Consider the following 102,297-nt stretch of genomic DNA (forward strand, 5'->3'; position numbering starts at 1 on the left):
CAGGCAAACTCACTGCGGGAAGCACGAGGGTGTGGGGTCAGGCCCAGGAAGGTCAAAGCTGCATGAGCTTCCTGCACTGACGAGAGAGCGGAGACACACTCACGACATACTCATTCCCCCAGAGTCCTGATAGGCCTCTCCAAGCAGTTCCAGAGCATCAGACCCACAACTCCATAACCCCATCTCCCATTGCAGAGTCCCAGAGCCTGAGCTCCATCCAGTCCAAGCCTGAACAGCTGCCCTGCAATTTTATAGCCTCCCGGCTGGAGCCCCAGGAACAGCCATGCAGTAGGACTTTTATTGCAGCGTAGACATATCCTTAGGCACAGTCCTGCTCCCCTTGAGTTTAGCTGTGGATTGTAATAGAAGCAGAACTGAGCCTTTAGTTTCCTCTCTGCTCATGAGCCTTGTTACTGTAATGGTTCTGCTGGGGGAGCCAGCAGTAGCCTGGGCCAGGTTCACTATCTAGGGGTTTCTCTCCATCCATCCAATACAGAACTGGCTCGAACCCCCTCAGCAACCTGGGACATTCACACAACACCCCACGGTGCCTCTAGGAGGCAAGCCCAGCGTCTGAGTGCAGAAAAGAAACCTTTAATAAAAGGGGGGGAAGTAACGTGGCATTAATTTGTGAAAACACCACAGACCAAGTTCATAACCAAAACCATATGTAACAGTCCTACCCCAAGTATTGTGGGCAGTTTTCTTTTCCTCTCAGGCTCTTAAGTCCAGCAATGTAAATGTCCCCTTCACATGCCCAACCCTTCTCTGCAGCCCACTCACAGTTACTGCCTTGGTCAGGGCAGACCCAGAGTTCAGAGGGGTATCCACAGAATTCACCTTCCACCCTGAGCAGGGGTGGAAAAGAGGCATCTTATTCACTCCGCTGATCTCGCTGACTGCTCTCTACTGCCGCCCTGCTGACCATTTGTCTCACCTCTCTGCCACTGCCTTGCTGATCACTCATTACACCTCCCCACGGCTCTCCTGGCCACTAATTGTGGTGCCACTGCTCTGCTGGCCACTCATCACATCTCTCTGCCAGCCACCCCGCTGGCCGCCCACTCACTGCTCCCACCTGCCTGTGGTGGATTTGGCATTGTGGAAAAACCCCAGTGATTTCAGCTCCTGTCCATCTGAGGGCCTTTACATGAACAGTGTCTCTCTCCTTTTGAACTGGGTTAAACACCATTTGTCTTTTCTGTATTCCCACAATAATTGCAAGGATTGGTGATCATGTTTCACATTTCCTGCATTTCGTATTAACACAATTTGTGACCCAGCACCAGTCAACTCTGAGTTGATTAAAATGAGCAAAACACCATTCCATCAATGGAGTATTTATCAAACCTAAACAAAGCAGGAGCAAACTGTATATATAGAGGCACACCCAGGGTCCCTCCCCACTGCCAGCTAGTTGTAAAGACACATTCCTTCAGATCCTGCTTACATTATATTAGCTTATCACTAGAGGTAGGGCAAGGGTTAGTTAATATTTGCACCCTTCTTGGAAGAGGCAGAGTGCTAAATTTCATGGGTATGTGACAGTGTGATTATGGGCCCACCTGATCCAATGCCTGTTGACACCACTGCAGATTCTCACTAACTTCAGCTGGAGTGGGATTAGGTGACAAGAGCTTGTCTCGTTTATATTCAACCTTGGACATTAGAACCTGCTTTATTGACACTGTCTAAGTAGTTTATTCACTGTCCATTCATTCTCTACTCCAGTGCTGGGCTCTTTCTGTTTTCCTCATTTCTACTTGACAGGATGATTTTAGTTTTTCTTGCTCATTTCTGTGACCTGTAGAGAGCTTGTGGCTGTTGCCCCTGGAGGCTTGCAGATTTAGTTACATTATTTACATATAATTAGGATAGAAAAAAACTGAAAGAAAAGCTGAATTATCATTTGCATCATGCTCCGAAGTGTGTTAAGATTTATGCTCTGGTGAACCACTCACTGTTTTATCACAAATAAAACCACTGGTCTTTGCAGAAAGCACCATGTAAAATTAACTTCCAGGGTGGAACAAATAGTGCTTGAACTAATAGGTATTTGAAGTGCTCTGTCTGTGTCCAGCAGCGAAGCTGTCCCTTCCGCTTGCTCTCCTGTGTTAGAGCCTTGGTGGGAATTGAACCCAAATCCTACTGGCCCAGAGGTGAAAATGCTGCCAGTAGAGCAGTTCAAATAGCCTAGGCCAGAGGTGGGCAAAATACTGCCCATGGGCTGGATCCAGCCAATCCACCGGATCTAGCCTGCCACTGTCCCACGGCCCAGTGGGAGCCCGCAGCAGACTCCCAGACTGCTGTGCCTCCTCACGCCACTTAAAGCGGCCGGCTGTGAGAGTCACGTGCTCTCTGCGCACCATGCCCTGGGGGGGGGGGGGGGGGGGCAGGGCTTCATGTGCTGTCCCCACCCCCAGCACAATCTTGCAAGCATTGCATGAAGAATTTCTCACACTCCCCTGTGTTGAGGTAAAATGGAAGGTTCGAGAATGTGGCCAGCCCCAGAGAGGTGCAGAAACAGGCAGCCTTGTGTTGAATATCTTTTAACTTTTATTAAAATGCTTTTAACTATAACTTTTTATTTATCAGCTTTTTACATGCGTGGGCGCCAGATAACTATTAACAGTAACAACAAACAAACTGCAATACAATAGAGGAAAATGCCCTGGGGTTTCTCTAAGTCTAAGTAATTATCAATAATACCTCAGGGATTTTTATCAGTTATATTTACATTAATTTCACTCAGGAGGTTTAACATCTATTTAAACTCCTAACTATACTATTTAACAAACTTCTAACTAACTTACTCTTAACACTATTATTTATCAAACTTTTAACTAACTTTACACAGCAATACTCACACTTATCAGACATACAAGGGACAACAGAGACAACCGCATATTCGTTATTCGTTATGCTCTGCAAAAGATTCGGTAGATTCGGTGAGCGGGAGGGGGTCCTCGGGTGATCAGCCCTCAGAACCTGGCTCGTGTTCTGCCTTCCAAGTTTTCGGGAACCCTCAACTGCATGCAGGAGGGGTAGCTGTTTTATAGGGAGAGCAAGAGCTTTCCCGCGCCTAGTTGTGATAGGCTTGACAGATTCAGTCTGCCTAGTGACAGGCTGAGGGGGAATGGGAGGGGGTGAGATGGCCCTTGAGTGGTGCAAACTTTGTATGACCCGTACCTGCCTGGTGTCTTACTCCTGGTTTTTACTGATTTTAAGTCACATAGTGCAGGATTTTTGGTTTGAGGGGAAGGTAAACTTGGGCTAGGAAGGCTATGCGCACGAGGCCTGGCCAGAAAAGAGCCTGTTTTCACACCCTGGGCCACGCACCATGCAGAGATGTACGTGGCTCCTGCTGCCGGCTGCTCTGAGTGGGTGTGCAGGGGCACAGCAGTCAGAGAGCTTGCCTGAAAGTCCTGCTGGGTTGCTGGGTGGGAGCCACCTAGTAAGTGCCTCCCAGCCACAGCCTGTTACCTGGCACCTTGACTCTCTGCCCCACATTCTTGCACCCATACCCCCCGGCTCCTGTCACAACTCAAAACCTCTGCACTCCCGCTTCTGTACCCAAACCCGCTCCCAGACTCTGCAACCCCGTATGTACCCTATTCCTCTGCCCCAGGTCACAATCCCCTCCTTCACCCAAACCCCACGCCCTCTTCTGCACCCCAGTCCCTACCCCAACCTCCATCTCAGACACCACATCTTCACCATTAAGATCATGGGAAAGTGTGGCCCTTGACCACTTACCAAAATCTTGGAGTGGGCCCCATCCAAAATTACTGCCCACTTCTGGTGCAGGTTTAACATAATGCAGTTATTTAATATATTAATGATCCACAAGGGGTCGTTAGAGGGCAACTCATGCAGTTTATGGTAAAGTAGAATTCAGGACATATACAATTAAGGGGATGGCAGGGAGCCCGGGAAGCTATAAATTCCCTATGCCTACTTACCACATGCAGCTCTTGGCTGGAACTTTCTTTGTGGAAGCTTCTGAGTAGAAAAAAGCTGTGCTGTCAGTCTTCTCTCTTTTCTGCCCTTAACTGGCTTGATCAGGGTCCTTACAATATCACATTTGCCTGTAGGTGAAGCCAAGGTTAAATCAATTTCAAGTTATTTTTAATGTCCAGCTTGGAATTGGCTTTCAGATAATTTATGGCTGTGTGTAGTTCTTCCTAGAAGAAACTGTGTTAACCCTCGTGAAGCTGATCACAGAAACCCTAGAGGTAACTGATACGGAAACCCTAGTAATCTGGTGATAGTGTCCTCACTGCCATATGAGAGATGCAAGCTTTGACCCCCTGGTACTGTACTAAGACTGGATTCTTGGCACTGGGTTTCTTGTGCCTCGGTGTTGCAGAGCTGGTGTGTGCTTCTTGAAAAGGGAGGGGAATTTCCTTCCCTCAAAATGTGTGGTCACAATACAAAGTGATACATTGTGGAAACCTTGTGTGGAGTCACAGGACAGCCAGAAAGGAGAAAATATAACACTGGTATTATTGGATTTCTCTTTCTGGTGGCATATAGTAATTGCCACTCTGCTCATGAATGAAATAGCACGAGGACACTGCAGTTTTGGCCTGATCTACCTGTTGCGACACTAATTCACCTTGCAAAACTCTCTCGATTGTTACAAGATGGTCTTGTTTTGGTGCACACATCTAATTCATGGGATTAATTTATTTTTTGAAGTAGAAGATGTTAATCATTTAGACAGAACACACACAAAGGATTGCTCAAATTGCCTTTTAACAAAATTCCTTGGAATATGACAATTTGAAAGAGCTATTGAAATTGGTGGGGCCAGATTTTTTAGAAGCAGCTCATCTGGTTTAGGCACCAAAATAAGGGTCTTGATAGTCCAAAGAGCTCAGCATACCAGTGACTGAGTTCTTTGAAAATCTGCCCACAAATGTCAGTCAGAGTTCACTGCATGCTGAGCACTTTTGAACAGCTGTCCCCAATTGTGGACAATGATCTCCTTTGAAAATCAGGCCTCATGATGTATGGTATATAAATATATCATTAAGATAGTCTGACATTCATTGCTTTAGAGCATATGTATTACCAAAATCTTAGCAGCAGTTCTGGGTTATCTATGTTAAAAAAAAAATCTGACCTAGCCAAGGCAAGCAGTATTTTTCTTATAAAGATATTTCTGTTTGGTCATTAGGTTTTTAAACTTTAATTTTGCTATAGACACAGAGTCACTCCAAGACAATGCCACCAGGAGCTAGCATAGATACTGTTGCAAGAACCCCAGTAGTAAAAAGGCCTACCACAGAGTCTGTGCGTAGTGCATAGCACCTGTAAAATTCTCAGGATCTCTTACTTGGCTGGAGAATCCCCAAATGTGGTAAATTGGGGAGGCCCAGGACAGCTGAAGATGAATGCATCAGGGCAAAACTTAAAGCCGTCCTTCTCCAACAAAACTCATGTGTCACTTTTTAAATTGATGTCAATGAAGTTACATGTCCAGTACATCGTTATTTTTTAACTGAGACCAATATTAGGGCCTGATTCTAAATTCCTTACTTAGGCAGAACACCTAGAGAAGTTAATGAGAGCTGTGGCTAAGTAAGGCTCAGGATCAAACCATGTGTGTAATGTGTTATCAGACTACAAGCAAAGCAGGCTTATATTTTACCTTGGGTAACTTCTGCAAAGAACAGTAATATTAACCAGAGTCACAGATGCTGCCAACAGATCATCAAATAATGGAACTGACCTTATCAAAGTCCAGTATTTTCTAAGAAAAAGCCAGGAGGCTTTAACTAATGCTCCCATTCACCTTATGCTCTCATTCACCATGAACTGCAGAGGAGAGCAGAGATGAACAGAGGAGGAGTGGACAGAATGGTGGTGGCTCTGCAGCTAGCTCTGCCTTCCTAGAAGCCTGCAGTGGTCCTTTCAAGGTTAATTTGTGCACTCAGTACTCAAAGGATATTATGTCTACCCCGCAGTGTAAGTCCAGGGTTCAAACTCTGTCTCAAGCATACCTCCCGCGTCTGTATACACACAATACTGATCCAGGGCTTGGATGTGGACTCCCAAGCAATGTTCCCTCTAATTGTTTCCATTCATGTGCAGATTTCGTCCATCCATAAGTCCATTTTATGTGCACTTAGGCACCACTAGTAGAGACAAAAAAACTAGTTGTAGGTGCTCTGCTAATCAGCTGAGCGGCATTGAAATCTCTCCTGAGCGGCTGCACAAGGGCTGTTTATAGAGAACACTGCTTCTAAGTTCTAAGGGTCTGAGCCTCAGTCAAAGTGGAACCCAGGTTTCAAGCCCTATTATTCGGCAGTGTAGACACAGCCCCACCTGGACTCATGCCCTGGGAGTCTGCCAAAAGTATTCTACAATATCATGGGCTGACTGTCTTTGTCCTCAATACAGTCAAGTTTGGTGGACAGTTGAGTTTACCCATACTGCGTGCTGTATAAAGGGCCAGAGAGACCACATTTTGGCAGGGCACTAGGCAGTCTGGGATACGAGTTGTTGGATATGGGTTATGTAATATACACAATAGATACTGAATCCCAGATTGGGACCCAATGTTTAACAATACCTAACCTGGAGTTACAAATAAGTGGAGTGGCTCCAGCCCTAGTTAACAAACCCTGTTATGCTAGGTCTGGGCTTACGTTGCAGTGCAGACATGCCTTGAGGCTCAGAATAAGGGAGGTGTATCAAGACAGGGAGAGGAGGGAAAAGACTGCTTTTTAAAGCATGCTGCCCAGTGGAAGTAGGGGAAATGCTTCTAGTGCTTTGTGCTATCCTCTCCCAGCAATGGAGAAGTAGATCTCCAGCTCAAAGGGGAGCAATGGCATATGTTGCTCCAGTTAGTACAGAGGTTATGTTCCCAGAGTTGCAAACTCTGGCAAAGAGGCTTCCAATAGGAGGACAGTGATTTGCTTCCAGCTCACTGGCAAAAGGAAGATAATATCATTTTCCTGGACTCCGATCTCTCTCAGTGACACTGCTGTGATGCTGGATTAACATCATTCTGTATTTACTGCTTTATGAGTGAGAACAGAATTTGGTCCACTCGCCATATATTTTACCCAGCAGCTCCCCAACCTGACTGATTCATAGCTGACCTTCTTACAAACTCATTATGCAGTGACTGGAAAAAACATCAAACTCATGCACCACCAGTGATACACATGGTACAGTGTGGGAATCTTGGAGTCCAGTTGTACATTGTAGAACTGCCAATGATTGCCATGAATATTTCAGCAGAAAAAGAATAGGAGCACTTTGCATCTTTTTGCCCCAAATTCATCTCAGAATATCTCAGAAAGAGGCTCTGTATGAGATTTTATGGGATTTCAAATGTCCCTGAAGCCACAAAGTTCTTTTGGCAGCCCTGACAGAAAATATTGTTAATACCATACTGGTCACGGGAAAGTGTAAGCAGTTCATATTACTGGGAACACGGAATGTTGGTATGAATGAAATATATCCCACTGAGTGATTTGCCTTATGCTGTATGACCTGCCTGAACTTTTCAGCAGTCATTACTGTAGAGTAGTAGAGTGTAAAATGTCACGTATTATGATCACTACACTCCATCTCTGTCACCTCGCCCTGTGGTAAAAGCAAGGCCACCAAAACTTAACAAATATTATTTACATGATATTTAGAACTAATGTTTATATGTATGCACATATATTAATGTTGAAACTGATACACAACTTTGAAGTATACATATTGAAATATGCTCTATCTGCATGCTTTATAATAACATTGAAGAGGTACAATTATAAGGCAAAGAGTTATAAAGATGTTAAGCGATAATTGTATAAAATATAAAGTAATGCAGTTTGAGGTCTGTTGATCATACTCCTGTGATGAGTTAAGAAAATATTAATTTACAGATAGCTAAATTGCATGTAAAACACTCCCAAAGGAGTCATCCCCTAAAAAACAGGAGAAAATCTAACTAGTTTTTTTCCTTTTTACTTCTTAAAGATAAGAAAGAACATAGAGTTTTTCTTTTATGTAATTTAAACCTTCTAGAATCCAAGATGAGAAAGATTTTGCCTTCTCTAACTGGTACACACACTGCCTTGAAAAAGTACAGTAGGTTTTTCAGCTGTATTTTTTCACTTATATTTTTAAAGAATTACAATAAAAGAAGAGCTCTTTCTCTGATTTATCATTTTATATGCAGGCTAATTTCAGGTAGGAGGTAATACAGTATAGGAGGTAATGCATGTTATTGGACCTACTACTTCTTCAGAGCTCTGTGTGACTTGAAAGCTTATCTTTCCGACCAACAGAAGTTGGTCCAATAAAAGATGTTACCTCACCCAGCTTTCCTTATTATAAGTGACTAGAAGATTTACCCAGTATTGTCCAGGTCCTTAACTTAATTAAGCTTTTTAAAAAAAATAAAATTAAAATGTACATGCTTCATTTGAATCATTGCTCTGGGCTGGAGCTGGGCATAAGTAGTTCAATATGCAGGCTGCACCAGGGAGAGAGGACTACCCCAGTCCTCTCTCACCACAGCAGCTTGGAAACAGGTGAGAAGCACCTCTGCATGTCCATTGCAGCTCCAGCAGGTACAGCTGGGGAAGGCTGCATGTCCCCTGGCTGAGGCAAGTCCAGGTTCATCTATCCCCATACTTCCCAGCCAGAGTAAGGAATGCAGGAAAGTGTTCATTTTTCCCTCACTCTCTGTCGAAGAGCAACAGCCCGCAATGTTCCCATAAGAATCAGGAGGAGGGAGGGGGACTTCAGCCCACGCATCCTCTCTAAAGAGTGGCTGGGGGGTGAGAGGCTTAGGGCTGGGGCAGTCCTGGGGGAGGGGAGCAGGGCGTGCCCCCAGCCAGCCCCTTTCTCCTGCCTGGTTATTCTGTCTCTTTTCTGTATAGTTTTCTGAGAAGCAATCCTACTCCAGGCACATCCTATTTTCCTGACACAACCAAACCCTGACCTTGCTTTAAGTTATGATAAGAGGGAACTGCATACCAAAGTTGGTGGTCCTAGCTCTTCCTATTTAGGAAGAGTTTTTGAACAGCAGACAGACTCTTTCAAATATACAGTAGATTAAGAACAGGGAAGTAAAGAAGTTCTTTCTGGAGCTCCCAGTGAAGCCTACATAGTATTATTTTCTATATGGCTTTTAAGCATGTTTTTTTTAAATCTACTATATGTTTGAGAGAGGTTGTTGCCTCTCACCCACTCCCCACCCATGGCACCATTTGGAGATGGGGGGGGGGGGGTGGCTGAAGCTTCTCCAACTAAATTCATAAGGGGACATTGCTGGCTGTTCCACTTCATCAGGGAGTGAGGGGAAAGTGCACAGTCTGCTGCATTCTTCACTTTAGTTGGGGAGTGCAGGGGGCAGACAAGCTGTATAATTTGCTCTTGCTCCCTAACCGTAAGAGGAAGGGGAAGAGCAAGCAGCCCTGGTATGAATCTTGGGGCAAAGGAGGGGCTTGGCAAGGGAGGGGTTTGCTCCCCACCCTTCCCTTTACACTTCCACACCCACTACTCTGCCCAGAGACCCTTTTCACCCCCAACCCTGACTCCTGCCTCCTCCTACGCCCCAACCCTCTGAAGGACCCAAGTAACACAGGGTAAATGTGCTAGAATGACATAGTACTCCAGTAAAATGGCTTTTGAAACATTTAAATAAGATTGTGTTTTCAACAAGATTGTGTTTTCATAAGAGTCACAAATTAAATATATGTAACTAGCAGGTGAGGCCCGTTGTTGACTGGGCAGAGTCATTTTGCATAGATTACATTCATAGGAATCTTCAATAAATTTAAAAAATGTAATAGAATTTTTTATTAATGTGCTTTCAAAAGGGAGGTTTAAATTTGTAGGATTTCAACTTCAAACATCATTCATTTTGTTAAATAATTATGATGCATAGTACATTTGAATCTGAAACTCGTAAAGTTTCCATTAGTCTTTCCACAACTAATTTGAATTACTTTGAAATATTTTGTGATTGTAACAGTAAAAAATTTCTTTGCACTAAAATGACAGTTGAAGAGGTGACTCAATTTTAATTTTGTTAGCATAATAGTCATGACTTGTTTCAGAAGAAAAACAAAAACAATTAATTAAATATTTCACTCAGCATGTTCCAGTGTAAAAAGTAGTGCATTCAGTTAATAAGTGGAAGGATTATTTATACAAAATTTGTATCTGTAGGTAATCATGAAGTATGACTTTATTTTGCACAAACAAATCCACAAAAAAACTCTTTAAAATATATGGTAGATTAATATATTTGGTTTTAAATACTGCGTAATAGAATACATGCATTGATTATTACTAAAATTGGTGTTTAACTATTGAAATACCAGGCTAAAAGGGGAATTGTTTAAATAGCAATATTAAAATTCTGAGATACATTTTGTGCAAATCTGGGCATCTTAAAGAAACAATTGAGGATCTTCAGGAAATGTGAAACTAGATTTTTAATATATAGGCAGTCCCCGAGTTACGCGGATCCGACTTATGTCGGATCCGCAGTTACGAACGGGGTTTGCTGCCTGTCTCCCTGGTCTGCTGGAGGCCAGCAGACCAGGGAGACGGGAAGCAAAGCTTCTGAGGACGCCGGCAGCGGGACAGCCGCGGCGCGTCTGGGCTGTCCGCTGCCCACGTGCTCTGCGGCTTTGCTCCACGTCTCCCCAGACCAGGGAGACGCGGAGCAAAGCCGGGGAGGACCGAGGCGGCGGGACCGCGGTGCGTCTCGGTCCCCCGCCCGCTTCTCCCTGGTCTGCTGGGGGGGGGGGGGGGTGCAGCTAGTACGCGCCGCGCCCCCTCCCCCCAGCAGTCCAGGCTTTTCTCCGGATGCCTGTGGTAGAGCAGCTGGGGCGCTGCCGGTTGGTCCCGCAGCGCCGCTCTCGGCGCTACTGGACCAACCCGGCAGCACCCCAGCTGCTCTGCCCCAGGCGTCCTGATTCAGCCGCTGCTGGTCAGTTTCAGCAGCGGCTGAATCAGGACGCCTGGGGCAGAGCAGCTGGGGTGCTGGTGGATTGGTCCAGTAGCGCAGAGGAGCGGCGCTACTGGAGCAACCCAGCAGCACCCCAGCTGCTCTGCCCCAGGCGTCCCCAAGTCAGCCACTGCTGAAACTGACCAGCGCTGACTACAGGAAGCCCGAGGCAGAGTTGCTCTGCCCCGGGCTTCCTGGAATCAGCTGCTGATCAGTTTCAGCAGCAGCTGACTTGGGGACGCCTGGGGTTCTTAAGTTGAATCTGTATGTAAGTTGGAACTGGCGTCCAGATTCAGCCTGTTGAAACTGATCAGCGGCTGATTCCAGGAAGCCCGGGGCAGAGCAATGCTGCCTTGGGCTTCCTGTAGTCAGCCGCTGGTCAGTTTCAGCAGAGGCTGAATCTGGATGCCAGTTCCGACTTACATACAGATTCAACTTAAGAACAAACCTACAGTCCCTATCTTGTACATAACCCGGGGACTGCCTGTACAAGTAATTCATGCAAAAATATGTTCTTGGCTTTTTTTAACTGACAATTCTGAAAATTCAACCTGGAATCCGAGGGCTCTTTCATTTTGTACACCACATCTCCAGTGGTTACAATTCTGCAGGCCAAATCCTGTGGCAAGTAACACATGTTCAAACCCTGAGGTATAACTAGTTAAAATTTAGTAAACAGTTACATAGACTGTGCTAAAAAGACTTGAACCCCCTCAGAGTGGTGCTGGCTCTGCAGGGCTAAGAGAAGTAGAAAGCTGTGCAAAATCATGGAAAGCACATGGAGAGAAGTTCTGATTTTAAGTTGTTCAGCAAAAGAGAGTGTTCTTAATCTTCTTGAACACTAAAAGCCACTTCGCTCAATTTAAACTTCTTAAATAAATGCCTAGAAAAACATGACTAGTCAACACAAGTCACTTTGACACCAAGTTCTTTAAATCAGTAATAGAGCAAAAATACTGGTCACATGGGCTCCTCTGTTGCTTGGCCTTTAGCAGCTTGTGCCACAGAGCACACTGGGCATTACAGCAATGAAATGATTACAGGTGTGGTCACCTGTTATATGTGTGGTCACCTGTTATGCTCCTGTGAAACATATGTGGGGGAGATCATCTCATTAGCCAACAGTGCATTCTTTTAAGCCTTCTTTTTATCCAACAGTTATATCAGTAAGGGAAGAATCCACTGACTCCAGAGAGAAAGATCATCCAAGGTGATGGTGAAAGATGATTTGAGCTTATACTCCAAGCATTGCTCACCGCGGTTCTTGCCGTCAAGGCTAACACCAATATGATAAAAACAACGAGTAGTCCTATGGTACCCTAGAGACTAACAAAATATATTGTCAATTGTAAGATCCATGTTAATGAGTCTAATTAAGTGTGCTGGGTGTGTCCCATTCATAGCTTTTGATGTGATAATGTATCTCATTTTCTGTTATTTTTAAGCATTGATTGAGATTGTACCCAGACACACTGCTGCCATTTTTTATCCAAACGATACCCACGGAAATGCTTTTTAACACACAGGTCATATATTTTTAAATGATAAAGCCCCAACTTGGAACCACAGTTTAGCAAAGGTAAGCACTACTGAGCTTGCTATGGTCTGGCAGCCCTCACTCATACATAAGTAAGATGTGGAGGAGAAGGTCCTAATGAGCTATCGATAAAATCCATCAAAGTCTTGTGAAATTTGTACCTCCAATTCTATCGTACATTGTGAAAAGAAGCATTACTTCATCTTCATTCCTTTGTAAAATCTTACTCTGAGAACTGTATTGTATTATTTTTAACAGGGGTAATTGCACTTTGATACATGATCCTTGGTTTTTTAAAAATATATAAACATGTTGATTCATATGATAAAAATTGTTAATGTTGTGTTAGGGTTGCAAACCAAGCACTCATAAATTAGGAATGCCAGAATTAAGATTGTACCTTTTGTGCACTGAATGAAGCATGGACCTTGTAGGAAAAAAAAGTGTAATTAAGACTATACCATAATGCATATTTACAAGGGGGCTGAATTAAGGTTGCATAGACAACTTAATTCAGGCATTTCTTAACTTGTGAATGCTTGCATTTGCTGTCTTACTAACATTATTTTAATACTGTTTTGTATGCAATTTCCTTGGTTAATTGAAAAAGAAAACAAAACTCCTGCAACCCTAACAACCTATCGCTGGGTTCTGAAATCTGGATCCTCTGTATTCACCTCTACTTCTAGAGCTAAGAAACTGTAACGACAAGAGAGGGCATCAAGAATATGCTCTGTAGAACCAACTGGGGTGAAAGTAACTTGCATTTCTTACAGGTACTATCTTATCACAATCCCCCTCCTTTGGGAGGGCTCAGGGGAGGACTGGGAGGGATGCAATATGACAGTAGTACCTATAAGTGTGGGATGGAGTGCTGGGGCGCTCAGGGCAGGTAGTTGGGGATGTGAGGAGTGCAGGAGTCAGGGCAGGGGCTTGAGTTAGGAGGGGGCACAGGAGTCAGTGTGGGGGAATGGGAAGTATTGGGGGGGGCAAGGCAACAGATTGGCATGGTGTGGGGAGAACTTGGTGCTTAGAGTGTGGCCAGTGCATTGCTTGCCTGCCAGAACCCTGGGGCTGGCTAGGGCACAGTGACCATGCTGCCCAGCCATCTGAGCACCAGGATTGGTGGGGGCAGTGACTATACTGTCTGGCCACTGCCGGACCCCCGGGGTGGGCACAGCTGCCAGATCCCTGGAGCTGGCTGGGGCATGGTGATTGTGTTGCCCAGTCACTTGAGCACCGGAGCTGGTGGGGGCAGTGACTGCACTACCCAGCTACCCCAAGCCCCAGGGTTGGAGCCTGGGTGCACTGTAGCTGTGTCTTCCAGGGGCTGTGTGTGCTGGCTCAGACCCACTGGAGTTGTCTGGTGCTGGGTGTGGTTTAGGCTCCTGTGGGGAAGAGCGGTGAACAGGGAGGGATGGGCTGCCCATGCCTCACACTGGGCCATGAACTTTTGCCAGCAGCATCTAGACTCCTGCCCCCAGCCAGCATTGGTACACACCAGCATACTTTCATTTTTAAAACCAGCCATTAAAGTAGGATGAGGGGGACAATGAAACAACAGAGGGTCAACTTGGTATTCAAGGATTTTGGTAGCAAGTTCTGCTGACCAAAACCTGGATGGGATGTTCCTGCTGCTAAATTTCAAGCTCAAATAAAGCATGAAGGTGCTGAAAACATTTCGGAATCCACAATATAGGAGTGATTACTAATTGCCCTTAGAAGCTTTTATTTATGGCAGAATTGGGGGGTAGGGAGGTGATTAAAATACAACAAATTAAACAAACCAAAACTTTGAGATAAAACAGTACAGATTTGGGGGTGCCTGCAAACTTCAGCACATGCATGTTTGTGTGTGTATGTGTGAGATTTCAATGGGATTACGCAGGCCCTGTATACATTTAAGTGTTTGGATCAGGCTCTGAGGGTCCTATCTTGCTCCCATGGAAGCCAATGGAAATTTTGCCATTGATTTCAGTCAGAACAGGCTCTTCTCATTTATATTTTAATAGCAATTGATTTCCACTCTTGTCTTTTTAAAATAAGCATTAGATTATCTGATTCCCAGAATCTGAAACTTGTTGCAAACAGTTGAAAATCTCTTTGTGGAATAAATTACAGAATTGTAGGTAAGGAGCAACACCCGTAGCTCACAAGTCAAAAGATCTGAGGGTGGGAAGATGAATTAACCTCTAAGGTAACAGTAAAAGTTACAGAAGTTGCTAGAAAAATACCGATTTATAATAGCTTCCACAATAGTCAGGGAAGAAGGAATGTTTCTTGTCGTAACAAGCACAGTCGTTAACGCACCTGAAGGGAACACAAAAGTAACCAGAATTAATTCACCCAAATTCTTGCAACATTGAGAGGTTCTAGAGCTATCAGTTTCTGTCTTCTCATGTTTCCTGTTACCTTTGTGAGTAAAACTGACTTTATACATTGGGATAGTCCTGCTTTTTGCTGTATTAAGGCTCCATCTTGCTCCCAACAGAGTCAATAGCAAAATGTTCATTGTCTTCAATGCTGCAGGTTCAGGTTTTATAATTTTTGATGGTGCTCAGAAAGGGTTGAAGTCCTGCCCCCCTCCTACCTAAGGCTTTGAGAGGGAGTTTGGATGAGGGAGGGGGCTTGGGTGTGGGTGCGGGGCTGGGGCAGGTGTTTGTGGTAAAAGAGGGGGGGTATGTCTACACTACAAAGTTAGTTCGAACTAACGGACGTTAGTTCGAACTAACTTTCCTATGCGCTACACTAGCGCTCCGCTAGTTCGAATTTGAATCGAACTAGCGGAGCGCTTAGTTCGAACTAGGTAAACCTCATTTTACGAGGACTAACGCCTAGTTCGAACTAGCTAGTTCGAACTAAGGGCTGTGTAGCCCTTTAGTTCGAACTAGTGGGAGGCTAGCCCTCCCCAGGTTTCCCTGGTGGCCACTCTGGCCAACACCAGGGAAACTCTATGCCCCCCTCCCGGCCCCGGACCCCTTAAAGGGGCACGGGCTGGCTACGGTGCCCGTGCCAGGTGCAAGCCTGCCAGCACCCAGCTAGCAGACCCTGCACCTGGCACGGCACAGAGCCACCCACCCGATGCCCCCCAGCCCACCCCCTCTTGCCGGGACCAGGCTGGCGGCTCCCGGGAGCTTGCCCTGGACCGCAAGAGGCGGGCACCTTCCTGGGCTAGTGCGGACATCGTGGACCTCGTCCACGATCTCCGCACTAAGCACAGGAAAGTGGCCGTCTAGGGCAGGAGAGCTGCCAGCCTGGCCACCCAGGACCAGGTGTGCATGAAAATCAAGGGGGTCCACTGAGACCCCCGACACTGAGCCCTGAGCTTACAATGGCCGTCCTGGGTCAGACCAAAGGTCCATCTAGCCCAGTAGCCTGTCTGCCCACAGCGGCCAACCCTAGGGACCCTGGAGGGGATGGACCGAAGACAATGACCAAGCCATTTGTCTCGTGCCATCCCTCTCCAGCCTTCCACAAACTTTGGGCAGGGACACCACTCCTACCCTCTGGCTAATAGGACTCCATGGACCCAACCTCCATGACTTGATCTCACTTCCCTTTAAACTCTGTTCTAGTTGTAGCCTTCACAGCCTCCTGCAGCAAGGAGTTCCACAGGTTAACTATTTGCTTTGTCAAGAACAACTTTCTCTTACTAGTTTCAAGCCTGCTACCCATTCCTTTCCTTTGGTGTCCTCTAGTCCTTCTTTATGGGAACTCAGGAAGAACTTTTCTGAATGCACCCTCTCCACCCAACCCCTGCTTTTAGAGACCTCTATCCTGTCCCCCCTCCGTCTCCTCTTTTCTAAGCTGAACAGTCCCAGTCTCTGTAGCCTCTCTTCATCTGGGACCTGTTCCCAACCCCTGATCATGTTAGTTGCCCTCCCCTCTCCCAGCCTTTCTCTTCCCCTCTCCCACCTCCTTTTCCCAGTCTCCCCCAGTTTTTTTCAATAAAGACAGAGTCAATGTTGGAAGAAACGTTATCTTTATTTTGTACATCAATAAGAAGGGGGGCTAGGGAAGGGCAAGTGGAAGGAGGTGAGGGAGGAATGGGGTACGAGCCCCCGATGGGGAGGACTGGGCTGGCTCTGCGGGCTTCTGGGGGTGGAAGCTCTCCTGCAGCCCCCCAATTACTCCCTCTCCCCAGATGGCAGCCTGCGGCAAGTGCAGCCGGGCTGATGGCCGAGTGGTGTGATGTGCCCAGTGTGGGCACTCAGGGCACTCCAAGCCAGAACTTCTTTGCAAGCGGGGCACCCCTTAGAACTGTGTGTCCGGGGTGGGGGTCGGGACCCTTTAAGCGCAGCCCTCGGCTAGCCTGAGACAGTATCTCCATGCTCTAAGTCCTCCTTTTATGCCCTGCCGGCACTGCTTCCGGCCATCCTTAAGCCCTGTTCAGAGTCCACTCAATGTGGACTTACTAGTTCGAACTAGCAAAACGCTAGTTCGAACTAGTTTTTAGTTCTAGATGCGTTAGTTCGAACTAGCTTAGTTCGAATTAACTAATTCGAACTAAGTTAGTTCGAACTAGCGCTGTAGTGTAGACGTACCCGGGGTGAGGAATGCGACACTTACCTAGGGTGTCTCCTGAAAGCGATCTGCACATTCCCTGGCAGCGGCTCTTAGGTGAGGAGGTCAAGGGGCCACTGTGTACAATCACCCGCAGTTCTTGGCCAATGGGCACTGTGGAGTCAGTGTTTGGGGCAGGAAGGCACATGGAGACATACCACCGTGGGCCCATAGGGACTGTGCTGGCTGCTTGCAGATGCAGTGCAAAGTGAGGGCTAGCAGGAAGCCACCTTCGCCCCTCTGTGCTGCTGGTGGTGGCAGTGGCAACTGCCCCACAGCCCAGACCCTTTGAAATCACCTGGGACAGCAGGTGGAGACACTTTGGGGAAGGCCCATGGGAGGCAGCAGGTGGAGATGGGGGAGAGACCCAGTCCTGAATATTGGTGGAGACAGGCCTCTAGGCTCTGTATACTCCTGGATTCCAGGGCACCACAGGCCCATATAATTCACTGCCCCTGTGTAGGTTCAATCCTTTACTGTGTAAAATGTAGGAGAGTGAAGGAGGATAGAAGGAGCCTCTTCTAATCATACAAACAGTTAGAATCTCTCCTCTGTGCCCAGAAGTAAACTGAGAGGAATGGCCTTTCAGAGTACCATGAACTGAATCCAGTGCCCACTGAAGACAACAGAAGGTTGATCATTGACTTTAATGAACATTAGGGCATGTCTACACTGCAGAGCAAAAGTCAAATTAAGATACATAACTTCAGCTATGTCTTTGCGTAGCTGAACTCAAAATAGCTTAATTTGGCCTTTGGCGCTGTCTACACAGCAGGAAATCAAAGGAAGAATGCTCTTCCTTCAACTTCCCTTACTCCTTGTGGCACGAGGGTTACACGAGTCGGACTAAGAAGTCCTCCACCTCGAAATTATTTTGAAATGACAGCTTGCTGTGTAGACACGCACTATGTTATTTCAAAATGCCAGTTATTCCAAAATAATGCTGCAGTGTAGACATGCCCTTAGATAAATCCCCGTGTTCCAGTGAGGGTCTAGGCAGTTGGAAGAGGTAAGAAGCAACATAAGGAGCAATGAGCAAAGAAATACAAGACAAGAGTGACTGGTGCCGGTGATAGCAGTAAGCCAAAGAGTGAGAATTTTTAAGTGACCTGGAAGCCAGAGTGAAGTGAAGGATAGATTGAGGAGATATGACAAGAGTGCATTTTAGAAGACCAGTGTAAATAGTATTATACGTATCAAGGCACAAGTTCATGGTCCAAAGAGGACCAAGTTCTTCGATCTTTAATTTATTCATAAGAATAGTTCCATTTTGGATTGGGGGATTACTTCAGCAGGTAAACGCCTTTCAATGTGAATGTAAGGTTGCAAAGTTAGGACCTAAAAGAGACAATTAGGACGGAGAAATAAAAGGATTTCTGTCTTGGAGATACTTCCATTAAGACTGGCATTCATCCAAGAGGAAGTGAATGCAAGACAGAATTGTGAGATATGGGCAAGATAAAGTGTCATCACTCTGGACTATAGCAGAAAAAATGTAACCCAGCAGGAAAGTGTATAGAGAAAAGTGTATAGGATTCAGAAAAGCAAGAAGTCAGCCAGAATGGTCTTCCATTAAATACAAACATAGTAAGTAGGAGAAGAAATACTGGAGTGCTGAGTCAGAAAAACTACCTCTACCAAGTTGATAAAGAGTGCTCCAAAGTTCCAAAAGTAGCTGATAAGTCAGGAAAGACATGAAAAGAAAAGAGACCTTTGGATTTAACCACAAGCCAATCATTAATTCCTTTTAAAAGGGCTGAGTAAAACCAAATTGGATAGGATGAAAAATCTAAAACTTGAGAGCTCACAAAATAAACTTAGATTCTAGAAATGAACTGGAGAAAGAAAATTGGTAAGTAGCTGTGACAGAAAGCAAGAACAAGAAAAGGATTATTTTTTTTCTGAAGCTAATGGGAAGAATAACCTTTTGGAAGCAGAAAAGTTCAGAACCTGAGAAAAGGTGGTTGTTGATGCATTGTGATCTAGAGTTAGAGGAGATGCAAATTGCTGTTTAGCCATTGGAATAGGGAAGGACAAAAAGTCAGTGTCAAGTCAGCTAAACATAACTAAACCTTGGTTCAAGCAGTATTGATCTTATTTAGCTGATGCAAAGCTGAACGTCACTTGCTCTCATCTACACTGATCACTAAGGCCCCAGTCCAGCACAGTATTTAAGATGTGAAGGGAGAAATCCCATTGGCCCATTCTTCACTAGGAAAAAAGTTGTGATGTTAAAGACTTATTGTTGACAAAGCAAATTGTAGCTTTAACACACTATCTGGTGGAGGTAAATCATGTTACCTTGATTTGCTACCACATCTTAAAATTACAGAGGACTTGTTTACAGTAGCATTTTAACATGTATTTTTAATGTATGTTAATTAACTAATGTTGACATGACCATTGACTTCAAGAGAACTATTCATGTGGTTAAATGCTCCATTAATTGGGGCCTAAGTCATGTTCAATACTGCCTCAGCAAACTCATTTGTTCATAACCATGTCCCAATACAGTTTGATTTAACAATTTGATCATGTAGATGAGGCTAAAGAGAGTCTGGGGCACAGAGTTGTGGGAATATGTATAAATGTCATGCCCAGGTGAATAAGAGAAAGATGGTGGTTCATACTATTTTTGCAAAATAACATGGAGGAAAACATTTTATCTTATTTGATCTTTTCTTCTGGAAGGCAAAACCAAAATAGATGTAAACTTTAATTTAAAGTTGAAGAGTGAGGAACTTCAAAAGGGTGTCCTCAGGTCAGATGACAATTATAGTTGACAAGAAACTAAAAGTGGATTTAGAGGGAAAAACTTTGAGGGAACAGATCTGTGTCAGTTGAGTTCTGTTGAAATCAAAAAGCTTTGTGAAATTGTGCGTCAAGTTTTCCAAAACTTTATTTTGGTGAGAGAAAATTCTAATGGTGTCACAACTTCCTGGCACTCTTGGAATGATTTTTTTCCCCAATTTTGCCCTTTGAAACAACTTTTTGTTTTGAAATTATTTATTTTTGTGTTTATAATGTAAAGTAAAATCAAAACAACATTTCAGTGGGGTCAAAATGAAAACTTGAGATCAACCCAAAGTAGTTTTTTTCCTCTGAATTTTCTTTTGCGGATCATTTCAGTGTTTGGGGATTTTGTTCCAGATTAGAACAAAACCAAATATATTTGATATCTCAGGATCTTCCATTATCTGCTACTGTTTTAATTAAGAGCACTTGTATTAGATGATCTTGGGCTTGGGCTGTTGCTTCCTGCAGATCCCCTTGGCTGGAAACAGCAAATTGGAGTCAAAGGGAGCCATGAGGCTCTGTGGCTATATCTTAGGTAAACAAAGTGGTGTGGGTTTGCTAGTGGCTTTTGCAAAGCTGGCCCATGGAATACTTCGAGAAACACTGAAGTGGAGATTAGAAGGAGAGATAATGGAAAGCATATGAGATTGCAAAGATGAGCCTGAAAACAGACCAGAAGTTCCTCCTCTTTTCTCCCTCCCCAACCCCATCAAAATATTTGGACAAGGACACATTAGTTAAGTGAAACAGCCCCATGTGTTGTTAATCAAGCTGTGGGGAAGATAACCTGGAGAGCAGCAGTGTGGTTTGAAAAGGGACTGGGAAATCACAGGGGTTGTCTTTCATCTTGGTACAGCACCAACCGCGCCAATTCTAGTAACGAAGGGGTCGTGCAGTTAGTGCTTTGGCCAAAGGGATGTGCCCTGGGGCTGGCAGGCTCCCTCTTACCAGCACTGGGACTGGCAGGGAAGGTCTGAACGGGCCTCTTCTGCATCCCCTCTTCAGTTAACTTCACTCTCTCTCTGCAGCCCGGCTGCACACGGGGAAGGAGCCATCGGCGACCCTGCGGCAGCCAATAGGGGGAGCGGGAGGAGGGGGGGAGCTGATATAAAGGCCGGGGGAGCGGCTCGGTCCCTCGCTGGGGTCTGCGCTAGGGCTGGACTGGGCTCGCCGCTGCTGCTGCTTCCGCCTGCTCCGGAGAGATGCTGCGAGTGCGGTGCCTGCGCGGAGGAAGCAGGGGGGCCGAGGCGGCGCATTACATCGGGTCCCGGGTGGGTACCGAGCGCACCCGGCTGCAGTGCGGAGCCCGGGGGCGCGGGCGCTGGCTACCCCCGCGGGGCAGGGCGTGCGCTGGGGATGCAGAGGGGACTCTTGGGGCGGCCTGTGCGCGCAGGGTCCCGGCGGAGGGGATGTGCGTGCAGCCTGGGAGATAGGGCGAGGGCGGGGGCAGGGGCTGCGCTGGAGATAGGCGCGGTTATTGAGGGTGCAGAGGGGGGCACGTTGGGGGACTCTGGTCGGGTGCAGAAGGTTGCACTAGGATGCGTTCCTGGAGGCGCCCTGGGGATCTTGGGGGTGCAGAAGGGGGCACTGCGGGGTTTTGGGGTGTAGAGGGGGCACTTCGGGGTTTTGGGGTGCAGAAGGGGGCATTGTGTGTGTTGTGGGTGCAGAAGGAGACACTGGGGGGTTTGGAGGTACAGGGGGCACTGGGGTTGTTGGGGTGCAAAAGGGAGCTATAAGTGGGCTATGAAGGGGTGTTAGAGTGGTACACGTAATGAGGAGCAATAAGCACTCCACTTGCACCCAGACGAGTTCATGGTTGTTAGACCAGCTGCATCCCTCTGGCTGGGGGGAAGCTGCCCCCCTTCTCCCCTTAGCAGCCAAGCAGAGCCCCCTCTGGTTATCACTGAGTTTCCCGGTCCTTGAGCAGAGCCCTGTTTCCATTAGAAGCCTATGGACTAGAAGTGTTTCTGAGGGCTGAGCTACTGGGTTTAGGGAGAGGAGACCCCACTTGGACCAGGGCCTTACACTGAGCTAACCTGGTCTGGCACTGCCTGGGGTAACCATAAAAAAGGCAATGACCCTGCTGCCCAATGGAATAGGGAGCCTGAATCCCCCCACACCCTCTGCAAGGTGTCTGGTGACCCAGCAACTGCCCGGTCTCACCACGCCCTCACGAAGTATGTGTGAAAATTAGCAGCCCCCTCCAGGCTCTGTCATGCTTGGTGTGTTTGCTATGGCAGGAATATTAGCCCTATTGGCTGGCTAGTGTTTCCCAGCAGCTGGTACGTGAACAGCTGGGGCTTGGAGAATCCAGGAGGTTCAACGAGAGGGCTTAGGTGGCTAGGGAGTTACTTGTGAATGTGGGGGAGAGACACTGAGAATCTAAGGGTATGTCTACACTACAGAGGAAGATCAAAGCTGCTGCTGTCGATTTTCCAGGGTTTGAATTAGTGGCCTAGTTAAGACAGCTAATTCCAAGTGAGAGGGGCACTGAGGTTGATGCTGGTGACAGTCACCCTGTTTTCATGAGGAGTTAGAGAAGTTGAAGGGAGAGTGTTCTCCCTTCAACTTCCTGCAGTGTGGACAGCGCCAAAACTTGAATTATGCTACTTCGACTTCAGCTACATAATTAACGTAGCTGAAGTTGTGTATCTTAATTGACTTTGTCCCGTAATGTACACATACCCTAAGAGAGCAAGGTAATAGTACCAGCTGAACTTTAGTATGCAAAGTCCAGGCTAATGTGGCTGATGTTTCTGTGTAAATCTTTGGGGTGGCTAGGGGGAAGCTATTTTTTCAGACTATTGACAAATTTTGCTTTTTGTTTTCTAGTTACAACAGTTTACACTTTGATGTGGAACTAACACAATTAATGCAATGAGCTTAAATTGCTACAATTTCACTTGCAGCTTTGAAAAACTTTATTTGAATAGTGCCCAAATCCCGGCATTTCCTTTGTATTTTACATTCCCAGCCATCCCCAGTTGTACACACAGTCTAAATAAGTGAAACAGATACAGTAGCAGCTGTTGCTAAGGTAACTTCCCCATTCATCATTCCTATTCCTGCCTTTATGAACCTAGAAAGGGCCAAATTAGCTGTAACTGTTGAAGTTTGACCATTAACCATTGTCTGTCATGGGTGTGTTTTTTCTTTAAAGGTGAAATGTCCTTTAAGATTACAGTGGGATAGCTCTAATAAAGGGTCTTTATGGCGTAAAAAAGACTTTTGGGTAAATCACACTACACTGGAAATATTCTGTAAAATACACTGGATATTTAATTCTCCTCTTATTTTTGTGCAAGAGTTGTGTGATAAAGTTGATTTTTTTGTTCCCTTTCCCTTTAAGCTTGGAAGATCCTTTACAGGATGGGTGCAGCGAACTTTCCAGAGCACCCAGGCAGCTGCCGCATCCCAGAATTCCTGTGCTGCTGATGACAATAAGGCCACTGCCCCTGTTCCCGAGGACTGCCCTGTCTGTTCATACAATGAATGGGACCCTCTTGAGGAAGTAATTGTGGGAAGAGCTGAAAATGCCTGTGTCCCTCCTTTTTCTGTGGAGGTTAAGGTAAAATTCCTCTTCTGAAAAAAACAAAATGCCCCTTTCTGTATAATTTTTTTTTTATTTTACAGGCACCTGAGTTTCATGCAGAGTTTACAAAGATAAGTTTAAAAGTAGAGCTCAAAATACCTTCAATGTATAACCAAAGTGCTGCTACTAGGACAACATTTTTCAACTCAAATTCTAAAGTTGATAAAAATTGTAGCAATTATTATCTTGATTATTATGTGCAGCATTCACATCTCTTGTGCACAATCTGGAAATGAACTAAGTTCAAAAGGTACCTTTTTATTCTTTTATAGCTGATAACACTCATTTCGCAATTTGGCCAAAGGCATATGCTAAGAATCAACACCTGTATTGCCACTTACTCATTACCATAGCCTCATATAATTATGTTATTATTTACTTGCTGATTCTGGACTTTCTAGGGCATCATAATGGAGTTAAATTCACTGTCTTCAGTCTTTCAGCCATGTGATAGGGATTCAGGCATCATCCAGATTTGTGTGCATGAAAGTTCAGTATTTTTCAGTATTGTGGCTTTTGAGTTTTGATCTTACTTCTGTTCTGGCTGTCACTTTCTGCAATATAAAGTAGACCAGATGAAAGCATAAAAGAGAGAGGTTCCTCTGGGCAGGCGGATCTTCCTTCTGTCCCTTCTGGCTGAGTTATGGCTTTAATTAAAGCCCATCGGGACACTGAGACTCTAGGCATTGAGAGAGAGAATAATATTCTATCTTCAAGTTAGGAGGGTTCTTTTATTTAAATAGAAAGCTCTTCACTGGAAATCGCAGACAGTAGTTGCAAGTGTATGGGTTATATAATTAAGGTTATAGAAAAAGCACGATCCAGCAGTTGGCTTTAAAATTTAGTTCTGTTTTAAGGTGCTTTATTTCAACTTAATTTTTGATGTATGTGTTCAAAATCTTCCATTAATTACAGATTAACTGAAATTCTTTTAAAAGAGGAATTGAACTACGGCAGATGCCAAATTTCTAACAGGATTTCTACTTGCTTACTTATTCAAAAAGGAGAATGAAAAGGTTTTTATTCTTGAAGAAATGGAATTTAGAGATGAGACCATCAGGTTTCACTAGAACTAAGATTACCATATGTCCCTATGCTCAATCGGGGACACCAAGGGGGAGGGCTGCCAGCGTTCTGGGCTTTAGCCTAAAGGGTTGGGGGGAGCACTCAGGGCTTAAGCCCCACAGTATGTGTGCGGGGGCCATCAGTGCTCAGGGCTTCAGCAGTGGAGGGGGGGAAGCATCACAGTAGGGGCCACCTGGGAATAGGGCTGAGCCCCATGGCAGCAAAAGGGCTTCATCCCAGCAGCAAGGGCTGTGTGGGAATAGGGCTGCACCCAGTGGTGGGACTCCAGCAGTCGGGACTTCAGCCCCATGTTCTGGAAGGCTGGCAGACTTCCCCCCTTCTTTAGGGTGCACAGGGAGGGAAGATACTACTCCCTGGTTTCTTTCTATGTATTTCCCTTTGCACCCGCCTGACTCCAGACACCACATGCTGGTGCCTGCTTCACCTCTAGCCACAAACAGGAGGCTGCTGTGGCTGCACTGACTGGGAGACTCAAGGACCAGCAGGGTGTGTGTAAATATAGGACATGTTGCCCCTTTTTTTAAAAAAGTCAGGACATTTGGAAGATATTAAATACGGGGCAGTCCCGGTAAAAATGCGATGGATGGTCACCCTAACTAGTAGTGGAAAGAACACCCCCAACGATCCGTCCACTCACCAGATTCATTCCCTACCCTGGTTTCCTGTCATGAGGCTGCTTGGAGTAAAACCTGATACTACTGATTAGTGGAAATGTTGCTATTGGCTTGAATGGAGCCTGGATTTCATCCCTGGAGAACTTCGGCTCTTCAGCTTCCAGTTCTGGTTCCCAAAAGCTTACCAGTCTGCCAGGAAAAGAAGGAAACCAGAACATGCTATTTATAATGCAAAAGAAAAAGCAGTTAACATGTATTAAAAAGCCTCTGTGGTAATAGCTATACATCATGAAGGCACTATAAAGGGCATGAAACATTTGTTTATCTTACTTTATTGCTGGCTTCCCACATTATGAGCAAAACTCTATCCTCGCCTAACACTGGCCATATCCCCTTAATGTCTGTATTTCTAAGGCTGGTAAATATTAAAATACAGATTGAACCTCCCTAATCCGAATTTCCCTAGTTTGACAATACCCGTGGCCCGGCTTCGTCAGTGACCCAGTGGGTGCTCTGGACTGGGCCACTCACTTGGAAGAACCATCAGGCTGGAGTCAGAAGTGTTGTGGGACCAGGGAAGAGTGGAGCCTGCAGGATGAGGGCACAGAGGCCCACTGCCCCTGGGGGCTGGCAGTGGAACCCCGGCACCCCTGGGGAGGGAAGAGGCATGTGCTCCGGGAGCCAGTGGTCAGGAGTGCAGGTGCCAGCCCTGACCATCTTGATCTGGCAAATTTCCTGGTTCGACATCAGTCAGGTCCCAAGGGTGCTGGACCAGGGAGGTTCAACCTGTATGCAATGTTCCCACTAATCTTTTCCATCTGTTATCCGCACAAATTTCTCTATCCTTCCACACTGTAGGGACACACACCTTTACCCAGTTCCTAGGGCTCAAGGTGCAACCTTGTTAATTTACACACCCACCCTTACCCAATTCCTAAGGCTCAGATCCAGAGAGAATGTGGTGGAATCCACACTCTATGGTTAAGTCATCCATGTGTAGATTTTTTCCATCCATGTGTGGAATACATTGTGTTATGTGCACCAAGGCATGTGTGAATGTGCACCACCAGTAGAAACAAAAAACTAGCTATTGGTACTCTGCTAATCAGGGGGCAGCATTTGAATCTCGCCTCAGCAGCCACACAAGCATACAGCTTAGTGGGAACACTGCCTGTCTACTACTGTTTCTAATACATTTTAAGCCCGGTCTAGTGTTTGCTTGGGCCTTTAGTTTCAGTTAGCAATTTGCCCCGTCAGCTGCAATATCTAGAGCACCGTGAGGTTTCGCAAGTACAGAATTTCATCTTCAATGCAAAAATTTCACATCTGTGGGCTGAAAGTACAAAATTCTCTGGAGAAAATGCAGACAGACGGTATACCGTATGTTGTTGGATGCATTCGTTGGTTTGGTATTCTGAAAAGCACCATAGTTCCATAAATTTAAACAAGTCCTCCTGGAACATAGTCAACTTTCATAACACTGTCAGCTATCTTCAAGAAATTTAAAGTGTAGTGTAATGAGACTACTCTGCAAAGGGAAAACAGTGGTGCTTATAACCCAGTTGGGAGAACTTGCATGCAAGAGTATCTGGAACACATCTAGTGAGTGAATACAGAACTCCCAAGTAAGACACGTTGACACACATGTATTTGACTTCTGTAACTTTTCTATCCCCACTGCAGACAAGCTACTGATATATTGTGTCTCAAATATTCCTGCAAAGTACTTATTTGAAACAGCTGTGCAGTGAACCGTGGCTGCAGTCGCTGTAGCCTGATGCAGTTTGTGAGGCTTGTTTTTGGCACACACTTCAGTCTTTTGGCTGTAATCTGTAAACGATGTGCATAGCATAAGAAGGAGGAAAGAATGAATAGAACCATGGTACTGCTACATGTCTGAGATGAATATAATTAGAGTTGGCACCTGAGACTACACTTCCAAGGTTCTCCCAAATGGATGTTTATGGAGATCTTTCCATGTGCTTTATGCCACATTTGGGATAACATTGGAAGGGTAATATGACAGATTTGCTAATTCACACTAACGACAGGGAGACCTTTGTGAATTTAAATAAATTCCACATCCTAAATGTATTGTTTTGTGGTAATTCAGTTTTACGCTAATATTTGAACTATACATATACTTTGTATTTCAGCACATGCTACTAAACATTTTGTTGTACATTTTGTGAAAATAATGAACTCTTAGTTAAGAGGCCTTATTGCAGTTCTCTGATATTATATTTTTACTAAAAGATTTACCCAGCATTGCTGAAGTCCTTAAGTGTACGTTTACACTGCACATTTATTTCGAAATAAGCTATTCCGGAAGAAATACTCCTAAGTAGCTTGTTTTGAAATAGCATGTCTACACTACAGGGAAACCTAAAAATAAGTCCAATGCAGGCTTCCCTAATGTGGATGTGCTACTTTGATTTAGAACCCCAGGAGGCACTGAGGAGTGATTACGTTGAATGACCCTGGTAAGGAGCTATTTTGAAATATCAGCAGTGGAGTGTCCACACTACTGCTATTCTGAAATAGCTGTTTCGGGAGAGGCGTTATTCCTCATGCAGTGAGGTTTTCAGAAGTCGGAATAAGCTGTCCGTTATTTCAGATTTATTTCAAAATAACAGAATTGTTGTGTAGACACTCGCATTGTTATTTCAGAATAATGGCCGTTGTTCTGCAATAACACTGCTGGGTAGATGCACCTTAACTGAATTAATTTTTGTTTTTCTTCATTTGAATCATTGCCGTGGGGTGGGGCCAGGGAGAAAGGGTTCCGTGTACAGGCTGCCCCGGGGAGAGCAGCTTGGGGCCAAATGAAAAGTGCTTCTCCATGGCCACTGCAGTTTAGCAAGCACAGCCAGGGGAGGGGTGCATGTTCCCTCACTGGAGCAGGTCCAGGTTCATGTGCCCATTGGCTGGAGGAGCACAGACTGAGAAATTGAGCAAACTGTGCAATTTCCCCTGGCTCCCTGATGAAGGGGAACATCCAGCAATGTCCCCATATGAATGAACTGCAGCCTCCCTGCCTCCCTAAAGGGTACCTGGGCGGTGGCGGGGAGAGGGGAGCTCAGGGCTAAGGCAGCCCCGGACAGGGGGTGGGATCCCCAGCCAGCTCTTTTCACCTGCCTGGTGATTGTCTCTTTTCTGTATGGTTTTATGCATCCCCGTATTCATTGGGGTACGCAACCTTAGGGGTGGCCCGTGCCTATAGGCAAACTTGGCAGCCGCCTAAAGTGCCAAGTTAAATGGTGCGCCAAATTCCCTGCCACTTCCCCTTCCTGTAACGCCTGGTGTTGGCCCCGGAGGAGGAGCATGGGGAGTTGGCCCCGGGGGAGGCACGCGCCGGCTTCCCCTGCACCGCAGGAGGGGGTTGGTGCGCGCAGGGGTTCCCTGCGCTGTGGGAGGGGGGGTTGGCCCTGGGAGAGGTGGCATGCGGGGGTTCGCCGTGGGGGTGGGGGTCGGCCCTGGGGGAGGCACGCGCCATCTTCCCCTGCACCACAGGGGTTGGGGTCAGCCCCAGGGGAGGTGGCATGTGGGGGTTCCCCCTGTCGCGGGAGGGAGGGTGTCGGCCCCAGAAGAGGCGCGCACAGGGGTTCCCTTAGCTGCGTGGGGGGAGAGGGGGAGGTTGGCCCCGGGAGAGGCACGCACCGGCTTCCCTCAAGGGGGGGAATCCTGGAAGGAGGCAGGTGCAGGGGACTCTCTCCCCCCACAGGCACCCTGTTCCCTCTCCCCACTCCCCTCTCCACAGCCACAGAACTCCATCCCCAGCCCCCCTCTCTCCAGTGATGTGCTGGTAATGGCAGTTAAACCAGGATAGTGAAATGGACTATTTTGGATTTGTAATAATAAAAATTATAATTAACATTTGTAATGCATTTTTATTTGAAATCGTACTGAAATATCGTCTAACTGTCATGTACAAATTTTTCGGAAAATTTCATGCCTCTATTTTAATCTGATCTCAGAAACATTGGTTGGATGGACAAACCGAATAATTATGCCTGTTTAAATAAATATGCTTAAAAAACTTTAAATGGAAAATAGGGGCAAAATGTTTCCCAGTTTACCAAAAACCTCAGCCTATATCTGCCCTTGGGATTTGGGGAAGGGGGGGTGCCGATTGCATGGTTTGCCTAGGGCGCCAGTTGCTGGCAACTAGTCTAGGGCCGCCCCTGCTCAAGCTTCAGCCCCCCTCTTCCTGTACCACCAAACTCTTAAGTTAGAATAAGAGGAAGCTGCATACCCAAATTTGGTGGCCCTAGCTCTTACCATTTAGTAGGAGTTCCTAAACAAACAGGCTTGCTCGCTCTCAGACAAACAACCCCTCTCAAATATAGATTAAGTATTCGAGAAAGATTTCAGTTTCTGCTAGTTATAAATATCATATTAACAAGCTTGTTCAGTATTTTGACATGTCTCTCTCCTTTTTTTATGTGATGTCTCAACAATCTTCATTGCTAATTTGAACGTATAACTGGAGAACTAACTTTACATCTAATAAAAAACTAGATATGAAACTTATTAAGTTGTATTCCTTTTTAACACAATATGAATATTTAAAATAGACTTTCATCAGTAACGTTCACTTTCATCTAATGAAGTCTTTGTCAGTAGCAGGGTGAGCGTGAAAGAGAGGAGATGAAGAAGAGCAGAACAGGTAGAAGCTACTCAAGTTCCTCTACAATGGTTGTTGAGGTTGTTCTGCCTATGAACTATACTTCTTGCTTCTTGGGCTGTATCACGAGAAGCATAAAGAGCAGCATAGCTCATAGGAAACAATGCCTGGCTGGACTTAAAGGCAGGAGTGGCTCTAGTCACGTTGCTGTCTAGAGTAGAAAACGTTTTTATGGGCCCCACCACACAGAGCGTGAGCAAACTCACTCTGCCGCTCCCTCCCCCCCAAAAATCCCATTCAGTTGGCCAACCAATGGAAGAGGAAGGAAGGAAGCTGGGGGGGGGGGAGAGAGTGGGCAAATCAGAGCTGAGGAAAAAAATCTCTGGCCAATCAGAGCAGAAGGAGAAAAAGCTCAGTGGTGTGATGGCACCCTCTGGAAGTTGGTGCCCAGGACAACTGCCCTGAATAGCTGTCTTGGGACCAGCACTCCTTGATAGTAGCAAGGACTCAGTGTTGTAGCCAGCTTTGGGAGAAGTGTGCAAGGTGCACCTAGGCATTCTAAAACCACTTGGTCAATTATCCAGGCACCACAGAATGCACAGAGCACACGTCATGGGGGGATGTCTGTGCAAAGACAGTCTAAAGCTCTGTGCTCATTTCTGATCTGGTGCTGCCTCACTGGCTGTTCTCCCTCTGCAATTAGAGCAACCCTGAAATTGCTCTGAGTTTTATGGTCACAGGCAATGTTCCCTCTAATTTTTTATATCCATGTGCAGAATAAATTTTATGTGCACTGAGGTATGTGCTAATGTGCAACAGTAGGAACAAATGCTGCCAGCTGTGGGCACTGTGGATGCTCTGCTAATCTACTGGATGATGTTTAAATGCCTCCTGGGTGGCTGCCCATGTGCCCAGTTTACAGGGAACACTGGTCATAGGAGACTGAAATCTTAGCCCAGAGTCAGTGTGGTAAAGGGACATCCCTGCCATGCACCTTTTTGGCTGGCTATGCTGAGAACAAAGATAGTATGTGGGTCACTGCAGCAGCATCTTTATACTAAGGTGATCTCTAGGCTGGTTAACCTGGTTTTGCAACCAGATTATGCTATCAGTGTGGTGATCCATGATCAGAGGTCTGCTCTGTTATTTCTTACAAGAGAGGGTATGTCTACACTAGCCATTCTAGTTCGAACTAGGGTGGCTAATGTAGTCATTCGAACTTGCAAATGAAGCCCGGGATTAAAATATCCCGGGCTTTATTTGCATGTTCCCGGGCGCCGCCATTTTTAAATGACCGGTAGTTTGGACTCCCTGCCCACAGCTACATGTGGCATGGGCTAGGTAGTTCAAACTAAAGCCCCTAATTCGGACTACTGTTACTCCTCATTGCAGGAGGAGTAACGGTAGTCCGAATTAGGGGCTTTAGTTCGAACTACCTAGCCCGTGCCGCGAGGAGTAAGGGTAGTCCGAATTAGGAGCTTTAGTTCGAACTACCTAGCCTGTGCTGCGTGTAGCCACGGGCAGGGAGTCCGAACTACCGGGCATTTAAAAATGGCGGTGCCCGGGAACATGCAAATAAAGCCCGGGATATTTTAATCCCGGGCTTCATTTGCAAGTTCGAATGACTACATTAGCCACCCTAGTTCGAACTAGGGTGGCTAGTGTAGACATACCCAGAAGGAGAGAGAGGGCAACAGAGTGAGGCAGAATATAGCAGGGGAGAATGGGCAAGGGCTTTCTAGCCTTCACTGTACCCAGATATGTTCTTGGTGGCTCTGGAAATAACTTGCTCGTATCCTGTATGACAAACTTGTCTTGTTAACCAAACTGGATTCCACTGGAATGCTGAGCACTTCACATGATCAACACATGTCTTCTGAACAGCTGGTACATTCTGAGAGGTGATCAAATTACCCAGAGCTTTCCTGGAAAAGAAAATAGCTTTGCTCACAAAAGGAAGCAAGAGAAGCAGTTTGAACCAGTGGCTGTGTAGAGGCCTCTGTCCCTTCCCTACCTGAGAACTGGATGGTGTGATTGGATACATACAACTTTAAAACCTCCTTGTGAGTGGCTGTATTATTCCTTTGCTGCCCTAGGTCTGTGATAGGAGGAGGTAGTGGAGGAGTGGAGTTGGCTAACCCCCAATGGACACGATTAGCCATAGCCCCATGTGGTCACAGCCCTAACTCAAGGCTGTGGCCCTTCTCTCTTTGTGGAGGCAGTGGTAGCGACTTTGTTGGGCTGTTGAGGAGGGCTCACCATCATTCATTCCTAATCAGGCAAGCCGAGGCTCCTTCATCCCACGAACATCGTTCCCTGTGTGCAGGGGAGCTGGAGCCTCTCGTCCTCTCTGCATGACCTCTCCTGACATGACTCCAGAAGAGCCACACAGGTTGGCAGCGATGTGGGCCCCATACACACAGTTCTTTACTGCACTGGCAGGGTCCTCTCAGAGCAGTGGGTTTCAGAGTTAACAGCCTTGTTAGAGCAACCAGGGAGTTCTTACCCCTCACCGCTAGTGCACCAGTGATCCTCTGGTCATATTTTCTAGTTTTTCTTCACAATTGAGGGCTAGAAACTTTATTCTTCTAAAATGAAAGCTGAGACTTCAAAATCATCACAGGCTAAGGGGCTCCAGGCCCTATAGTGTCTGTCTTAACCTGGTTCTGATAAATGGAAACGAATTAAGTTTCTGCTCCATCCCCCCTCCAGAATGTGTTTTCCCCCCAAAATATAGGCTGTAAGCCCTCTCATGTCCCATGGAGAGTTACTGGTGGAGCTAACTGTCAGCCCTCAGAATTTCTGACATCAACAGAACTATTATAGGATAGTATTGAAGCCAAAAAGCATAAGGTGGGATGACTGAATGGAATAAAAGAAAATGAAAAGTACAAATTTCTATGGAGTGAACAGAGTACAAGGGAGCAGAGTAGGTCAGTGAAGCAAGTAAGAAGACCAATACCATTGAGATCACTTCCAAGTCGTTCTGTAACTGTCTGTTGGACCTTCTTAATATGTATACTCTTCAGGATGGAGTTACATTTCTTGTGTGTTTGCACAGTGTGTAGCATGGGCATGTGGGCACTGGTGGAGAATAAATGTCTAATAATACAAAAGCAATTTAGAAGGATGTCTGCTCTTAGTTGCTTAAGTTTGCACTTGTGTAGAGTTCAGGTCTTTGCTTAGTGGCAGTTGTGTGTCTACAGCTTTTCAAATCAATTATTTGGCTTTTGCAGCTGCACAGGGTGCCCCCGTCTGGAGCAGACACAAGTATTTGCACATGTGAAAGAGAAGCAAACTCCAGGACTATGTTCTTTCAGTGGAGTGAATATTTTTCAAAACCTTTAGTCTTGGTGCTGTGTTAATGCTACTACTCGCAGAGAGTCTTAGATTTCAGACGTGTAGTTACTTCTGGGTTGGGTTGAGAGATGAAAAATGGTGGACAGATGGTATGCACGAAAGCATCATGACTGAACTCAGCTTGCCATAACACAGATGGGTTTTTTATTCTTTGATTTATGGCTTTAATCATGACAACCGGTGAGATCAGCCAGAGCAATACTAGCCTACTGGAGGCCTTATGCAAGAATATCTTTGTGTCCCCTGCCTCATACTAAACCAGCCAAGATCTTATAATAAAAACCACACAGGAGCCTCCCTTGAGTCTGCTTAGTTACTAATGCCTAGCATGTGCTCTGGAAGTCACTCTGAGGGGAACGCTTTCTGAGTAGAGGGAAGTATTTCTCTTAGATTACCGGTCTCCTTTTATAGCGCCAAGTAATAAGGTGGCACAGAGTGGGCACATCTGTATAAAGAGATGTAAGATGAATGGATGAAATAGTTGGAAAATTCTTTCTGAGAGATAAATGCTGAACTTGCAGGTTGTGAAGAAATGTATGCTCTTGTTACATTCCAGGCCACTTTTATTCTCAGGTCTCTTTCTGCTACTCATGGATCTTTTAATCTTGGAAGCAGATGATATGTACAGACTGTAGCTGGTGTTTTGGGGCTATTTATTTTCTGGATATCTGAACCTTCTCAACATGTACTACTGAAATTTAACTCCAGACACAGATGTAACTGTTGGCTGAGCCATGTACCTCACTGTCCCAGCAGAGGCAGATTGCCAAAAAATGGTCTTCACTGAAGCATACATGCTTTTCAGGAACTGGCATGGGCAAATGGCAGGCCATAAACCATAGATGCACAATCCACATCAAGTGTACACACACATAGTATTTAAAATATACTATACACATTAAGCGCTGCCAACCCCTCTCTTAGTGACATTATTTGCAGTTATGAGCTTTCTCCAATTCCCTTGTCTCCATTCCCTATATCAGTGTTTCTTAAACTTTTTAAGACCAAGGAACACCAAACAATATTTTTTTAAATGAGAAACACCATGGATTTTTTATTGAGCCAAAAAAAAAAAAAGAAAAAAAGAAAAAAATAGTTTGAGGGAAAGTTGTTGAGGGGGAAGTTATTGAGCAAAAAAATAAAAATAAAAAAAGGTCACCTGCCCCTTTAAGGGTGGCCATTTTGAACTCTGTTGTTCTCTGCGGCACACCTCCAACTGCCTCACGGAATACCAGTGTGCTGCAGAACACATAAGAACATAAGAATGGCCATACTGGGTCAGACCAAAGGTCCATCCAGCCTGGTACCCTGTCTGCCAACAGTGGCCAATGCCAGGTGTCTCAGAGGAAGTGAATTGAACAGATAATGATCAAGCGATCTCTCTCCTGCCATCCATCTCCACCCTCTGACAAACAGAGGCTAGGGACACCATTCCCTACCCATACTGGCTAATAGCCACTAATGGACTTAACCTTCATGAATTTATCTAGTTCTCTTTTAAACCCTGTTATAGTCCTAGCCTTCACAACCTCCTCAGGCAAGGAATTCCATAGATTGACTATGTGCTGTGTGAAGAAGAACTTCCTTTCATTTGTTTTAAACCTGCTGCCCATTAATTTCATTTGGTGGCCCCTAGTTCTTATATTATGGGAACAAGTAAATAACTTTTCCTTATTCACTTTCTCCATACCACTCATGATTGTATATACCTCTATCATATCCCCCCTTAGTCTCCTCTTTTCCAAGCTGAAAAGTCCCAGTCTCTTTAATCTCTCCTCATATGGGACCCGTTCCAAACCCTTAATCATTTTAGTTGACCTCTCTGAACCTTTTCTAATGCCAGGATATCTTTTTTGAGATGAGGAGACCACATCTGTATGCAGTATTCAAGATCTGGGTGTACCATGGATTTATATAAGGGCAATAAGATATTCTCTGTCTTATTTTCTATCCCTTTTTTAATGATTCCTAAAATCTTGTTTGCTTTTTTGACTGCCCTAGATGATAAGAAACACTGCCCTAGATGATAGAAGGACCCATAAACCACTGACGATTCTTTCTGCGCCTCCCCTGAACTATTGTGGAAACAGCTGTAAAACGTTCGGGCTATGTCTACACTACAGGGTTTTTGCAGAAAAACCTGCAGAGTGTCTACACCTCAAGTGCATTAAGAGATCTCTTGTGCAAAAAGCTTCTTGCACAAAAACCCTGCAGTGTAGACAAAGCCTCGAAGGCACAGATGCGGGACCTGATACGAGTTTGCAAATGTGGAGTTAGTGGAGGAACACGGTTGAGAAACGTTTCACAAGAACAGTAATGTGTACAATCCACTCCACTGTACAAAATATAACCAAAATGTCACAGCATTGTTATGGCTACTTCTCTGTTGTTGTTGTTTTTAATTTCAGGCCAACACATATGAAAAAAACTGGGGATTCTATCAGAAGTTTGGAGGACAGAGCTTTCCTACAGATCACTTAAAAAAGGCTATTGCTGAAATTGAAGAAATGTGCAATATTCTGAAAATGGAAGGAGTAATTGTCAAGAGACCTGAGCCAATTGACTGGTCAGTCAAATATAAAACACCTGACTTTGAGTCTACAGGTAAATAGCATTTTTCAGCTGAAGTACTTAGAATTATTGTTGGACACATAGGCCAAATAGGTAGATCCTTTCCATTCTGCTGTGGGATGGGCTAGCAGGCCTTTGAGAGATCCCTGCTAGTTCATGAGCATGGATCAAAATGACAAATAGGTGAAACACTTGCACTACTTGCTGTTCATGGTGACTGAGCTGCAGGATTTTTCATTATCTTAAATGTCAAATGTGTCCTTGGATTTTTTTTTTCTATTTTAAGCCAATATTTCTCAGGAATCAGGGAGTGACCATGAAAACTTCTAGCATGCTAGAAAAGAAAATTATTTTTCTTGTAAAAATATTTGTCCATCTCCCTGCATTAAAGTAGGATTGTCTTTGGAACTGGTCACTTCTAACTATGGTGCTTCAGAAGGGGGTCTCATTTGTTAAATTATATTGACCTCCTCCTTAGAAAAATTGTCTAGCATTTTTTATTTGGAGTTTGTGTTCACCATTCACCTTGTTTTTTATTTTTTTAAATGATCTTGTCTTTTAAAAAAATGGTAGACATTCTTGCTTGTAGCATGCAGCGTAGTTGTACCTGTGTCAGTCCCAGCGAGAAAGTGAGGGAGATCATACCCTTTATCCAACCATTTTCTGAGGAGGAGAGAGACAAGCCACACAGAACTCTGTTTCAGCTCTGGGGCTATGTCTATACTCTGGGGGCTTTCCGGGATACCTCACTCCGCCATGTCCAGGGAACGTTTCTGCTCTTCCGCTTTTTTTTGCGGAAGAGCAGACATACCCTTTCGGAAGCCCTGTCTTCCTGCTCCCATGAGGAAGAAGGGCTCTTCCGAAAAAGGAGGCTTTTCTGAAATTTGGCCCAGTGTAGATGGACCAAATTTCAAAAAAGCCTCTTCTGAAAAAACTATCAGAAAAAGGTACGCAAATTGCAAAGTGCAATTTGCGTACCTTTTTCCAATTGATCATTGTAGTGTAGACATGGGAAAGGATTGTTTAGCATAGTTAGCCCATTTTCTAGGGGACCATTCCAGGGAGAATGGCCCAGTAAGAACTTTGTAGCCATAGGACAAAAAAGGGGGAGGGGAGGGCTAGTGGGTTGCATATTGTTGTAATAACCCCTAAATCCATTGTCTCTGTTCAGTCCATGATTTTTAATGTCTAGCTTAGTTAGGAATTTAAGCTCCGGGCTAGTCTCTGGAAAGCGTTGTGCAGGTTTCCTTTGGTCAGACAGGTTGGTCTCCTGTGAGAAGTGTTCATCTGCCGGTGTTTTAACCTTTTATCATTTTCCTGCTTATTCAAGAGTACAGTGATTGTCTTGTCTGTAGGCATGCATTCCTGGCCTGGGATAACTACAAATAGCCTAATCAGTTTTAATGGGTTTTCCCCTTGTAGGTATGTATGCTGCCATGCCAAGAGACATCTTGTTGGTAGTTGGAAATGAAATTATTGAAGCCCCAATGGCTTGGCGTGCTCGTTTCTTTGAATACCGAGCATACAGGCCAGTCATCAAAGACTACTTCCGCCGGGGTGCCAAGTGGACAACAGCACCCAAACCCACGATGGCTGATGAGCTCTATGACCAGGTATCACTCTCGCCTTATCTTTATAACATCAGGGGAAGTTTTTACAAACTTTGCTGTTGGCTAATTTCAGCCTCCAGTTTAGGTTTGGAAAATTTAACAAAACTTTTAATATTTATTTTAATGTTGAAATAAAAATAAATCTGTGTTGAAGGTTTTTGTTGTGGGGTGTTTTTTTTGAGGGGGGTGGGGAGGGAGAGGCTTAAATGTTTTCATGCAGTGTTCCTAGCCCAAACTGTGTAGCAAGAGCTGCCCTAAGAACCAGATGTGAAACTGACTAGGAGTGGTTCTAGCTAAAATAAATAAACTCGTCTATTTTCATTACCCAAAGGGAGAGAATGTAAAAAGTAAATAGTAAAAGAGATTAAAAGTAACCTTGACTTCTAAAATCTGAAGACCTGACTAAAATATCAGGTCATATTGTTGTGAAAAGGTAAAAAATGTGTTTTCCTTTTTAAAGTTAACTAAACTTGTCCTCAACATAGGGGTGGACAATAAAATGGCAGTTGTTTGCCAGGATTAGCCCCTGGTGAGCCACCACTGCTGTTTTTACCTGCACCTCCACAGCTCCCATTGGCTGGGAATGTTTTGTGGCCAATAGGAGCTGCAATATCCTGTATCTGCAGAAGTGCAGGTAAATATAGTGGTGGTGGCCCACCAGAAGCTACCCCAAGAGAACCAGATCCAGCCTGCAGGCTGATATTTGTCTACCCCTGTCTTAACACTTACCAGGTAGAATAATCAACTGTATTTTCTCTTATTGAAGACTCATTAAGGGTTTTGAAGATTTCAGTAAGGTGAGAGATGTTTAAAATTAAAAAGTTTATTGAAATATTCTTTGAAGGAATTGGTTGGGACTTTTGAAATAATTTGCTTTTTGAATTTGTGTAATGATTTCCTTAACACTCACTCTTAATTTACTGCAGTATCAATATTGCAGAAGTCAATGGAAAGTACATAATAGCAAATTTGGTGAATGACTATAACTCTATAAAGGTATGTCTACACTTGCAGCCTATTTCGGAATAGGGCTGCAAATGTAGGCATTTGGAATTGCAAATCAAACCTGGGATTTAAATATCCCGTGCTTGATTTGCATCTTCCCACCGGGTGCCATTTTTGAAGTTTCCAACCCCGGAATAACTGCCCGCATCTACACACGGCAGTGAAACGGGCATTCGAAATAAAGCCCAATTTCGAACTACCTGTTATTCCTCCTGCAATGAGGTTTAACAGGTAGTTTGAAATAGGGCTTTATTTCAAACGCCTGTTTCACTGCCACGAGTAGACGCGGACAGTTATTCCAGGCTTGTAAATTTCAAAAAATGGCGCCCAGCCGGGATGATGAAAATCAAGCGCGGGATATTTAAATCCCGGGCTTGATTTGCAATTCCGAATGCCTACATTTGCAGCCCTATTCCAAAATAGGCTGCAAGTGTTGACATACCCACTCATTAGCGAGAAAAGACCATTGATAGTGTCTTGCCACAGATATCTTTCTTTTTAAAATGAACTTGAAGTATTTTGAGTGGCCTCATCTTTCAGTTCTGATTTTCTTTCTGTCATCTAGAGGAAACATAGGCCAAATGGTTATATGACCTGCTCATATGTTTAAAAAAAGGGGGGGACAGCATAATCCCTATCTTGTAGAGATATTGGTGTGATTGTTTATAAATTGCTTTAACAATTAAAAAGTAGAAGCACCAGCTAATGTAGTGTCAAGCTACTTATCTTCAAAGTTCTGCAGTGACTCTTTCTGAAACTTTATGTCCCATGGAAGTAGGGTTGCCAGGTGTCCAGTATTCACCCTGACAGTCCAGTATTTTCAGCTCCTGTCAGGTTAAAAAAAATCCAGAGAATACTGGACACCTAAAATGTCCGGTATTTTCTGAATTTTTCCCCGGCCAGGAGGTGAAAATGCCGGGCACCTGGCAACCCTGCAAACACTCAGTGCCCGGCCTCCCTCCCCTGGCTCAACACCTCCAACCCCAACACCTCCCTCCCCAACACCTCCAACCCCCCGACCCCAACCCCCATGCTTACTTGGTTCCCCAAGGCTGCTGGTACAAAATGGCTGCCGGCCAAAAGACCTAGGGGAAGCAATGCTTTCCCCTGGGTCTTAGTGCTCAACTTCTCCCCTGTTCCTATCCCTGCACTAACTCTTAAAGGGGACATGCTTTTAATGCTGTTTTATTTATTTTTTTTTTTTGCTCAACAACTTTGGTTCCCTCCCCCCCCCCCCCCTTTTTTTCCCTTCAACTGAATTTTTCCCATTTTTTGGGGAGGGTGTGTTCGGTATTTTTCTTTCAACCATCTGGCAACCCTACACAGAAGGACAGTTTCTAGTCAGTTTTATTTACTGGCTCTCAGTGTTGGTAGCTATCTAAAGCCCTGATTATTCTGGGGTTGATCACAGGAGAGAAGTCTTTTCCCTTATGCCTCACTGTAGTATGTAAGATTGGTAGTGGGGTGGATATTCCTGCTAACTAGTCAGGAATAATGGTGGCACTTTCCAGTGGCCTGCCAGAGCTGGACTAGACATCCCTCACAACATATTTCAAGACATATTTATGCAGATTCTCTCGTTTTGTTTGGTATGGTCTGTCTTTCAGAAAAGACATTGGCTCCTAGGTGCCCACTTGGGGTAGTTTCATATCAGTTGTCCCATGTCCCTTGATGCTTACGATAAGCGTTCTAAAACCCTGCCAGCATGTTTGGGAGTTGGGGGTTGTGGCTTCTCCATTCCAAAATGTGACAAAAGCACAAAGGGCAGCTTTTTAAGACTTTTAAGCCTGTAGGCGATTTCCTTTCACAGTGTGTGCAACAATTTGTTAGGCTGACAGTGACACACAAGCTTTTTGTTAACTGAGCAAAATGTCATGTCAATGTTTGGCCATGAATACGCTATCAGTCCAAAGATGACCACTGTCAAGGGCAGTCCATGTTTTGTCTGCAATTTTTTACTCTATTTCTCTATTTAAAGCACCACTTGTTTCTGAATGCACTTGATAAGCTGCCGATTACTCAAGATACTTGAACCTGTATGGCAATGAACTTCCCTCGGCTGTGTCTACACTGGGCCGCTTATTCCGGAAAATCAGCCGCTTTTCTGGAATAAGCTGCGGGCTGTCTACAGTGGCCCTTGAATTTCCGGAAAAGCAACGATGTTCTACTGTACAAAATCAGCCGCTATTCTGGAAAAACTTAGACAGCCCAGTAGTCTTTTCCGGAAAAAAGCCCTGATCGCGAAAATGGCGATCGGGGCTCTTTTCCGGAAAAGCGCGTCTACATTGGCCACAGACGCTTTTCCGGAAAAAGGGCTTTTCTGGAAAAGCAGCCTGCCAATGTAGACGCTCCTTTTCCGGAAAAACTGAAAACAGAATAGTATTCCGTTTTAAGCATTTCCAGAAATTCATGCCAGTGTAGACACAGCCCCCATGTTTTCTTCGTTTTCACTCCCCAAAACAAGAAAACAGCATGAACTTCAAGGAATATGCCAGATACCAATTTAAACACAGCTCTTTTTTTGAACATCAGCATATTTATAGCATCAAGGCTTTCCCATTACTAATTCAGCCAGGTTGCATTTGTTATGTATGCTTTGTCTGATCTCTCACAACCAGGATTACCCCATCCGCTCCGTGCAAGATCGACATATACTGGCTGCTCAGGGAAAATTTGTGACAACTGAATTTGAGCCTTGCTTTGATGCCGCTGACTTCATTAGAGCTGGAAGAGATATTTTTGTACAGAGAAGCCAGGTAAACAGTCTTGATATTTTAGTTACTGAGTTTCTCTAAAGGTAACTCAGTGTAGTTGACAGTGAAAATTATCCTACACCCACAGGATGTCTGACATGCAGTGTTTTTTTTGTGCTGGTACTGCCCAGTACCTCCAATCAGAGCTTACCTGGAAAGAATGGAGCATACCGGCACCTCTGTAATGAAAATGGCCATCTTAAAGGGGCCATGTCTCTTAAAAGGGCAATGCCAGGCCCACTGCCATTTTTTTTTCCTCAACAACTTTTCCCCTGGAGTACCAGCACCTTTTTTTCTTCTTTTCTTTTTTCTTTTTTTTTTAACAAAAAAAGCACTGCTGACATGCAAGATGACAACACAGCATATCTGTCATGATAGGTTGTTAGTGAGCACACAAACTGTTTTTATAAAAACTATGTCAAATAGTATTTTAAGTAAGCAAGTCATGTTTTAAGTAAGCATATTGTAGCTTATCAAACTAAAACCTAATCTACTGTCGGTCACATTTCCAGGTTACCAACAATTCGGGCATTGAGTGGATGCGGAGACATCTTGCACCCGAGTATCGAGTGCATACAATTTCATTTAAAGATCCTAACCCAATGCATATAGATGCCACACTGAACATCATTGGGCCTGGTCTTGTGCTGTCAAACCCAGATCGTCCGTGCCACCAGGTAAGACACTAACAAACATGGAGGAGGAAAAGAAGCAGAACTATATTGCAGCCAGCTTGCCTGTAGTAAATGACTGCTGTACAATTACTGACTCATAACTGTGTGTCTTTTTCAGTCACGTAAATTCTTGTGTGGTAGCTGCTAAAGACCCTCAGTTGTTCTGAGAGACGGGATTTGCATAGTGAGTGTTTGGCTGTGAATGTGTGTTTAAACCTGGATTCTGATACACTCTTCCATTGGCGTTCCACCTTGGAGCATAACAAAAATGACCCACCAGCTCTTCACCTCCCACATAGCTCCTTCCTCCCCCGTTAGAAAGGAACTGTGGAATACATGTAACTTCACTAACTTCTTATGTGGGTAGACTGTAAATATATGAAAGTTGCCCCTTGCATATGTCAGCATAGAATCTCAAGAAATATATATAAAATAGCACGCTATTCTATTTCTGATCCTTTGTTTCCTTTTTTAGGGTCCTGAGAGAAGCTAAGATCCCTTTGCTTTTCAGCTGAGTCTTTTTTCATTTGTATTTAACCTAAAAGCTCTGTTCAGAAACCCCTTCTCACTGCAGCTGTGAAATAATGCTGTGAAATACTTTGAAGGGAAGGAGCCAGGACAAATGGTAGAAAGAAACTCAGCCAATACTTCATTATGGGATTGGAGGTTTATACTTCTGAAACCTGCAAGGGCACAAAGAAGGAGGGTGTCTAATAACTGCATCATGTCAAATACTGTACTGGCACATTATGCTTCAGTAAACTTAGTAACAACCAGGATGTGTTGCCAATATTTGAAGGCTGTGACCCAGCCTGTCCTCCAAAAGTCTCCTGAAGTGATAATTGAAGGAACAGGGTTTGGGTTTTATTTGTTTGTTTGTTTGTTTGTGTGTTTGTTTTGCTCGTAATGCTGACCGCAAGAGAATGCGATGCTACTTGATCAGTTTATGTAAGTGCACTTTCTGGCAATGTCCTTTGTTTCTGAAAACTCTGCTGAGCATATTGATAATATAACACAGTTCCGTGTAGAACAGAGGCAGAGCTCCTCCTGCAGGTGGCATTTTAGCAAGGAGATCCTGCAAAAGGACCCTCTAGTATGCACAGTTCTGTATTACAGACTAATAAATATCGGTCAATCTGTTTTATTTAGCCAAATTGTTCCATTTGATTTGGGAAGACATTGCATAGTTATAGTAAATATTATGTAGTATAAATAAACAATTTCCTAGGATGCCCAAGGACTGGTGCTGTTTGTTAAATAAGTTGCACCAGGAACCAATTTATTCCTGCTATAGATTTTCTGTGGTGCATGATTCATAGAAAGAATAGCAGAATATTCTTCAAAGTTCCATGTGCTTAAGTAGAAATCTCATTGATATAACTAGTCCTTTCTGCGGTAGCACACAAAAGAAATACTACTACAAATGTGCAATGAAATACCATTTACCATTCTTACGTCCATTTTCATCTGTTTGACTTAATCCGTTTTTACATATGATCTCTTCTCTCCAGCTGTATATCTGTGGTATGTGGTTCTGATAGGAACTTTGAAATTGTGCTTACATGAAAAGTGAATTTGTAGAAGGAATTTGAACGAAGAGAGGCTTGTGGCTTGGTTAACTGGGATAGGAGAGGAGGACCTATGAAAAACAGCATGGACAAAATGCACCAAGTTGGGGGAGGCATAGATAAAAGTACAGAGTGTTTCAATCTAATATCTTTCAGATTGAATTCTTCAAGAAAGCAGGCTGGACTGTGATTCACCCTCCATTGCCACTTATCCCAGATGGTATGTTGAGTTCATTCAGCTGCTCCTGCTTTTAAACACACATTGGGTTTCAGTTTGTAGGGCAAACACAGTACAAAATGTATAACTGCTGTATTAAGAGAACCATTTTACTGTGCTTAGATCACCCACTATGGATGTCTTCAAAATGGCTCTCCATGAATGTGTTAATGCTGGATGAAAAACGAGTGATGGTGGATGCCAATGAGACTTCAATTCAGAAGATGTTTGAGAATCTAGGTATGTCCTAAGTTTGTTTACACACTAAGGTTGAAGTAGATTATCCTAAAATGTCAGTATTGTTTGTACCAGTGAATGAAGACTGACTGTACTCTTAACAGGCAGAATAGATAACACTGTATTGTTAAATGGATGAACTCTTGGAGTTGCTTAACTCATGAGTGAGAACAGGGCATTGAATTACTGTATACCTTAATCATTACATGAATCTGGGTTAATTTAATCTTTGCATGCCCTCATTAGCTGCATGATTTAAGTCATTCATTTGCAAGCCAAAGAATTCACCTAAATGAAATTCTAAAAGCCATTTTAATGTTAAAGATTAGTCTATTCAAAGTTTGTGGATTAAAGAAGCTTCTGTAAGAACATGAGCAAAATGCATTTGGACAGCCTTATTTATTCTTTATAGCCAAACTCCACTGAAAATGTTTATAGTTTCAGTTTGAAATATTCTGTGTACTTGGAATTCTTTTTAGACAAACTGAAAAAACTTCATAAACGTATTTCAGCTCCGTTAGCTGTCAGGGGAGTGACAGTTTTTGAGAATAATTATTTGGCAGGGAAAAGTTAATTACTCCAAATGCTGACATGTGGAAAAGAGAACTCAAACTAATTGCCTAAAATATCTTTAAAAACTAATTAACTTTATTGTGAAGATTTGCTGCTAGAGAAGAGATGGATTCAATTAATCCAGTTACCTCAATCACTTTAGAAAAAGGGTATGGAGAAACTTAAACCTTATCAATAAATACTGGAGATACATTCTGTACCTGTGAAGAAATGGCTAGCAACCAATAATGGAATCATAGGACTGGAAAGGATCTCAAGAGATCATCTGGTCCAGTCTCCTACAGTTCTCCAAGGACTATGTATTATTTAGATCATCCCTGATAGGGTTTTTGTCTAACCTGCTTTTAAAAATCTCCAATGATGACGATTTCATAACTTCAGTAGGCAATTCATTCCAGTGCTTAACCACCCTGATAGTCAGGAAGTTTTTCCTAATGTCCAACTTAAATTGACTTTGCTACGATTTAGGCCCATTGCTTCTTGTTCAATCCTCAGAGGATAAGAAGAATAATTTTTCCCTCTTCTCCTTGTAACAACCTTTTATGTACGTAAAAGCTACTATCATGTTCCCTCTCAGGGTACGTCTAGACCCCAGGCCAATCAAGGCTTGGGGGCAGGAGAGTGTGTGAAGTCTCCTTCCACCCTGCCAGGAGCACGTGGCAGCTCCTGGCAGGGTAGAGGAAACTTTGTGCGCTCTCCCCCACCCCTAGACCCTAATTGGCCTGGGTGGGGAGTGGCAGGGCCTCCGTGGGCCGGATCAACCTGCTTGGTGTGCTGCATCCAGCCCATGGAGGCCCTTTTGCCCACCCCTTTGCTAATACATCCAGAATGTTTGCTCTTTTTTTTTTGGCAGTAGTGTTACACTAATGTTGACTCCTTTAGCTTGTGGTCCATTATGACCCCCATGTCCCTTTCTGCTGTGCTCCTTCCTAGGCAGTCATTTCTCATTTTGTGTGTGTGCAATTGATTGTTCCTTCCTAAATGGAGTACTTTGCATTTGTCCTTCTTGATTTTCATTCTATTTACTTCAGACCTTTTCTCCAGTTTGTCCAGATCATTTTGAATATTAACCCTACCTTCCAAAGTACTTGCAGTTGTAGTAGCACTCACAGTTTCTTAACTGGGACAAAACTATTTTGGCTTAATCCGTCAGATTCTCTTTTCATCTCTCAGTATATTGTATTCTTGTTTAATTTCTACTAAGCAGACTGAAAAATAAGGCTTCAGTTTGATCAGTGAATTAGATTCTGACCCCACTACAACTGTAGTTAGTCCAGAGGAGAGCAACAAACATGATAAAAGGCTTAGAAATCCTGGCCTACAAGGAAGAGGTTTTTTTAAAGTCTTTGTTTGATCCTGCCTCAATGAAGATCTTTCACGGTACTTCCCAGCCCCGTGTTTCTATGATGCTATGAAATGATACTAGCGATGATTGTATGAGCAGGACTTAGTATGAGAATTAGGAGACATGAGTCCTGTTCCTGGCTCTGCCTCTGCTCGCTGGGTGGCCTTGGGCCAGTCACTTCATCTCACTGTGCAGTAGCTTCCCTGTCTGTAATTTGAAACATTAGTGCCAAGTAGTACAATATTCCAGAATAGTTATTGCCAGCAGGGCTCTAGCATTACTTCCCTAACAAGTGCGAATATGGCCAAAACTTTGTTCACTGTCTTCTGCCCCAGGCTCCCCATGGAAGTGTGATTGTTTATTTTTGCCTTGGCACCATGGTCTGATGGGAACAAGTTAGTGCAATAAGTGGGTGCACCTACTGATGTTGGCCTGGACCTACCTGAGATAGAGTATGAGGCTGGGAACCCGAAAGTCTTGCAATTTACTCCCAGCTCTCCCAAGGACATTCTCTTTTGCTCTGAGCTAGTTTCTGAACTTCCCTCTCCCAAGCTGTAAAATGGGGATGTACCTCTCTGCCTTATGAGGGGCTGAGGATTTATTATTTGTATAGTACATTGACAATGTAACACTCATTTGGAGCCAGTCAAGGATAAATCCTTCAGACTTCAGCTTCACCGATGGAGTTGCTGGACACAGAACAAATCATTTCCAGTTCACAAACTCTCTATCAGTCACTTTACAGTGGTGCAGAGAAAAAAACCCCAACCTAAATGGTTCTGCTGAGCAGCCAGGACTCCAGAGTGCTGCAAATTCCTGAGCTAATGAAGTCCCTGGAGTGAGAATGCCCACTTCAGAATTTCTTTTCTGTGCTCTGATCTCAGTCTGCCTTTTTAGTGCTTTGTGCTCAGGCACGAGGGATGAAATGAACCTTGACTTGTTCCTGGGAAATGAGTTTAACTACCTCTTTCTCTTGCAGTAGATTGAGGAAATGTGCTGAAAGCTTTGAGCACCCTTTGAATGTCAGGTTACTAGAAAGTCACTATCTTAAAGGAACATATTCTGTAACCACTAACCTCCAATTGCTCACGCTGAGAAACCTGTATAAATCAGCCCTAAATGTATACTGACTTTTCTGATTCTTCGCATTCCTATAGCAAAGGCTCACTTTTTTGGTTTTTAACTAGGACATTATAACACATGTCATTCATTGTCTCATTCCAGGCACTGTGTGTGCCTGAGGGTGTGGCTGCAATAAACAGACTGTGATCTTAGCTTTCAGTACTTTGGCTAGAAGTTGAGTCATCATTGAACAGAGGAATTCTTAACAAATGAATATGGAATGTTTCATAGGACAAACGTGTTGTCATTTGATGTCTGTGCATTGCTTAAAATTCTGACCAGTGCCTAACATGTCAATCTTTTTTCTTTTCTTTGTACGTTCTCCAATGTATATTTCACTTGCAGGTATTTCTACAATTAAAGTGAATATTCGCCATGCCAATTCCTTGGGAGGTGGTTTCCATTGCTGGACATGTGACATCCGCCGCCGTGGTACCTTACAGTCTTACTTAGACTAGTCTTGAGCCAAATAGCAACCACGTTCAGCTTGTGTGAAATAAGCATAGGAAATTAACAAACTTATTTCCACCTTTCTGCTGAAACAAATGCATGAGCTGTAGTGCTTAGGCAGGGGTGTCCCTTACAGTGGTCTGAACACTTTTATTCCACTCTTCATAGTAGGCAGATGCATTTGAAACTACTCTTATCAGCACCACAGGTCTTCTGGCTGGCTTTTTGAAAGATTTCCTCTATTTGTGAAGCTACTTCAGCATGGCTTCAAAAGTAAAAACTTGATACATCTAAGGCTCTTGCTAGAATAGCTTGACCATTAATATTAGATATCTACCTCTATTTAATATCCTATCAAAAAGGCAGCTAGAAATGTTAGACCTGAGTTTAACATTCATTTTTCTTTCCAGTCAGTGTTGTGAGTGTGTGTATATGTATATCACAATTTTTAATACTATTAAAATAGACTTAACCACACGAACTTTCATGGAACCAGGTAATTACATCAGTATGTATAACACACTTTAGATTAGTTGGATTATACAAACATTAAGGGAAATTTTGAAGAATTATATTAATCTCATCAGTTATATTTCGAAAAAAAAATCTGTTTTTTTAATTTACCTCCCTTGTTTCAAAAGTTTCTACTATGTTTTCCTGTTCTAGAGTATTTTATCCAAATGTATAATGCTTTACTGACCACTTTTATATTGCTGTAACTGGTTCTCTTATTTAACCCTTCATGTGTGCAAATATGATATCTGAGGTGCAAGTTTCATCTTGTGACTGTGTTTACATAAAGTGTAGGGTTTCTTAAACTAAAGCTGATAAGCAAATGATGGATCTGTAATGAAAGCACACATGATGATGGGAAACAGTTTTAATGTTGATTTCTGGACATGTATTTTTTATGCTAATAAAATTTTTTGCATTCACAACTTAAGCTATTGATCCAAGTTTTACATAGAAATGAGTAAAGGTGAGGTGCTTATAAACTATCTAAACTAGGATGGGTTTCTATATGCATGATAAGCTTATAGCTTATGTGAACTATGAAGCAAAGCCAGCTTATTAAAAACTATATTGCAACTTGTATCTTGTGGCTTGCACAGACAATGGATTTTGTGTGAGAAAGCAATCCTCTGCTTCACAGCTGTAGTCATATTTCTTTATCAGGGAATTTACTGAATTAGTAGTATTATCTAGCACAGGGTAAGGCAAAGGTGGGCAAAAGGGGATCCAGCCCGCCAAGAGGATGGATCCGGCCCACTGAGGCTCTGCTGCTCCCCTGCCCCCAGGCCTTAATTGGCTGGAGGTGGGGGAGTGCGCGAAGCCTCCTCCCGCCCTGCGAGCAGCACATGGCGCTTTGAAGTGTCACCCGCTGGCTCAGAGGGTTGGGGGGAGAGTGGACTCCTCCGCTCACTTCTCCACCCCCAGGCTTATCAGGGCCTGAGGGCGGGGGAGCTGTGTGAAGCTTCCTTCGCCCTGCCCCGGCCCTGTGAGTAGCCCACGGCACTTCAGAGTGCCACGTGTTCCTCGCAGGGCAGGAGGAGGCTTCCCAAACTCCCCCGCCCCCAAGCCCTGATTGGCCTGAGAGTGGGGGAGAATGCCAAGCCTCTTCCACAGCATGGGTCCTAGTGAGAAGGGGGGGCAAAGGGGCTCCCCCACCCCTTCCTGTATAGGCCCCGCCCCTTCTGGGGTGGCCTGAGTCTACTTCAAAAATGTTTGAAGTGGCCCCAGGGAAAAATTATTGCCCACCCCTCGGGTAAGGAGAAGAGCAGACAAAGATGAAATGGGATTATTTTTCTTGGAAAACCAGTGCTGTTTAGACGTGCGCCCTAGTAATAGGAATTTTTGAGATCTCCTGGGACTTGACCCTATTTTTTATGTAGCCCCAGAGAGTTTTGCTATTGGCTTCAATGGAAACAGGATTGGACTTTTGGTTAGTAGAGGTAGGTGGGTGAAGGGGGAGGGTAAGAACTACTCTTCTTTCAAATCACTCTGCATGGCCCAGTACTGAAATTACAAGTTTGCATTGTACATTGTCTGTAGAGCTTCCTATGATCATAAGATATGGCTGAGGACACTGTAAGATCCAAGTGAATGGAGGTGAGGCAGCAGTACATGTGTATGCTTTACGAGAGCAACACTGAGGGCATGTCTTCACTAACTGCTGGATCATGTGTGTGTGAGTATATTGCATCTAATACACTGTGATAAACCTAATGTGATAAATTGACCACAAAGCGTTCACCTGTCAACTCTGGGACTCTGCCAAAATGAGACTAGACAGAATTAATAGAGTGTCAGTTGATGACTTACTGCTGTGAAGATACCATGGTAAGCAGACCTAAGTAAGTCGACTTCCACTACATTATTCACATAGCTGAAGCTGCATAACTTAGGTTGACAGCCTGCAGTTGTATAGACCAGTGGTCTCCAAAGTGGGGTGCGCACACCCCAAGGGGTGCACAAGACGATCCAAGGGGTGCGCGAGACGATCCGAGGGAGCGCATGCCAGCGCGCAACAGCTGAGAGGGGAGGTGCCTGGTTCGCAAGACATCCGAGGGAGCACATGCACAGCGTGTTCAAACGCCTGCACAACAGCTGAGAGGGGAGACGCCCAGGCGTGCCATGACTTCATGGCCCGGGACTTTAAAACCGCGCAGCCCAGCTCCAGGCCTGGCACGTGGTCTGGGGCCACAGAAACAACTGGGGCTGGGCCTGACCACAGACTCAAACTGGAAGGCAGAAGGTAGGGGTGGAGGTGGGGGTGCGGGAAAAATAGGGGGTAGGGGTGGGAGAGGAAGGGGCTTGTGCTGAGGGGAGGGTGGCAGGTCAGGAGAAGAAATGGGAAGGCACTAAGGGACAGCATGGAGGAGAGACAAATGCCAGGAGGCAAAGTGGAGACAATGAGGAAAAGAGCAGGTGGGGAGGTGTCAGTGGGAGGGGGGACAGGGTGATACTGGGAGAGGTAATGGTAAGTGCATTGGGGGCTAGAGGGGGGAGGGAGAGGTGCTGGAATAAGGCTTGAAAGAAGGTCTGGGCATGAGGAAGACAGGGATGGAGCAAGGCATGTGTGAGGGCACAGGGGCATGAGGGGAACGGGGGCAGAGGGTGGTGAGGGGGTGGGCATCAGGGAAAAAGAGGGCGAAGGAAGCAGAAGCAGTGAGGGAAGGGGGAGGCACCAGGAGGGTGCAGGGGTAAGGGAGGGTGCAGGTGCCAGAGGATCCTGGGGGTGAAGCAGAAGGGCAGACACCTGCAGGGGAGGAACCAGCACCAGAGGAGAGAGGCAGGACAGGTGTGTAGAGGGAAGTAGTTCACATGATCAGAGTGTGGCTACTGGAGGAGTGGGCACAGGGGGGAGAGAAGGGCTGGTGGAGGATAGTTGCATGAGGGGGGTTTGGTGGGGGCCAAACTAAGCCCTATTGGTAGGAGGATGGTGGGAAAAGACCTTAGAGAGGGGTCACATGATACCTTTTACTTCTGGTCATGTGTCCATCTTGCCCTGAGAGTGTTACGTCCTGAGGCCTGGATAATGGGAGTCAGGGGGTGTGGTTAACAGGGGTCAGGGTGTGGCTAATGGTGGTCAAAGAGTAAATTTTTAAAAAAATTATAAATAAATAAATATACATATATGGGGGGGGGTGCTCAATTTTTTACTGATAGGGGTGCACGATCAAAAAAGTTTGGAGACTGCTGGTATAGACAAGACATTTACAATATACAACAAGCATGCGTACTGCCACCTACTTGATCAGAAATTATCCTTCAACACAGGCCACAAAAGGGCCAGCAGTGCGTCTTTCTGAATACACCCAATTCCTGTTCATCTCCATCCTATCTAATTTCAACTTCTCACATGGGTCTTGCATCAGTTCTTTGATATACAGACAATTATGGATGTACTTGAAGCTGTGGCTTTGCAAAATGCATTTCAGGAACTCTGTGCTCCCCCACCCTCAGTTTCTGCTTGTTTGGCTTTCTGATTGTCCCCCCAAATCTGTAGAGTTTGGCTTATTAATGCCTAAAGCCTCCCATGAAATTTTGGAATCCATCACACTGACATTTAAAAGTTATTGCATTGCAGACAGACAAACTGAAATGGTGTCTGATGTGGAATGGCTGGAAGGGGGCGGGAAGCAGAGCTGGGGGGGATCAGGGGCTGGAGGGGAGGATGGGGGGGCCTAGAGGAAGTGGGGAGGGAAGCAGTGCTGGAGGAGGGGTGTTTCCAGGGGGCCATGGGGCTAGCCGGCAGGAAGCAGAGCTGGGGGAGGGGTGGTGCAGCCACTGGCCGCAGCCAGACCCCAAATGGCTGTTTGCTGCCACTTACTCCCCGGCCGTGGCCCAGCTGTGTGGCGCTGGCGCTGTGCCGCTCCACTCAGCTGAGCTCCGGTGGGACAGGAAGGGGGGCGGGGCTGTGATGTACACAGCCAGGGGGTGGGACCGTGTATGTCACCGCCCCCCTTTCTCCTCCCGCCGTGGCGCTGAGTGGTGTGCCCCTCAGCCGGGCCGCCGTGGGAGAGGGGAGGGGGTGGTGATGGTGTAGACAGCCCCGCCCCCTGGCCGTGTATGTCACCACTTCCCCCTCCTCCTTCCCCCTCCCCCCGCGGCAGCCTGGCAGAGCGCGCAACACTCAGCTGAGCCGCCACAGAGGGAGGGGAAGGGGGTGGGTCTGTGACGTGCACAGCCAGGGGGTGGGGCTGTGTACATCACCGCCCCCCTTCCCCTCCCGCTGTGACACTCAGCTGAGTGCTGCGCCCCTCTGCCGGGCTGCGAGGAGAGCCAGCAGCGCAAGGGGCTCTTTGGGCTCCCCCACGGTGGGAGGGGAAGGAATAGTGGTGACGTACACGGCCCCGCCCCCTAGCCATGTATGTCACCGCCCCACCCCCCTCTCTTGCGGCAGCCCAGCTGAGCAGGCAGCACTCAGCCAAGCACTACGGCGAGAGGGAAGGGGAAGGAGAAGAGGGGCGGGGAGAGATGGAGGGGAGAGAGAGGCAGGAGGAGGAGGAGAGTTGAGAGAGGGGGGGGAGGCAGTAGGAGGAGAGAGAGACAGAGTGAGAGAGCTCAGGAGAGAAGACCTGAAAATCCCATCTTATGAAGGGCTAATTGGCTAGTCTGTTCTAGACTAGCCAGTTCAGTGTTTCAAGTGTGCAGGGTCTTTCCATGAAGGGCGGGTAACACTTTTTGAGCTAAAAATAAGAATTATTTGGGTTACATTAAAAAAGTTAACTAATTCCTTGGGGGCTGAAACAGTAATTCAGAGAATGAAAAAGAGAGTAAGCATGCTGACTGAAGGAGAATAATATGCATATATGTAAAGGCAGATGTCACCAGGTGACACTATTACAAATAATCCTGTTACAAATAGTCAACCTGTAGAACTGCTTGCCAGAGGATATTGTGAAGTCCAAGGTGGTATCTGTTCTGTTCATTCCCTCTGGGGCAGCTGGCATTGGCCACTGTCAGAAGACAGGATACTGGGCTAGATGGACCTTTGGTCTGACCCAGTATGGCTGTTCTTATGTTCTTAAGCCCCCAAAGTCTTTTTCTTAGTGTTCAAACAGCCATTCATTCTTGAGACATCAAACTGAGCTGCCTCGTGAGGAGGAATGGCCCTAGTACTTATGGGAGAAATGAAATAATGGCATTATTAAAATGTCACCTCAGTGAGTTATTCCCATTAGAACTATTCAGGTTGAGTTGCTTCACATTTTGAGTGTGCAAGGGAGTTTGCTCCCAGCTTTAGTGTCTGATTATGGTTATTTCTCAGGCAGAGTTGTCCCTGAAATCTGGGCACTACCATTGGACTGAGGTTACTAAAAGAAAGGATTGCCTGGATGCTGCCTGACCCACCTCTGACCTAGGACTAATGGATGAATTCTAAATAAAGCAAGTTACACGTTTAACATCACCAGATTCCATGTTATTGATTTCTCCTCCATTGGGAAGCTGACCTACAAAGCCTTAGATTTTTGTAACTGCTCAATAGAGGGGCATTGTGAATTCCTAAACTGGTTAATGATGTCAGAAGAAAGAGCAGTATTAAGGAATATAGAATGGGAGGTTAATCAGAGGAAGGGATTTAACATACTGCAGCTTTGCACTTTTTCCTTCTATTTTATTATTTTGCTTTCAATGCAGTGCAATTCCAATACACCTTCTCAATTTTTATCCCCAAATTAAACAGTAGGAAGGGTGTTGAGGAAGAAACTAATCAATTTCCTCGGTTAAAGAAAGGCTCATAGTTACTTACCCTGAGTATAGGGATTTGCAGCATAGCAGGGGTGGCATGGGCCAACCCAGCCAGCTCAGCTCAGCTCAGCTCAGCTGCAGGGAATCAACTCTGAGAGCCAGTGTTTTTCTCCCACTTTTCTGTGGAACTGGTCTAAATCAAGTTTTTCTTTAGCCCTTTTCCTTGGACTTCAGCTGTAGGAAGTTGTATTTGTGCTGGTGCTTAAAAAATTTGGATATTCTTGGATGTTACCGATGGTATACAACCCAAAGGTGTAAAAACATCTTAATCTCCACCAAAGTGAGGACATGGAATGAAGGTAATCTCTTCAGCACAGAGATTGTCTCTTATTATATGTTTGGAACTCTAGGCACTAATGTAATATAGCTAGTAATAAGATATGAGTGGGAAATAGCTGAAAAAGCCTGGATTTTCTGGAATATTCTCAGTGTGGTGGTGTAGAAGCAGAGGGAAGATAACACAATATTTCCTGTAGAGGGTTTTAGGCTGAGTGGTAGTAAATGAAGTTTGCCTTTTGGTCTCTGTGTCCTCATGGGTATGTTTTCTCTGTTTGGTTTAAGTAGTGTTCCTCAGTTCTGTGTCTTTGAGTATTATTGCTATTGAGAACCTAAATACCAAGCCTGGATGTCTAAAAACGCTGTCTAGGTGCTTCAAATGGATACTTGAGTAGCAATAGTGACTCATGGTAGCTCTCAGGAGTGCACAGCCCACCTGTACCAAAATTTTAATTGCTAAATGAGGTGCCTTCATATGCCCCCTCCAGCTATGTCTGCACTTGCGGCTTCTTGTGCAAGAAATATGCAAATGAGGCTAAGTGTGGAATATTGCAGTGAGAAAGTTAAGCCATCGCATTGTACTTTGTTCCAGATAGCCCAGGCTTTAGACTTTTATGCCATGATTTCTCTGCTTTAAATCAGAAGTGTGAAACCTTTTTTGGGTTGGGGGCCACTGACCCACAGAAATATCAGTCAGAGGCCACATGCAAGTCATATGTTTAAAAAAACCACCTCACAGACATGGCCCATGACTCCTAAGCAGAGGGGAAAAAAGAGACACACTCACCTCACTTATGCAACTCTGGGTACCAGGGTTCCCCTCACTCTAGACCTGTTGGGGGGTGTGTGCCAAGGCTCAGGGTGTCCCCCAAGGTCAGATTAACTCTTCTGGGAGTCTGGGGCTAGTAAATTTTGTCCCCCCAAAATTGAGGGGATCAGTGTGTGGGAGCAGGGTGCAGGAGCAGAGGGTGAGCAGTGTGAGGGGAAAAGTAGGAAGCATCTACCTGGTGCAGCTCCCAGCAGAGGGAACGCTGTGCTGCCCCATGCTGGCTGGCACCGCCCTCCACCATTCCCATTGGCTGGAAATTCTGGCCAATGGGAGTGCTGGGGATGGAGCCTCTAGCCAGCACAGGGGACAGACCTGCCCTGTGCTGCCCTTCCTGACTCAGAGCCCCTTCCTACCGCTGCCAACCAGGCTGGATGCTAACCACAGCTTGTCTTGATCCAACCCCCAGGTTCAGGGCACCCCACCCAAGCAGCAGGGAGCCGTCATCACCACCCCTGCTTCAAACAAAGGAAAATGTCTTAAGAGAGATTCTAGCTATGGGTTATATGTAGTAATTGGTAAAGTGCTGGGATGCAATTTAGAAGTGTAACCTGCATTGTTTTGTAGGTGCTATGCTGCTAAACCATAAAATAACCATAAATAATATAAAATAAGGTTTGTTATTTAAGATCACTTCCAAAACAACTTCCCAATAGGTGACTGGCTAGTTCCGGCAGATTATGGGGGAAACACATAGGCACCGCAGCAAAAGTTTAAGGTTCAATTATAGGCTTTGATACCCTGCTATCGAATCAGATCACACAAAGAAGTAGAGACTCACACCCATAATGTCTCTGCGTGTACCTGCCACTTTGAGAGCACAGCTGTAAGTTACATCTCATTGTGTATATTCTTTCCTTTTATATCCATGCACAAAAACCATATTTGTGTACTATTTCAGATGGCAAAAAGCAAGTGGTTTCTATGCATAGAGTACCAATGTGTACAATGATTTCCTCAGTACTGTTCTGCCTCTGACCTGAAAGATAGCTGGCCCCGCAGCAGCAGGGAAACACCTCAGGATTTAAAGGTACAGATGCAGCATGCCAGCTCCCTTCACTGATATAGATTCATAGGCCATACTTAGAGCTATCCACACACGGCAGGTTTCAAATCTCCTGGTAAAGAGTCTCCCAATTATTCCCCAAGCCTAGTGCCTGAAGGGAACTAGTTCAGTTACTGCAGGAAAGAGGTGCTGGTTTGTTTGAAGCTGTGGGAGTGATACTAAGACTGTTGGAACCTGCCTTGAGGATTGGGGGGGAATACGGAAAGAGGAAGAGCTGGTTCTGTTATATACTCCTCCTTCCTCAGAAGCCCCTTCCTGAGATTTCTGGCATTTGGGTTGTATGTGAGTAGACGGGTGCACTTTGGGCTAACAGTGAGGGCAACCTGCGGCCCATCGGTGTTCTATGTGTGACCCACAGGACTTTTTATTTACCGTTGCCCACGCACAGAGTTGCCAGATTCTGCTGGTTTCCATTTACGTAGTTCTTTTCCTACCTGTATTACTAAAGTGTCACACACATAAAGCAAGGGCAGTGAAGTGAGGTGCATGCTGATTGCACAAAAGATTGATTGTGAGAGCCGGGTGCTCCATCTGCAGCCAGTCAAAGTGCTGCTACAGTTCAACTGGAACAATCTGCAAATTCTAGGTACACAAGCGTAATTAGCAAACCTACCCTATCCCAGGAGGCCATCTTGGTTATGACAATCTTGTGGCCTACTGAGATGGAGGGCAGTGCCAGGGCCACTGATGGGGGGCCAAAAAGGGTAACTTCCCTGTGGCCTAGCAATTCAAAAGGGGGCAAGGGCAGTGCCCAGAGCCGTGGGCCCTTTAAATAGCCACTGGAGCACTGTGCTTTGAGGGGAGGGGGGCATGCAGCAATCCAGATGGTGCTGAGAACTGGCTGCCCCCAGCCCTGCCCCTTTTGCCCAGTGCCCCGCCCCTTCCCGGAGCCCCAAACCACATCCATATCTTGCCCAGGGGCCCAGTGAGGCTGTCTTCTCCTCTGGGCAGCTTGCTCACTAGCCTAAGTTGCTCATTGCTGGACTAAGATGCCCTGGAGCTAAGGAGCAGCTGCTCTTAGTGGCATGCTCTTTTGCATGCACTGCACCACGGCTGTCCAGGAGGTATGCATGCAGGAGTTTATACACTTGGATTACATGAATTGACATGGGTTCCCTCTGCAGTTGTTGCTTCATATTCATACAGTAAAGCAGCCCATGCTGTCTTCAGCAGGGGTTAGTCCTAGCAGCTGTTTGGAAGATGTCTGGAGGGAGCTATGTTGTGCACAGTAGCTGTTCTCCAGCCCAGTGAGTCCTGCCCCAAGAATCAGTGGAATTCACCCGGCATATAGACATGTGGAGGCGCATTCCCCAATGTTTGGGGGTGAGGGAGGAGAGGAAGCTGAAGGACACACAGACAGCACTCCACTCCACACTGAGCTCACACTCACTCCATCATGTTGCACCCAATATTGTCTGTGTCTGCTTGTATCCAATAGGGTGACAGATGCTTTTTAAAAATTATTTCTAAAATGCTCTGGAATGGGAGTTTATGAATTGGCTGAAAGACCATTAATTTTGGTGTCAGGCCTGCATTACTAACACATAATCCCCAGGGGACCCCATTTTCGTTTCTCTTCCCTTAAGTAATCAAAGGTGAATATCTGACTCCAAAACCATGAATTTCACTGCTCCTTATTTCCAGTGTTTTAGGAGGCACCTGCTGCACTTCTGGGTGCTGTTAATATGGATATAACAGTATAACTCCAGCTCCTGTTAGCATGGACATTGGCTTTGCTTGCTCCCAAACAGCCCCATTTTATTACGTCTCCCTCATAAAGGAATACAAAGTATTGATTTTTTTTCTTTCTTCATCACGTAGCTTTCTCCAGAGCTTCCTTAGTTTATCTTACCCTCTCACCCATTTCTTCACAAGATGGTTCCAATATTGTGTCCTCACTAAGAGTACTGTGTAGGTGAGATGACAATCTCCACTGCATAGTGTTCTCCCTGGCTCTGAATTCATCATCAAATAATCTTTTGCCCCTTTCACCTGAGGATCTCAGAACTTTACAGACATTGACCGAGCCTCTTGTGGGAGAAGTACTGGGTACAAAAGGAACCCTTTACCTACCACCAAGATGCAGTCTCCTCTGATGGAAACCAGCAGTGCCAAACAACTACTCAAGCTACCATTTGAGACTGGAAGGGACAAACATCTTGTACAACTAAGAATAGGCAGTACAATGGCTAAAGGAAAGCTAACACCTCTACTGCAAGGCCAGATCTACACTACTAGGGAAGGTCGAATTAAGATATGCAACTCAACTATATTAATTATGTAACTGGAGTTGACGTACTTTAATTTGAATTTTTGCATGGTCTCCACAGCAGGAGGTTGAGGGGAGTAAACACTCCCGTCAGCCTCCTTTACTCCTTATGAGGAGCAGGAGTACTGGCACTGATGGGGGCGCCCTTTGCATTCGATTTACTAGATCAGCTAAATCAAACTCCAGAAGATCAACTGCAACAGTGATTTTCCGCATAGTGAAGACAAGCCTTGAAGGGACTGAATGGAGACAAGTCAGTATATTAGCTTGATGTCTTCCTTGAAAGGTTCCCCTCCTTCCCTCCCTCCCCCGCCCATAATCACTTGCTGGAGAATTGGTTTAGTACTGGTGCAGAAGGAAAAGCTGCACCTTCTGTGTCCTCACACCACTTCTTGGAGCACTGAAGTGCTCTTTGTCAGGCTCTCCCATTTGTTTCACAGCCCTAACCTAATTGTTGGCTTGTTATAGCCTATGGCAGGGGTGGGCAAAAGGGCCTCTGCGGGCCAAATCCAGCAAGCGGGTGGATTTGGCCCATGAAGGCCCTGCTGCTCCCCCACTCCCAAGCCAATTATGGCCTGGGGGCAGGGGAGTGCACAAAGCCTTTTCTGCTATGCCCCCACCATGCGAGCAGTGCGCGGCGCTTCAAAGGCCTGGGGACAGGGGAGCGCGTGAAGCCTCTTCCCTAACACAAGCACATGGTGCTTTGAAGCGCTGCGCGCTGCTCACAGGGCGGGTGTAGAGGCGGAGGCAGAGTGGAGGAGGCTTGGCGGGCTTGGCGTGGTTCCCTGCCCCCAGGCCAATCAGGGCCTGGGGGCGGGGAAGCTGCATGACACTTCTTTCGCTCTGTCCTGGCCCTGCAAGGATCCCAAGGCACTTTAAAGTGCCACGTGCTCCTTGCAGGGCAGGAGGAGGCTTTCTGTCCTCCCCCCACCCTCAGGCCCTGATGGGCCTGGGGGTGGGGGAGCATGCCAAGCCTCTTCCAGGGCATGAGTGCATAGTGAGAAGGGGGAGCAAAGAGGCTCCCCACTCCCAGCCAATCATGGTCTGGGGGTGGAGTAGCTCTGCCTCCTTCCTGTTTAGGCTCTGCCTCTTCTGGGGTGGCCCTGGGCAAAAATTATTGCGCACCCTTGGCCTATGGGATTACAACTTTACTAATGTCTGGATATTCGCACATCAGTCTGTAAACCCAGCCTCAGAAACTAATGTAAAGACGCAAGCTGGAAATAGGGTGGCCAGCATTGACTGACGCTATTCCAGGAGATTTTTTCCCCCGCAACATGACATAATGTAATTTTCTTAAAATATCCTATTCAGAGCTCCCAGGCTGCTTTCAGTAGTCACCAGGAGATCAATGTCAATTCCGGGAGACTCCAGACCAACCCAGGAGGGTTGGCAACCCAGCTGGAAACAGGTGGGATTCTTGACCACTACAGTGGATGTAGTTGGGCTGCGGCAAGTGAACACATAGTTTTATATAGAAATGCTGACACGCTCCCAAGTGACAGCAACACTAGAGGGCGCCGTGGTGCTACCATTGACTGTCCCCAAGAACAGCTGCAGTGATTTTGTGTTTTGAGGGCTCCTTTGACATTTTAATCTGCTTAAATGAAAATGTGTAAAGTCACTTGGAATATCTGCCCTTTTGGTGCTCACTACATTTCCGGTGTGGTGAGTAAGCCACATCCTGGAGAGCTGGAGAATAGGTGGGAGTCTTTTTATGCTTCTTTTAAAAGGCATGTTTCTTCAGATGGGCGCAGAAAATTACCACTGTGGTGCTCTAAGCCGTACTCAGGCAAAGGTGTCCTGTAATTTCAGCTTCATGTAGGATGCTATAGTGATGTACCCCTATAGGGCCAAATTCAGTATTGACATGTACTGCATGAACCCCTCCACTGGCCTGGGGTGTAAACCAGCATAGAACGTATCCCCAAAGCCTTTAGTTTTATATACATGGCCAGCAACCTGCTTCATAAGACCACAACCCTCTTTTTTTTCAAAACCCTCCATAGGATTAATTTCTACCTTCAAATTTACAAGAAATTAACCAGAAATCTTGCCCTACAATATAGAAATTTTATGACTGAGGCGATGAGTGAAACAGATTTACCTAAACCTTTTCTACCACATCACATGTCAAGAGTATATACCTTTTATGAAAATACAATTCTTACTCTCAGAGCTACAAAAGTGACTGACAGTGACCAAGAGTTTAGTGGAAATGTAGGAGATACATATACATTTTACACACATGTGAATGCACATGAAAAAATGCCCTTAAATTACAGTTTTGAAATATAACGGGGTCACTATTCCAATGTCCCTCTAAACTTCATTCCAGGGACATTTTGGAATAGCGGGTTATTTCGAAATTTGGTGCTGTGTAGACAGTGCCAAATTATGAAATAAGCTATTTCAAAATAAGATAAGTGAGAAACTGGGACAATGCCTGCCCTGGACACTGCTCACACTCGGTGAGCTTAGAAAATTGCAGGATCCAGGGTTTGAATCTAAACATAATAGCATATTGAGTTCTCAGCAGAGGGAGCTTGACTTGCATCTGACTTTTTTTTTTTTTTAAGGAGGTGGGAGAACACCTTGAGATGAGGTTTCTTTGAAAATCCCAGCTGCAGTTTGGAGGCTGGTGACCACTTGGGGGAAGAAGGGGAGGGGATTACTCACTCATAGTGCTGTTGTAACTGTTGTTGCAAGCTCTGTGGCTCAGGAGGGGAGTCTACAGTTTCAAAGTTCAGGAGTTGTGCAGAGGGTTCATTTGTTGCTGGGGGCTCTTCTTTGTCTTCTGGCCAGGCTGGCTTAGTGCCAGATGATTGATTTATCAGGCACTGGGCAACTAACTGCTCAGGGTTTGGCTTACATGGTTCCAGACTGGCTGAGCATATCTTAAAAGGACAGCAAAAGATGGCTCTTCTCCATCCAATGTGAGAGAAGATGAGAGTAAGGATCTCAGTTCCAAGATCTGGCATTCCTCTGCAGAGCTCGTTAAGGTGGCACATCAGCACCACACCCTTGTTGCAAAGTCACTTTTCTGAAGGACCAAAATGTCCATAAGGTTTCCAGGGTTGTCCTTCCAGACCTGTTTGTATAGCATGAGTCATCAGCAGAGCTCAAAGCTCTTTACAAAGAAGGGGGAAAATCATCCTCATTTTACAGAAGGGGAAATTGAGGTACAAAAGGCTAAGTGGCAGATTTTTAAAGGCACTTTGTTAAGAGACTTGCCCAAATTTACCCAGAAATTCTGTGCCACAGACATTAAAAGAATCCAGACTGTCTGGGTCCCAACCGTATGCTATAACCACAAAACCATTCTTTTCCCCCTGAAAATGATGGTAAATGAACACTGGGCATGTGGGCCAGATCATTTCTGTATGCCAGGCTATCTGTCAGTTTTCACAGTTTATGCATCGTATTTTCATTGTAAAGCTAAGTAGATAACTGCACTGTACTATTTGCAAATATCAGCATATTCCCGTTACTGCACTGTGCCTTTTAACTCAAAGACAAGTACGATACAGCACAACATCAGATTTCTTTTCTAAACAAGGAGAATCATTAATTCCGAAGCCATCAGAATGCTTTCTGTTGCCTGACCTAAGATTACTTACGGATTTCCAGTTACCACCTTTAGGATTGACAGGAAGTTTGTCTCAAGATCAGGCCCAGTATTTAATTATTCTATGATTGCGAACTTTGATGTGCAGGAACTCTTGTATATTCATAAATATATTTATTAATACATTTAGCACAGTCACAAACACCCCAATTTCATAAGATAGATAGGGAATGTACATTTACATTCCATACCATTTACTCACCCCATTCCTTCTAGAATAACCTGAGGTGTTGGCTATCATCTTCCTCATCACCTTCACCTTCCCCATCGTCACCAATTGCCATCATTCTGGCACCCCCCAAGGACTACATCATCTTTTCCTACCACCCCCAGGCTGGGATGTCACTTTTATTTTATAATATATTATGCTGAAGTTGTTATGTTTGATGCATATTCAGTAGAGGATGTTTCCTTTTCTCCTTATTTGTGTTTCCTCACCTTATTAATGGTGAAGTGTCTTTTTCCTATAGGTCAGCTTATCATTGATCTCAACTTGTTATCATACACGTCAGTTCGTTACCATGGGCCTTTTGTGTTTGTACATCACATTTGTTACTTCTGTCCTACCCAGAGATTCAGTCTGGTCTTAACCGGTTATTTTGGGTTTTTCCAAGTAATGATGTACCTGCTAAGTCTGAGGGTATTCTTGGAAGCCTCTTTGTCATTGAAGGTTGCTTTACCTAGGTGAAAGGTCCCGAATATATGTGCATTGACTTTGCTATCTGGGTGAAAGGTCCCAGGCAAGTGTATGCTAGCTTTGCCTTGGCTCAACATAGAGGATGTGGCTAGTAAGTTCCTTTTTTTACTGCCAATATAAATTTACTGTAACTTACTATAATAAACCTATAATCAAAACTGTAAGAAAATTACGGCAAGCCAGTTAGCCCTATAGGCTACATTTAGAAATCAAGGAAGGCACAGTAAAGTTTTAAACCCAGACTCTACAGACATACTGATTTCTGCTGTAGCTTATCCCTTCACTTAAGTGTGCAATACTTTTATAATCAACAAAAAGGTTTACATTAAGTAGGAGTAGACCGTGTGTCCCAGCTTCAGCTTACCTTAGGAGAGGGAAAATAATCAAATCTTGGTTAGTGCTGACTAATGGCATTAAACTTACAGCTGGATGTCGACCAACCTGTTCTGATACATGTGTGTACTTATACAGTAACAGCTTGCTCCTGAAAGGGGAGGGCCTCTTAAATAAATGAGGAATCTGATCAGGGCACCTGGATAGCCAGGGGTCCAAAACTTATGCATGCGTCTACCTAGTGGACTAATCTTGGTCTCCTTTCCTCTATAACCTTGTGTTGCATGAGCTTTCCCCTTGGACTGGAGTGCCCTGTATGTCATTGACCCACCAACACTGCATGGCATTGGACAAGTCTGAAGCAATTTCTTCCCTTTCAGCCTGGAAGCTGAACGTTCTTCCTCTCCAGTGCCACCCTTTGGGAGAGTGCTCTGACTACTGGTTGTTGATTTTCCTGTGGTGGATTTGCCTTTCTCTTGTTGACCGGGAATTTCATCTTGAACCTGGGAAGCCTTTCCTAGGAAAGTTTGGTCAGAAATGATAATGTCTGCCAGAATCTGACTTTTCTAATAATTGGCATTTTCTGAATAAAAAAAAAAGTTTAGTAGAAAAGTTCCCAACCAGCTCTAGTTCTCACTTTCTGTGTGGATTTCTTTCTTGGGATCCATACTGGTAGTTTTAATACAGAGTACCCTACTACTAGGCTTTGCTGGGCCCCCCACCAAGCCAAATGTATGGCATTTCAGAGAGATTTCTGTAGCTTGTGCAGCACGACTGGGTGTGAGCAAGATAGAAGGTGAGTGTTTGGCTGATGAGCATACTGGCTTCATGTGCCAGAAAGAATAAAATGCAATTCAACCTCACTCTATGGCTCATTGCATCAGTATCTTACTCAGTAACAAGACATTAATTGAATCAGCCTAACTTGGTTTTAATTCCAGTCCACAACAGGCAAGCTCTGTACTCTTCCTTACCCCCACCTCTTTGAATCACCAAAGTCTGATGCTGGGTGCAGGGGATTAGCAATTTGGGAATCTGGAGTCTATTCTCTCTCCCTCTCCTAGTTCTGATTTACTTCATGACATTTGCCAAATCACTCAACCTCCTCTTGTCTCTGTTTATAAAATATGACTATTGATAATTCCCTGTCTCTCTATGAGGCTTATTCCATGAACACGAGGCAAATCATTTGAGACCAGTGGTCCAGGGTCTCCAGTGGTCCCGGGTAATATTTTTCACAGGTAAAACACAAAGCTCTTTGCAAAGCTGTCCACCTGTATCCCTAGGGAAGTGTGGCCCAGAATGGGGCAGTGACTTTCCCTAGACCAAACAAAAAAATCAATATCACAACAAGGGAGTTCTTCCAATGAGGTCAGGGAGGGAAAATCCAGTCCATGCTAGTGCCATTGGATAGTAGAGTACACTTTTGTAAGTAGGCAGTTATTCGCTTTTCCCTACTATGCAATAAATCTGATACCGTTCTCTTGTTTGAAACAAAGAATTCACCTGACGCTTCTTTTTCACCTCTTCCGTCCAGTGTTACAAGCAACACTTTTCACAAATGGACATTATTAAGGCAGACATAAATGGATGGACTTCATTTTCCAAAACATGCTGAATCAGTCCAGGTTTCTGTACACAATTATTTCTTTAAAAATTACTAGGCGTCTTTATAGCCAATGCACCCATTAATTGGGTCATTATAATTACCCTTTTGTTCCCTGTATGCAATATAAAGTTGCCATTCAGAAATCAAAACATTGCCATGATAAACTAAATAACACAGCCAAATCTAATTAATTTCTTGCACAGCAGAAAGGCTGAACATTTTCAGCCTGTTTCATCAAGTAAGAATCTTGCATTGCAAATGACCTTGAAAAATAAAGCAAATAAACACAACAACAGAAAGAAAACAATTTGGAATTTCAGGCTGGCTTGCTGCCTCCTTTGTTTTTAGAATGAATGAATTCAGTAGGGAATTTGCAATTAAGAGGGAAGAACTTTCCCCCACCCCTACTTCACAGGCACTAAGCACTTTATAAGGAGTGGAAGAAAACAGAGGGAATACGTTTTCATGCAGTACTGTAATGCCAAAGCAGTGAACAGCAAATATGAATGTCTAGGCAATGACTAATTTATAAGGTATTATTATCATTTATTTATAATTATTTTGTTGAGAAGTCCTCTTTTCTCACACTCAACCCCTCCTTGCAAGCTCTGCATCAGGCCAAAATGTGCTGAATCAACACAATCCTCTCTCAAGCATCTGAGCTTTAAGCTAGAGTAATTCTGCTACAATATTTTGATGACTATTCAGTTCAATTGGCTTCAGTCGTGCATGCAAAGGGCACAAGTGTGAATGCTCTCAAAAAGTGACTGGATGTGCAAACAATTGTGGAAGGGTTACTTTACAATCACATTTCTGTGGGTATCTGCAGCAGCCATCTGATTGTAAGACTTATATCATCCAGTCTCAGAATGGAATGTGGGGCCCGTCCAATCATAACGTCATACAATAATTAAGAACATCTAATTTGCATATGTTCTAAACTGTTTGCTGGCTGATCCCAGAGGTGAAACATGTCCATTACAAATTTATTTGCTCAACTCCTACTGTTAACACTACTTATGCATCAGCTGATGCAGGTCCAGGGACAGAATCAAGTACTTCATTTTCTTAGAACACCTTTAATCGCTAACTGCTCTGTGTAGCTTTGTGTGCTGTGACTTTGAAGGTGAGGCCACCTATAACAAGCCACTGTGCTCCATCACAACTGCATGTTATTTTACTTAAAATAGATATGCGTGCATATATTGTGCATGATTTTTATTTTGAGAGGTAAAATGTTATTGCTGGGTGGAGAAGAGAGTGCGCATGTTGCATTCACCAGTGTGGGTTACTGAGTGTTACTGGTCCCTGTCTGAGCCTGACCTATAGAAGATGTGAATCTTTGACAGCCCAGCTTCAGAGACTTTGGGTCTTTAGTTCAAGATGTGGCAGCTTATGCTTTTATCTGTAGAGGTCACCACTTTTATTTCGGGTGATGGAGGCTACCAGTCATTCACACAGGGTTTTGTTGACATTTGTGCATAGGTCACTAACAGTGTATCTGTAAAGCTGACCTTTTGATTTGACTTCCACTCCCACGTACTTTACCCAACCCTTACTATCCACTGAACCTGTGGTAGAGCTCGTGATTTCCATGTTCAGAGCCTCTGCTTTTCTTTCCTGTATAACCTGTGTGACTGGGTCACTTTCAAAAGAAAACAATGTCTCCAGAATTGTAACTCCCTGTCATTGCTTGTGGCCAGCCTGAAATGCAGTGATATGGTTGAATTCAACAGAGCCCTCTCTTTCCTTGAAAGGTCAAGAGGAGCTGTGGAGATAACAAGAATTAACTTGCAGCGCATGCTGTGTCGGTAGTGAGAGGGAGGGCTGAAGCAGACTAATCAATCCCTACATAGATGGCAGGAAGACCTATAGAATTTGACAATGTCTCAGAAGGGGGCTAGAAGGGCAGTGAGAGAAGTGGCTAAGGTACTTTGGGCTAGGGCTAGTTCTCTTCTGGGCCACTGTGGACTCATCTTCACTGCAAAGTCAACTTGAGTGATAACTCAAGGTTGCCCCTAACTTGAGTCCTGTCCACCGTGGTGCTATTACAAGGGTGGGCAATAAAACAGCAGCAGTTCGCCAGGGTTAGTCCCTACTGGGCCACCACTGCTATATTTATCTGTTTATTTATCAGCGATCGCCACTCCCATTGGCCACAGACTGCCATTCCCAGCCAATGGGAGTGTTGGGAAGTGGTACAGATCGGAATATGGCTTCCCACATGATGGGAACAGTGATCCATGGCCAATGAGAGCTGCGATTGCTGGTACCTGCAGCTGTGCAAGTAAATATTTGCTCACCCCTGTGCTATTAACTTCTCTTGGCTTGCTTGAGAGGGCATCTAGGCTAAAACTCAAGTGACCGCAACTGGTCAGCTGCTAATATGATCACTCTGTAATGTGGAGGCAGGCGAGGGTCACTTGAGTGCCAATAGTCCTCCAATGTCTTCCCACAATTCCCATTATGTCCCCAGAAAGGACTGATGAATTCTAACGCAATTCACAGGGAAAGAATTCACAGAGCCACTTGGGTTACAAGTGAGTCAATAACCATGGAAGGTGCGCCCAGAAGACTTTGCCCAGCACACAGGCAAGTGCACAGACCATGTGAGCGTGGCAGCTCAAGTGTGCTTTCAAAGTGTGGCTACTTTCAGTTGAGTGAAGCTAACACAAAAGGAGTAATGCAAGCGCCGATAACTTGAGTGAATTCTGCAGTGGAGACATAGCCTGTGATGATTTATTTCTCCAAATGATTGGGTTGCTGGTGATTAGCTGCAAATGCAAAAATGAAGACCCATGTGCATGCCTGCTGGCTGATAGCTACAGCTCTTTGAGTGTTAGTCTATGTGCAGTGCATGCTATAGCCCAGTTTCTCTACATCAGGTTGGGGCAGAAGGACAATCAGTTGGAAGATAATTTTCAGTAAAGTGAACACGTTTTTCCTCTTCTTGCTGCCCTTTTAATTCTCTCCTTCTTTTATGAAAACAAGAAGCAAACTAAACTTAACTAAATACAGTAAAACTCCGATGGTCCGGCATCTGACGGTCTGGCACTCCTGATGGTCCGGCACCATCAGGAACCCGGAAGTGCTCCGGGCAGCCGGACCATTGGAGCTGCTCTGCCCCCAGCTTCCCCGATTCAGCCGCTGCTAAAACTGACCGGCGCTGAATCCGGGAAGCAGGGGGCAGAACAGCTGGAGTGCTGCCGGGTAGGTCTAGTAGCACTGCCCCTCGGGGCTGCGGGACCAACCCATCAGCACCCCAGCTGTCCCGGATTCAGCCGCTGCTGAAATTGACCAGCGGCTGACTCCAGGAAGCCCGAGACAGAGCTGCTCTGCCCCAGCTTCCTGGAATCAGCCGCTGGTCAGTTTCAGCAGCAGCTGACTTGGGTACACCTGGGACAGAGCAGCTGGGGTGCTGCTGGGTTGGTCCCCGCAGCGCTGAGGTTTGGCGCTACCAGACCAACCCAGCAGCGCCCCAGCTGCTCTGTCCCAGGCATCCCGATTCAGCCGCTGCTGAAACTGACCAGGGCTGACTCCAGGAAGCCCGGGGCAGAGCAGCTCTGCCTCTGGCTTTCTGGAGTCAGCCGCTGATCAGTATCAGCAGCGGCTGACTTGGGGACACCTGGGGCAGATCAGCTGGGGTGCTGCTGGGTTGGTCCAGTAGCACGGAGGAGCAGCGCTGCAGGACCAACCCGTCAGCACCACAGCTGCTCTGCCCCAGGCGTCCCCAAGAGCAGCTGGGGTGCTGATGGGTTGGTCTCGTGGCACCAAGGGTCGGCTCTATCGGACCAACCCAGCAGCACCCCAGCTGCTCTGCTGCAGGCGTCCCCGATTCAGCCGCTGCTGAAACTGACCAGCAGCGGCTGAATCAGGGACTCCTGGGGCAGAGCCAGACTATCAGAAGGGAGGGCTATGAGGAGGTCTGGGGTAGCTTACCCCCACCCCAGAGCCCTCATAGCCCCCCCTTCTGATAGTCCGGCATATCTGATAATCCGGCACCCCCTGGGTCCTAAAGGTGCCGGATAATCGGAAGTTTACTGTAATTAAGATTATGAAGAAGGTATTGGAAACTGATCAGCACCTCCACTTATATTGATTCATAGCATGAACACAGGGTAAAGCTAATGAGACCTGCTCAGGCTGGTAGGAGCAACTGGGGTAAGAACCTAGAAAGAGGAACTCAAAGTCATTAAGAAGAACAATCCTTCAGACTGCATAGTTGGCCTGGGGAATTCATGACTGCAGGAGGCTGAGTCAGATACTGTTGCTTAATTGAAAGGTTTGCTACTGTTGTCCTCCCCTTTTCTGATATGGAAAACCCCATATCCTCACTGTGTTTTCTCTGTAACTCTACTTTGCAGGCAAAGGCTGCAAATGCAGCTCCAATGACAGCTGGGAACAGACGTGATTAAAGCAGTGCTGAGGGAAAGCAGTTGGGGAATCCCAGCTGTTGCAAGGGTGGAACACTGCTTGTGGGAAGTTACAAGGTCTTTGCTCCCTTCACCTCCAAAGCAGCCAGTACCGTGTTCTGAGGGGATTTCCACAGCCCAGCTGCTGCTGGGGCGCACATCTCATTTCCAAGGTCATCATGGTATTTTGGTTAGTTTGCTGCCTGCTTCTGAGATACAATGATGCTCTGAAGTTTCAGGCAGCAGGAGGCAGGAACATCATATTGGATGGACCATTCATCTCAGCTAAATTATCCAAGCCTGTGTTCCTTATGAAGTCATATACAACATGGAGTCCTGGCTCCAACAAGTTGTGTGTGCATGATTTGCTGAGATGCTGCACGCCCACCTTTAATGTATGTATGTGGATGGGTTCAATAGCTTAGCCAACAATGGACAGAGGTAGCAGGTTTGATAAGAAGCAATTAATATCTTCAAAGTGCAGTTAACTAAGCCTTGCTTCCCCCTGGAGAGATATCTGAGTGCTAATAGTCCCATTGTATGGATGGAGAAACCAAGGCACAGAGAAGTTAAATTATCTACCTCAAGGTAACTCAGAGTCAATAGTAGAATGTGAGAGTTCCTGACTCCATGATCATATCTTAACCCTTAGATTTGTAGCCTCTTATGGATTTATTTTTTCTTCTGGAACCTTACTTACACTTTTGGTATTTCTTCTTGGGTTTCATTAATGATTTAAAGAGTTTGGCTGCATTTCTTTGAAATGAACGCACAAGCAATTAACTAGCGTCACTAAATCGAACGCCAGAAGATTGATTGCGGCAGCGTCAATCTTCCCTGGAGTGAAGACAAGGCTTCTTGGCTTCCAAGAGCCTATGTGGCATTTAAACCTGGACAGCCAGACCCTTACTCCTGTGCTTTAAAGGAACACATTGTGAATTTTTTGAAACTAGCTATTTTTTAATACTCCATGTTTTGAATGAATACTACCTAAGTAGTATGTCCTGACTACAAAACAAACTACAAGCCCCCACAAAAAAACAAACAAACAAAAAAACATTTAGGTATTTCATTGCCTTCAATTCTGGGTGCCCAACCCAGGATACGCAAACAGACACCTGATTTTCAGAAAGCATGGTGCAGACACCCCTCTAAAAATCCCTTCTAAAACATCTTCTGTTGGCACCCAAGGTCACTAGTCACCTCTGAAATTTCAAGGCCCTGACTATCCACATTGTGCTACCAGATGCACAAAATGAACAGCCTGTTTCTCTGTTCACTCTTGTGAGCTGCTTTCATTTAGAGCTGTGTTGGCTGTTACTTGCAGCTACATCGGTACAGCATTTTCACATGGAACTGTGACTTTTCAAGTTGACAGAATCCTTTGACAACAAGGCTGCCTTTTCTCCCTGTAAAGACATATATTGCTCAGGAAAGCTCATTTACTCCACCACCTTTTGACAGAGTTCAGATCTGTTGATCATTAGGCCATGGTGCAAAGCCTCTCTATTTATCCAGGCTTTTGTGGTGGGGAGTGGGTTGAAGGAGGGATTGTCTTTCTTAGGTCTGATTCTGCAAACACTTGGACATATGCCTACATTTGCTCAGGTGCACAGTCCCTTTCAGTTGAATAGGATGACTCACCTGAGTAAAATTAAGCATGTGCATAACTCTTGCAGGATCGGGTCTTAGTGTTTGTGGAATGTGGGCATCACCTAGTTGCCATTAGGTGCACACTGGATATTTTTGCCTGAGAATGTGAGGACTAAATGCTGTTAAGCAGGCTAATTTTTAATAAATTAATCACAGATAAGAATAGAGGGTCATTTTCCCTCCCTCCCCCCCCCCCCCAGGTACTTTAATCTAATAAAAATATTTACCAACCCAGGCAATAAGTTGAATGTAAGTTGACTTTATTACCTTTAGTGACGTGAAATGATCGGTTGCTGGGTGACCTTGCTTCTGGTTTTATGGTCTAGACTAGCTCTTAAAGCAGAGGGGTGTGGCTACGCTATTGAATTAGCACTGGGTTGTCAAGTTTCTCTTGAAGTGAGCAGAAGTTCCAGGGGGAGCAATAATCTAATAAAAAGCATTTTCCATTTGTTACCAGAGAGATCTTTCTTACAGATCAAGGCTGAGGGAGATAAATACTTGACAACAGGAGCTGTCAAGTCCTAAGAAGGGAAAGGCCATGCTTCGGTGTCCCTTGGCAAATCTGTGAAAACCAGCAAGTAACCGTGATCCTAAATCTTGGATAAGACAAGGGAACATAAAAAGCTTGTGTGCTACTTATTGAAATGCTTTCCCAGACGGGAACGCCATAGTCTGTGCGGTGTGGTCTGGACTGCAGAGGGTTATTTGATGTGTTTTCAGTGGAAATCAAAGCTTTTCAACTAAGAAGACATGGAAGAGAATGAAGGAGTGGGTACTTTGGAAAGCAGCTCTGTCTCTAACGGTCCGTGGTGCAAGGTGAGAAAAATAACTTATTTGTTTAATTATAGAAAATATTCTTTCCATGTGGTGTTTACAAGTGACTTCAGTAGACCAATATCTTTTAAATTAGACTAGACACACAACCTCTGTACCAGCCATTGTAAACAACCTGGGGGAAAATATTTCTTGGAGCGAGACTCTTCTAAACTTTAGAAATACCAATTAAAAGGTGATATTTGTTACACTGAAAGCTTTAAATATCTGAATAACTGTTGTGCTACCAAAAAAAAAAAAAAAAAAAAAAAAAAAGGAACAGTTTTCCACAGGGGCCCAAACTCCAGAAAGCTCTCACAATTTTAGTAAAGCTTCATTTTGACATTTGCAGGTCAAATATGTTAAGTAAAACCACAGTGAACACACAGTAACATACGCATTAGCAAATAACTACTTAACTTCATGTCTGGAGGCAAATTAACAATATTCTCCTAAAGCTCCCTAGACAGCATTTAACTTTACCAATGAGAATAGCTGTACTTCTTGTCAAACCTTGTACAAAGACATTTTGAGACTGTGTTGTGTTTTGGTTGTCTTTGTAATTCGATAACATGTAACAACATTGTCCTGAGTTCACATATAACCATAGTACTAATGCTGACATCCTGCTTTGTTGCTTTTTCTTAATATAAAGTCTGGTTTCCTGTGTTTGAAATTTGACAGATTTCCAATTTGGAACGATGAATGTGTTTATATTAATATCCTCCTGTTACATGAGATTGAAAGATTAAGTTTTCAGGAGCTGGGCATTCAATCTTAATTTTGTTTTCCTGTAAAATATTGATTTTTGTTCTTGTTGTCGTTGTCTTTTAAGATTCTTCAGTGGGCTAAATGTCCTTGGAGTGACTCATGGTTGTGCAAGGAAAAATATTAGCTCGCATATTGACTTGTTAGGAAGTCACAGCCCATGCATGCAGTGGGTATGAGATGGTAGGGATAGGTAACGTAGTGTCATTGCTATTTTTTGAGAAAATACTAAGTCGTATTACACTCATTCTTGCATAGTCCTATACCTGGTTTTGAATCTAGTTCAAAATGGTGTCAAGATAGATCATCTCAAATAACTAATACTACTTTCAGGAGAAGTTACCTGGGAAGCTAGAAACCCAAAGAGAATTTTTGTTTCTGATGCAGTCTTCAGAATGTTTGTTTTGAGAACAGAGGCTGACATTTTAAAAGGAGAAGTCTCACTTCTACACCTAGTCAAATAGTTAAGAGACTGCATTCACATACATTTATTTCCACTCTGAACAGCTGCTTGATCTGATCATCCAATATGTGTGTGTCTCTCTGCAGTCTACAGGTTTTTGTTCTCATGAGATTTTTAAGGAATCCCTGCTCTTTAGGAGAATACCCATGTTTACATGCAAACATGGCTATTTGTTGCCATTTACTGCTCCTTATTCTTTACTTTCCCGTTGAAACAGATTGGTATCCTCAGTCACATAATTTTGTTTCTGCTTCTTGATTGGACAGCAATCACAAACTACTAACAAAATAGGAACTAGTCAAAGTGAGCAATATTCAAACACATGGCTGAAAATTATTCATTCAAATTATATGGTAAACAGTTAAAAATAAAAATATGTTAACAGAAATCAGGATCAGTTGCAAACAGGGAAAAGTCAGTATTGAGTGGAAAACTTATTAATTGACACTTGCGATATCTGAGGAGAATTTTAGGATTATAAATGAATTAAGTATTCTGAAGACAATCTAAGAAGTCATTCTTCACCTGTCCTCCTTTCTCAGTAAGATGAAGTGATTAACAGGAGCCTATTGGGAGGGAAAATTTGAGTGCCTGTGCAGTTTCTGCAGGATGCAGGATTGCAGTAGGAGTGAACATATTGAATAGTAATAGAATTCTTTACAGATCTTCAGGATTGGAAAGTAGGTAAAGCTGTTGTGACGTTTTAAATATGCCACCCCCCTCAAAGTTATAGATTTTTATATGTTTCCATGATAAATAAATGAGAAAAACCTAGGTGATTTTAAGGCTATTTAAGATGTAGTCTTAGAAAATGTGCTGTAACATTTAATAACTAAACATTGACCTTACTAGCTCTTTAAAACCAGATTTTCAGTTCTAGCCATCACTTTTGTAGGTGCACCTGCAAATCACTGTCTGCAACTTGTTAGACATCTAGGCTGTGTCTACACTGGGCCACTTATTCCGGAAAATCAGTCGCTTTTCCGGAATAAGCTGCGAGCTGTCTACACTGGCCCTTGAATTTCCGGAAAAGCAACGATGCTCTACTGTACAAAATCAGCCGCTATTCTGGAAAAACTATTCTGCTCCCGCTCGGGCATAAGTCCTTATTCCGGAACACTGTTCCGGAAAAGGGCCAGTGTATACAGCCCAGCAGTCTTTTCCGGAAAAATGCCCCGATCGCGAAAATGGCGATCGGGGCTCTTTTCCGGAAAAGCGCGTCTACATTGGCCACAGATGCTTTTCCGGAAAAAGGGTTTTTCCGGAAAAGCAGCCTGCCAATATAGATGCTCCTTTTCCGGAAAAACTGAAAACGGAATAGTATTCCGTTTTAAGCATTTCCGGAAATTCATGCCAGTGTAGACACAGCCCTACTGTTTATAACCCAAAATCAAGGAGTTGGAGATTTCTGCTCTAAATTTGCCCCCATGATTCATTATAGTTACAAAAATAAATATAAGTATGTATAGGCACAAAATTGCACCCCAGAAACTGGAGATTGGGTTATAGCCCAGTGGGAAACTAAGGATGTTAAGGAGTGGATATTTGGCTAATTGTGTACAGACCATCCCTGCTATACGTCGCCCCTGTATACATTGGTTCCATACTAACGCTGTTGATGAATTTAGGAACTGTTTTGTTATAAGTCCTCCCATTCCCAGATCAGACATGGAGTTAATTTTTTTTTTGAGCAAACAAAAGTCAGCTGCTTGAACACAAATCAAAGAAATTCCCCGTTTTTACATTTTCGCTATACGTCCACATTTTTTGGAATGTATCTTGGACATCTAGCAGGGACGGCCTGTAGCGAATACAATTTGTATGAACTACACAATTAGTCAATAAGGGGAGGCCTCTGCAGAGCTGCAGTGCGGGTAGCTTCTGGAGTTGGGGAAGCTGGAACTGAGCAGTTCCCAGCTAGAGCTGGCTCCAGGACCGCTGCATCTCTGCCTTTTAAATATAGTATGAGCTGCAGGGCTTTTACTACATTTAAAAGGCAGAGATGCCCTGTGGGTAGCTCCAGGAGCCAGCATGAGCCAACACTGAGCAGTCCCAGCTCACACTGGCTCCAAGACCACTGCGGCTCTGCCTTTTAAATGGCATTCAAGTACTCAACTGGACTGGCGTGAGCTGGGACTGCTCAGTCCTGGCTCATTCCGGATCCAGTAGTCCCTGTTCACGGTGGCCTGGGCTGGCCACAGGCAGAGGCTGCTTTGGCAGCAACCACTGCCTGTAGCCAGTTTGGGCTGCTGCGCACAGGGGCTGCTGCCAGAGCAATCTCCCCTACCCGTCCCCCTGCTCCTGCCTCTCACAGGGACAGTACTGAGGGAAATCAGTTTTTAAGCCAGCTCCCCTCTGCGCTGGCTCCTGTTTTCCCTTCTTTCCTTGCTGCCTCTGATACAGAGGAAGTGGGTGGGATGGGGGGAGCAAGAATTCTAGTACTCGACTGGACCTGACTCCTGTACACCTCTGTCACACTATGCGTGTGCGTGTCCATGTGTGAGAGAGAGAGGTAGTCAAGTACTTAACTACTCACATCACAATGGGAAACATGCCCCAGTATCTGCCAGTGTACTCATCACTATATAAGACTCTCGCAAATACGTTCCCTACTCTCAGGAGCTTACACTGCCCTGATATTTGAAGCATCTTCCATCCATTCCTTCTTACACAGTACCAAAAGGCTGCCGCTGGCCACATTCCAGTGCGAACTCCAGCAGAAAAAGGAGGGCATGTGACCCTGCATGCTGCTCCCTCCAAATGTGTTGCCTTGGGAAGACACAGTACCAGGTGAGGTAGGTCTGTTCCAGGGGCTAGCCAGTCATGGATGATGGAGAGTGCTGGGCATGGAGGGACTGGGTCGATTGCTCTCTCTCTCACACATGCACACGTACACACATAGTGTGAGAGTGGTGTACAGGAGTCAGGCCCGTACGCAGGAATTTCTGAGGGGTGTGTCTATTTTTGTATATGTGGACCGCAAAGGTTGAATGCACCCCTCATGATCCCCAAGTAAGTAGTGAAATCCGCCCCAACCTTCCCCAGCTGGTCAGAGCATGGGGGAGGGAGGCTCGGGCAGCACATTGCTCTTGCCTTCCCCTGGAGCACGTTTACTTGGAGGATCATGAGGGATGCTTTCGCATCCACCACACCCCCCTGTGTACTGGCTGGGGAGTGTATGTATGTGTCACCCCCCCCCCCCACCATGTGAACACTAAATCCTTAAAGAAGGTAAATAGAAAGAATCCAACTACACAGTATTTCTTTTTAACAGGGGCTCACAGCCAACTTGATATTAATTTGAACATTTGTACAATTGATTGCCATTGAACTTGTTTGACTATAAGCATAAGGAAATATGGTCACCCTAGATATGCTCAGAGAGGTATGGACTATGCTGTTTGGCTTTGGAGATAGGAGTTCAAATCCTGCTTCAAATAAAAATTAAAATTAGCATGTTAGCGTCGCTAACTGGTCCTTATTTGTGCTTATTTTAAAACCATCAAATAATCCAGTAAACTGTCATTCTCTGCAAACTTGAATTGCTGTGATTTGGAGTGCATGCGTAGAGAAGTGTACACAATAGCTGGCTCAAGCCAGTGCTGTTAGTACCTCGATTTCATAACTACCAAATGCACTTGCAGAATTGTAAATAAAAAGAAGCTGGCCATTTATTAACTTGCTGCAGTATCTGATTTTAGGGAGCAGATTACAAAGCAAACTGGATATTCAGTCTACTCAAGGGTGAACAGCAACCTGTTTTCAGGCAGAGATAATTTCCTTGCTACAGCTCATGGCAGTGTGTTTGGGCTGTAGCTCACTTACTTTTTAATCACCTTTAAATACTTCAAGTGCACATTAATTAACACTTTGGGGCAAATGTATTAGTAGGTGTTAATTTGACACAAGTACACAATGGTCTTGGCAACATAGCTGCAGGCTGGAGAGATTAGCTTGCTAAACACCTTGCACATGCACTTGAGGAAACCCTTCAAACATGAGCTCTGACGCTGAATTAAATACTTACACTGTGCTGTTATGTCTCAGCTTGCATGGAAGCAATAGAACCTACTGTGTTAGTTGCTTCACAGAACAGCTTCCATTTGAGACTGGAACAGACTTGTGGGAAACAGGAGCTAAATTGCTGGAAGAAGGACATATTTAGATTGTTAATGTGCTGAACCGACATGTGCCAAGGCTACAGGTGGTCAGATGATTAGGGGAAAAAAATTACTTTCTTAGAACAAACTTTTTCCTGGAAATGGCTGTTCTCCCTCACTGTTATTAATTAAGCATAAATATGTGGGTAGTAAAGTCATTACTATAAGCTGTAGCTAAACTGAAAAGACAACTGCGTAAAATAATTGTCTAGTGCTCTTGTTTTCAAACTAGGGTCATGGGCCTGCCTGGGTAAGCTGCTGGCAGGCCTGAAACACTTCATTTATTTGAGTGTCTGTAGCCATGGAGCCTTGCAGCTCCTATTGACTTTTGTTCGCCATTTCCAGCCAATGGGAGCTGTGAGGCTCTGGGCTATGAACACTTGAATAAACGAAGTGTCACAGTCTCCCAGTGGCTTACCAGGGTGGGCCTGTAACCCAAGTTTGAAAATTGGTGGTGTAGAGGGTTGGACTAGTAAACAGATGTTTACCACAACCCTGAACTTCCCTGTCCTATGGCTTTTACGGTGCTCCTGATACTTAGAAAGGGAAACCCATTTGGAAGGTGGTGCGACGTTCAATTCCAGTCAGTAACTTTAGGGAACATATGATTGTGGTGTTCTCCATGGTGGGGAGAGTTATCACAGCTCTTACAAGAACTAAAAGCAGTGGGGGATGAGCTGAGCTAGTTGCTGAAACTGTAAACAGCTCCAGAGACAGATCCCGTGCCCTGGGTGATTTGTATTGACTGGCTCAAGCTGGGTTTCTCAGAGACCAAGAGATAAAGAAATGGCTATTGATATGAAATACTTGAGTTAGTTTAAACTCAGAGCTTTCTTGCTGATCTAGCAAATTGCTCCCAGACAGCCCCAACTACCCTGCTGAAGGACAAGAAGGCCTTTTACCTGCTAGGAGCCATAAGAATATGGATGTTTCCATGTACAAAAGTCTCAGAGGGGTAGCCATGTTAGTCTGTAACTTTAAATACAACAAGTAGTCCTGTAGCACCTTAGGGTGCATCTATACAGCACCCTAAACTCAAAATAAGATACGCAAATTGTGTATCTTATTTCGAATATTTTTCAAAATAGCTTATTTTGAAATTTGGTGCATCTACACCATGCCAAATATCAAAATAACATGCTATTTTGAAAGAGCGGCGAGGAGTCCTGTGGCACCTTATAGACTAACTGAAGTGTTGGAGCATAAGCTTTCGTGCATGCATCTGACGAAGTGGGTCTTTGCCCATGAAAGCTTATGCTCCTTGCCACTTTTGCAGATTCAGACTAACACAGCTACCCCTCTGATACATGCTATTTTGAGACATCCTTTAACCCTCATGAAATGAGGGTTACCAGGATGCCGAAACAGCATGCCCATTATTTTGAAAAATATTTCGAAATAACGGGCAGCTTGTGTAGATTCGGGGTACCGGTAGCTATTTCGGGATACCTCCAGTACCCCAAAATAGCTATGTGGCATAGATGTACCCTTAGAGACTAACGGAAATATACATATAGTATCATGAGGTTTCATGGGCAAAACCCACTTCCTCCGATGGATTTTGCCCATGAAAGCTCATTATACTATATATAATCATTTGATTTGTTTGTTTCCATGTGTATTCAGTGTGTATTTAAACTTGTTTATTGTTGAGGCAGATTACGTGTTTTCTCTATCTTATCTATCTATTCTTCTATCTTAAATAAAGGTGTGACGTTTCCCCCCATATTTTATGGAAATATGGTTTTAATATAAATATGCATAATTTGAATGTTTTATACAAAATAGGTCAAATAACCTATCATTCACAATACTCTGTTTGTGTGCACATATCATTCTTGTATGTGGAGTTAGAAATATGAAGTATAAGCCTACTTATTAATCTAGAATTTCTAGTGAGCGCCATTAGTGGTTCTTAAAGGACTAAGTGGCCCAATGTTCAGGACAACAATCTGTAAATGGTTTTGTTTTTCCTGTGACCCCAAACTATGGTTGGTCCTACAAAGACATGCGACCATTTCACCTGGTGCTGGAATCCATCTTGAATCTTGTATTTTTCCATTGGGATGGGGCGAGTTAAACAAAGGGTTCCTGCCCTGGGAAAATTCTATTTTAAGGGATGGATAGCAATCAATAATAGTCTTCAGCTAGCTTTTGAAAACTGACTCTCCACCTTAGGAGAATACACAAGAAGCTTTCCAGGACAGGTGATGGATGGAGGTTTGAGACACGACTGGGTGATCTTGGAGTGAATGAATACAGAAGCAGTTTACCTTGCAGGGATTTTCAGTACATCTCAGTGTCAGTCTAACTCTGCTCCCATTGATTGAAATTACTCTTCCATTGGTGTCAGTGAGAGAAATAGCAATGCTGAGTGCTATTGCAAATTCCATCCTGGAAGCCTGATCTCTGAGGTGCTCAGCAGCCTTCCCGCCAACTATTTCCTAAGTGTGCAATGCCTGGCAGGGTCAAATCCGCACTTGCTGCTGGTGTTATATACCCTGTGTTTAATGGCGCCCTTTGTCGCAGTAGGAAAGCATTCAATCCTGATGATAGCCCTCATCCTTCTAATTCTGAACTGACATTATCTGGCTCAACCTAAGCTGCCATTCTACAGGCGTTCGGTTTTGGACCCGTACTGTCAGTGGTGAGTGAGAAAAGTGCAGGCGTCTTTGGGACCTCCCTTGTGGTGAGAGGAAATGCTAACTAAAATGGAGTTCTTTTTTGCCACTTCCATTGGGGATGGCCAATCGTGTATAGGGATGTAAAAAGTAATTTTAAAATGTAACCATGTAACCACTAAAAATCCTAGCAGTTACATGCACTGCAGATTCTGTATACTGCCATTTCCAGGGAGCCAGCATGTAACCTGAGGTGGGAGAGCCAGGCCTGGCCCACCACGGACAGAAGCTACTCTGTCTATCTGACTGCAGCAGCCCCTTCCTATGGCATGCTGCCTGGGCCTGACGGGCTGCTCCCGCTCACCCCACAGGTCCCCTGCCCATGGTGGGCAGGGAACTGCTTCATCCCATACTGGTTAACTATTTACATCCTTGGATAAGGGACTCTAACCTTGCAACTAGGGCTTGCATTAAGCTGATACAGGCTTTCCCATCAAGAAGCCACATGCAAAAGGAGCTGGCTTGCTCTCCAGAACCAAAAAGTTGACTATTTAAAATGAAAACCTCTAGTTGTGGAGGTTGCAGAGAGAACTACACAAATGCACACTGAGTGTAACTGAGGCAGCAACATCTGTTGATGTTAGTAGAACCTGAAGCAATAACTCTGAGAGGTCTGAACTGTCCCTCTCCTCTAGGCAAAGTTCTGAGATGCAGCCAAAGGATTCTTGCCTGAGCAAGGAATGCAGGATTGGGCTCCCAGTCCACAAAGCAGTTTCACAGAAGGAGACATTTCTTTCCCTGGGTAATGTGCCTCCTGCCTAGGAGGAGAAAATGTTGTCTTCTCCCTTGCTATATCTCATCTAGCTGGTATGCAGCACTCTGAAAATCAGGTCCAAGTTGTCTCAGACTGAGCATCCAAAATCTGTGGCCACTTGTTACTTCATTTCCCTCTGCCTCAGTTTCCTGATCTGTAAAATAGGCATAATCAGGCTTTCCTGCTTTGTAAAGCTCTTTGAGACATACAGATGAAAAATGCTATATTAGAGTTCAGGATTCTTATTGTCAAATTTTAAGGTGAACTTTTGGCTGTATTTAGTCCTTCAGTGTCATTAGATCTTCTTTTCTCTCCCATTGTCATTAGATCTGCTTCTCTCTCCAGCAGCCTTTGCGGGGAAAAGAGTTTAGCAGTAAAATAAGAAAGACTTTAAAAAAGAGCATTCTCATAAATTCAAAATGTGGAGTTTTATGACTTCATCTAATTAACAATATTACAGCAGATACTGTGCACTTAAAGTGCTACAATGTTACACGCAACCCTGGAGTGCTATTAATCTCAGAAACAAGAGAAGACTGTCAAAATGAATGATAGACCCCAGTGTAAATAACTCTTCCTGCTTGTCAAGGTCTTTCTTTCAGTATCTGTATTTTTCTTATCCCTTGTAATTTCACCACATTCACTACAAGCACTGCTGACAGGGGACATCTGGCTGGAAGACTGACTCATATGAAAGCCTTGCCTAAACTGCAACTAGACCTGGAGGGTACAAAAGTAGCTAGTTTCATTCCCTTTCTTGATAGCAGCCAATGGTTTTCTTCTTGAAAATGAGCAAGGCACCCTTTCACAACTATTCTTGTTCCATAAAAGCCAGCCAGGGATTCATAGCTGTCTACTCTTAATGTACCTCTTACCAGACTGGACAGATAACACGTTCATCACCTTATGATGGGTGTTTATACAAAGTCAGAGAGAGGAACAGAAGCTTCATTTATAACAAAGTGGTCTCTGTCTGAGCAGCATTTCTTTCATGGTTCTATATCCCAGAGATGTGACTTGAGAGAGAACTAGTCATTACTACACTAAATGCACTAACAAGCTTCAGATAAAACCCAGATCACAATTAATCTCCTCCAAGGTCATATTTCTGCCATTGGCTTCTGCCATTGGCTACTTTACACATTTGTATCTGCCAAATTGTAGCAAAAATAGATAAAACTATTTGAAATGGACCAAGAACATGCTAAACTGGGCCTTTAAAAGACTAAAACTTCATGGAGCCACTATCTATCTTGCTGATTTTGAGTCTTGGTCAGTAATTCCTCCACAGACACCTGTCGAACTGGCCAGCAATGTAATTTAAGATTTGACCATGCTGGTGAAACCCACACACCTACTGGGAGTGGTTTACTGTCCCACGTAGTGGCATTTAGACCACTTACAGAGAGAAAGAATGAGTCTGCTTTACAGCCTTAGCTGAGAGCCAGCTGGGTTTTAGCTCAAGCGGTTAGAGGCTCCTGCACTAAGCTCCAGAGGTCCTAAGTATGATTCCACCTGCCAAGGTTTCAAGCCAGGGCTCATCCAGGATTTCAGCTGGAAAGACTTTGAAGCGTGGGAGCACTTCCTCAGCTAGGGCCACTCAGACCCTCCCAGAGAGAATGAATCTGTTCTACAGCCTTAGCTGAGAGGCAGATGGCTTTTAGCTCATACAGTAGAGGTTCATGCCCTGAGCTCCAAAGGTCCCAGCTTCAATTCTACCTGCCAGCATTACACTGGCAGTCATCATACCAGTCTCTCTTTCTTTCCTACTTACATAGTGCCTTCATGTGCTGTGTGTGCATATATGGGCTCAGTACCTGAAATGATTTTGGAGGATCAGGGGAATTTCTGTAAGTGCCAATAGAGCCCCCCAAAAAGAGGGTTGGAGAGACCAACAAGAACTAGGGAAGAGTGAGGTGTAGGGGATGGGGCAGAGGGTCATGGGGGGAAGAAATATAGTGAGAATCCAGCCAAAAAGTTCTGATCGGAGTCTCGCTCTCTCTCTCTCTCTCTCTCTCTGCAATGAGTGTTTGAAGGGGTTGAATTGCTGCTGGGCTTGTCATAATATTGTGTATTAAAAAATCAAAGTCTTCAGTGAGTAAATCCTTCTCTCTGACCACTGCTAGGCCCAGATCTGCAAAGGTACATGAGTGTGTCTCTGCTCAGGGCAGAGTAGATGGCTGCCTGGTCAAAGGCTCAGCCCTGAGGGAGATGGCCAGGTTCCCAATAGTGCGTGGAGAGAGTTCCGCAGGAAGCCACCTAAACTAACCAGGTGTGACATGCTGAGCAGCAGGATGGGGCAGAGGAGGGGCTCAGGTGCCTAAGCAGCTGACCTGGTGTGTTTGGTTGATGGGGCACTTCTGGGGTTAGGCAGCAGCTAAAATGTCAGTGGCAGCTAAATACTGGTTGTGGATCTGAGCCATCATTCTGGGAAAAGGTTACTTTTGCCTGGAGGTGGTGGGGATAGTTCCAGCACATGGGTGTTTATGTAAGTGGGGGCAGAGATGAAGGCTCACAGTCATAACTGCTAGAAGGAACTGGGATCATTCAGCCTAGGCCCCAGTTACATCCTCAGACCCATCCACCTGCAAGTAGGAATGTTTATATCCATGATTGGTTAGAGCTGTGCTAAGGTTTCCTAGCTGACTCTGGTTTATCTGTAGAGCCCTGCAAATCTGCAGCTATCTGCTTTATATCCGTGGATAGCCACATCTGTGGGTGTCAAGGTGATATCCATGGCTCGTTTTTGCAGATACAGATGCAGATGTGGATACAAATTTTGTATCCATGCAAGGCTCTAATTATCTGTAACTGTTAATGTACATTCAGCTCTTTCAAATGTTTGATTTTTTTAAATTATCTCCTGGAATAAAACAGAGCTTGTGCAAGTTGAGCACCTAATTCACCTGAACACCTCTGAATTCATTTCAAGTTGAGCACCTAATTCATCTGAACACCTCTGAAAACCCCTCCTTCCAAACCCCTTCCCTATCCTTTCGAGGCTGGAAATGTTGCTTCATGAAATGTGTTGCTCTGTGTAACTGCAATAATCCAGTTCTCATGTGTAAGATAAACTGATCCCCCGGAGGGAGCTGGACGGCTGCCGTGTTTCAACTGTGGGACATTGCTGTCATCACTGAAGGGAAAAACATTTAAAAAATACAAGATTCCTGATGACCCAAACTAACAGACTGATGTATTCCGGACCTCCCTGGCAAGATATGGGGAACTTCTAAACATCCAGATACCATTCCATTCCACTCCACAGTAGCATACAAGTCTTCCTGGGAGTATATGGGGACCAGGATTTCATAGCTCTTCAGTTTTGTGGGCAGTCCTGACTGTGCAGCAGCTGTGAATGTTATGGCTGTGTATTGCTGAACATCTGTGGAGTAGCACAAGCAGCACATTTAGCAGAAGATAAGGCGGTCTGAGGACTTTAGCAGTCAGTGGTCATCTTAGAGTTGAAGAGCCATAGGATGTCCTAATTATCTGTTGATATTGTACCCGTCTTGATTGTTGTAGTTAGACAAGGAGTTCTTCTTGACTCCTAGGAGCATTCTATACAAAACCTAGCTGGAACTGAACCCCCTAATCTGCCCATCTCCCAAGTCTAGATGTGAATTTCACAATTAAGAGATGGCCCTACAATGGCCAAATTGAAATCTGACAATTTCTGAATTTATGGGGCTTCTCAGACTCACAATGAGAATTCAGATCAAATTTTTTTTATTAGTCCCCAAAGTGGAACCTTGAATTGACTGCCCTGAGCTCTGAGATGTGTGGTATTCATAATCTGAATGTCAGTCTGGATCTCTGTCTTGTGGTAATGTCTAGGCAAAACTGTTTATGTCTGAAATCTTAACTCTGAAAAGTCAGTGCATTCTGAGTCACATTTTTCAAAGTAGTCTTAACTTGGCACCATGTCTATATTATATGAGGGTGTAAAATCTATATAATATAAAATAACTTCTGTGTCTGCAGATGGATTTAAGTTTAATACTCAGACATCATATGGCTAAGTAATGGTTTCCGTATAAATCATAACTCTGCATTTCTAACTCTTGATTAAAATGTCAATCTTAATTATGAATTGATCTTTTTTCTTATTTCCTTGTTTTTATTGAATGATTAAAAGGTAAAGCCATGCCTTTCACTAGCTTGCACGTGCATTTCAATTGTTGGTATTTTGAATATTCAGTTCTCAAAAATATTCACATTTTTAAAATATGGTGTGTTGAATAGCACACGCGTCTGAGAGATGACATATCCAGGAGCTGGGTGAGTCGTCTGAGTTTACAATAGGTTTCTTTGGACCTGACCCCCCACTGCCATGGTTCCCAGGGTCAATGGTACTTTTCATTTTACTTGGGCTTTGTTGATGAGATCAGAACTTAATCCCCATCTCTGAAGAGCGAAGCTCAGACTGCCCTTATTAAAACAAAAGCCCCAAACCCAACTCTACAGTAATCTACACTAACAGCCCTAATTCCTGCAGTTCACAGTGGCAATCTGTGTTTTGGTCTATGACCTTAGAATGGGAGGAGAACAGTATCCTAAAACTGTGGGGGCAGACTGTTTCTTGTTAGGATAATTGATCCATTAGAAAGCCCAGCTGCCACCATAGATTTTTGGATCTTAGGAGCCTTGTCCACCTGCAGAGCAATGGTGGGGTCTTCTGGCAAAGGTGTTAGATGTATACTGTTTAAACAGTAAGCTCCTCAAAGTACGGATTCCCTTTTTGATTGAGTTCACAGCACAATGGCACCCTGTGCAGTGAAAGCAATAACAATCATGGTAAAGGCAGACAGTCAAACTGGCTATTGTAAACTCATTTTCAAATCTCAACGGGAATCTGGTGGGTTCTTGGAGCTACTAGTGCTTAGCACTTCCATAATGGGGCTGTAGAAAGGGGTTTAGGGGTGTTTCAGTGTCTGGACTATGCTGATAGCTATTCTCCCCAGGTCTTAACAAACCACGTGGTCCAAGTGTTGGACTTTATTCCAAAACTCCAGTCTCCCAGAAAATAACATAAAATAATATTGAAATGGGAACCACAGATTTTAAAAAAACATACTCCTGGTTGGGAAGTAAAATAAATAAGTAGCTGTTAAATGCAAAGTGAAAAGGTATAAAAGGACAGTGGAAGACTTTGCTGCCTAGTTGAAAGTGTTCTATAAATAAAATTGGGCTGCTAGGTATTGACAAAAGTGGTCACCCCTAATTTAAGCCATGTCCTAGGCAAATGAATAAGCAGCCCATAGATCTGACTAATGTGGATGGAAATAGAGAGTAATTTGGGGACGTAATGCTATAATGCCGTGCTTGTAACTGCAGTGACTGCTAGCTGCATGTCACTTCATGTTGTCAGTTCAGTAGCACTTTGCTCCAATAGCCATGTGTGGTGATTAAAGCTGATTATCTGACACGGTTTACTTTGTGGTCATGAGAATTAAGGCTGGAGTGTCATCAGTGTTGTAATTAATGTCCCTCTGCACTTAATTCATTGTGAAAATATAGATTAATGATGGTAAATGGTAAACAAGATTTTATCATGAGATGACTTTCTGCATGACAGGAGGGCTCAGACAATTACAGGAAGCCATTGTTAAAGTTAGGCTATCCTCATGGTACAATTGTGCATGTTAACTCATAGCTTTGTGTTGGAGTAAAACTAGTCTAAAAACTCAATAAAGACTTGGTTATGGCCCTAAGGCAGTGGTGGACAACCTGTGGCCCATGGGCCACATAGAGCCCATTGGAGTTCTAGGGGTGGCCCATGAGACATTTTATTTACTGTTGTTCACATGAAGGTGGCCAAATTCTGCTGGGTTCTGTCTACATAGGTTTTTTCTTCCCTCCTATTGGTATTATTAAAGTGACATGCAAATAAATCAAGGGCATGTGATGTGAGGTGTGTGCTGATCTTGTAGCACCAACAGGCAGAACCAAACCTAGGGCTTCTGGAGCTTGGTGGGGTGTTTCAGAGCCCAGGCTCCCGTCGAGCCTGAATGTCTACAGTGTTTTATTTAGCCCCACAGCCTGAGCCCTGCAAGCCCAAGTCAGCTGACTCTGGTTGCAAAAGTTGTAGAATCTAAATTAAAAACTTCAAACAATGTATACAACCAAAGACTGGTGTTTAAACATGATCCAGCACTAAAAAGCAACAAATAAGCAATAAAATCAGTTCAAAATGCGTGTTAGCTCTGAGAACAGTCTAAGCCTAGAAGCAAGGAGGTTTATTTTCCAGAATCTCTAAGTCTCCAGTCCTGCATGAGTAATCTTGACTTTCAAGCTAAACAGGTACGCAGGCTAGACAATAACATGTCCTACTGCACAAACAGCAGTGATAAATGTTACAAATGCAGTTACATTTTCCAAAACACACCTGACACTCAAAGCGTCGATTATTTCTTGCAAAATATAATTTCATCACCCTCTTACTTGTAACAGCGTTCCTGTGTACATAAGTACTTAACCGGGCTTATTCAAACTGCGTCATATATTGCTGAAAGGCTACTTGATTAACTGAGATGATGAAAAGGTACTGTTCCTTGTATCAGGCAATAAGAATTTTTAGACAGTTGTGTAGTCCAAAACCAGTCTGATTTGAGTGGAAATTTAGCCTTTTTTTCTTGAATTGTGATGTGTGAATAAACAAGGATTAATATTATAACCCTGGTTCTATTCTCTGCTCCACCACAGAGCTGCTGGGTATAAATTCAGGGAGGTCATTTTCTCTCTCTCCTGTTTTCCCCATTGGAGGTTGAGGTTGCTGACCTACCTTATAGAGTTGTTGCCAAGTTTAATTTTTTTGAGATCACTAGATAGCAGCTATAGCAGTCAATAGGTGGCGGTGCTAGTATCATGCAAGTATCCGGTGAGGATGTAAAATCCTGTTTGATTGGTTAACTGGCTAAACATGGAGTTTAGCCACTGAAGAGGGGGAGGCTCCAGCACAGCTGGAGTACTTTTTCTCCCCCCTCCCGCTTCTGGGGCTGAGCTGAAGCAGCCCCCTGCGCAGGCAGAGACTGCTCCAGCCCGGCCCGAGCAGCCCCTGCGTGTGGTCCCCCTGGGGCTGCCGTGGACAGGGGCTTCTCTGGATGCCCACAGCAGGCGAGGAGCTGCTCCAGCCCCACTAGTTAACCGGAACTGGTAAGCATCACCCATTAAGGGTAATGCTAACCAGTTAACCTTTCCCGTCCCTCGTATCCCCCAAACACATTTTAATGCCAACAAATACTGAAGCTGAAAAGGATTGGAGATTATATCCTGAGAAGCCTGATGAAAATCAGCCCTGGAAACTGGGATTGGACATTAATCAGATTCTGGTTAAGACAATAAATATGGGATTGGGGCATCTCAATTTGGGTCAATCATGCAGGTGAGCAGATACGGTTTCCCAATGCCTCTACTTGCAGCAGAGAGCCATGCATCAGCTCGGTTCTCTTTATAGCAGTGTTTCTTAAACTGTGTTCCGGGGAACACCAGTGTGCTGCAAGGCAGTCAGAGGTGTGCCGCGGAAAACAGATTTCAAAATGGCCACCCTTAAAGGGGCAGGTGACCTTTTTTGCTTGTTTTTGCTCAATAACTTCCCCCCCAACCCTTTTTTCCCCCTCAATAACTTCCTCCTGACCCTTCCCCCCCTCCCCCCAACCTTTTTTTTTTCTCAACAAAAAATCCTTGGTGTTGGCCATAAAAAAAATATATTGTTTGTTGTTCCTTGGTCTCAAAAAGTTTAAGAAACACTGCTTTAAAGGATGAATGGGCCACAAAGTAGGGCCCTACCAAATTCATAGTCCATTACGGCCATTTTCACAGCCATAGGTTTTGCAAATTGGTCAATTTCACATTTATAGCTGCTTAAACCTGAAATTTCATGATGTTGTAACTGTGGGGTCCTAACTCAAAAGTAGTTGGGGAGGGGGGGGGGAAGATGGTCATAAAGGCCTAGATGGACCTGTGATGTCTAATTGCTCTGAAGTATGACGACATAAGTCCAGTTGCTCAGAACCTGTGGGTGTCCATGTGTTTGTCCTAACCACCATTCCAGGCAGAAGAGCTAGCCTCTCTGAACGTCTAGCCTTTGATCTTACTGCTGGTAATAGACCAGAGGGTAGGGTTTGACTGAGCAGCCTTTATGTAGCAACTTAGCAGTAGGCCAGTATTATAAAGACCAGACACTGATGATTAACTCCTCCGCTGACTTCCCTTCCATTCATGCAAGTGGTGAGTAACTCTAATCTGTAATTTGCCTCTGACTGTTGCAGGTGAAAGTTTTTGGGAACAGTTTGAAAGAGAATTAGAGTGTCCCCAGTCTCTGCTTATGCCTCAGGCAGGATTGATTTAAAGAAAGGTTTTTGTCAGAGGTGGTTACAAATGCATTTCAGACTGGAGTTTCTTACCTAGTCTAAACGGATTCTGGTTATTCCCTTGGATGTGTGCTCTGGGTGACATGTACAGTGTATTGCTGGGCCAGTATTAACCCAGAGAATTAATTCAAAGTCTCTCTATAAGTATATGAAAGTTAATGGCTCACAGCAAAGAAGACTCTTTGTCCTGCATCCTGGCTGCTGAATATGCCATGTTACTTCTACTTTGTACTGAAATAATCACCAAGGGTAATGAATAAGCCCTGTCTACACGGGCATGTTTTGTCACCAAAAACTGCCTTTTGTTGACCAGTCAGTGAGAGCATACACATTACAATGCAACTTTTGTGTGTGGGGAGGGGAGAACACCCAGTTTTGGCAACAAAAAACTTACACCCCTGCGAGAGATTTTGTTTCCCCCCCGCCCTTTATTGCTGACAAAGAGCCAGTGTGGACTCTTGTTTGTTTTGTTGAGAGAACTGGCTTCCTCTCCACTAGTATCCCACAATGCCTGTCCTGATGGCTGTGCTCAGTTTTGCGATCTCTGCTGCCCTGCAGGCATGTGTTCTTCCTCTTTCAAAGCTCTGGGAAGAGTCTGACTGCCGAGTGAGCTGCTTGGTTTGGGGAACAAACAAAAAGACTGCTGCTGCAGGAGGAAGGCTGGGGAGACTGCTGTGCTGCTTTGACGTTCCTCAGCATGCAGAGCTCACAGAGCTACTCATGATGCTTCTCCCAGCACAGAGAATGCTGTGAGAGGACTTGGAGAGAATCCCAAGAAGCGCAGGGATCAGCTCTGCCTTCCCACCACACTGCGCTGTGGGAAGCTTACCCACGTTGCTTTGCTCTGTTTGTTGGCAGGGGAGCTATCACTGTGGCCATGAAATGTCGACAATGGGAGGCAGAAAAAACAGTTTGTCCAGTTTTCACTTTGGCCGCCAAACCTTCTGAGCGTAGACATCACCTAAGCAGCTGAGAACTGATCACAAAGACACAGTGAAATGGAGGGAAAAGGAGGAGCAGAAAACCCACTTTTTTGACACAAAATCTGTTCAGGAAAAGACACATCTGAGCTACTGAGCACCTTTTCCCAACTTCTGAGAACCACTCCATGTGTTTTGAGTCTTAGGCAGATTTGTATGGGGTGAAGATGTGGCTGAGCAGGGGAGAGTTGGCTCTCTGAGGCATCATTCTCTAGTAAAAGGATTTTCTTGTCACCCCACCAGTGTTGAGCCTACAAGTTTTATTGTTAAACCTCCTAAGAGAGCTAAGGCCAGCACCTTAGGCAATTCAAAGTCTGTAATAGCCACGGGATAGAAGTTCCACATCCTCTCCCTGCTAGGCTCGCTTCCTCTTTACCACCTTGGCTCCCCTTTGTAAATAGCTCAAATGTCCACTGTTTTTCCAAGTACCTTGACTTCTCCTTTTCAAAGTCATGCCCAGCAGAGCCAACAACCACTGCAGGCCTCTGGGCAAGGTGTGTGTGTGTGAGGGGGGGCATGACTCCATGCCCCAGAAGGGGCAGAGCCTCAAGTAGAAGGAGTGGGGGTATGGGAGCCCTTTAAAATTGCTATGAAAGATCAACATGGCATTTTCTGCATGGCTCTGAGGGCTGGGGGGGGGGGGAGAGGAAAGGCAGGGCCATATGGTGGGTGGTGCTGGCCCCGGCTAGCCCTCAGAGCCATGCAGAAAATGCCATGTTGATCTCTCATGGCAATTTTAAAGGCCCTGAGGCTCTGGTCGCTGTTGCTGCCACAGTAGCAGTGGTGGGGCTGGGAGCCCTAGATCCCTTTGAATCGCCAGGCCCTAGGGCTACTGCCCTCTTTACTGCCAACCCTGTTGGTGGGCCTGGTCATGCCCTTCCTAAGAGGACAATTTTTGGCCCTACATCTGTATGTTTATTGTAGATTTCTTGCCCATGACCTGAAAAGTTTTAAATGCGCATGGAGGAATAACACAATGTTTGTTATGGAAACTGGGAATATGCTGTCTGCTTGGCTTCCAATTTGCTTCCCTAAATAACAGGATGGTTGTCTTATGTCTGCCAATAATTTAAAGGGATGAGATAGCGAATCTATCATTTACATACTAACTTTTTTGGCTGAGTAAAAAATTCTGATGTGAGATGTAGAGCAGCTGGCGACCAGCAAACATTAATTACTGGGATCTCTCTGGTTTCAGGCTTGGATGCGCCTCAACGTTTAGGCCATGGATGTTTTAATTAAAACGGCTGCATTGGGAAAATAGACTCAGTGGGTGACCCAAACAGGCTCGTCATTGTGCAGTGCGTGGTTTTACTGCAGTACAGTCTCGCTAGAAGGCGGTTTTAATGTCCGTGCTGCTAGTTACCAAACATACTTATTTTTTATGGTAACTGGCATTATTCACACATCAACTCTTTGTCATCACTAAATAGGACATGGGCAGTAAAACTGGTTTAGCTGAGTTTATGACCCTGAGGCTCTATCGATTGGCTTTGAGCAGTGGTTTTACTTCTAGCCACTTTGAGTGCTCTTGATGTCAAAATCAAAATCCACTCGCGTTCAGCTGACTCCTTCTTTGTTTTGGCCTTGTAGGAAGAGCCAAAAAACAACGTTTCTTAAAAACAAAACACTTTATTTTGGAGAGTCTCCATAAAGGTTTGTTTTTTCTTATAATTGATAACAAGTAGGGCTTAACTCAGGGCCAGATCTTCAAGAAAGCTCAGCTACTACTTAGGCATCTGAATGACATTGCTTCTGCCACTTCACTGAGATGCAGACATGGAGTAGAACTCTTTTACAAATCTGATCCCAATACAAGAGCTGAGCACAGTGCATTTTGGTTACTGTGTGGGAGAGCCAACATTCTCAACTTATTGTACCACCTCGAGTTCTCAAGGCTTTCTAATTTCTCTCCTCAAAAATTAATCTCTTTTTAGTTAAAAGAGCAACTGCTTCCAACTGCTTTGTTGTCAATTTTTTGTCACCTGTTCTCTCCCCTCCTTCCTGTGCATGACTGTTTCTTCTTTACTTCAGCATGAAGCAATTTATTCCTCCATCCATTTTTTCCTACTGCTGATATCTTTATTTCCCTGAGAGACTGCTTTATGAATGTCATATATTGAAGGAATTCTGTCATCTGCAGGCTCCTATGTTGTGTAGGGAGTTGTACCAAATGAGTACAGGACAATTTAATATAAGAAAACTTGATGGTAACTACCAATCTCCACATCCTTTCATCATGTTTATTGTCTGTAGCTGTGAATACTAAACACTACATTTAAATTAATGTAAGCTTAGCTTGCCAAATTAACTGATTTAAAGTGCACAGCGACTACGTAATAGGAGTACTATCCTCAACAGATCTGCTCTTTGTGTCTATTTGAAGTCCTAGCATTTAGTGACAAAAATAAGTTTTACTGCTTTTTATTCCTGTCAGCTTTGGAAGGTTGTATTTTGCCATTTCTGTTGCCTTGATTTGTATATCTTATAGCATATACACAACTGCTACATAATCTTGTTTTGTACATCTTTAGTTGGAATAAATGTATTCAGCCTTTGCTTCCTTATATAAGATTCACACAGAAATCACATTTTTGATCAGTGTATACAGGAGATGCAGATTATCATTATTTGACACATGCAAGAGCTTTAAAATGGCTGAATAGATATTGCTGAAACTTTTCCAGAAAAATTCACCTCTGGGCAGAGACTAAACATGGAAATTTTCAGTCTGGAAAGACTATGGTTGTGACAAATAGGAGTAGCTAAGTGAAGTTATAATGGAAACTGCCTTCCAATATTTGCTAGTGTAGTCTATACTGCTATAGTTCATACTGTGCCTTGTGAGAGGAGAGGGGCTTGCCAGTAGCCCCAAGCTGCAAACAGTTTTTGTCCAGAAGTCAGAGGTGTAAAACTACATTTCCCCCCCAGATCCATGCCACACAATTAACCTTGGACTTTTTTCCAGCATTCACATCTAGTGAGTGGTTACTCTAGCCATCCTATTGGGCATGGGCAGTTAGTGTAGCTGGGGCTGGGGGAGGAAGCCCCCAGCCCCACCTACAGTCCTGCCCCCTGCTAAGGCCCCACCCTCCCCATAGGGAGGGGAAGAGACGTGAGGAGGCACATGTGGGCACCCCAGCCTCCCCGGCCCCTCGATCACCAAGGGAGGGAGGAGACCGTGTGGGGCAGCTCCCACCTCCCCGGAACACCAGAAGATGGAGGAGGCGGCACGGCTCTCAGGGCACCAGGGAGAGAAGAGGCCACACGGTTCCAGCCTCCCCAGGCAGGAGCACAGGGAGAGTAGGCACTGGGGGCAACAACACTCCACCTGCAGAACACCTACAGAAATAAGGGATAAGGGATCTTTCGGAAAAGGCTTTATTTTTCAAAAAAACAGCATCTAGACTGGCGCTTTTCTCTGACAAAGCTCCATGCCGAAAAAAAGCGGCAGCCATTTTTATGCTAATGAAGCGTGGGAGAATTAAATCCCCGCTTCATTAGCAATTGCGATACGTCTAATTTACATCCCTTTTCCGAAAAAGGGATGTAGTCTAGACATAGCCTAGGTGTGTCTGTGCCTGGTGGTTTGGGAAGGCAAAGCCTTCCCCTGCCTAGGCTACCGGATGCATATGCTACCAGGTTAAGGGGAACCAAATATTTTGCACATTAAAGCAAGGTTCATGTTATGCAGTGGGAGTGTCTCATGCATTTCAGCAGAGTTACTACCCAAGATTCAGTGGCTGTATACCTAAGATAGCCGTATAAAGAGGGAGCCTTGCATATATGTTTAAAGGCAGTAACTCGATCCCTAGTTTTCGGAAATTCCTGGATAAGCCATTTTGAAACCACAGCACATTGCAAAAATTTTCCAAAAGCCATTGTGCTGGATGGCAGTGTGTGGCATGCTGGGAGCTCTATCCATCACACAATAGACTTTGCATTGACACAAGCATGCCTGGTGTGTACATGCAGCACCAACACAAGCAGCCAAGTATGCATGGATGCAAATTATATACAAAATTTGGCAGCTGTACACTATTGTAACTTGCAGCATAATTTTCAGGGCCCAAAATGTCTGAAACTAAAATAATATTTCTGACCTTGTAATTTATTTCTGGCAAGAATCTTGAGCATTTTTACCTTAGCCAGTGAAAAGCTGAAAAGCAGATTGTATTTCTTACTCACTGCTCTAATGGCGTGGAAAAAGTGAATAAAGAGTTATTTACTTCTTTCCGTAACACAAGAACTGGGGTCACCAAATGAAATTAACAGGTAATGGGTTTAAAACAAACAAAAGGAAGTACTTCAAATAATCCACAGTCTGCCTGTGGAACTCTGTGCCAGAGTATGTTATGAATTCCAATTCAGGGAGGACATTTCCATTAATGGCTATTAGCGAGGATGGGCGGGACTGGTGTCCCTAGCCTCTATTTGTCAGAAGCTGGAAATTGGCAACAGGGATGGCTCACCTGTTCTGTTCATTCCTTCTGGGGCACCTGGCATTAGCCACTGTCGGAAGACTAGATACTATGCTAGATGGACCATTGGTCTGCCCAGTATGGCCGTTCTTATATCTATCCTGAATTTGTAATGGTTTGGAATCCTCTCTGAAAGGGGTAAAACTGCATGTATTAAAATTAGCTTCTGGAGCCATGTGGAGGGTTGTTTTGATCCACTTTGAATTGGGCAACACTATATGCATGTCTCCACCAGAGGTATTGTGCTGCAGGAGGAGGGAAGGGAGCATTCTAATGTCTTATCGGCCCCTCTTGTCTCCCCACAGGATGCCCTTGAAGTCTAGAACAAAATAAATTCCCTCAACGTTAGCAATTTTCTCCACAGCAGTTTCACAGGCTGCAAACCTCTGGCTTTCTTTGGGCTTGTGCAAGCATATGGAGTTGTGTAACACTCTGGATAACTTATATTCTGAAGATACGACTCTGTCATTTTGCTGTGCCCACAAAGTGACATCTCAAAGATGTAGCTGAATGCCAGATTCATCCCTGGTGGCTTCAGTGGAGCTGCTTTTGATTCCAGGAGGGATCAGCAAATCCCACTGCAGGGAGTTTATTCTTAGTCCGCCAGGGACCAGCCAGTTTCTCATGCTGTTGAGCTGACTTTCCAAGTGAAAAACAGACACGCTGGCTGTTCAGCAGAGGAGCCTTCTCTTCTCAGCAGCAGTGAGCAGGCTGGGAGGGAGCTTGTGGTTGCTCAAGGGCCAACTGGAGGCCACACTCCTACACATCCACCCCTCCAGTACCATTAATCTAACCCAAAATTGAGGGGCATGTGTCAGTGTCCTTCACAGATGGTCAAATGCCAACTGAGGGTGGACATAGGGAGATCGTGAATACATCTCCCAAAGTCCCCTCCATAAGAGCTAGAAATGTACTTTTTTCGTAAGTAAAAGGCCGAGATTCTCCCTTACATTTTGAGGTTCACTAAACTTAGGGGAGCCTGTGGCCATGGGTTATATGAGCTTCAAGTGCTAGCTCCACATCCAACAGATCTCCTATGGGGTCTCCAATGTATAGACCCACTTTTTTGTGTCCATTCCTCCTCCCTTCCCAATACATGGAGCTATTTTTCCCCTCTTTCCTTAGAAAAAAATTCAAGGTTTTATCTTGATTAAAAAACCAAAAACTAATATCTAAATATATTTTAAACCTGCAGAGTTAAGAAAATAGAGAGGAAATTTTTCCTGGTAAAAAGCTGGTCAGATTCACAGTAGGTCTGAAATTCCTCTGAACTGTTGACTTATTCAGGTGTATCTTGTATAAGAATCTGGCTACAAGTCTACATGGAATATATCATAGCCACTCCTATAACTCTAAAACAGCAGGACATTCTTTTGTGGTAGATATTCTGTTACACTAGCACTTTGCTTCCTCCCCCTCCTCCGCCCATGAACTATTACTTTGATATTTGAAGGTTTTAGTGATGGGTTAACTTCAAAATATTTGTTGTTTCAAATAGGCTATGTCTACACTACCACCCTAGTTCGAACTAGGGTGGTAATGTAGGCAACCGGAGTTGCAAATGAAGCCCGGGATTTGAATTTCCCGGGCTTCATTTGCATAAAGCCGGGCGCCGCCATTTTTAAATGTCCGCTAGTGCGGACTCCGTGCCACGCGGCTACATGCGGCACGGACTAGGTAGTTTGGACTAGGCTTCCTAGTCCGAACTACCGTTACTCCTCGTGAAACGTTACTCCTCGTGAAGCCTAGTCTGAACTACCTAGTCCGTGCCGTGTGTAGCCGCACGGCACGGAGTCCGCATTAGCGGACATTTAAAAATGGCAGTGCCCGGCTTTATGCAAATGAAGCCCGGGAAATTCAAATCCCGGGCTTCATTTGCAATTCCGGTTGCCTACATTACCACGCTAGTTCGAACTAGGGTGGTAGTGTAGACATATCCATACATACCCAATGGTTCTGCTAGTTAGATCTCATTCAGTCAGATTGATTTAGAAATTGGAAATATGTTGGTTAAATATTATTTGATGCCAGACATTTTGTGAAAGCAACTCAGGAATTTTTAGCATATAGCTGAGTAGTAGTACTACGTCTGTAACGGATGCATTATCCTATGGTAAAAATACAATAAAAAGTTCAGAATGGGGTCACCCCCTTAACTAACCATTTTAAACGTGCATTTGCTTAGCCACAGCTACAGTTTACAAAGGATGATTTTGTGTTTAAAGGACTCAGGAAAACTGGATTCAATTCTTTCCCAAAAATGTCCTAGGTGACCTTAATTTAAGTAACTTAATTTATATAGGCCACATTTCCTTGTTATGAATTGTAAATTAATCAATGATTCTGATTGGCGAGGGAAGGTATACAGATACTTATATAGGTAAATAGTATTCTAGTTCACGTTTTTATTGGTACATTCTCTTCACAAGTAACCCTTTTACTATAAATTATAGAAAAGGAATATAGCAAAGGCTGGATCTATTTTCTTGAAGAAACCCAGGGTTTCTATAATATTAATTTTGAAACTTTTTTCTATCAAATAGGTTGATAAGGCCTGGATGGAACAGGCATATTGTAACTGTAATGAACAAAATTTAGTAGAGCAGCTAACATTCTTTTAATTATATGGCTGCTGTTCATCTATTTTTGTACAGGGTTTTTTTTTTTTTTCATATAAACACAGCTCAACTGTATAGTTGTTCCTTTTAGCCACAGTCACCTAAGGTCAAGCTGTACCCTGCTAGGGAGACGAATTGCAAACAAGGCTGGCTAAACCATGAGACTTCAATTTGTCCCTGTTATTAATCCTCCCAAGTTCTGGGTCTGGAGTCTGGCAGTGCACATAACAGTAAACTTTATATCTCAGAAGTTCATGTTCTCCTCAATTGCAGGACGAACATTTGGTTAACCCCTGCTATCTCTTAGGAGAATATGATGCAGGAGCTACATAAGATTTATTTGCACAATGCATTGGCCCATGCAGTGTTCTGTAGAAGACTGACTCTTCTGCAACCGTAATTTAAGCTGTCTCAGTGGTGTACTCATGTTAGTCTGTAACTTTAAAAACAACAAGTGATCCTGTGGCACCTTAGAGACTAACAAAAATATGTAGGATCATGAACTTTCACGGGTAAGACCAACTTCATCAGATGAGTGAGAGTGGAAATAACAGAATCCAAGATATATATAACAGCAAATTTGACACTGTTTTACTGGGCTTGAATAAAGACATTAACTAGTTAACAAACTGGTTTTGTAGTGCATTAACCAGTTAATGTCTTATTCAAGCCCAGTGTAACAGTGTCGAATTTGCTGTTATATATATATCTTGGATTGTGTTATTTCCACTCTCAATCATCTGATGAATAGTGATAGAAATGTAGCCGTGTTAGTCTGGTGTAGCTGAAGCAAAAAACAGGACTATGTAACACTTTAAAGACTAACAAGATGGTTTATTAGGTGATGAGCTTTCATGGGCCAGACCCACTTCCTCAGATCAAATTGTGGAAGAAAATTGGCACAACCATATATACCAAAGGATACAATCAAAAAAATGAACACATATGAAAAGGACAAATCAAATTTCAGAACATCCCCCTTCTGTTCTGAAATTTGATTTGTCCTTTTCATATGTGTTCATTTTTTAATTGTATCTTTTGGTATATATGGTTGTGCCAATTTTCTTCCACAATTTGATCTGAGGAAGTGGGTCTGGCCCATGAAAGCTCATCACCTAATAAACCATCTTGTTAGTCTTTAAAGTGCTACATAGTCCTGTTTTTTGCTTCATCTGATGAAGTGGGTCTTACCCACAAAAGCTCATGCTTCCATATATTTTTGTTAGTCTCTAAGGTGCCACAGGACTGTTTATTGTTTCGCATAATTTAGGCTGATTGAATTCCAGCACTTGCACTGAAATGTTCTTTATTCTACTTTTGTTAATAGGTATTATTTCTGTCACAATTAGTATTGGCATGGACTTGATCTTGCTCTCTTTAAGTCTATGGAAATTTTGCCAAAGTACTTGCAAATGTTTCTTTGGTAGGTCACTGGTCTTGTTCTTGCAGGAGCGGGGGGTGTTGGTTGTTTTCTGAATACTATCAGCTCTGAAGAATGTTTATTCTTGTTTCAGCCTCTCTCTCATTTCTAGTTAATTTGCTTCCTCTTCTTATATTTTCACAAAACTCTGCTCTGTAGTGGCCTCGTGTCTGTAAAGTACACAGATAGAAATGTTACACCCATAGGCAGAATCCCACCTGGGCCCACTGGAGCTTTGTGAATGAGCCTCTACAGCATGAGCTAAAAGCCAGCTAGCTTTTGGCTAGGGCTGTAGAGCAAACTCATTGATTTTTCTGTAAGTGGTCTAAGTGCCACTATGTGGGACGGCCGGTACAGCACACGCAGTAGGTATGTGGGTTACAGTAGCAAGGTACAACTAATTCAGAAATCCCAGTTCGACCCAAAAGAAACTCCAGCCTCAGTTCTGCAATTTGATTCATGCAGGCAGATCCCTCCAGCAATGTGAAACCCCTACTGACTGCAGGCAGGACTCCATATGGACATGCTGCTTCCCACAGAAATCAAAGAGAGCAGGAATATACCTGTGCAGGTCAGATGGCAGGATCAGATCAGGCCTCAGATGTGAAAATGCTATGTAATTATTAATGTATTGATGCTACTCCCCGACATTTCCATTTAATCAATATCATGGAATTGGATACAGATAGTCATGGACAGTGACGGTGACAAAAGCAGCTCATCACAGATTCTATTCTTGGTACTGCTGCTCTTTCATTTTATTGTTTTACAAACACTTTTGAATAGGGGAAGTTTTAAATAGATCTGCTTCCTGGTAGAGTTAATGTGCTTTGCTAGGTTAAAATTATCACAAACAATTTCATACATCATAAACCCACTTGGGTTGACAAAGTAGAGCAAAATTTCTTTCCTTAAAAGAACTATTCCAAAAAAGGCCTGAATATTGATTTACAGCAGCAAATAAAAATGCTGAAAGATGCTTGTCAATTATTTTTGAGGGCGGGGAATGGGACAAGGTATTGAAATAGATTTTATTTTATTGCCTGAAAATGGAAAGCTCCAGTGAATTTTTCTGATTAATATTTTTTCTTCACAGTAAGGGTAGTTGTCTGTCAGATTGCATGTATGAGCATGCATCTCTGAGCAGATCAAAAGTGTTGTCTCACATATTTTGTTAATGAGAACTTAAAAAATGACTGATTCTATTGCCTTACTAGGGGGAGTGGGGGAGGGGGCTGGTAGAATTGCTGGGCCTCTGGGTAAGATGGGTAGTACGGGCTCTGTGCTCCCAGAAGGGGTGGGGCCTTGGACACAAGGGGAAGGGCTGAGACTAGCTTCCCCCACCAGTCCCTCAGCACTGCCCAGAGCATGCCACCCAGGGATTCAGTAGTGATTTAAAGGGCTCAGAACTCCACCTGTTGCAGCTAACGTAGTGGTGGCTGGAAGCCCCAGACCCTTTTGAATTGCTGGGCCCCAGGGCAACTGACCCCTGTTCTACTCCATCGGCAGGCGTGGCCATGATATCCTGAATTGATGTTTTTAAACCCCTTCCCACCCCATGTTACATCATTTGATCATTCTATATTTCTTGTTGCCATTTTCCCTCCTTAGAACATTTATAAATACATTATTTTAAAAGAAGGCAAATGAACATGTTAATAAGATCAGCCCTAGTCCATAGCAGAAAAATACTTTAAACTACCTTCCACCTCCACCCTTACATTACTGCAGGTGTAATTTAAAGTCTAGCTGACATTTGTGTGTGTGTATATCTGTATGAGTACAAATCTCATCCTGGGAGGATGATACTCATGTGTCTATTTAGATATGTGATTTTTCCTTAGCTCACTTTACAGAGAAGACATGTTTCAAACCACTCATTCATATTAAATGTAAACAAATGAAATGCATAGTGAATCTAGCCAAAATAAACCTCTCCAAGTCAAGAAATTCAGAAGTTATTGTTTGCATAGAAATGTTAGCTTGGTTGCATTGCACATCCTGTATAATTATAGTAGACATTTAATAACACAAACAGTAGCATAGTAATCTACACTCAGAGAAAACCAGGAATAAATGCTACTGATTTGGGAGGGGTGAAGGGGGGGGGGGGATAGACAAGCTAATGTTGCACTGGAAAACTTAACTCCTTGCATTTTTGGTCCTTCGGTCATTTTATTATTTTACACTGACTTCTGCATCTGTGTTTATTTTTAAAGATAAGCAAAAACTCATAAGCACACTCTTTGGGAGACAGAAGTATGTTTTCTATAAGTTTTACACTGATACCTCTATGAAACACATTCTCCTTTAACTGCATTAATACACATGCACATCAACATGTGTGTACTTAATAGACACTAATGCTGTATTTACAAAAAACACCCCAGAACTTCTAAGAAATCAGAGGGCAACTTGCTGACCTAGGCCCCAATGCAATAACATGTTTAAGTATGTACCTAATCTTAAGCATGTGAATAGTCTCATTGATTTCAATAGGGCTGTTTAAGGGCTTAAAATGAAGCACATGCTCCATTAGGGCAACTGAGGCTGGGGTAACCCAGGGTTGCCACCTTTCTAACTGCTGAAAACTGGACCGGCAACATCTTTGTACCATCTCCTCCATTTACGTCCCACCCCTTCTCTGCCTCTTCCCACCAAAGCTCTTGCCCTATCACTTGCTCCTCTCCCCTCATCATCCTGTTGATCATTGGATTATCTCCACCTCCTTTCATCCCCCTCCCCCAGCTGGGCTCCCTCTGCTCTCAGACTGAAGCTGCTGCAGCCTGACAAGGAGCCAGCCTATTTAATGCCCCATCCCTGAACATGGAACCTCTGGAGCTTAGTGCATGTGTAACCGCCACCTGGCGGATTTGAACCTGGGACCTCTGAAGCTTAGTATAGGAGCCGCTACCCTCTGAGCTAAAAGACTGCTGCCTGTCAGCCTATGCTGTAAGGGGTCTCTTGTTCTAAGCTGTTGCTGTGGTCTAGGTGCCACTGCATGGGATAGTGAACCACACTAGATGTGTGGGTTACACATGCGCTTCTGCTGCGTGAGCAAAAGCCAGCTGGCTCTCAGCTAAGGCTGCAGAGCAAACTCATTCTTTCTAAGTGCCACTAGATGAGACAGCACACTACAGCCAGCAGGTGTGTAGGTTACACCTGCAGGTGGGAGGCAGCCCCGACTGACTAGGGTCTGGTGTGGATTAATGACTCAATGTGGCTTCTCCTTGTCCCACAGTAACCAGATTTTTAGTGTCTGGTCAGATATACTGCCAGGTCCTCTTTTCAACTACACTTTTCAGTCAAAAACCAGGCACTTGGCAACCCTAACTGACATTTGGACACAGAAGCCACAAACTGGACTGTCTGGGTAAAACCAGATGGGTGGCAAGCCTGTTTGCCTCCTGGAACTGTACCCACCACCTCCGGTGGAGGCAGGAGAACCTGCCTGCTTAGGTTCTGCTCTGTGCTTTTTGTCCCATTCACAAAAGAGAAAACGAACACAGTTAAGCTGAACAGGTGAAAGTTACTCAGCGCGCTGTGCTGTTCATGTAGCTGAGTTGCTTTCACTTTAATGGTCCAGTGTTTTATTTCACTGGTCTCCCAGTGGAGAGTTGGTAGTATTCACCGGTCAGTAACTGTTCCTCCAGGGAACACTGGCCATGTGACTTCTGCTCCTTATTGATTTATCTGAAAGTAATGTCTGACTTACAGTGTGAGGTCCTGATCCTCCAAAGAGTTCCGTGTGAGTGGACCTGGCACCCTCTTTGAGCCCTGCTGAAGTCAATGGGGTTGTGCAGTGGCCCGCCTGTACAGAGCTCTTTGCACAATTGGACCTAACTTTTCCACTATGTTTGGTCCTGCATTTTTCAATCATTCATAACTTTAGGCCAGATCATCTTTTCCCGTGGAATAACTATGGGTGGGAGTAGACGGGGCCATTTTGTGCAAAAAAACCCAAAAAACAAAAAATGAGGAATAATGGTTCTTGTGCAAAAAGGGTTTTTTTCCCCGCAAAATGGCCCTGTCTACACTGGGTTTGTTTCCACAAAAACCTCTTCTGCAAAAAAGATCAGAAGAGAATATGCAAATGAGAGCGCAAGAAATGCTAATGAGCGTTTCATTTGCATTTCCACTTCCACAAAAATGATGCTGTGTAGACAAAGCCTAGGCCATGTCTACACTAGGAAAGTATTTCAAAATTACTAAATTTGACTTAATAACTCCTAATTTAACAAATTCAAACTAGCATTTCCACACTATTAGGAAGCCTCAAAATTAGACCGAGGCAGGGTCCGTTAATGTGGATGCATTACCTTGGACTTAGATCCCCAGGAAGCACTGGAGAGTAATTAGTTTGAAACAGCAGCATACACACTATTTTGGAATTAGTGTTACTCCTGATGAACAGCAGGAGTACAGATGTTGAATTCCGCAGCCTATTATTTTGAAATAACAGGCTTGGTAGCGTGGATGCTGTGCTTA

The 102,297-nt window shown here is 44.4% G+C and overlaps 1 protein-coding gene across 1 annotated transcript; it reads left to right on the forward strand.

Annotated features, from left to right (window-relative positions):
- Positions 1 to 20,985: 20,985 nt before the first annotated feature.
- Positions 20,986 to 48,218, forward strand: GATM (glycine amidinotransferase). The gene is made up of 9 exons (XM_075897148.2): positions 20,986 to 21,142; positions 23,221 to 23,439; positions 35,559 to 35,754; positions 37,144 to 37,334; positions 40,955 to 41,092; positions 41,602 to 41,766; positions 43,488 to 43,551; positions 43,672 to 43,788; positions 47,171 to 48,218. The coding sequence occupies exons 1-9, from the start codon at positions 21,074 to 21,076 to the stop codon at positions 47,281 to 47,283; spliced, it is 1,272 nt and encodes a 423-aa protein (XP_075753263.1). The 5' UTR covers positions 20,986 to 21,073; the 3' UTR covers positions 47,284 to 48,218.
- Positions 48,219 to 102,297: the final 54,079 nt, after the last annotated feature.

The sequence above is a fragment of the Pelodiscus sinensis genome, chromosome 14 (assembly GCF_052426305.1).
Source record: "Pelodiscus sinensis isolate ZL-2025 chromosome 14, ASM5242630v1, whole genome shotgun sequence".
NCBI lineage: Eukaryota > Metazoa > Chordata > Testudines > Trionychidae > Pelodiscus > Pelodiscus sinensis.

Bases quoted from the DNA above. Each gene is read 5' to 3' on its own strand.
- GATM (XM_075897148.2), top strand. From the start codon at position 21,074: ATGCTGCGAGTGCGGTGCCTGCGCGGAGGAAGCAGGGGGGCCGAGGCG. The intron at 23,440-35,558 runs GTAAAATTCCTC...TTTTAATTTCAG, and splicing joins CTTTTTCTGTGGAGGTTAAG to GCCAACACATATGAAAAAAA. The intron at 41,767-43,487 runs GTAAGACACTAA...AATATCTTTCAG, and splicing joins CAGATCGTCCGTGCCACCAG to ATTGAATTCTTCAAGAAAGC.